This window comes from Scyliorhinus torazame, chromosome 7 (assembly GCF_047496885.1).
Source record: "Scyliorhinus torazame isolate Kashiwa2021f chromosome 7, sScyTor2.1, whole genome shotgun sequence".
NCBI classification, from domain to species: Eukaryota; Metazoa; Chordata; class Chondrichthyes; order Carcharhiniformes; family Scyliorhinidae; genus Scyliorhinus; species Scyliorhinus torazame.
The window spans coordinates 229,483,999-229,628,177 of record NC_092713.1 but is presented as its reverse complement, the minus strand read 5'-3'; the positions used below and the strand labels follow the sequence as shown (position 1 = coordinate 229,628,177).

The 144,179-nt window shown below is 46.1% G+C and overlaps 1 protein-coding gene across 2 annotated transcripts; it reads right to left on the bottom strand.

Moving 5' to 3' along the window:
- Nucleotides 1–31,915: 31,915 nt before the first annotated feature.
- On the bottom strand, nt 31,916–132,188 carry ubtd2 (ubiquitin domain containing 2). Of its 2 annotated transcripts, XM_072512126.1 has the most exons (4): nt 107,458–107,531; nt 105,343–105,458; nt 43,940–44,176; nt 31,916–36,957 (listed from the first exon to the last, which is right to left on the bottom strand). In XM_072512126.1, coding segments are annotated over exons 2-4 (636 nt in total). In that variant the 5' UTR covers nt 105,344–105,458; nt 107,458–107,531; the 3' UTR covers nt 31,916–36,559. The 2 variants fall into 2 exon arrangements, with proteins under 2 accessions (XP_072368227.1, XP_072368226.1); XM_072512125.1 differs by lacking the exons at nt 105,343–105,458; nt 107,458–107,531 and adding an exon at nt 131,858–132,188.
- Between the last annotated feature and the right edge of the window lie 11,991 nt (nt 132,189–144,179).

Genomic DNA, 144,179 nt, shown 5'->3' with positions numbered 1-144,179 from the left:
TGATACTGACTGTGACAGGACACCATTCCCAGACTGTTCACTGTGATACTGACTGTGATAGGACACCATTCCCAGACTGTTCACTGTGGTACTGACTGTGACAGGACACCATTCCCAGACTGCTTCACTGTGATACTGACTGTGACAGGACACCATTCCCAGACTGTTCACTGTGATACTGACTGTGATAGGACACCATTCCCAGACTGCTTCACTGTGATACTGACTGTGACAGGACACCATTCCCAGACTGTTCACTGTGATACTGACTGTGACAGGACACCATTCCCAGACTGTTCACTGTGATACTGACTATGACAGGACACCATTCCCAGACTGTTCACTGTGATACTGACTGTGACAGGACACCATTCCCAGACTGTTCACTGTGATACTGACTGTGACAGGACACCATTCCCAGGCTATTCACTGTGATACTGACTGAGACAGGACACCATTCCCAGACTGCTTCACTGTTATACTGACTGTGACAGGACACCATTCCCAGACTATTGACTGTGATACTGACTGTGACAGGACACCATTCCCAGACTGTTCACTGTGATAGTGACTGTGACAGGACACCATTCCCAGACTGCTTCACTGTGATACTGACTGTGACAGGACACCATTCCCAGACTGTTCACTGTGATACTGACTGTGACAGCACACCATTCCCAGACTGTTCACTGTGATACTGACTGCGACAGGACACCATTCCCAGACTGTTCACTGTGATACTGACTGCGACAGGACACCATTCCCAGACTGTTCACTGTGATACTGACTGTGACAGGACACCATTCCCAGACTGTTCACTGTGATACTGACTGTGACAGGACACCATTCCCAGACTGTTCACTGTGATACTGACTGTGACAGCACACCATTCCCAGACTGTTCACTGTGATACTGACTGCGACAGGACACCATTCCCAGACTGTTCACTGTGATACTGACTGCGACAGGATACCATTCCCAGACTGTTCACTGTGATACTGACTGTGACAGGACACCATTCCCAGACTGTTCACTGTGATACTGACTGTGACAGGACACCATTCCCAGACTGTTCACTGTGATACTGACTGTGACAGGACACCATTCCCAGACTGTTCACTGTGATACTGACTGTGACAGGACACCATTCCCAGACTGTTCACTGTGATAATGACTGTGACAGGACACCATTCCCAGACTGCTCACTGTGATACTGACTGTGACAGGACACCATTCCCAGACTGTTCACTGTGATACTGACTGTGACAGGACACCATTCCCAGACTGTTCACTGTGATACTGACTGTGACAGGACACCATTCCCAGACTGTTCACTGTGATACTGACTGTGACAGGACACCATTCCCACACTGTTCACTGTGATACTGACTGTGACAGGACACCATTCCCAGACTGCTCACTGTGATACTGACTGTGACAGGACACCATTCCCAGACTGTTCACTGTGATACTGACTGTGACAGGACACCATTCCCAGACTGTTCACTGTGATACTGACTGTGACAGGACACCATTCCCAGACTGTTCACTGTAATACTGACTGTGACAGGACACCATTCCCAGACTGTTCACTGTGATACTGACTGTGACAGGACACCATTCCCAGACTGCTCACTGTGATACTGACTGTGACAGGACACCATTCCCAGACTGTTCACTGTGATACTGACTGAGGCAGGACACCATTCCCAGACTGTTCACTGTGATACTGACTGTGACAGGACACCATTCCTAGACTGTTCACTGTGATACTGACTGTGACATGACACCATTCCCAGACTGTTCACTGTGATACTGACTGTGACAGGACACCATTCCCAGACTGTTCACTGTGATACTGACTGTGACAGGACACCATTCCCAGACTGTTCACTGTGATACTGACTGTGACAGGACACCATTCCCAGACTGTTCACTGTGATACTGACTGTGACAGCACACCATTCCCAGACTGTTCACTGTGATACTGGCTGTGACAGGACACCATTCCCAGACTGTTCACTGTGATACTGACTGTGACAGGACACCATTCCCAGACTGTTCACTGTGATACTGACTGTGACAGGACACCATTCCCAGACTGTTCACTGTGATACTGACTGTGACAGGACACCATTCCCAGACTGTTCACTGTGATAATGACTGTGACAGGACACCATTCCCAGACTGCTCACTGTGATACTGACTGTGACAGGACACCATTCCCAGACTGTTCACTGTGATACTGACTGTGACAGGACACCATTCCCAGACTGTTCACTGTGATACTGACTGTGACAGGACACCATTCCCAGACTGTTCACTGTGATACTGACTGTGACAGGACACCATTCCCAGACTGTTCACTGTGATACTGACTGTGACAGGACACCATTCCCAGACTGCTCACTGTGATACTGACTGTGACAGGACACCATTCCCAGACTGTTCACTGTGATACTGGCTGTGACAGGACACCATTCCCAGACTGTTCACTGTGATACTGACTGTGACAGGACACCATTCCCAGACTGTTCACTGTAATACTGACTGTGACAGGACACCATTCCCAGACTGTTCACTGTGATACTGACTGTGACAGGACACCATTCCCAGACTGCTCACTGTGATACTGACTGTGACAGGACACCATTCCCAGACTGTTCACTGTGATACTGACTGTGACAGGACACCATTCCCAGACTGTTCACTGTGATACTGACTGTGACAGGACACCATTCCCAGACTGTTCACTGTGATACTGACTGTGACATGACACCATTCCCAGACTGTTCACTCTGATACTGACTGCGACAGGACACCATTCCCAGACTGTTCACTGTGATACTGACTGTGACAGGACACCATTCCCAGACTGTTCACTGTGATACTGACTGTGGCAGGTCACCATTCCCAGACTGTTCACTGTGATACTGACTGAGACAGGACACCATTCCCAGACTGTTCACTGTGATACTGACTGTGACAGGAAACCATTACCCGACTGTTCACTGTGATACTGACTGTGACAGGACACCATTCCCAGACTGTTCACTGTGATACTGACTGTGAGAGGACACCATTCCCAGACTGTTCACTGTGAAACTGACTGTGACAGGACACCATTCCCAGACTGTTCACTGTGATACTGACTGTGACAGGACACCATTCCCAGACTGTTCACTATTATACTGACTGCGACAGGACACCATTCCCAGACTGTTCACTGTGATACTGACTGTGACAGGACACCATTCCCAGACTGTTCACTGTTATACTGACTGTGACAGGACACCATTCCCAGACTGTTCACTGTGATACTGACTGTGACAGGCCACCATTCCCAGACTGCTTCACTGTGATACTGCCTGTGACAGGACACCATTCCCAGACTGTTCACTGTTATACTGACTGTGACAGGACACCATTCCCAGACTGTTCACTGTGATACTGACTGTGACAGGCCACCATTCCCAGACTGCTTCACTGTGATACTGACTGTGACAGGACACCATTCCCAGACTGTTCACTGTGATACTGACTGTGACAGGACACCATTCCCAGACTGTTCACTGTGATACTGACTGTGAGAGGACACCATTCCCAGACTGTTCACTGTGATACTGACTGTGACAGGAAACCATTCCCAGACTGTTCACTGTGATACTGACTGTGACAGGACACCATTCCCAGACTGTTCACTGTGATACTGACTGTGACAGGCCACCATTCCCAGACTGTTCACTGCGAAACTGACTGTGACAGGACACCATTCCCAGACTGTTCACTGTTATACTGACTGTGACAGGACACCATTCCCAGACTGCTTCACTGTGATACTGACTGTGACAGGCCACCATTCCCAGACTGTTCACTGTGATACTGACTGTGACAGGACACCATTCCCAGACTGTTCACTGTGATACTGACTGTGACAGGTCACCAATCCCAGACTGTTCACTGTGATACTGACTGCGACAGGACACCATTCCCAGACTGTTCACTGTGATACTGACTGTGACAGGACACCATTCCCAGACTGTTCACTGTGATACTGACTGTGACAGGACACCATTCCCAGACTGTTCACTGTGATACTGACTGTGACAGGACACCATTCCCAGACTGTTCACTGTGATACTGACTGTGACAGGTCACCATTCCCAGACTGTTCACTGTGATACTGACTGTGACAGGACACCATTCCCAGACTGCTTCACTGTGATACTGACTGTGACAGGACACCATTCCCAGACTGTTCACTGTGATACTGACTGTGACAGGACACCATTCCCAGACTGTTCACTGTGATACTGACTGAGACAGGACACCATTCCCAGACTGTTCACTGTGATACTGACTGTGACAGGACACCATTCCCAGACTGTTCACTGTGATACTGACTGTGACAGGACACCATTCCCAGACTGTTCACTGTGATACTGACTGTGACAGGACACCATTCCCAGACTGTTCACTGTGGTACTGACTGTGACAGGACACCATTCCCAGACTGTTCACTGTGATACTGACTGTGACAGGACACCATTCCCAGACTGTTCACTGTGATACTGACTGTGACAGGACACCATTCCCAGACTGTTCTCTGTGATACTGACTGTGACAGGACACCATTCCCAGACTGTTCACTGTGATACTGACTGTGACAGGACACCATTTCCAGACTGTTCACTGTGATACTGACTGAGACAGGACACCATTCCCAGACTGCTTCACTGTTATACTGACTGTGACAGGACACCATTCCCAGACTATTGACTGTGATACTGACTGAGGCAGGACACCATTCCCAGACTGTTCACTGTGATACTGACTGTGACAGGTCACCATTCCCAGACTGTTCACTGTGATACTGACTGTGACAGGACACCATTCCCAGACTGCTTCACTGTGATACTGACTGTGACAGGACACCATTCCCAGACTGTTCACTGTGATACTGACTGTGACAGGACACCATTCCCAGACTGTTCACTGTGATACTGACTGAGACAGGACACCATTCCCAGACTGTTCACTGTGATACTGACTGTGACAGGACACCATTCCCAGACTGTTCACTGTGATACTGACTGTGACAGGACACCATTCCCAGACTGTTCACTGTGATACTGACTGTGACAGGACACCATTCCCAGACTGTTCACTGTGGTACTGACTGTGACAGGACACCATTCCCAGACTGTTCACTGTGATACTGACTGTGACAGGACACCATTCCCAGACTGTTCACTGTGATACTGACTGTGACAGGACACGATTCCCAGACTGTTCTCTGTGATACTGACTGTGACAGGACACCATTCCCAGACTGTTCACTGTGATACTGACTGTGACAGGACACCATTTCCAGACTGTTCACTATGATACTGACTGAGACAGGACACCATTCCCAGACTGCTTCACTGTTATACTGACTGTGACAGGACACCATTCCCAGACTATTGACTGTGATACTGACTGTGACAGGACACCATTCCCAGACTGTTCACTGTGATAGTGACTGTGACAGGACACCATTCCCAGACTGTTCACTGTGATACTGACTGTGACAGGACACCATTCCCAGACTGTTCACTGTGATACTGACTGTGACAGGACACCATTCCCAGACTGTTCACTGTGATACTGACTGTGACAGGCCACCATTCCCAGACTGTTCACTGTGATACTGACTGTGACAGGACACCATTCCCAGACTGTTCACTGTGATACTGACTGTGACAGGTCACCATTCCCAGACTGTTCACTGTGATACTGACTGTGACAGGACACCATTCCCAGACTGTTCACTGTGATACTGACTGTGACAGGACACCATTCCCAGACTGTTCATTGTGATACTGACTGAGACAGGACACCATTCCCAGACTTTTCACTGTGATACTGACTGTGACAGGACACCATTCCCAGACTGTTCACTGTGATACTGACTGTGACAGGACACCATTCCCAGACTGTTCACTGTGATACTGACTGTGACAGGACACCATTCCCAGACTGCTTCACTGTGATACTGACTGTGACAGGACATCATTCCCAGACTGTTCACTGTGATACTGACTGTGACAGGTCACCATTCCCAGACTGTTCACTGTGATACTGACTGTGACAGGACACCATTCCCAGACTGTTCACTGTGATACTGACTGTGACAGGACACCATTCCCAGACTGTCCACTGTGATACTGACTGTGACAGGACACCATTCCCAGACTGTTCACTGTGATACTGACTGTGACAGGACACCATTCCCAGACTGTTCACTGTGATACGGACTGTGACAGGACACCATTCCCAGACTGTTCACTGTGATACTGACTGCGGCAGGACACCATTCCCAGACTGTTCACTGTGATACTGACTGCGACAGGACACCATTCCCAGACTGTTCACTGTGATACTGACTGTGACAGGATACCATTCCCAGACTGTTCACTGTGATACTGACTGTGACAGGATACCATTCCCAGACTGTTCACTGTGATACTGACTGTGACAGGACACCATTCCCAGACTGTTCACTGTGATACTGACTGTGACAGGACACCATTCCCAGACTGTTCACTGTGATACTGACTGTGACAGGACACCATTCCCAGACTGTTCACTGTGATACTGACTGTGACAGGACACCATTCCCAGACTGTTCACTGTGATAATGACTGTGACAGGACACCATTCCCAGACTGCTCACTGTGATACTGACTGTGACAGGACACCATTCCCAGACTGTTCACTGTGATACTGACTGTGACAGGACACCATTCACAGACTGTTCACTGTGATACTGACTGTGACAGGACACCATTCCCAGACTGTTCACTGTGATACTGACTGTGACAGGACACCATTCCCAGACTGTTCACTGTGATACTGACTGTGACAGGACACCATTCCCAGACTGTTCACTGTGATACTGACTGTGACAGGACACCATTCCCAGACTGTTCACTGTGATACTGACTGTGACAGGACACCATTCCCAGACTGCTCACTGTGATACTGACTGTGACAGGACACCATTCCCAGACTGTTCACTGTGATACTGACTGTGACAGGACACCATTCCCAGACTGTTCACTGTGATACTGACTGTGACAGGACACCATTCCCAGACTGTTCACTGTAATACTGACTGTGACAGGCCACCATTCCCAGATTGTTCACTGTGATACTGACTGTGACAGGACACCATTCCCAGACTGTTCACTGTGATACTGACTGTGACAGGACACCATTCCCAGACTGTTCACTGTGATACTGACTGTGACAGGACACCATTCCCAGACTGTTCACTGTGATACTGACTGCGGCAGGACACCATTCCCAGACTGTTCACTGTGATACTGACTGTGACAGGACACCATTCCCAGACTGTTCACTGTGATACTGACTGTGACAGGACACCATTCCCAGACTGTTCACTGTGATACTGACTGTGACAGGACACCATTCCCAGACTGCTTCACTGTGATACTGACTGTGACAGGACACCATTCCCAGACTGTTCACTGTGATACTGACTGTGACAGGTCACCATTCCCAGACTGTTCACTGTGATACTGACTGTGACAGGACACCATTCCCAGACTGTTCACTGTGATACTGACTGAGACAGGACACCATTCCCAGACTGTTCACTGTGATACTGACTGTGACATGACACCATTCCCAGACTGTTCACTGTGAAACTGACTGTGACAGGACACCATTCCCAGACTGTTCACTGTTATACTGACTGTGACAGGACACCATTCCCAGACTGTTCACTGTGATACTGACTGTGACAGGCCACCATTCCCAGACTGCTTCACTGTGATACTGACTGTGACAGGACACCATTCCCAGACTGTTCACTGTTATACTGACTGTGACAGGACACCATTCCCAGACTGTTCACTGTGATACTGACTGTGACAGGCCACCATTCCCAGACTGCTTCACTGTGATACTGACTGTGACAGGACACCATTCCCAGACTGTTCACTGTGATACTGACTGTGACAGGACACCATTCCCAGACTGTTCACTGTAATACTGACTGTGACAGGTCACCATTCCCAGACTGTTCACTGTGATACTGACTGTGACAGGACACCATTCCCAGACTGTTCACTGTGATACTGACTGTGACAGGACACCATTCCCAGACTGTTCACTGTGATACTGACTGTGACAGGCCACCATTCCCAGACTGCTTCACTGTGATACTGACTGTGACAGGACACCATTCCCAGACTGTTCACTGTGATACTGACTGTGACAGGACACCATTCCCAGACTGTTCACTGTAATACTGACTGTGACAGGTCACCATTCCCAGACTGTTCACTGTGATACTGACTGTGACAGGACACCATTCCCAGACTGTTCACTGTGATACTGACTGTGACAGGACACCATTCCCAGACTGTTCACTGTGATACTGACTGTGACAGGACACCATTCCCAGACTGTTCACTGTGATACTGACTGTGACAGGCCACCATTCCCAGACTGTTCACTGTGATACTGACTGTGACAGGACACCATTCCCAGACTGTTCACTGTGATACTGACTGTGACAGGACACCATTCCCAGACTGTTCACTGTGATACTGACTGTGACAGGACACCATTCCCAGACTGTTCACTGTGATACTGACTGCGGCAGGACACCATTCCCAGACTGTTCACTGTGATACTGACTGTGACAGGACACCATTCCCAGACTGTTCACTGTGATACTGACTGTGACAGGACACCATTCCCAGACTGTTCACTGTGATACTGACTGTGACAGGACACCATTCCCAGACTGTTCACTGTGATACTGACTGTGACAGGACACCATTCCCAGACTGTTCACTGTGATACTGACTGTGACAGGTCACCATTCCCAGACTGTTCACTGTGATACTGACTGTGACAGGACACCATTCCCAGACTGCTTCACTGTGATACTGACTGTGACAGGACACCATTCCCAGACTGTTCACTGTGATACTGACTGTGACAGGACACCATTCCCAGACTGCTTCACTGTGATACTGACTGTGACAGGACACCATTCCCAGACTGTTCACTGTGATACTGACTGTGACAGGACACCATTCCCAGACTGTTCACTGTGACACTGACTGAGACAGGACACCATTCCCAGACTGTTCACTGTGATACTGACATTGACAGGACACCATTCCCAGACTGTTCACTGTGACAGTGACTGTGACAGGACACCATTCCCAGACTGTTCACTGTGATACTGACTGTGACAGGACACCATTCCCAGACTGTTCACTGTGGTACTGACTGTGACAGGACACCATTCCCAGACTGTTCACTGTGATACTGACTGTGACAGGACACCATTCCCAGACTGTTCACTGTGATACTGACTGTGACAGGACACCATTCCCAGACTGTTCACTGTGATACTGACTGTGACAGGACACCATTCCCAGACTGTTCACTGTGACACTGACTGTGACAGGCCACCATTCCCAGACTGTTCACTGTGGTACTGACTGCGGCAGGACACCATTCCCAGACTGTTCACTGTGATACTGACTGTGACAGGACACCATTCCCAGACTGTTCACTGTGATACTGACTGTGGCAGGTCACCATTCCCAGACTGTTCACTGTGATACTGACTGAGACAGGACACCATTCCCAGACTGTTCACTGTGATACTGACTGTGACATGACACCATTCCCAGACTGTTCACTGTGATACTGACTGTGACAGGACACCATTCCCAGACTGTTCACTGTGATACTGACTGTGACAGGACACCATTCCCAGACTGTTCACTGTAATACTGACTGTGACAGGACACCATTCCCAGACTGTTCACTGTGATACTGACTGTGACAGGACACCATTCCCAGACTGCTCACTGTGATACTGACTGTGACAGGACACCATTCCCAGACTGTTCACTGTGATACTGACTGTGGCAGGACACCATTCCCAGACTGTTCACTGTGATACTGACTGTGACAGGACACCATTCCCAGACTGTTCACTGTGATACTGACTGTGACATGACACCATTCCCAGACTGTTCACTGTGATACTGACTGCGACAGGCCACCATTCCCAGACTGTTCACTGTGATACTGACTGTGACAGGACACCATTCCCAGGCTGTTCACTGCGATACTGACTGTGGCAGGACACCATTCCCAGACTGTTCACTGTGATAGTGACTGTGACAGGACACCATTCCCAGACTGTTCACTGTGATACTGGCTGTGAGAGGACACCATTCCCAGACTGTTCACTGTGAAACTGACTGTGACAGGACACCATTCCCAGACTGTTCACTGTGATACTGACTGTGACAGGACACCATTCCCAGACTGTTCACTATTATACTGACTGCGACAGGACACCATTCCCAGACTGTTCACTGTGATACTGACTGTGACAGGACACCATTCCCAGACTGTTCACTGTTATACTGACTGTGACAGGACACCATTCCCAGACTGTTCACTGTGATACTGACTGTGACAGGCCACCATTCCCAGACTGCTTCACTGTGATACTGACTGTGACAGGACACCATTCCCAGACTGTTCACTGTTATACTGACTGTGACAGGACACCATTCCCAGACTGTTCACTGTGATACTGACTGTGACAGGCCACCATTTCCAGACTGCTTCACTGTGATACTGACAGTGACAGGACACCATTCCCAGACTGTTCACTGTGATACTGACTGTGACAGGACACCATTCCCAGACTGTTCACTGTAATACTGACTGTGACAGGTCACCATTCCCAGACTGTTCACTGTGATACTGACTGTGACAGGACACCATTCCCAGACTGTTCACTGTGATACTGACTGTGACAGGACACCATTCCCAGACTGTTCACTGTGATACTGACTGTGACAGGACACCATTCCCAGACTGTTCACTGTGATACTGACTGTGACAGGCCACCATTCCCAGATTGTTCACTGTGATACTGACTGTGACAGGACACCATTCCCAGACTGTTCACTGTGATACTGACTGTGACAGGACACCATTCCCAGACTGTTCACTGTGATACTGACTGTGACAGGACACCATTCCCAGACTGTTCACTGTGATACTGACTGCGGCAGGACACCATTCCCAGACTGTTCACTGTGATACTGACTGTGACAGGACACCATTCCCAGACTGTTCACTGTGATACTGACTGTGACAGGACACCATTCCCAGACTGTTCACTGTGATACTGACTGTGACAGGACACCATTCCCAGACTGCTTCACTGTGATACTGACTGTGACAGGACACCATTCCCAGACTGTTCACTGTGATACTGACTGTGACAGGTCACCATTCCCAGACTGTTCACTGTGATACTGACTGTGACAGGACACCATTCCCAGACTGTTCACTGTGATACTGACTGAGACAGGACACCATTCCCAGACTGTTCACTGTGATACTGACTGTGACATGACACCATTCCCAGACTGTTCACTGTGAAACTGACTGTGACAGGACACCATTCCCAGACTGTTCACTGTTATACTGACTGTGACAGGACACCATTCCCAGACTGTTCACTGTGATACTGACTGTGACAGGCCACCATTCCCAGACTGCTTCACTGTGATACTGACTGTGACAGGACACCATTCCCAGACTGTTCACTGTTATACTGACTGTGACAGGACACCATTCCCAGACTGTTCACTGTGATACTGACTGTGACAGGCCACCATTCCCAGACTGCTTCACTGTGATACTGACTGTGACAGGACACCATTCCCAGACTGTTCACTGTGATACTGACTGTGACAGGACACCATTCCCAGACTGTTCACTGTAATACTGACTGTGACAGGTCACCATTCCCAGACTGTTCACTGTGATACTGACTGTGACAGGACACCATTCCCAGACTGTTCACTGTGATACTGACTGTGACAGGACACCATTCCCAGACTGTTCACTGTGATACTGACTGTGACAGGACACCATTCCCAGACTGTTCACTGTGATACTGACTGTGACAGGCCACCATTCCCAGACTGTTCACTGTGATACTGACTGTGACAGGACACCATTCCCAGACTGTTCACTGTGATACTGACTGTGACAGGACACCATTCCCAGACTGTTCACTGTGATACTGACTGTGACAGGACACCATTCCCAGACTGTTCACTGTGATACTGACTGCGGCAGGACACCATTCCCAGACTGTTCACTGTGATACTGACTGTGACAGGACACCATTCCCAGACTGTTCACTGTGATACTGACTGTGACAGGACACCATTCCCAGACTGTTCACTGTGATACTGACTGTGACAGGACACCATTCCCAGACTGTTCACTGTGATACTGACTGTGACAGGACACCATTCCCAGACTGTTCACTGTGATACTGACTGTGACAGGTCACCATTCCCAGACTGTTCACTGTGATACTGACTGTGACAGGACACCATTCCCAGACTGCTTCACTGTGATACTGACTGTGACAGGACACCATTCCCAGACTGTTCACTGTGATACTGACTGTGACAGGACACCATTCCCAGACTGCTTCACTGTGATACTGACTGTGACAGGACACCATTCGCAGACTGTTCACTGTGATACTGACTGTGACAGGACACCATTCCCAGACTGTTCACTGTGACACTGACTGAGACAGGACACCATTCCCAGACTGTTCACTGTGATACTGACATTGACAGGACACCATTCCCAGACTGTTCACTGTGACAGTAACTGTGACAGGACACCATTCCCAGACTGTTCACTGTGATACTGACTGTGACAGGACACCATTCCCAGACTGTTCACTGTGGTACTGACTGTGACAGGACACCATTCCCAGACTGTTCACTGTGATACTGACTGTGACAGGACACCATTCCCAGACTGTTCACTGTGATACTGACTGTGACAGGACACCATTCCCAGACTGTTCACTGTGATACTGACTGTGACAGGACACCATTCCCAGACTGTTCACTGTGACACTGACTGTGACAGGCCACCATTCCCAGACTGTTCACTGTGGTACTGACTGCAGCAGGACACCATTCCCAGACTGTTCACTGTGATACTGACTGTGACAGGACACCATTCCCAGACTGTTCACTGTGATACTGACTGTGGCAGGTCACCATTCCCAGACTGTTCACTGTGATACTGACTGAGACAGGACACCATTCCCAGACTGTTCACTGTGATACTGACTGTGACATGACACCATTCCCAGACTGTTCACTCTGATACTGACTGCGACAGGACACCATTCCCAGACTGTTCACTGTGATACTGACTGTGACAGGACACCATTCCCAGACTGTTCACTGTGATACTGACTGTGGCAGGTCACCATTCCCAGACTGTTCACTGTGATACTGACTGAGACAGGACACCATTCCCAGACTGTTCACTGTGATACTGACTGTGACAGGACACCATTCCCAGACTGTTCACTGTGATACTGACTGTGACAGGCCACCATTCCCAGACTGCTTCACTGTGATACTGACTGTGACAGGACACCATTCCCAGACTGTTCACTGTTATACTGACTGTGACAGGACACCATTCCCAGACTGTTCACTGTGATACTGACTGTGACAGGCCACCATTCCCAGACTGCTTCACTGTGATACTGACTGTGACAGGACACCATTCCCAGACTGTTCACTGTGATACTGACTGTGACAGGACACCATTCCCAGACTGTTCACTGTGATACTGACTGTGACAGGTCACCATTCCCAGACTGTTCACTGTGATACTGACTGTGACAGGACACCATTCCCAGACTGTTCACTGTGATACTGACTGTGACAGGACACCATTCCCAGACTGTTCACTGTGATACTGACTGTGACAGGACACCATTCCCAGACTATTCACTGTGATACTGACTGTGACAGGACACCATTCCCAGACTGTTCACTGTGATACTGACTGTGACAGGACACCATTCCCAGACTGTTCACTGTGATACTGACTGTGACAGGACACCATTCCCAGACTGTTCACTGTGATACTGACTGTGACAGGTCACCATTCCCAGACTGTTCACTGTGATACTGACTGTGACAGGACACCATTCCCAGACTGCTTCACTGTGATACTGACTGTGACAGGACACCATTCCCAGACTGTTCACTGTGATACTGACTGAGACAGGACACCATTCCCAGACTGTTCACTGTGATACTGACTGTGACATGACACCATTCCCAGACTGTTCACTCTGATACTGACTGCGACAGGACACCATTCCCAGACTGTTCACTGTGATACTGACTGTGACAGGACACCATTCCCAGACTGTTCACTGTGATACTGACTGTGGCAGGTCACCATTCCCAGACTGTTCACTGTGATACTGACTGAGACAGGACACCATTCCCAGACTGTTCACTGTGATACTGACTGTGACAGGACACCATTCCCAGACTGTTCACTGTGATACTGACTGTGACAGGCCACCATTCCCAGACTGCTTCACTGTGATACTGACTGTGACAGGACACCATTCCCAGACTGTTCACTGTTATACTGACTGTGACAGGACACCATTCCCAGACTGTTCACTGTGATACTGACTGTGACAGGCCACCATTCCCAGACTGCTTCACTGTGATACTGACTGTGACAGGACACCATTCCCAGACTGTTCACTGTGATACTGACTGTGACAGGACACCATTCCCAGACTGTTCACTGTGATACTGACTGTGACAGGTCACCATTCCCAGACTGTTCACTGTGATACTGACTGTGACAGGACACCATTCCCAGACTGTTCACTGTGATACTGACTGTGACAGGACACCATTCCCAGACTGTTCACTGTGATACTGACTGTGACAGGACACCATTCCCAGACTGTTCACTGTGATACTGACTGTGACAGGCCACCATTCCCAGACTGTTCACTGTGATACTGACTGTGACAGGACACCATTCCCAGACTGTTCACTGTGATACTGACTGTGACAGGACACCATTCCCAGACTGTTCACTGTGATACTGACTGTGACAGGACACCATTCCCAGACTGTTCACTGTGATACTGACTGCGGCAGGACACCATTCCCAGACTGTTCACTGTGATACTGACTGTGACAGGACACCATTCCCAGACTGTTCACTGTGATACTGACTGTGACAGGACACCATTCCCAGACTGTTCACTGTGATACTGACTGTGACAGGACACCATTCCCAGACTGTTCACTGTGATACTGACTGTGACAGGACACCATTCCCAGACTGTTCACTGTGATACTGACTGTGACAGGTCACCATTCCCAGACTGTTCACTGTGATACTGACTGTGACAGGACACCATTCCCAGACTGCTTCACTGTGATACTGGCTGTGACAGGACACCATTCCCAGACTGTTCACTGTGATACTGACTGTGACAGGACACCATTCCCAGACTGCTTCACTGTGATACTGACTGTGACAGGACACCATTCGCAGACTGTTCACTGTGATACTGACTGTGACAGGACACCATTCCCAGACTGTTCACTGTGACACTGACTGAGACAGGACACCATTCCCAGACTGTTCACTGTGATACTGACATTGACAGGACACCATTCCCAGACTGTTCACTGTGACAGTGACTGTGACAGGACACCATTCCCAGACTGTTCACTGTGATACTGACTGTGACAGGACACCATTCCCAGACTGTTCACTGTGGTACTGACTGTGACAGTACACCATTCCCAGACTGTTCACTGTGATACTGACTGTGACAGGACACCATTCCCAGACTGTTCACTGTGATACTGACTGTGACAGGACACCATTCCCAGACTGTTCACTGTGATACTGACTGTGACAGGACACCATTCCCAGACTGTTCACTGTGACACTGACTGTGACAGGCCACCATTCCCAGACTGTTCACTGTGGTACTGACTGCGGCAGGACACCATTCCCAGACTGTTCACTGTGATACTGACTGTGACAGGACACCATTCCCAGACTGTTCACTGTGATACTGACTGTGGCAGGTCACCATTCCCAGACTGTTCACTGTGATACTGACTGAGACAGGACACCATTCCCAGACTGTTCACTGTGATACTGACTGTGACATGACACCATTCCCAGACTGTTCACTCTGATACTGACTGCGACAGGACACCATTCCCAGACTGTTCACTGTGATACTGACTGTGACAGGACACCATTCCCAGACTGTTCACTGTGATACTGACTGTGGCAGGTCACCATTCCCAGACTGTTCACTGTGATACTGACTGAGACAGGACACCATTCCCAGACTGTTCACTGTGATACTGACTGTGACAGGAAACCATTACCAGACTGTTCACTGTGATACTGACTGTGACAGGACACCATTCCCAGACTGTTCACTGTGATACTGACTGTGACAGGACACCATTCCCAGACTGTTCACTGTGATACTGACTGTGAGAGGACACCATTCCCAGACTGTTCACTGTGAAACTGACTGTGACAGGACACCATTCCCAGACTGTTCACTGTGATACTGACTGTGACAGGACACCATTCCCAGACTGTTCACTATTATACTGACTGCGACAGGACACCATTCCCAGACTGTTCACTGTGATACTGACTGTGACAGGACACCATTCCCAGACTGTTCACTGTGATACTGACTGTGACAGGACACCATTCCCAGACTGTTCACTGTGATACTGACTGTGACAGGACACCATTCCCAGACTGTTCACTGTGATACTGACTGTGAGAGGACACCATTCCCAGACTGTTCACTGTGAAACTGACTGTGACAGGACACCATTCCCAGACTGTTCACTGTGATACTGACTGTGACAGGCCACCATTCCCAGACTGCTTCACTGTGATACTGACTGTGACAGGACACCATTCCCAGACTGTTCACTGTTATACTGACTGTGACAGGACACCATTCCCAGACTGTTCACTGTGATACTGACTGTGACAGGCCACCATTCCCAGACTGCTTCACTGTGATACTGACTGTGACAGGACACCATTCCCAGACTGTTCACTGTGATACTGACTGTGACAGGACACCATTCCCAGACTGTTCACTGTGATACTGACTGTGACAGGACACCATTCCCAGACTGTTCACTGTGATACTGACTGTGACAGGACACCATTCCCAGACTGTTCACTGTGATACTGACTGTGACAGGACACCATTCCCAGACTGTTCACTGTGATACTGACTGTGACAGGCCACCATTCCCAGACTGTTCACTGTGAAACTGACTGTGACAGGACACCATTCCCAGACTGTTCACTGTTATACTGACTGTGACAGGCCACCATTCCCAGACTGTTCACTGTGATACTGACTGTGACAGGCCACCATTCCCAGACTGCTTCACTGTGATACTGACTGTGACAGGACACCATTCCCAGACTGTTCACTGTTATACTGACTGTGACAGGACACCATTCCCAGACTGCTTCACTGTGATACTGACTGTGACAGGCCACCATTCCCAGACTGTTCACTGTGATACTGACTGTGACAGGACACCATTCCCAGACTGTTCACTGTGATACTGACTGTGACAGGTCACCATTCCCAGACTGTTCACTGTGATACAGACTGTGACAGGACACCATTCCCAGACTGTTCACTGTGATACTGACTGTGACAGGACACCATTCCCAGACTGTTCACTGTGATACTGACTGTGACAGGACACCATTCCCAGACTGTTCACTGTGATACTGACTGTGACAGGACACCATTCCCAGACTGTTCACTGTGATACTGACTGTGACAGGCCACCATTCCCAGACTGTTCACTGTGATACTGACTGTGACAGGACACCATTCCCAGACTGTTCACTGTGATACTGACTGGGACAGGACACCATTCCCAGACTGTTCACTGTGATACTGACTGTGACAGGACACCATTCCCAGACTGTTCACTGTGATACTGACTGTGACAGGCCACCATTCCCAGACTGTTCACTGTGATACTGACTGTGACAGGACATCATTCCCAGACTGTTCACTGTGATACTGACTGTGACAGGTCACCATTCCCAGACTGTTCACTGTGATACTGACTGTGACAGGACACCATTCCCAGACTGTCCACTGTGATACTGACTGTGACAGGACACCATTCCCAGACTGTTCACTGTGATACTGACTGTGACAGGACACCATTCCCAGACTGTTCACTGTGATACGGACTGCGACAGGACACCATTCCCAGACTGTTCACTGTGATACTGACTGCGGCAGGACACCATTCCCAGACTGTTCACTGTGATACTGACTGCGACAGGACACCATTCCCAGACTGTTCACTGTGATACTGACTGTGACAGGATACCATTCCCAGACTGTTCACTGTGATACTGACTGTGACAGGATACCATTCCCAGACTGTTCACTGTGATACTGACTGTGACAGGACACCATTCCCAGACTGTTCACTGTGATACTGACTGTGACAGGACACCATTCCCAGACTGTTCACTGTGATACTGACTGTGACAGGACACCATTCCCAGACTGTTCACTGTGATACTGACTGTGACAGGACACCATTCCCAGACTGTTCACTGTGATAATGACTGTGACAGGACACCATTCCCAGACTGCTCACTGTGATACTGACTGTGACAGGACACCATTCCCAGACTGTTCACTGTGATACTGACTGTGACAGGACACCATTCACAGACTGTTCACTGTGATACTGACTGTGACAGGACACCATTCCCAGACTGTTCACTGTGATACTGACTGTGACAGGACACCATTCCCAGACTGTTCACTGTGATACTGACTGTGACAGGACACCATTCCCAGACTGTTCACTGTGATACTGACTGTGACAGGACACCATTCCCAGACTGTTCTCTGTGATACTGACTGTGACAGGACACCATTCCCAGACTGTTCACTGTGATACTGACTGTGACAGGACACCATTCCCAGACTGCTCACTGTGATACTGACTGTGACAGAACACCATTCCCAGACTGTTCACTGTGATACTGACTGTGACAGGACACCATTCCCAGACTGTTCACTGTAATACTGACTGTGACAGGACACCATTCCCAGACTGTTCACTGTGATACTGACTGTGACAGGACACCATTCCCAGACTGTTCACTGTGATACTGACTGTGACAGGACACCATTCCCAGACTGTTCACTGTAATACTGACTGTGACAGGACACCATTCCCAGACTGTTCACTGTGATACTGACTGTGACAGGACACCATTCCCAGACTGTTCACTGTAATACTGACTGTGACAGGACACCATTCCCAGACTGTTCACTGTGATACTGACTGTGACAGGACACCATTCCCAGACTGTTCACTGTGATACTGACTGTGACAGGACACCATTCCCAGACTGTTCACTGTGATACTGACTGTGGCAGGACACCATTCCCAGACTGTTCACTGTGATACTGACTGTGGCAGGACACCATTCCCAGACTGTTCACTGTGATACTGACTGTGACAGGACACCATTCCCAGACTGTTCACTGTGATACTGACTGTGACATGACACCATTCCCAGACTGTTCACTGTGATACTGACTGCGACAGGCCACCATTCCCCGACTGTTCACTGTGATACTGACTGTGACAGGACACCATTCCCAGGCTGTTCACTGTGATACTGACTGTGGCAGGACACCATTCCCAGACTGTTCACTGTGATAGTGACTGTGACAGGACACCATTCCCAGACTGTTCACTGTGATACTGGCTGTGAGAGGACACCATTCCCAGACTGTTCACTGTGAAACTGACTGTGACAGGACACCATTCCCAGACTGTTCACTGTGATACTGACTGTGACAGGACACCATTCCCAGACTGTTCACTATTATACTGACTGCGACAGGACACCATTCCCAGACTGTTCACTGTGATACTGACTGTGACAGGACACCATTCCCAGACTGTTCACTGTTATACTGACTGTGACAGGACACCATTCCCAGACTGTTCACTGTGATACTGACTGTGACAGGCCACCATTCCCAGACTGCTTCACTGTGATACTGACTGTGACAGGACACCATTCCCAGACTGTTCACTGTTATACTGACTGTGGCAGGACACCATTCCCAGACTGTTCACTGTGATACTGACTGTGACAGGCCACCATTCCCAGACTGCTTCACTGTGATACTGACAGTGACAGGACACCATTCCCAGACTGTTCACTGTGATACTGACTGTGACAGGACACCATTCCCAGACTGTTCACTGTAATACTGACTGTGACAGGTCACCATTCCCAGACTGTTCACTGTGATACTGACTGTGACAGGACACCATTCCCAGACTGTTCACTGTGATACTGACTGTGACAGGCCACCATTCCCAGACTGTTCACTGTTATACTGACTGTGACAGGACACCATTCACAGACTGTTCACTGTGATACTGACTGTGACAGGCCACCATTCCCAGACTGCTTCACTGTGATACTGACTGTGACAGGACACCATTGCCAGACTGTTCACTGTGATACTGACTGTGACAGGACACCATTCCCAGACTGTTCACTGTAATACTGACTGTGACAGGTCACCATTCCCAGACTGTTCACTGTGATACTGACTGTGACAGGACACCATTCCCAGACTGTTCACTGTGATACTGACTGTGACAGGACACCATTCCCAGACTGTTCACTGTGATACTGACTGTGACAGGACACCATTCCCAGACTGTTCACTGTGATACTGACTGTGACAGGCCACCATTCCCAGACTGTTCACTGTGATACTGACTGTGACAGGACACCATTCCCAGACTGTTCACTGTGATACTGACTGTGACAGGACACCATTCCCAGACTGTTCACTGTGATACTGACTGTGACAGGACACCATTCCCAGACTGTTCACTGTGATACTGACTGCGGCAGGACACCATTCCCAGACTGTTCACTGTGATACTGACTGTGACAGGACACCATTCCCAGACTGTTCACTGTGATACTGACTGTGACAGGCCACCATTCCCAGACTGCTTCACTGTGATACTGACTGTGACAGGACACCATTCCCAGACTGTTCACTGTTATACTGACTGTGACAGGACACCATTCCCAGACTGTTCACTGTGATACTGACTGTGACAGGCCACCATTCCCAGACTGCTTCACTGTGATACTGACTGTGACAGGACACCATTCCCAGACTGTTCACTGTGATACTGACTGTGACAGGACACCATTCCCAGACTGTTCACTGTAATACTGACTGTGACAGGTCACCATTCCCAGACTGTTCACTGTGATACTGACTGTGACAGGACACCATTCCCAGACTGTTCACTGTGATACTGACTGTGACAGGACACCATTCCCAGACTGTTCACTGTGATACTGACTGTGACAGGACACCATTCCCAGACTGTTCACTGTGATACTGACTGTGACAGGCCACCATTCCCAGACTGTTCACTGTGATACTGACTGTGACAGGACACCATTCCCAGACTGTTCACTGTGATACTGACTGTGACAGGACACCATTCCCAGACTGTTCACTGTGATACTGACTGTGACAGGACACCATTCCCAGACTGTTCACTGTGATACTGACTGCGGCAGGACACCATTCCCAGACTGTTCACTGTGATACTGACTGTGACAGGACACCATTCCCAGACTGTTCACTGTGATACTGACTGTGACAGGACACCATTCCCAGACTGTTCACTGTGATACTGACTGTGACAGGACACCATTCCCAGACTGTTCACTGTGATACTGACTGTGACAGGACACCATTCCCAGACTGTTCACTGTGATACTGACTGTGACAGGTCACCATTCCCAGACTGTGCACTGTGATACTGACTGTGACAGGACACCATTCCCAGACTGCTTCACTGTGATACTGACTGTGACAGGACACCATTCCCAGACTGTTCACTGTGATACTGACTGTGACAGGACACCATTCCCAGACTGCTTCACTGTGATACTGACTGTGACAGGACACCATTCCCAGACTGTTCACTGTGATACTGACTGTGACAGGACACCATTCCCAGACTGTTCACTGTGACACTGACTGAGACAGGACACCATTCCCAGACTGTTCACTGTGATACTGACATTGACAGGACACCATTCCCAGACTGTTCACTGTGACACTGACTGTGACAGGACACCATTCCCAGACTGTTCACTGTGATACTGACTGTGACAGGACACCATTCCCAGACTGTTCACTGTGGTACTGACTGTGACAGGACACCATTCCCAGACTGTTCACTGTGATACTGACTGTGACAGGACACCATTCCCAGACTGTTCACTGTGATACTGACTGTGACAGGACACCATTCCCAGACTGTTCACTGTGATACTGACTGTGACAGGACACCATTCCCAGACTGTTCACTGTGACACTGACTGTGACAGGCCACCATTCCCAGACTGTTCACTGTGGTACTGACTGCGGCAGGACACCATTCCCAGACTGTTCACTGTGATACTGACTGCGACAGGACACCATTCCCAGACTGTTCACTGTGATACTGACTGCGACAGGACACCATTCCCAGACTGTTCACTGTGATACTGACTGCGACAGGTCACCATTCCCAGACTGTTCACTGTGATACTGACTGCGACAGGACACCATTCCCAGACTGTTCACTGTGATACTGACTGCGACAGGACACCATTCCCAGACTGTTCACTGTGATACTGACTGTGACAGGACACCATTCCCAGACTGTTCACTGTGATACTGACTGTGACAGGACACCATTCCCAGACTGTTCACTGTGATACTGACTGTGACAGGCCACCATCCCCAGACTGTTCACTGTGATACTGACTGTGACAGGATACCATTCCCAGACTGTTCACTGTGATACTGACTGCGACAGGACACCATTCCCAGACTGTTCACTGTGATACTGACTGCGACAGGACACCATTCCCAGACTGTTCACTGTGATACTGACTGCGACAGGTCACCATTCCCAGACTGTTCACTGTGATACTGACTGCGACAGGACACCATTCCCAGACTGTTCACTGTGATACTGACTGCGACAGGACACCATTCCCAGACTGTTCACTGTGATACTGACTGTGACAGGACACCATTCCCAGACTGTTCACTGTGATACTGACTGTGACAGGACACCATTCCCAGACTGTTCACTGTGATACTGACTGTGACAGGCCACCATCCCCAGACTGTTCACTGTGATACTGACTGTGACAGGATACCATTCCCAGACTGTTCACTGTGATACTGACTGTGACAGGATACCATTCCCAGACTGTTCACTGTGATACTGACTGTGACAGGCCACTATTCCCAGACTGTTCACTGTGATACTGACTGTGACAGGTGTGGTGGTATGTATTAGGGGTAGTACGGTACCTGTTTGGCGCTGGGTAGGGGCGGCGGCAGTACTGACCCTCCGGTCAGGTGCTGCGCGGAGGGTGGGGGTGGGGGCAATGGTGCGGGTGTGCGTGGGGCTCCTGCGGGCGCCAGGTCCCGAAGGGAGACCGTGTCTTGGTGGCCGTCGGGGAATGCTACGTAGGTGTACTGGGGGTTGGCATGCAGCAGGTGGACCCTCTCGACCAACGGGTCCGACTTGTGCGCCCTCGCATGTTTCCGTAGCAGGACGGGTCCGGGTGTCGCTAGCCAGGTTGGGAGCGAGGTACCGGAGGAGGATGTCCTGGTGAAAACAAGGAGACGTTTGTGAGGTGCCTGGTTTGTGGTAGTACATAGCGGGGACCGAATGGAGTGAAGGGCCACTGGGAGGACCTCTTGCCATCGGGAGACTGGGAGATTCCTGGACTGAAGGGCCAGCAGGACGGTCTTCCAGACCGTTCCATTCTCCCTTTCTACCTGCCCGTTTCCCCGGGGGTTGTAACTGGTCGTCCTGCTGGAGGCGATGCATTTGCTGAGCAGGAATTGACGCAGTTCGTCGCTCATAAAGGAGGACCCCCTATCACTGTGTATGTATGCGGGGAAACCGAACAGTGTAAAAATACCCTGGAGGGCCTTGATGACAGTGGTCGTGGTCATGTCCGGGCAGGGGATGGCGAATGGGAACCGAGAGTATTCGTCAATCACGTTCAGGAAGTACGTGTTGCGGTCGGTGGAGGGGAGGGGGCCTTTAAAATCCATACTGAGGCGTTCAAAGGGACGGGAAGCCTATCAGATGCGCTCTCTCTGGCCGGTAAAAGTGCGGTTTGCACTCCGCGCAGATTCGGCAGTCCCTGGTGACTGTCCTGACCTCCTCGATGGAGTAGGGCAGGTTGAGGGTCTCAATGAAATGAAAGAAACGAGTGACCCCCGGGTGGCAGAGGTCCTCGTGGAGGGCTCGGAGGCGGTCCACTTGCGCGGTGGCACAAGTGCCGCGGGACAGGGCATCAGGAGGCTCGATCAGCTTCCCAGGACGGTACAAGATCTCGTAATTGTAGGTGGAGAGTTCTATCCTCCACCGCAAGATCTTGTCGTTCTTAATCTTGCCCCGCTGTGCATTATCGAACATGAAGGCCACCGACCGTTGGTCCGTGAGGAGAGTGAATCTCCTGCCGGCCAGGTAATGCCTCCAGTGTCGCACAGCTTCTACTATGGCCTGGGCCTCTTTTTTGACCGAGGAGTGGCGAATCTCGGAAGCATGGAGAGTGCGGGAGAAGAAAGCCACGGGCCTGCCTGCTTGGTTGAGGGTGGCCGCCAGAGCTACGTCGGACGCGTCGCTCTCGACATGGAAGCGGAGGGACTCGTCGATGGCGCGCATCGTGGCTTTTGCGATGTCCGCTTTGATGCGGCAGAAGGCCTGTCGACAGGGGGAAGGTTGTGGACTGGATCAGGGGTGGAGCCTTGTCTGCGTAATAAGGGACCCATTGTGCATAATAGCTAAAGAAGCCGAGGCAGTGCTTTAGGGCCTTGGGGCAGTGAGGGAGGGGGAACTCCATGAGGGGGCGCATGCGTTCAGGGTCGGGGCCTATGACTCCATTTCGCACTACGTAGCCTAGGATGGCTAGACGGTCGGTGCTAAACACGCATTTATCCTTATTGTAGGTCAGATTAAGGATATTCGCGGTCTGGAGAAATTTTGGGAGGTTGGTGTCGTGGTCCTGCTGGTCATGGCCGCAGATGGTGACGTTATCAAGATACGGGAACGTTGCGTGTAAGCCGTACCGGTCAACCATTCGGTCCATCTCACGTTGGAAGACCGAGACCCCGTTCGTGACACCGAAGGGAACCCTTAAAAAGTGATAGAGCCACCCATCTGCTTTGAAGGCAGTGTACTTGCGGTCACTATTACGGAGGGGTAGCTGGTGGTAGGCAGACTTGAGATCCACCGTGGAGAAAACCTTGTACTGCGCAATCCTGTTTACCAGGTCGGGTATACGGGGGAAGAGGGAACGCGTCCAGTTGCGTAAACCTGTTGATGGTCTGGCTATAGTCGATGACCATCCTATGTTTCTCCCCGGTCTTTACCACCACTACTTGAGCCCTCCAGGGGCTGTTGCTTGCTTCAATGACCCCTTCCTTCAGCAGCCTTTGGACCTCGGACCTGATGAAGGTCCGGTCCTGGGCACTGTACCGTCTGCTCCTGGTGGCAACGGGTTTGCAATCCGGGGTGAGGTTTGCAAACAGGGAAGGCGGGTCGACCTAAGGGTCACGAGGCCGCAGACAGTAAGGGGGGTGGTATAGGGCCGCCAAATTTAAAGGTCAGGCTTTGTAGGTGGCACTGGAAATCCAGCCCAAGAAGGGTGGCTGTGCAGAGGTGCGGCAGAACGTACAGATGGAAATTGCGGAATTCCCTGCCTTAGACAGTAAAGTTCGCTAGGCAGAACCCCTTTGTCTCCACAGCGTGTGACCCGGAGGCCAGGGAGATCTGTTGGTTTATGGATGGGTGACAAGAGAACAGCGCCTTACCGTGTCGGGGTGGACAAAGCTTTCCGTGCTCCCGGAGTCGATCAGGCACGACGTCACGTGGCCGTTGATGGCGATCGTTGTGGTGGCTTTCGGTAGCATCCGGGGCCGACTCTCATCCAGGGTAACGGAGGCCAGTTGCAGCAAGGGGGAGTTCTGGTTAGGCAGCATGGAGTCGGCTGTGCTGGGGGTTTGAGGCCCCATCCAAGATGGCGTCAGCCACGGGTCGCACATGGAGTCCGGGGATGCCAAAGATGGCGGCGGCGAGGGACAAAATCCCATCCAGCGTGGTGGCCGGGGGGCAAAATGGCCGCGGACGTGGGTCGCATGTTGCCTGGGAATAGAAGGGCGGCGGTGGACCTTGGACGGCCGGGACCTGAAAAAAAGGCTGCTGATAGTCGCTGGAGACCGCTGCCACGGCGGGTCTGGCAGACCGCGACATAGTGGCCTTTCTTGCCGCACCCTTTGCAGGTGGTGGTGCAGGCCGGGCAGCGCGCGCGGGGATGATTCGCCTGGTGGCAGAAGAAGCAGCGTTGGCCGGCGGTGAAAACGGGCCATCTAGCCGCGCAGGCCTGCGGGGTTAGCGGGAAAGTCTGGGGGCTGCCGCGACGGGGTGCCACGCAGCCCAGGGGGGCGCTGTACGTCCGGGAGCAAAAGCCAGTGCGTTTTTGTACGCAACGGCCATGGACCCTGTCAGGGCCTGTGCCTCAGTGAGGCCCAGTGTGTCCATTTCAAGGAGCCTTCTGCGGATGTCGGGGGAAGTCATACCTGCCACGAAAGCATCCCGAATTAAAAGTTCCGTGTGCTCGTTCCCCGTTACTGCTGGGCAGCCACAGTTTCGGCCCAGCACTAGTAGTGCCCGATAGAAGTCTTCCAGTGTTTCTTCTGGACTCTGCCTTCTAGTTGCCAGCAGGTGACGGGCGTAGACCTGGTTCAGAGGACGGATGTAATGTCCTTCTAGCAGTTCCATAGCTGCAGCATAGTTCGCCGCCTCTTCGATCAGAGGGTAGATCACAGGGCTGACCCGCGAGCGTAGAAGGTGCATTTTCTGCCTTTCCGTGGGGGTGTTGGCGGCCGTGTCGAGGTAGCCCTTAAAACACGCCAGCCAATGCTTGAAAATAGCAGCGGAGTTGTCTGCGTGGAGGCTAAGCTGAAGGCACTCCAGCTTGATGCGGAGATCCATCCTTTCAGAAGTAATAGCTGATTAAATTGATACACAATCAATTACTCTCGAGACAAGGTGAATCATAACTAATAGGCTTTCATCAGCTAGAACTGTACCCAGCAGCTTTGATACAGAAAGTGAAGGCTGCTGGGACGGCATGGGTTCTTATACCCCACCTCTCAGGGCGGAGCTATGTACGTTAGCCAATGGTAGACTCCTAGGTCTAGCCAATGGTCATCCACCTCTCAGGTACTGCAATACCTGGTATTACCACAAACAGTGTGGGAACGGTGTCCTGTCGCAGTCAGTATCACAGTGAACAGTCTGGGAATGGTATCCTGTCACAGTCAGTATCACAGTGAACAGTCTGGGAATGGTGTCCTGCCGCAGTCAGTATCACAGTGAACAGTCTGGGAATGGCGTCCTGTCACAGTCAGTATCACAGTGAACAGTCTGGGAATGGTGGCCTGTCACAGTCAGTATCACAGTGAACAGTCTGGGAACGGTGTCCTGTCACAGTCAGTATCACAGTGAACAGTCTGGGAATGGTGTCCTGTCACAGTCAGTATCACAGTGAACAGTCTGGGAATGGTGTCCTGTCACAGTCAGTATCACAGTGAACAGTCTGGGAATGGTGTCCTGTCACAGTCAGTATCACAGTGAAGCAGTCTGGGAATGGTATCCTGTCACTGTCAGTATCACAGTGAAGCAGTCTGGGAATGGTGTCCTGTCACAGTCAGTATAACAGTTAAGAGCAAGAATTGATTGATACATGGAATTGTAAACTCGTAGCCAGCACAGAGACGTGGTTGAGGCTGCTCAATATTCTAAGAAATAGAATCTCAAGGGCTGGTGGTTAGCACTGCTGCCTCACGTCACTGAGGTCCCAGGTTCGATCCCAGCCATGGGTCACTGTCCGTGTGGAGTTTGCACATTCTCCCAGTGTCTGTGTGGGTTTCGCCTCCACAACCCAAAGATGTGCAGGGTAGGTGGATTGGTCACGCTAAATTGCCCCTTAATTGGAAAAAAAAAGTATTGGGTACTCTAAATTCATATTTAAAAAAAGATATAGAATCTTCAGGCGAGACAGGGAGAGGGTAAAAGAGGAGGCATTGCATGCTTAGTTAAAGAGTCAGTTACTACATGAAGGATAGATGGTATCTTGGAGGGGGCATTGAATGAAGCTTTGTGGCTGGAGCTTAGGAATAAAAAAGGGGCAGGCACATTACTGGATGTTTATTCTTGACCCCCAGATAGTCAGCAGGAAACTGAGGACCAAACACATGCACAATTCGCAGAGGTGTGTAAAAATAATAGGGATAATTATATTAGCTGATTTCAATTTAACCACCATTAATTGGGATAGTGATAGAGACAGGCTTTTCTGGAATAGATTTCTTAAAATGTATGCAGGAGAACTTGTCAGGTCGATATGTAGAGGGTCCAACAAGGGACAATGCAGTGCTGGACCCAATTCTGGGGAATGAACCGGACAGGTGGTCGAGGTTGTGGTGAGGGAGCATTTTAGTGATAGCGACCACAACATGGTACAATCTAAGTTTGTAATGGCCAAAGAAATAGACAAGTTGCAAAAAAATGTTTTGGATTGGGGGAAGAGCGGATTTTGGTAAAATAAGGCAGAATATGGCCAAGGTAGACTGGGAACAACTACTTTGGGGAAATCGAGGAAATGGGGAGGGTACAGGGCCAACATGTTCCCTGGAGGGTGATAGGAATCAGTAACAAGCCCAGAGGACCATGGATGACCAGAGATATTCAGGATATGATGAGAAGGAAAAGAGAGGCTTTTAGCAGGTGCAAGGAAAGAAAATCAGGAGGCACGAGTGGAGTACAGAAAGTGCAGGGTGGAGCTTCAGAAAGCAATTAGGAGAGCAAAAAGGGGATATGAGAAAGTTCGGGCTGGTAAAAGTATGAAAATCGCAAGATATTCTATAAGTATATCAAAGGGAAGAGAAGGGACCAAGGAGGCAATCTGTGGATGGAGCCAGTGAATTATGGCAGCGTGTTGAATGAATACTTCACATCAGTCTTCACCCAAGAGAATGAGGATATAGGTATGGAATTCAGGGAGAGAGACTGTGAGGTTCTTGAGAAATTGACTTGAGAATGACAAAGTAGTGGAGGTGTTGGCAAGCTTAAAAGTGGACAAATTTGCAGGTTCGGATGAATTGGGTCCCAGGCTGCTGTGGGAGGCAAGGGAAGAGATTGCAGGGTCTTGGGGAAGTAAAAGAGCACTGGAGAATAGCTAATGTGGTTCCACTATTTAAGAAGAGTTATAGAAATAAGTCAGGGAACCACAGGGGGCCGAGTCTCACGTCAGTAGTAGGGAAACTATTGGAAAACATTCTGAAGGAGAGAATCTATTTCCACTTGGAAAGGTTTTATCAGTGTTCGTTAAGCATGGACCTACCTCGGACAAAGCTATGCTATTTGATTGAATTTTTTGAGGTGACCAGGTGTGTAGATGAGGGTAGTACAGTTGATGTCGTTTGTATGGATTTCAGCAAAGCCATTGACAAGGTCCCACATGGGAGATTTATAAAGAAAATAAATGCACATGGGATACAGGGTAATTTGATATGGTGGATTCAAAATGGCCTTCGTTATAGGAGAGAGGGTGATGACAGAAGGCTGCTTTAGTGACTGGAAGCCAGTGTCCAGTGGTATACCACAGGGATCTGTGCTGGGTCCCCTAATATTCATCATTTATATCAGTGTTTTTCAAACTTTTTTACCCGGGACCCATTTTTGCCAAACGGCCATCCTTTGTGACCCACAATGGCTGACCCTTGCAACCCACCTGTGACAGATGAGCCTGCTTGGTACTCATGATGTCACTTTCTTTGTTATTCAGTACTACATTCTGATGTCTTCCGCTGATGATTTAAAGTCTCACTGCAACCGTTTTAAAAAATAGGTTTGTCCTCGAAATCGCCATGTTTAGTCTTCAAATATCTTTTAAGTTTTGAGGGTTTTAAACTTTCATTTCCCAGTGCTTCCCTGCATATAACTCAATGAATTTTGAATCCTGATTTGCAGTGGAACAATTAATAACCCATACCTCAAGTAATCATCTTTATGCTGCTTTGTTCCTGTTTTCAGCTTCTTTCATGGGTTGGTTCACCAAAGGCCCAGGTGAACCACTGCTGATTGAGGAATCTCTCGCGCGCTCCGAACACGTGATGTCAGCGCACAGGGCGAGTGACCTGCTCTCTGCTGCCGTTCTTGGCAGGAGGACTCTGGGTTTCCGGAAAAAAACTGGCCCTGGACAGTGCGCTGACAGGAGGAGATGGTCCACCCCGTTGGGCTCCTGCTTGATCCAGCACGCATGCGCGGGATGGTTGGAAATCTCAAAAGTTCGTCCCGGCTGGCATTTTTAAAGGCCGGTCACGGCAGTTGTGCGTTCCTCCCATGATAGGGAACACCACAAGAGAGCGCTACAACCCTTCCGAAACTTGCCTGAGTTTGAAAACCCCTTATTTATAGAAACAACAGAGATGACTAAGGAGAGAGAGGGGGTTGGGGTTAGGATCAGTAAGTTTGCGGATGACATAAAGATTGGCTGAGTGGTTAACTGTGAGGTTGAGTGTCTTGGTTACGGGAAGATATAGATGGGATGGCCAAATGGGCAGGTGGAATTTAACCCTGAAAAGAGTGAGGTAGAACTTTGGAAGGAGTAATTTGACAACAAAGTATTCATGGCAAGATGCTAGGACGTTCTGAGGAACAAAGGGACATTGGAGTGATGGTCCATAGATCTCTGAAGGCAGACGGGCAGGTTAATAGGATGGTGAAAAAGGCATATGGGACACTTGACGTTATCAATCGAGGCATAGATTACAAAAGCAGGGAGCCAAAGAGAAAATGCTGGAAAATCTCAGCAGGTCTGGCAGCATCTGTAGGGAGAGAAATGAGCTGACGTTTCGAGTCCAGATGACCCTTTGTCAAAGCTCACCAAAGAGAAAATGCGTGAAAATCTCAGCAGGTTTGAGCTTTGACAAAGGGTCATCTGGAATCTTTTCTCTCCCTATAGATGCTGCCAGACCTGCTGAGATTTTCCAGCATTTTCTCTTTGGTTTCAGATTCAAGCATCCCCAATAATTTGCTTTTGTACAAAAGCAGGGTGTTGTATAGAACTTTGGTGAGGCCACAGCCAAAGTACTGCTTGCAATTCTGGTGCCACATTACAGGAAGTGAGTGTACTGGAGGTGGTGCAGAGGAGATACACCAGGATGTTGCCTGGGATGGAACAATCAAGTTATGGAAAGAGGTTGGATAGGCTTGGGTTGTTTTCGTTGGAGCAGAAAAGACTGAGGGATGACCTGATCAAGGTGTACAAGATTATGAGGGGCATGGACAGGATGGATAGGGAGTAACTGTTCCCCTTAGTCGATGGGTCAGTTTTGAGAGGCAAGTTCAAAGTGAAGGGCAATAGGTTTGGGGGGGACGTGAGGAAAATACTTTTTAACAAAGGGTGATGACTATCTGGAATGGACTACCTTGGAGGGTGATAGAGGCGGGTTGCCTCGTATCCTTTAAAAAGTACCTGGGTGAGCACTTGGCCCATTATAATAAGGCTATGGGCCAAGTGCTGGTAAATGGGATCAGGTAGATAGATCGAGTGTTTTTCATGTGTCGCTGCTGACTTGATGGGCTGAAGGGCCTCCTGTTGTAACTGCATTTAAATACAGTGAGCAGGCAATGTAAATTAATGTTCAGAAAGTGAAAACTTAGAAGTGGCTTGAAAACACACATACACACACACAAACTAGTGGAAGGGTAAGTTATAGTTTATTATCATGGGTTAACCGTTCTCTTGACCTTTCCCCAAAAAGGAGAAAATGTATAGTAACAGCATTCTTTAGGATAATCAAATAATTAAAAGGGACAGGAGTTTAACTGCAATTCAGAAAAGTGATTGATGGGGTGCAATTACAACAATTTGGTTTATTTACTCATTCATTATAAAGCATTCATTACCAAACATTCATTGGTCTTTTATGACAAATAATCATTTATTACAATGTATAGATCTTACAACAGAGCACTGCACATTAAGAGCACAAACTGTATTGGAAAGTGTATAAAGTATCAGTGGACACTGTCCCAACTTCATCTGTGAAAATTTAAATGTACAGTTACAAAACATAAAAAACTACTGTTCCTTAAAAGAGGGAACAGTGTTAGCCTGCAGTATGGCAGTTTAAAAGCATGATTGAAAACTTATTTTATTAAGACTTTTCTTTTGCAAATTTGCATTTACAGTAAAAACCAATTCAAAAGCCCCAGTACCATTATGACATACTTAAAACATTTCAATATTTAAAAACATCACAATGTACAACAGTAAAATGTTGTGCTTTATTATTAAGGGGTAATAGTTGTGTTCTCTCTGGTTCATCAAATAAGTGATGCTAAATAGAAACATTAACGGAATAAATACTGCAAAGAAAACCTTAAATTATGTCACAAATGTTTTTAGGAATAGTTTTTGGGAGACTGAATCTTTTAGATAATTGGTTTCAAAAACAATATCTGACCTGTTGCTAAAAGCATGCCAGTCAATCCTCCAGTATTACACAGTTTACATTTGTTCAATGCACTCTCGATATTGATAATAGTTTATCCAGAATATTTAATGATTCTAATAGCTAAACGATAATGCTTAAATGAAGGCCAACTCAGTGTTGATCAATCTTTTGTCTGATAGCATTCCTTTTCAATGTGATATAAAGGATAGATCCAGTACAAAGTAATTTAAAAAAAAAGTTCCAAGTTTAACATGAGGGCTAAAAGATTAATAGATCTCAAGACGAGACAGTAATGCACAAAGTAGTATCTCTGTAATTTTCTTACAAAAGATAATAAATATAAAGCTTTTGATATTAAAACAGTAACTCATGCCACTGGCACAAGATAGGCCTATATTCACATATGTGAGTTCATGGTTCGAATTTGGTTCCAAATGATCATTCCTTTTATGCTTCAGTGGAGTTACAGAATTCACATACGGACAATATTGTACTTAAGGCTCCCATGTAAGCAATTCAGTGGCTGCTTGATTTTCAAACTTAGGAAACAGACATGAAATAGATCAAATTGTAAAATTAACAATTTGAAATTTACATTATAACAGGAGTAAAACATTGCTTTTTCTCGATGCCATTATTGAGTTTTTCTTAAAGCACTTCAGTCATTTCAGTTTTAGAATAAAATAATCTTTGGTGAAAAACAATGTTACCACTTTCTGTTTTCAGTGTGCAGATACAGGTCTGATGAATGCACGTACAGGTTAGTTTTCAATTCAATCATGTTAATTATTCAAAATGAAAGGTGTTCTTAGAATTCAAATATATTTAACCCAATTTTGCTAATGGTTTTCAATAAAACTTCATTTTTAGAGTTTTAGAAATCAATATTTGATGCTGAAAAATCATTTATCCAAATAGACTGAGTGACAACTGATTTTTGTTGAGGTTAACCAGACTACATGTCAAAACCACTAACAGGTTATTTGCTCATACTGAGTAACCTAATCAGAATGTTACAAACTAACAACTAGTCAAGTGACCCAGAGAATTAATCAAGACAATCAACTGAGTTTAATGTGGAGGGCTCAGATTTTGTTGTGAGCAGTGAAGGAAAAGCTTTCACCATACACTTAACGTGCATTCATTAAAAGACATTTTGCTGACTTGTCAGGGGAGTTTAGTTTTTTGTGCCTCAGATCCAAAATTAGACTCTTTGGGAGATCTGTGCTGTCCATTAGCAGGTGAAGCAGCAATATGGATCTTCCACCAGATTGATAAATCCTCATTGAAGAATTTCTCACTGAAGCACACAGACTACAAAGCAGGAAGCAAAATACAGGAAATATAAATTACCATTAATCATTGTACAAGAAGAAAAATAAATATTTAGACATACATAGGGGGATTAAGGGAGCGATATTAAAGAGAAAAACGGAATAACTACAATTTTAAAAGGCTGCAACATTTTTTTCTCAGAGAATCAGACTCCTCCCTTGTAACATTAACCTTTCAGGGCCACAAGATTGTGCAGCAATATTTATCATTTATTATGTAGTTAAAACTCAGTTACTCATGATTGTACAACCCCTAACTTTTCATCTGACTTTACTGTGAGAAGAGGAGGTAATTAGCCTCAGCTCACACCATTAGTGATCGATGTGCAAACTCCATCAGCAAAGATCTTCAACAATGCATCCTGTGGAGGAGCAGGGTATCAGTAAGAGCAACTTCCAGATTTTTGCATTTAATGACACATCTGCAGATTCCACAAGTTACTGTCAGTTTTACCCAGTAATAACAACCATCTGCCTCACAAAAACAGCTAAATATAGGTCAAGATAATTTAAGATGGTACATATAGAGAATTAATCGACAAGCTCTACATGGAATTTATATTGTTCTGGTACTTTTTTTGTGTTTCAACCAGTCATTTACATCACACTTCATAAATTTCCCTGGAACAATTCATGACCAAAAATATGGAATTTAAGAGAAGTGATAAATGGATACAAAAGGCATGGAACACCCATTTCCTACCAGGCTCTCTTGTACACATTAGAGCAAGTGTTTTTCAGTGCTCTAAAAAGAGGACTGTAAACAGACATGCAGTTCCTTAGCTGTCTCAGCTTAGGAACAAATCTGTGGTTGCAAAATTCAAAAATGAACTGACCCGACGGATGTTTTTCTGATATGTGTACCCGGTGGATGATGCTTGATAACAGGAGCACAATTCTGGAAAAACTGACCCTTTCTATCCTAGCTCCCGGACCATTTCCACATATCCCAGCACAGCCATGAAGCAAAGGCACCCATCTACTCTATTTTGTAAATGACAATATCCACTCATAGCAAATGTTCCTCTCAAAATTTCAAATTTGTGCCAGTCCAATTAATTGAATTTAACAGGAATACTTCTCCCAACAATGGCAGAAAGATCGTGGAGCATAAGCCCTGTAATTTTAAATGTGCCAATATTAGTCATCCCATGCTCTTAACCATACTCTGCAGGGAAAGCATTAAATCAAAGAACAAAAATTGCTTTTAATTGATTTGCAAATTCCATTTAACATATCGGAAGCCATTGAATAGCTTTCCTTTCTATCTTGGGATTCAAAAAAGTAAAAAAAAGCATTGTTTTCAATTAATTCTTCCCTCTTACAATATGGTAATTGTAAAGATTTGCAACATTCAGAGAATAGCCCTGGTTATGTAGAACTAAATAAATCCATAGTTAGGGCGTCAGCTGTCATTACCGTTATATATAGTTATATACTGAAGCCTCTGCATTGTTTAAAAGAATTGTGCTCATAAATAATAACTAGCTTTAAAAACAAAATACCAATTAACAAGTAACATTGCTATTGATGAGTTGATCAAATAGAAACAACTAATTACTTTCCATGTAGCTAATTGATGATTTTTTAAAAATCCAATTGTCTTCCAGTTTTTCTGAACGTATCAATTTATGTTGGACTGCAGTTTGACAGATATAGGCAACTATCTTATACCCAATTCTTCATGAGATAGACAAACTATTTGACCATATGGGATATCACTGTCATGTCCAAATATGTCTCACCAACATCCATAGGTGCACTTTCTAGCAGGAGCCAGTGACTGACAATCAAAAGTGAGAATTCTGGCTTTACCCCTCTTTACCTGGAGGTACTAATGCCAATTTTAACACCCCAAAGTGATTCCCACCCCAAGATCGGATAGTCAGCACAAAGACAAGACTGCTTTCTTATGAAAAACAGTGGAAACTTGTGCATTAAAGTATATTCATAATTTTTCAATAAGTTAATATGCCATTGAGCCAAAAAATTGATTTCCTAAGTTTATGCATGCTGAAAACGTAGTACAACATTTATTTGCTAACTGTGATTGGAAACCTGAATAACTTTAACTGATTCAGTCTCATTGAAAATTATCCCTGAGGGAAAACCTTCTATTACCACAATAGTGTATGATCTTACACATTGACAATAAGTATGTACCATTTAAAAATAGCCATGTATGATTTAAAACAGAAAACTGCAGCACTGCAACTAAATAATGCATAACATTACAGTCACACTTATATGACTGAGTTTCTTTTTTAAAGAACATAACACTGCCCCTTTATTGAAAGAAATCTATTTAGGCCAGATATGCACGAAACAAAGTCTTCCAGTAAAAAAAAATCCTTAAGGGATCTGATTGAACTGGAGCCTCTCCTGAGTTGCTTTCTTGGTAGAAACTGCTATGTTCTACACTTAAATGGATCTATAGAAACACATTCTGGAAGTCATCATCACAGATGGGACCACACAGGTGACATTAAATGAATGTTCTGGTGTAGAAAGGAGTAAAAGCCTAATAAAGGGATTCAAAAAAGGCCAGTCAGTTTTCCACAGGGGTAGGGGTCTGCAGAGGTTGGCTGATGATGACCTGCACCACATAGTCCTTGGGGATTTTCAGTTCTTCCAATTTCATTTTATCTGTCAGTGGTCGGCCAGAAAAGAACCATCTCTGGCTCGAGGGCTCTACTCCCTCCGTTGTGTGCAAACGCCGTTTCATATGATAAACTGTATCTGTGCTGCGGACAATAAGCTTCAGGTCTTTGCCTGTGGAGAGACGCAGCCGGAGCTGACATTCTTGTCCAGAATTAGGTGGTGGTTCTGGGATGTCTAGTGTCTCTAAGTCACTTTTTTCTTCAATCATGTTGATTGGAGGTGCAAGGCAGTAGACTGGAAGTTGATATCTATTTCCCAGCTCATCATAACATTCTGTCAGGACTCCTGTGTGTGGGAGCAGAAAGAAAATAAGTTTTCTTAAAGAACTCAATTACATATTATGATCGTTTCTCGTCACAGATTGGAAATTTGATTTTTTAAGTGGACATCTGTATAAAATAAAAAGGAAAAATATCATTCTAACGGGCACATCATTCTAAAATGATGGCTTGTTTAGCACACTGGACTAAATAGCTGGCATTTAAGGCAGACCAAGGCAGGCCAGCAGCACGGTTAAATTCCCATTCAGCCTCCCCGAACAGGTGCCGGAATGTGGCGACTAGGTGCTTTTCACAGTAACTTCATTTGAAGTCTACTTGTGACAATAAGCGATTTTCATTTTTCATTAAAAGGCACATCAAAAAAAAGTAAACTTTAATAATAAGGAAGAAGAAAACTCAATTTAGAAAATAATGAGGGTTAAAAGCTAAGTGACTCAAAAGCATTGCTGTTATTAGTTGCTGCACACTTTCAATACAGGCATAATGCAAATCATCTACCTATCTTCAAAAAGACTCACATTTATAAAGCTGAAAACTGAAGTGTGATTTAAGCAGGTAGTGTACTGTTAATATCACATGATAAGGTGTCTCAGAATAGTCAGTAGGGTTTACAATGTGTCATCTAAAAATACCATGAATGTGGCACTGAGGGAGTCCAGGAACTGGAGGGGACTGATTCGGGGGGAGAGGAACACCGGGTGTCGCTGTATGCCGATGACCTGTTATTGTATGTGGCGGACCCAGTGGAGGGGATGCCGGAGGTTATGTGGATCCTCAGGGAGTTTGGGGACTTTTCCGGATATAAGCTTAACGTAGGGAAGAGTGAGCTCTTTGTGATACACCCAGGGGACCAGGGAAGGGAGATAAAGACGAGCTTCCGCTGAAGAGGGCGGAAAGGAGCTTTCGGTACCTGGGGATCCAGGTGGTTAGGAGGCCCTGCACAAGGTCAATTTGACGTGGCTGGTGGAGCAGATGGAGGAGTTTAAAAGGGGGATATGTTGCCACTGTCGTTGGCGGGTAGAATGCAGTCGGTGAAAATGACGGTCCTTCCAAGGTTCCTCTTTGTGTTCCAGTGCCTTCCCACTCTGATCCTAAGGCCTTTTTTAAACGGGTCAGCAGGAGCATCATGGGATTTGTGTTGGCGAATAAGAACCCGAGGGTAAAAAGGGTGTTTCCGGAGCATTGCAGGGACAGAGGAGGGCTAGTGTTGCCCAATCTATGTGGGTACTACTGGGCTGCCAATATGGCAATGATCCATAAGTGGGTAATGGAGGGAGAGGGGGCGGTGTAGAAGAGGCTGGAGATGGCGTCCTGTGTGGGCACGAGTCTGAGAGCGCTAGTGACAGCACATCTGCCGCTCCCGCCGACAAGGTACACCACGAGTCCGGTGGTGGCGGCAACTCTGAAAATTGTGGTGCAGGCGCCACAGGGGTGGGATAGAGGCCTCGGTTTGGTCCCCGATCCGAGAGAACCATTGGTTCGTCCCAGGGAGAATGGATGGGGGGTTTCTGAGCTGGTATCGGGCAGGAATTAAAAGAATGGGGGACCTGTTTATAGATGGGATGTTTGCGAGCCTTGGGGCGCTGGAGGAGAAATTTGGGCTGCCCCACGGAAACGCCTTCAGGTACATGCAGGTGAGGGCGTTCGTGAAACGGCAGGTGAGGGAATTTCCGCTGCTTCCAGCACGTAAGATTCAAGATAGTGTGCTCTCGGGGGTGTGGGTTGGAGAGGGCACGGTCTCGGCGGTCTATCAGGAGATGCAGGAAGAGGAGGCGGCCTCGGTGGAGGAGCTAAAGGGTAAATGGGAGGAGGAGCTTGGGGAGGAGATATTTGAGGGTCTGTGGGCTGATGCCCTGGGTAGGGTTAATTCTTCCTCCTCTTGTGCCAGGCTTAGCTTGATACAATTTAAGGTTCTTCACAGAGCGCATATGACAGGGGCGAGGTTGAGTAGGTTTTTTGGGATAGAGGACAGGTGTGTGAGGTGCTCGGGGAGCCCAGCAAACCACGCCCATATGTTCTGGGCATGTCCGTCGCTGGATGGGTTTTGGAGGGGCTTTGTGAGGGCTGTGTATAAGGTGGAGAACACCTGGGTCAAGCCGAGCTGGGGGTTATCATTTGGGGTATCGGACGAGCCGGGAGTGCAGGAGGCGAAAGAGGCCTGTATTCTGGCCTTTGCGTCCCTGGTAGCCCAGCGGAGGATTCTGCTACAGTGGAAGGATGCGAGGCCCCCAAGCGTAGAAGCCTGGATCAGAGATATGGCAGGGTTCAGTAAATTGGAGAGGGTAAAGTTTGCCTTGCGAGGGTCTGTGCAAGGGTTCTTCAGGCGGTGGTAACCGTTCCTAGACTTTCTAGCGGAACGTTAGGAGGTGGTCAGCAGCAGCAGCAGCCCGGGGGGGGGGGGTTTCGGGTATGTGTTTATTATTGTTGCATTGTACATTGGGGGAATTCGCGATATAAGTGTATGATGTTGATCTGTGTGTTTTATGCTTTTCTTTTTTCTGTAGGGGGGGGGGGGGGGGAGGGGGTTGTTGAAAATTTGCTAAAATTGAATACAATTTAAAAAAAAATACCATGAATGGGGACACTTCCATTTAATAATAATAAAAATCACTTATTGTCATAAGTAAGCTTCAATGAAGTTAATGTGAAAAGCCCCTCGTTGCCACATTCCGGCGCCTGTTCGGGGAGGTCGGTACGGGAATTGAACCCACGCTGCTGGCCTTGTTCTGCATTACAAGCCAGCTGTTTAGCCCACTGTGCTAAACTATCAAAATAAGGTTGAATTATTTCAAGCTATCCTAAAGAATCTGACAATTAATTATTCAAAAATCACACGTTGATTCCCCCATTAAAATACCTTGGATAGATTTATTTTCTTCAATTCATAATCAATACAATATCAGTCTGTAATCCAAAGAAACATTAAAATAAAAATGTTTGCTCAAGTAAACAGAAGGGAAAGTTTCACATTGCAAAGAAAAAGTTTACAACATGACATTTCTGAAAAAGGCAAGGTCATAAACAATTGCAGGAAGGAGGGAGGGAGAGGAGAGAAAAGGTTTAGAAAGAGAAAAATAAAGATTTTCACTTCACATTCAACAAAATATTTAAGGGAATACAAAATTCCAAAATAATTTGAGTTAACATTACAGAACCAGAGTATTAACCCAGCGCCCATCCTCCTCAACTTTCAATTATCTGTTGCTGCTGGGATCAGCCACAGTTACGGTAAGCCTACAAGACCAGATAATAGGAAAGTGAGGCAGAAAGACCATCAAAAATTCAGCGAGCAAACTCTCCCAGCTCCTCCTATGGCAGGACAATCAGGCAACATCCCCCCAAAAAAACATGGAAACAATGTAATTTGTTGGCTGAGTCCCCAGGCTTTGGTCAGCATTTACCAATATCATTAATAATTTCACAGGATTGATTTCAAAAGAAATACTCAAGACATTTCCCATGATAAAACATTTCCCTTGGTGCTTGACAGACTTGCTCAATGCAGCCAGCTCTAAACAATCTAATTTATGGAACTGGTCAAAATATTTTGAGCAACTTATAGAGCATTCAGATTTCATGTACTTGTACCATAACTCCAGAATGATATTTACTGTAACTTGAAATGTGCTGCTTCAAATTTGTAATAAAGATTTGTATACAAAAGCTCAGCGACATTTTTCAAATGAGTGTTACGAAACAGGTTTACAGGCATTATACGTAACTGTATATTTGATATACATCTAAATAAAATTCAACCATTTAATTTACGCATTCACTCACACTGTAAATTAACTACCAGTACATATACATTGCTCTTACTCTCCTATATTTGAAAATGAGATGAATTAGTTAGGAGTATTATCAAAGCAAGAGGCCAATGCACATGTTAGAACTAGGATGTAAACTTCATGGATCCGAGAACTTGTAGAAATATTAACAATCGACAAAAGGAAAAAGCAGTTGTGAAAAACATTTGCTAGTTTGTGACCAGATAGAGTTGTTAGCTAGCTCATGCTAAATGGGTGAAAAATTCTCCTTCTGCTAGTTGCAAGGGTTGCAAGAGACAGTCAGAAGCCTCGGCCCCCATGGTTAGTGCCCAATTCCACAGGAACAAGAGTGGGCCATTTAATCCCTCAAACCTGTTCCACCATTTAATGAGATCATGACTGATCTGTGGCTGAAATCTATGTACACATTATTCCTTCATATTCCTTAATAGAGTTCCAAAATTCTGACACCATTTACGTCTAGAAAAGTGTTTTATAATTTCATTGCAAAAAGATAATCTCTAATTTTCTTTGACTATGCCCCCTAGTTCTAGACTTGATAACCAGTAGAAATTGTTTCACTCTGCTACTCAATCTGTTTTCCTTCATATCTTAAAAACTTTGATCAAATTACCCCTTAACCTTCTACGTTCCAGGGAATACAACCCTGGTTTGTGTAATCTCTCCTCGTAATGTAACCCTTGGAGTTCAAGTATAATTCTGGTAAGATTCTGGTTGCCATGAAAGCTGTTGACTGGTTGGTGTTTGCCGAGCAGGTCCCACCCAGTCAAAAAACTATGTTTGAAAACCTGAAGCGACTCTCTTTCTAGCAGGTTGGTATCGCTTTCTGCGAAACCTCTGGCCATTGACAGGAACTATTACCGGAAAGTGATTATGAAGGCTTGTACGGTGGACGAGTTTGAAAAGAAGTATCTAAGGAACCGATTTCCAAATAGGAGAAGGAGCTGGCCAAATTCAAGAGCACGTTCCATTCAACCAGATGACCATCGAACATCTGAATAATGCATTCCATGGACAAGGAGGTCAAGCATGACTTTTACAAATTCATGCTGGCTATCTCGGATTTGCTGAAAATGTTTTAAGGTGTTCAGTCACCCTATGCTTAATAATATACTCTAGTAATTTCCTGACAACAGATGTTAGCCTAACTAATATATGATTCCCTGGTTTACTTCTCTTTCCAATTATTATATAGCACAATTTTCCACCCTAAAGGAACTATGCTCATATAGAGAGAAATTTTAAAGCTTATAGTATGGCATCTACAATGCCCTCACTTCCTTTAAAATTCTGCAAAGGAAACCATCTGATCCTGGGGATTTGTCAGTCTTTAGTGCCGTTATTTACTTCATAACTTTTGTTTTGTTTACATGAATTTTGCCTGCTCCACCATCATTATGATCATGATCATCAAGTTCAATCCCTGATCCTGCCTTCCTCCCATATCCCTCGATCCCTTTAGCCCCAAGAGTTATATCTAATTCCTTCTTGAAATTACACAACGTTTTGGTCTCGATGGCCTCAACTACTTTCAGGAGTAGCAAATTCCACAGATTCACCACTCTCTGGGTGAAGACATTTCTCCTCACCTCAGTCCATATCCTTAAACTGTGGCCATAGGTCTGGACTCCCCACCATCCATAACATTCTGTTTAAATCTACCTCGTCTAATCCGGTTAGAATTTTCTAAAATCCTCTCTCACTCTTCTAAGCTCCAATGAACATAATCCTAACCGACTTAATCCTCATTTGACAGTCCCGCCATCCCAGGCATCAATCTGGTAAACCTTCGCTGCACTCCCTCCATAGCAAGAACATCCTCAGATAAGGACACCAAAACTACATACGATACTCCAGGTATGGCCTTACCAATGCCCTATGCAGTCGCAGTAAAACATCTCTATTCCTATACTCAAATCCTCTAGCTATGACGGCCAACATATCTGCCTTTTTTACTGCCTGCTATACCTGCGTGCTTACTTTCAGGGACTGATGCACGAAGACACCAAGGTCTCACTGAATATCACAGTGTGAGTAGAGAATATTCCCTCCCCTGAAGAACCTCCCATTATCCCCATCTCCACTACCAGCATTTGGGCTGTTACTTTATTTGTCAACAATGGGGGAAGGGGTCTTGGATTTGGCAATATTGTAGAGGGTGGTTGAAGTAGGGGGAGGATGGGGAAAGTTTAACAATTATTAAATGCTGGAGTTGCAATGTGGGTTTTAGTTTTCTGGGGAGCTCCTCTAACTATTAAATCTCTAAGCCTCCAATTATGACTATAAAGGCAATAGCGAAAAGTCAGAATTCTAAGATTTTAGTCTCCTGATTAAAATAATTTGAAGTATTACATTTATAACTTAATACCAGTCACACCAATTTTTAAGTTAATGTAAGAATAGATTTTATACTCACAGCAAACAATAAGAGTTGTAACACAGTACACCCTCAGAACATACCCAAGTTGTCAGAGAATTCACATCACAAAGTGTGAAACACACTAAACTTGCCAGGATTATAACAGATTCAAACGTGGCAGAATACACACAATGTAAATTTTAGCACTCAAAGATACCTTATAGGGCTTCTCTTGTGTTAAGATTTCACTGTGCAACAAATGAAATGTGAAATTACTTTATCTGTTTTTTTAATAATGATGTTAGTGCATTTATCCTCAATAAATATACATTTTCATTAAAATAAAAAACTTCTTAAATGACTAGTTACTATTGTTGCAAAGCCATGTCGTCTACACCATTCAGATTAGTATATTTTTAAACCACAAAGAAAATGCCATATGTGGGGCGGCAGGATGGCGCAGCGGTTAGCAATGAGGACCCGGGTTCGATCCCAGCCCGGGTCACTTTCCGTGTGGAGTTTGCACATTCTCTTTGTCTGTGTGGGTTTGACCCCGCAAACCGAAGATGAGCGGGTTGGGTGGATTGGCCACGCCAAATTGCCCTTAATTGGAAAAAAAATAATTGGGTACTTTAAAAGAATTTAAAAAAAAGAAAATGCCATTTGTGGGCATAACACACAATACTTTCATAATGATGATCAAAGATATAATAAACAATTTTCTGGTCGACTTGTACAATTATAACACAATCTAACCTGAGCAGTAAATCAGATGGGAACCAACTGCAAACCAGAATCATGTAAGATAAATGTAACATGTACCATATGAGGTAACCTACCATGTGGTAATGTAATACTTGCACCATCAATGATTGCCTGGGCAAGTTCATGATCGTTACTTTCAAAAGCATGTGCTGCAGCCTTGAGGGCATCCCAAATCTCCTTCCGACCTTCAAAAGCAGGTGCTGTGTCCCAGAATTCATCTCTCTTACTGCGCAACTGTCCATCTGTCATTGGGTAATCACTCTTCCATTTTGGTTTTTCTTTTTTCAGGGGTTGATTGCGACCCAAAGCCACTGCAACAAAATGCAAAGATGGGAAATGAGTCAATACTTTACAAACATTTTTGAGGCAAATTATAATTTACCCATACAGCAATATTAATACTACTGTAATTTAGGTTATTCATGAAGGCCTCGCCTTCTCAGCCTTGCCTCTTCACTGTGACGTTCCTCAGGTTAAATCACCACCAGTCAGCTCCCCCTTCAAAGGGGAAAGTAGTCTATGGTCATCTGGGATTATGGCAACTTTACTTTTTTACTGTAAAGTACATATTCTGAGATGCACATATCCTGAGATATACATATTCTGAGATGCACATATTCTCATTGGATTTATTGTCATATGTACAGTGAAAAATATTGTTCTGTGTGCAGTCCAGACAGATCGTTCCATACATGAAAAACATAGGACATTCATAAATACACAATGTAAATACATAGGCACAGGCATTGGGTGAAGCATACAGAATGTAGTACCACTCAGTGGACAAGATGTGTGAAGAGATCAGTTCAGTCCATAAGAGGGTCATTCAGGAGTCTGGTAACAGCAGGAAGCTGTTTTTGAATCTGTTAGTGGGTATTCTCAGACTTTTTTATCTCCTGCCCGATGGAAGAAGTTGGAAGAGCGAATAACCCGGGTGGAAGGGGTCTTTGATTATGCTGCCCACTTTCCCAACGCAGTGAGATGTGTAGACAGGCAATGGATGGGAGATGGGTTCTCGTGATGGACTGGGCTGTGTTGATGATTCTCTGTACTTTGTTATGGTCTTGGGCCGAGTAGTTGCCATACGACGATGCCATGTAAGGCTGTGATGGAGCTGTAGAGGATGCTTCCTATGGTGCATCTGTTAAAATTGGTATGAGTCAATGTGGACATGCCAAATTTTCTTAGTTCCCTGAGGAAGCATTGTTGTGCTTTCTTGGTCATAGCGTGAGATGTATAGATTCTGAGATGTATAGATTTTGAGATGTATAGATTCTGAGATGTATAGATTCTGAGATGTACTCTGAAGTTAATGCTCCTGAAATCATATAAGCAAGAAAACGGGTACCGTTTCCTGCGCATACGCAGACCCAGATTTATGTCTTTTGTTCGCTGGGGAGTTTAAAATGTGCTCAGACGCCATTTTAACTTCTTCAGACCCGTGGAAACGAACTTCTTTGCTGTTTTTTCTTATTAAAAATTTTTTTCTCTTGCGATCTGCACTTGTCAATCGCGATTTCCAGCATTAAACCTTTCTGTTCTGATGATTGTTTTGCATCACTCATCCCCTGTGCAATTTGGTCTCTGAGCATTGAATATTTTAAAGCAGCATTGTTCCTGGTGTTACAGTAATCTTCAAATTTTTTAAAGTATTACTTCTAATTTGGTGTTGTCTTCACCTTTCAAGTAATTAAAGCAGTTATAGATTTCGCTAGCTTCATGTCCTGCTAGGAGAAGTGCTATTTTCATTTCTTCTGACGCCGTGCTCAACTCATTAGCTACGATATACAGTTCGAACGTTTGTTTAAAGATTTTCCATCTGTGACTTAAATTACCGGTTGTTTTCAGCTGCGGTGGAGTTCCAACGAGTTGCGTCGACTCAGCGAAGTCTCCCCACGTCCGAGTTTTCATCTGTTTTCGATCGTGCTTTGTCTGCATCTTGTGTAATTTTTCTAGTAAGCGTTCTGAAGTCACCCTGGTCCTGGTACCATGTATTATTCCTTGTGCCTGAATAAAGCTCGTAGTTTTACAGTTGAAGTAGATGCTTTATTTCTAGGAGTTTGTTCTCTCTCCAGCACTTATACTGTGTTACATCTGAGCTGCCTGTCCGTGTCCTGCTCACCAGCTGCCGTTCCTGTGAAGAGAGAGACTGACTTCCTGTTTGTCTATGTACATATATACACATCTCTGGTGCTCCCTCTAGTGGTTACTTAGTTGTAATGTATTTACCTTAACCCCTTGTGTATATACAGCGATGCATATCACTACACGTACTGTATACGTTCCCTTGGCCGCAGAAAAATACTTTTCACAGTATTTCAGTACATGTGACAATAAATCAATCAATCAATAAAAAGTAGTGTTGCTGGCAATGAATCACAACCTACATTGGTAATCAAAGTCCGCAATGGACTCCTCCATCCCACCTCACGAGAATGACTGAACCCACAGCATAAACAAATGAACTAACTTGGTGCTTCTGCTCCTTTGCATGAAGGCCCGATACTGCTCGATATTGGAGGCAGTTCCACCCATAACTGGTCTACCCGTGCGTCCGAGAGACAAACGGGCAGGGAGGGACTAAGATTGCACACTGAGTACAGACATTGTGTCTCCTCCTTCTGTAGAGTTGTAAGTACGAGCTGCTACCAAGTTTTTCTTCATTCTCTTGCTGAAGTTATGTTAATGGACCAATCTCTGGCTAGATTGATGTTATCGCAGCTGCTATCGTGTTTTGTACAGTTACCACAATCTCTACTCTTGCCCTAGTTCTTGCTTACTACTGTAGTCTTACTCTGGGTACTTGCTTTAAACAGTTTTATTAACACTGTATATAAACAGCTTCGGGTAAGTATGATGCTCCTGAGTACAGTGTGTTCCTTCCCCCCACTCTTGAGAGTCGGTCACATGAGTATCTGATGTCATTCTTCTACCATTATCTACCTCACTCATTGGCAAATCTATTCTATTAACTCATTATGCTACGGAATTTCTAACTTTTATCAATCAAGTCTCCAAACTCTCAATTTTGTTGCTTTTGTGTATATTACATTTTTCATTAATTGATCATACTTTAAGAAAATTAGTACATTTTAAATTTGTAAACATCACAGACATGGTCAAGGGAGGGGCAGAACTGGTAGCTCAATATTCCAGGGCATAGAATCCATACAGTGCAGAAGTCTCCATAGAGTCTGCACTGACCCTCCGAAGGGGCACCCTAGCTAGGCCCACTTCCCCGCTTTATCCACAGAACCCCACCTAATCTGCACATCCTCAGACACTATGGGGCAATTTAGCGTGGTCAATTCACCTAATCCGCACATCTTTGGACTATGGGAGGAAACCGGAGCACCTGGAAGAAACCCTTGCAGATACAGGGAGAATGTGCAAGTTCTACAGAGACAGTTCCCCAAGGCCAGAATCAAACCCAGGTCCCTGGCACTGTGAGACAGCAGTACTAACCACTGTACCACCTCTTCGGGCAAGAGGGGTGTGGGGAGGTTGCAAAAGAGGATGTGGTGTCATAATATTGAGGTTCGTCAAATGAGACCATATAGGTAGAAATTCGATGTCTTGCATCCCAGGTTGCTCAGGGAAGTTGAGTTGGAAATAGAGGAAGGGCTTGTCATAAATTTCCACCTTATTAAGTTACAGGGGAGGTGCCAAAGATTGAAAAGTTCCAAACTTGACACCCATTTTAAAGAAAGGGTGGAAGGACATTCCCAGTGACTATAGGTCAGACAGTTTAACACCAGTGTGGGTAAGGTTTCAGAAACAACAATCAGGGGAAAAAAACTAACAGACACTTGGAGAGGCTGGAGTTAATTAAGAATTAGATTTGCAAGAGGCATTAAAGACTGTGCAGGGATAAAGAGACTTGGTGACTCATGTGCACAGGTCTTAGAAGGTGGGAGGACATATTGAGAAAGTAGGTAACAAAACATATGGGATCTTGCAGTCCATAAATAGAGGCATTGCGTACAAATGCAAGGATGTTATACTGAATCTTTATAAGAAGGTCTGGTTAAGCTACAACGCGAGTATTTTGCCCAGTTCTGGTCATCACACTTTCGGAAGGACTTGAAGGCCCTTCAGATGCAGAATGGTTCTAGGGATGAGGGAACTTAGACTGGAGAAGTTGGGGATATTCTCCTTTGGAGGAAAGGAGATTGTGGGGAGAATTTATAGAGGTGTACAAGGTTGTGACAGGTTTAGGTCAGGTAGACAAAGAAACCTGTTCCTATTAGCTGATGGTGCAAGGACTAGGGGACACATATTTAAGGTTTTCAGCAAGAGATATGGGGTAATGGAGGTGGAAGGCTGGGGAAAGGATGGGTGCGAGAAGAACTTTTTATATGCATTGACTGTTAATGACATGGAACTCTATGCCTGCAAGGCTAATGGACAATGAGATAGTGAATGATTTCAAAAATAAATTGGTTGGGCGCTTGAGGAAAACAAACTTACATGATTAGTTGTCATAGAATGGGTAAGTGGGACTGACTCGATTTTTCCCGCAAAAAGCCACCATAGACTTGCTGGGCCAAATAGCTTTCGTCTGTACTGCAATGACTATTTGTCCACATACATTTCGGTGTTCAGATATTGGGCACATATTTATGAATTCTTCAATTTGACTGGTTTAGAAGCTACACAGTTGCTTCCATAGTTCACAGAGGTCTCATACCTCCTTTAGAGGGTGCCATGCTGAATTGATTCACAGGAATTTGCAATGCAAACCCAATGGAAAGTCTTGTGAGACCATGTAAGGGACATGGAGTCGTCAGTTATAAATACAATACAGTTGGTTGAATGGGATGGAACAAGAGGGTGGGAGGAGTGAGGGTTGAGTGTGAGAAAGCGTGAGAGAGAGTGAGAGAGAGCCAGAGAGAAATTATTGCTCAGGTGAGTTGACATTGGGAAGAAAGTTCTGGCAGTTTGAGCTGAACTGGATGACAATAACATTGGTAGAAACCTGTGGGCCTGAAAGTGAAATCTAAGCAACTTAATTGCGAAATAGTACTGGAATTTGCTGCTGAAAGATTGTGATTTTCCCCCCATTATTGTTGAACAAAAAGAGTCACAGAATGAAGAGATAATACGTGTAATTGGAAATCCAAAGAGATACCAACCCAGATCAAAGTTTAAATTGTTTCTAAGTCAAAAACTTTGTAGACTAAAATTTGGTGAGTTTTGGCCTTCAGCTCAAGAGTATTTTAAACTGTTTTTATTTCTCTGACAAAGTGTAACATTTTTAAGTGAACGATACAGATAGCCACAAACACACAGTAACCTAGAGGTATTGCTATTGTCTGCTATTTATTCAGCCTTCCTGCTGATGGTGGTCCTAAGCTACAAATCACCCAATTGCCTCGGACACACGATACCTACCATCACAGCCTTCTCGAAAGTGAACCCACGGAAAGCAACGGGACCTGATGGGAGTCCCTGGTTGTGCACTCCGAACCTGCGCCGACCAACTGGTGGGTCTGTTTGCAGACATCTTAACTCCCTCTACTCCATTCCGAGGTTTCCACCTACTTCAAGAAGACCACTACCATACACCGGCGGTGCCAAAGAAGAACCAGGCAACGTGCCTCAATGACTACCGTCCAGTGGCCTTGACGTCAATCATTATGAAGTGCTTCGAGAGGTTAGGCGGTGCCAAAGAAGAACCAGGCAACGTGCCTCAATGACTACCGTCCAGTGGCCTTGACGTCAATCATTATGAAGTGCTTCGAGAGGTTAGGCGGTGCCAAAGAAGAACCAGGCAACGTGCCTCAATGACTACCGTCCAGTGGCCTTGACGTCAATCATTATGAAGTGCTTCGAGAGGTTAGTCATGAGGCACATCCGCTCCAGCCTTCCAGATTGCCTTAATCCTCTGCAATTCGCCTACTGCCAGAACCGGTCCACAGCAGATGCTATCTCCCTGGCCTTACATTCATCCCTGAAGCATCTCGATACCAAGGACACCTATGTCAGATTCCCGTTCGTTGAATACAGCTCTGCCTTCAACACCATAACCTCAGCCAAGCTCAGATCCAAACTCCAAAACCTAGGACTCAGCTCCTCCCTCTGCAACTGGATCGCTGACGTCCTGACCCCCTGACCTACAGACCGCAATCTGTAAGGATAAACAACACTTCCTCCACGATACTCCCCAATACTGGGGCCCCGCAAGGCTGCGTACTTAGCCCCCTACTATACTCCCTATACACAGATGACCATGTGGGAAAATTTGGCTGCAACTGCATCTGCATGTTTATTGGTGGCACGAACGTAGTGAGCCGGATCTCAAACAACGACATGTCAGAGTGCAGGAGGGAGATAGAGAACTTAGTGGCATGGTGCAATGACAACAATATCTCCCTCAATGTCAGCAAAACTAAGGAGCTGGTCATCGACTTCAGGAATAGAGTGTCGTCCATACCCGTCTGTATGAATGATGCAGAGGTGGAGATAGTGGACAGCTTCAAAATCCTAGGTGTAAACATCATCAACAATCTGTGCTGGTCCATCCACGTCGGCTCTACACCAAGAAAGCACAACAGCGCCTATAGTTCCTCAGGAAATTAAGGAAATTCATCATGTCCACAACGACTCTTACCAATTTCTAGAAAGCATCCTATCTGGCTGTATCACAGTCTGGTACGGCAACTGCTCGACCCAAGACTGTAAGAAACCACAAAGAGTCATGAACACAGCCCAGTCCATCACGCGGGCCCACCTCCCATCCATTAACTCGGTCTGCACCTTCTGCTGCCTTGGGAAAGCAGACAGCATAATCAGAGACTCCTCCCACCCAGGTTAGTCCCTCTTCCAACCGGCAGAAGATACAAAAGTTTGAGAACACGCACTGATAGATTCAAAAACATCTTTTTCCCTGCTGTCACCAAATTCCTGAATGGCCCTCTTATGCACTGAACTGATTTTATACACATCTTCTCTACAGTTGCAGCACTATATACCGTATACTTCACTGGCTATGTTTCTGCATTTTCATTATGTATCCTCATGGATTTGAAATGAAATGAAAATCGCTTATTGTCACAAGTAGGCTTCAAATAAAGTTACTATGAAAAGCCCCTAGTCGCCACATTCCGCCACCTGTTTGGGGAGGCTGGGACGGGAATTGACCCCGCACTGCTGGCCTTGGTCTGCTTTACAAGCCAGCTATTTAGCCCACTGTGCTAAACCAGCCCCTAATAATAACCTTTTATTGTCACAAATATGAAGTTACTGTGAAAAGCCCCTAGTTGCCACATTACGGTGCCTGTTCGGGTAAGCTGGTACGCAAATTGAACCCGCGCTGCTGGCCTTGTTTTGCATCACAAACCAGCTATCTAGCCCACTGAGCTAAACCAGCTCGTTTGTTCGTATGTTCTATGTATGGAGCAATCTGCCTGGACTGTACACAGAACAATACTTTCTCCACCTCAGTACACATGACACTAAATCTAAATCTAAACCACAGATTCGATCTTTTGACTAACCTCTCCCAACATTGTCCTGATGCAACAAAATCAGCTAAAACAGCTCCTCCAGCTAACCATAGGCAAGGCCACAACATGCACATGAGGAACTGAATTAGATGAGGGATACCCCACCGTACTCCAGCTAAAAGCTGGGAGCCTTCCAAAGGGAACACCATCTGCCATGTAGCCAGTTAATAGCCAAATGGCCATTAATAGGCTCGAGGTGGGATTTCCATTGCTTCTTGGCCTTTTGGCTAAGATCAAGCATCAGTTCAAGCCCCAATATCAGGTGCACTGTCTTTTATTGTCAGTTTGGATCTAGTATATCCCTTTTGTGGGGAAGATGAATGGGATCCAATTAGAATTTGAATTGATTTGCGGAGCAAGGAGATGGATCAAGGAATAAAATTAAACAAAAAAAATTCCATCCTTCTGGATGAACTAGTCCTGCCTCAGAGAACTGCAGGTTAATTAAGGCAAGCAACTCTCCAGTACTTCGTAACAGAGACGTGTGGCATTGAATCAGGATTTTGGTGTATGTACGGGGTCAAGCTGGCTGGCCCAACAAGGGGGTTGGAGGGCTAGGATGTGAGAGATAATGGGGAAGATCAACCTTGGTGAAGGTTGAGGTGGTTATAAATTCTTGTGGCTGGTGGATGGGACCTCCAATAGGCCCAGAGGCCTAGTTAAGAAGGGACCTCCCTGCCCACTACTGGCTTGCGCAGAGCAACATTCTGGGCTAGGCGCCTGGCATGGTCGTCTCCTGCCACTGGTTAAATCCTGGTGGCAGCAGGAGGAGGCCTTTAAGGTGGCATTAATTGCTTACTTAAAGGCCTAAATTGGCTCACAGGTGGACGGACCACCCGGTGAAATTGAATGAACCTCCCCATCTTCAATCCCGCTGGCGGGAAGTGTAAATCCACCCCAAGGTTTTGTTTGGACAGACAATGAGCTTACCTTGAACTCTAGCCAACAGATTCTACCTGCATTCCTCACTGCAGTATTATGCTTCAATGAATCGCAAGATGCTTAATACTATACAAAACTCATCTTTAGTTATCCGGTCGTTATTTGATAGGAGGAAGCATGACATGTACATTTAGCAGAAAGCGAGCACGTTCAAGTTCAGTATAGAGAAAAACATTTCGACTTTGATGTCGCAATGTAATATTCTCAAATAAACCTTAGAAGGCTTAGAAGTGACAGTGATTATTTCTGCTGATTGCCAAATAAAAAGCTACTGAAATGTCAATGATAAACATCTAGTGCACACTTTGGAAAACCACAGCCTTAATCGTAAAATATCATCTTATACAAATTAAGAAAAAACTCAATGTTTAACTGTAAACTGGTGGTATTTTATTTCATATAAATTTAGTTTGCCCTTTCCAGGACAGTTACTGGTATAAAATGTGATTAATTCTATTTTAATTATTTTGGGACAAAGTACATAGCATCAAACTTTGCTTTGCCAATATTTGTAAAATAATGTAGGGAAAAAACCATCCCCATCAAGCTACCACACGCCACACTTTGAGGGAGGCAATGGTGTAGTGTTAATATCATTGGACTAGTAATCCAGAAGCCCAATCTAATGCTCTGGGTACATGGATTCATATCCTGCCACGGCAGCTGATGAAATTTCAATTCAATTACTAAGTCTGGGATATAAAGATTATCTCAGGAATGGTGACAATGGGTTTAAGGGCTATGGCCCAGCTCTCGTTTGCCCAGGAAAATACACTACGAGCCCAGTGGTGGTGTCAGCGATAAAGATCCGGAATCAGCTGCGGAAGCACTAAGTTGGGGCAGGAGTTAGTACTGGCCCTGTTGTGCAGGAATCAGAGGCTAGGGTGGAGGATCTGGAGTGAGGTTTTGCGTCAAATCAATCTGACTTCCTGTGCAAGGATTCGATTCAATTCAAGGTAGTACACGGGACCCTGATGAGGCACGGGGGGGCGGTTTCCTCTCGGGGAGAAGATCTTTGAGAAATGTGTTCTGGGGGATGGAGGGCTTTTGGGAAGCGGTGTTCAAGGCTCTGTGGGAGATATTGGGGTTCAAGGCAACGCCGTGCCCCTTGGTGGCGATTTTTGGCTTTCAGAGCTGGTGGGGCTTTAGGAGGTGAAAGGGGCCGACGTGGTTGCCTTCGCCTCCCTCATTGTTCGGCAAAGTATTTTGTTGAGCTGGTGGTCAGCAGCGCCGCCAGGGGTGGCATGGGTGGGGAACCTACACGAATTTGAACCTGGAAAAGATCAAGTTTGCCCTAAGCGAAAAATGTTACAAACTATTTATAAATGTGTTTGTGGTTGTGTTTCGTAATTTAACCTGGTTTGAATTTGGAATAAAATATATGTTTTCAAAAATGAATGGTGACCATGACAATGATTGATTGTTATAAAAACATCTGATTCACTAATGTTCTTCAGGGAAGCAAATCTACCACCCTTAACCTGGTCTGGCCTAGATGCGATTCCAGACCTACAGCAATGTGGTTGACTCTGAACTGACCCGGCAATGGCCTTGCAAGACAATCAGTTCAGGGCAACTGGGGGATGGGTAACAAATGCTGGCCATTGTCAAAATGTATTTTATTCCAAATAGGTGTAAAAAACAACCACATATTTACAATAGAACATAGAACGATACAGCGCAGTACAGGCCCTTCGGCCCATGATGTTGCACCGAAACAAAAGCCATCTAACCTACACTATGCCATTATCACCCATATGCTTATCCAATAAACTTTTAAATGCCCTCAATGTTGGTGAGTTCACTACTGTTGCCGGTAGGGCATTCCATGGCCTCACCACTCTTTGCGTAAAGAACCCACCTCTGACCTCTGTCCTATATCTATTACCCCTCAGTTTAAAGCTATGTCCCCTCGTGCCAGCCATTTCCATCCGCGGGAGAAGGCTCTCACTGTCCACCCTATCTAACCCCCTGATCATTTTGTATGCCTCTATTAAGTCTCCTCTTAACCTTCTTCTCTCCAATGAAAACAACCTCAAGTCCATCAGCCTTTCCTCATAAGATTTTCCCTCTATACCAGGCAACATCCTGGTAAATCTCCTCTGCACCCGCTCCAAAGCCTCCACGTCCTTCCTATAATGCGGTGACCAGAACTGTACGCAATACTCCAAATGCGGCCGTACCAGAGTTTTGTACAGCTGCAACATGACCTCCTGACTCCGGAACTCAATCCCTCTACCAATAAAGGCCAACACTCCATAGGCCTTCTTCACAACCCTATCAACCTGGGTGGCAACTTTCAGGGATCTATGTACATGGACACCTAGATCCCTCTGCTCATCCACACTTCCAAGAACTTTACCATTAGCCAAATATTCCGCATTCCTGTTATTCCTTCCAAAGTGAATCACCTCACACTTCTCTACATTAAACTCCATTTGCCACCTCTCAGCCCAGCTCTGCAGCTTATCTATGTCCCTCTGTAACCTGCTACATCCTTCCTCACTGTCGACAACACCACGACTTTAGTGTCGTCTGCAAATTTACTCACCCACCCTTCTGCGCCTTCGTCTAGGTCATTGATAAAAATGACAAACAGAACAGATCCTTGTGGTACGCCACTTGTAACTGAACTCCATTCTGAACATTTCCCATCAACCACCACCCTCTGTCTTCTTTCAGCTAGCCAATTTCTGATCCACATCTCTAAATCACCCTCAATCTCCAGCCTCCGTATTTTCTGCAACAGCCTACCGTGGGGAACCTTATCAAACGCTTTACTGAAATCCATATACACCACATCAACTGCTCTACCCTCGTCTACCTGTTCAGTCACCTTCTCAAAGAACTCGATAAGGTTTGTGAGGCATGACCTACCCTTTACAAAGCCATGCTGACTATCCCTGATCATATTATTCCTATCTAGATGATTATAAATCGTGTCTCTTATAATCCCCTCCAAGACTTTACCCACTACAGACGTGAGGCTCACCGGTCTGTAGTTGCCGGGGTTGTCTCTGCTCCCCTTTTTGAACAAAGGGACCACATTTGCTATCCTCCAGTCCTCTGGTACTATTCCTGTAGCCAATGATGACATAAAAATCAAAGCCAAAGGTCCAGCAATCTCTTCCCTGGCCTCCCAGAGAATCCTAGGATAAATCCCATCAGGCCCCAGGGACTTATCTACTTTCAGCCTGTCCAGAATTGCCAACACCTCTTCCCTAAGTACCTCAATGCCATCTATTCTAATAGTCTGGGTCTCAGCATTCTCCTCCACAACATTATCTTTTTCCTGAGTGAGTACTGATGAAAAATATTCATTTAGTATCTCGCCTATCTCTTCAGACTCCACACACAGCTTATCATCCCTGTCCTTGACTGGTCCTACTCTTACCCTAGTCATTCGCTTATTCCTGACATACCTATAGAAAGCTTTTGGGGTTTCCTTGATCCTACCTGCCAAATACTTCTCATGTCCCCTCCTTGCTCGTCTTACCTCTCTCTTTAGATCCTTCCTCGCTACCTTGTAACTATCAAGCGCCCCAACTGAAACTTCACACCTCATCTTCACATAGGCCTCCTTCTTCCTCTTAACAAGAGATTCCACTTCTTTGGTAAACCACGGTTCCCTCGCTCTAAGCCTTCCTCCCTGCCTGACCGGTACGTACTTATCAAGAACACGCAGTAGCTGATCCTTGAACAAGCTCCACTTATCCAGTGTGCCCAACACTTGGTCTACTTCTCCAACCTATCCCCCCCAAGTCCCGAATAATGGCATCATAATTGCCCTTCCCCCAGCTATAACTCTTACCCTGCGGTGTATACTTATCCCTTTCCATCACTAGCGTAAACGTCACCGAATTGTGGTCACTGTCCCCAAAATGCTCTCCTACCTCCAAATCCAACACCTGGCCAGGTTCATTACCCAAAACCAAATCCAACGTGGCCTCGCCTCTTGTTGGCCTGTCAACATATTGTGTCAGGAAACCCTCCTGCACACACTGTACAAAAAACGACCCATCTAATGTACTCGAACTATATCTTTTCCAGTCAATATTTGGGAAGTTAAAGTCTCCCATAATAACTACTCTGTTACTTTCGCTCTTATCCAGGATCATCCTCGCCATCCTTTCCTCTACATCCCTAGAACTATTAGGAGGCCTATAGAAAACTCCCAACAGGGTGACCTCTCCTTTCCTGTTTCTAACCTCAGCCCATACTTCCTCGGAAGATAAGTCCCCATCTAGCATCCTCTCCGCCACCGTAATACTGCTCTTGACTAGCAGCGCCACACCTCCCCCTCTTTTGCCTCCTTCTCTGAGCTTACTAAAACACCTAAACCCCAGAACCTGCAACATCCATTCCTGTCCCTGCTCTATCCATGTCTCCGTAATGGGCACAACATCGAAGTCCCAGGTACCAACCCATGCTGCCAGTTCCCCTACCTTATTTCGTATACTCCTGGCATTGAAGTAGACACACTTCAAACCACCTACCTGCACACTGGCCCCCTCCTGCGACGTCAAATCTGTGCTCCTGACCTCTATACTCTCATTCTCCCATACCCTAAAACTACAATCCAGGTTCCCATGCCCCTGCTGCATTAGTTTAAAACCCCCCAGAGAGCACTAACAAATCTCCCCCCCAGGATATTTGTGCCCCTCAGGTTCAGATGTAGACCATCCTGTCTGTAGAGGTCCCACCTTCCCCAGAAAGAGCCCCAGTTATCCAGAAATCTGAATCGCTCCCGCCTGCACCATCCCTGTAGCCACGTGTTTAATTGCTCTCTCTCCCTATTCCTCATCTCATTATCACGTGGCACGGGCAACAACCCAGAGATAACAACTCTGTTTGTTCTAGTTCTGAGCTTCCATCCTCGCTCCCTGAAAGCCTGCCTGACATCCTTGTCCCCTTTCCTACCTATGTCGTTAGTGCCAATGTGGACCACGACTTGGGGCTGCTCCCTCTCCCCCTTAAGGACCCGGAAAACACAATCCGAGACATCACGTTCCCTTGCACCTGGGAGGCAACATACCAAACGTGAGTCTCTCACGCTCCCACAAAATCTCCTATCTGTGCCCCTGACTATCGAGTCCCCAATTACTAATGCTCTGCTCCTCTCCCCCCTTCCCCTCTGAGCAACAGGGACAGACTCCGTGCCAGAGGCCCGTACCCCATGGCGTACCCCTGGTAAGTCCCCCCCCCCCCCACAATATTTCCCCTTTTACCCCCTCCCCTCTCTCCCTCGACGAACAGTGTCATGAACAACTCCCACCATGTCTCGAAGCCCTCTGCTGACCCCCTCAACTCAGGCAGCATATCCGAACTCGAATTTAGAAGATCCTTCGGTGGCCAATTAAAGAGGCGAAGGCCACAACATCGCCCCCTTCCCTTCCAGCAGCTCTGACACTTGTGATACCACAAAGATCTGAGTCTGGCCTGACTTCCACTCACACAATTTTAGATAACATCCCAAACACTGCTTCCCAGTATCTCTCCAACTTCTCGCAACGGCAGAACATATGCGCATGATTTGCCGGCCCTCGTCCACACTTCTTGCACCCCTTGGAAGAACCACTCATCCTCGCCCAGGTCATATGTACCCTGTGCACTACCACCGTGAACTGAATCAAGCTTATATGAACCATCCTCAGTACCACCTGGCTCCCCATATACTCCCCCGTGGAGCTGAACTGTCACCATAGCCGTCAGACTGGAACCCCTACAGGACTCCTCCATCTTGATCCACTCCGCCCTCCCCCCCACCGCCACCATCGCCTCACCTTCTCCACATGCGCCGCCCAATAATAGTGCAGCAGGTTCGCCGTCCAATAATAGTCCAGCAGGTTCGGGAGCGCCAACCCCCCTTTCTGCCTCTGTAACGGGGCCCTCTTTACCCTCGGCACCTTCCCACCCATATAAACTCCGAATCACTGTTTCCAATTTCCGCAAGGCCTTTGGGAGAAAGATCGTGTCTGGGAAACAAACCGGAACCTTGGCATCACATTCATCTTTACCACCTGCACCCTCCCTGCCAGTGTCAGGTGTATTGTTTCCCATCTCTTAAAATCCCCCCTATCTCCTCCACTAAGGTTGTCAAATTCCACCTGCGCATCATAGCCCATTCCCTCGGCTCCAAATAACCGAAGCTTTCCCTAGCTATCTTGAATGGCAACACCCCCAAGTTGGCCTCCCCGTTCCACAGATTCACCAGAGACACCTCACTTTTCCCGACATTTAACTTATGCCCAGAGAAGGCCCCAAACCTCTCCAATACTCTCCTGAACCTACACATACTCTCCAATGGATCCGACACAAACAACAGGTCACCCGCATACAGTGGCACCCAGTGCTCCCTGCTCCCCCTCACAATCCCCTGCCATTCCGCAGTGCCCCTAAGGGCCATCGTGAACAATAACTGGGACAGTGGACACCCCTGTCTCATTCCCCTGTGCAGTCCAAAACTCTGAACTCATCTCGTTTGTACGTGCACTTGCCACCGGGTGGTCTACATACAGCAGGTGTACTCATGCCAACTTCTGGCCAAACCCAAACCTAACCAACATCTCAAAAAAATACTTCCACTCCATCCAATCAAAAGCCTTCTCTGCATCCATAGGGACAAGAACGTCCGTCACCTGCCCCACGATGGAGTCATAACCACATTTAGAAGCCTCCTGATGTTACAAGAGAGCTGCCTGTCCTTTACAAAACTAGTTTGTTCCTCAGCGACCACCCTGGCACACATCCCTCCATCCGCCACGCCACCAACTTAGCCAGCACTTTCACGTCTTGTGTTCAACAACAAAATGGGCCTCTCTGACCCACACTCCAACGGATGATTCCCTTCTTCAGGATTAGTGTGATCGACACCTGCATCAGTGTCTCTGGCAGCTCCCCCTTCGCCAATGCCTCACTAACCATCCCCAACAAATACGGTGTCAACTCTGCTGCAAACGCCTTATAAAACTCCGTTGGAAAGCCGGCCGACCCTCGGGTCTTCTCCGACATCACCCCCCTAATGCGGTCAATCACCTCCCTCAGCCGCTCTTCCAACGCCTGCCTCCTCTCTTCCTCCAACCTTGGAAAGTCCAACCCAGCCAGTACACGTCCCATATCCCCTTCTCCACCCGGCTCATAAAATGATTCATAGAACTTACAGTGCAGAAGGAGGCCATTCGGCCCATCGAGTCTGCACCGGCTCTTGGAAAGAGCACCCTACTCAAGCCCATACCTCCACCCTATCCTGGTAACCCCGTAACCCAGTAATCCCACCTAACCTTTTTGGACATGAAGGGCAATTTATCATGGCCAATCCACCTAACCTGCACACCTTTGGACGGTGGGAGGAAACCGGCGCACCCGGAGGAAACCCACGGAGACAGGGGGAGAATGTGTAGACTCTGCACAGACAGTGACTTAAGCTGGGAATCGAACCTGAGACTCTGGAGCTGTTAAGCAACTGTGCTAACCACTGTGCTGCCATGCTGCCCTGTACAGCTTCTCTTAATATTCCCCGAACAAATGCTGGCCTTAACAGTGACTCGCTCATCCCTGAAAGAAGAAAAAAAAACTTTAGACAATTAGAGGCCATTTGGAACAATGTTATTACCAATCTCAGGGTTGTGCACTACCCGATTTGACAATATAGGATTGATTGATACCTTGACTTCTTATCAGTGGGTACCTATTGCTATATGTTAGTTAAAGAAATACTTCAATCAAATAAAATTCAAATGCCTTGAAACAAATATTGACCAAAATGATGCCTTTCTCAGTGGTCTTGTAGCCACTTAAAATGGCCAACTCCCGATTCAAAATGGCGAACGGCAAAGGCTGATGGGAAAGTCAGTCAACAAGACAAAAACCAGCAGCTGCAGGTTTGCTGTGTATTTACCTCTGCAAAAACCAGACAACATCGATACCAGCGACCATCAGCATAACAAAGCAACAGCCATCTGCATACTAATGAGCAATCCCTGTGAACAATAAGCAACATTTAGCCTACACAAAAGGAGGTGAATGAGCACCTCAAGACCGCCCATCGATCAGAGAACCACTCCAGCATTGGAGAAAATTGAACCAAGCGATTGGGACAAAGTCCAATCACTTGGGACCAGGTAGAGGGTCCGCCCCGAAAGGCAGGAAGGCCCTGGGGACTATAAGAATTGAGCCCCAAGTTCAAGTTTCTCTCTTCTCCATCTCTTCACTCTTCCGCAGCTCCTCTTCAGCTATTCTTCCTGCCCGGGTCACCCAGCAACAACGAACCAACATTGACCGTGACCGGAGCAGTGAAGGTCGAACCTGAAAGTCTTAATTCAACGCTCGCTACGAGATAGGCGCTCCTAGCTACCAATCTGTACCAACTTCGAATCCCGCAGGCTCAGAACCCGAACGAAAGGCCATTTGTTTCCCTGACCTGGTGGGCCAGTTCAAGATAAGTATAGGCCTGTTAGTTGTAGAAGTAGCTTAGACGTAGAATTTGTGCATGAGTAGCGATTACGGTGTATAATAAATATGCTCTGATTTAAACCTTACTAATCGGTGTATTGGATTATTGATCATTACTCGGACTTGAACCACGTGGCGGTATCATAAAGATACCTGGCGGCTCAAGAGCAAAGGTAATAACACAGAGCAATTGAACTAAGGCAAAGTTAGCAACATTATTTGGCGACATCCTGACGGGACCCGATCTAGAAGTGGAAAACCACTCCGGGAGAACCCAGAATTTGAATTAGAGATCCAATTGGAAACAGAAAACCACAAGTTTTCAAGCAGTTCTGATCAATACTCATAAATTCGGAAGCGTGTGTATGCATGCGTAACTAACAGGGTGATAAGGTAAAACTGATAGATTTTTTGTTGCCACAAAACTGTCGGAAGTTTGTATATCGGAAAGTAGCGAAAGCCGTACCCGTATTTACAGCCCCGCCTTAATACCCCTGTCCCAAATTTGAAGAGCAGCATTCGGATTAATACCCCTGTCCCAAAATTTAAAGAGCAGCATTCGAATAGGAAAGATGGCAATGCAGCGCCTCATGAACCCAGAGGAATTTGCGGTCGCAGCGACCAGCAGCAGTAGAGTGGGACAATGTCCCATTTGGGAGGAAGAGATCAGGAAATATCTCAAAGGGAAAGGATGACCCCTTTGGAATGAATTCTGTGACAACGAGGAATCAGGCCCCGGGAGTATAGGACATACTTGGTGGGAGACCCTGAGCGAGATCCACAAAAAGAGCTGAGGGGAAGCTCGCAAGCCGATGGCAATCGTGTCCTGCTTGGCACAATTGCGAGGCACAGAGGAGGTCGTTAGGATGCTCCGGAAAGAAGTTGAGAGCATACATCGAATGAGTAAGGTCGATGTAAGTGCGGTAGAAAAGGAGAATTTGGAATTGAGAAGGAAGTTGGCAGCAAAAGATGGAGAGGTGGAGGATGCCAAAAGGGCACACCAGTCTTGTCTGGCGCACCCAAGCAGCTTCCAGTCTAAATATGAAAAGGCCTATCAGGACACGCAACGTGCAGTCCTGGTACGTGAAGAAACGGAAAAACAGGTAGAAGCATTACAGAGACAGTGTAGTGACCTCAAGGCAGCATTAAGAGCACTCCATGCTGCCACCACAGAACAAAGACAAAGTACGCTAGATCACGCAAAGTGCCGGAAGCAGATTGCAGAGCTGCAATCGCTGCTTTCAGTTCAAAAAGGTTTCCAGGAAACCTTTGGAGAAAAATTAGATCAGGAAGACGGTCCTGACTGGGAAGAATTGAACGAAACATGTTCAGGGAACATGTGCGCAGGGAAAGCCACAAAAGAGGAAAGCGCCCCAATCCCCCACAGAGCAGATGGTTCACGCTCCAATGAACCCAGTAACCACCCGCCGCACAGCCATAGTGGACGATACGGAATTTCTATACTCCACCCCCTTAACAGTGACCCAATTACGGGACGCGTGCGATAAGATCACACCGTTCCTCCCCACCTCAACCCCCACCATTTCTTTGCCACAGTAAAGCATCATGCGACCATGTACGGCCTGGATGAGCGAGAGCATGTAAAGCTCACAGTTTTAAGTTTAGACCCTTCAGTAGCAGCGGCCCTTCCCGACCCACAGAATGTAGGAGGAGGCACCCTTGCAGAAATGCATACCGCGATCCTGGATGCGATCGGGTATAACCGGGGTGACCCCGTAGATGGCCTCAACAAATGTAGGCAAAAGAAATACGAGCACCCCACAGCATTTGCTGGATGCCTGTGGATTCACTTTGCAGCAGTCTTCAAAAAGACACGTGGCCCGAGGCAGGGGTGCCCCCTGTCCCCCCTGTTGTTTGCATTGGCGATCGAACCCTTGGTCATATCACTGAGGGAGTCTAATAAATGGAGGGGGGTGGTCCGCGGGGGAGAAGAGCATCGGGTGTCGCTATACGCGGATGACCTGCTGCTGTACGTGGCGGACCCAATGGAAGGGATGGTGGAGGTCATGCAGACTCTGAGGGAGTTTGGGGAGTTCTCGGGCTATAAGCTCAATGTAGGGAAGAGTGAGCTTTTTGTATTACAGGCAGGGGACCAAGAAAGAGGGATAGGGGACCTACCGCTGAGGAGGGCAGTGGGGAGTTTTCGGTATCTGGGGATCCAGATAGCCAAAAGTTGGGGGGCCCTACACAACTTGAATCTGACGAGGTTGGTGGACCAAATGGAGGTGGACTTCAAAAGATGGGACATGTTGCCGCTCTCGTTGGCGGGTAGAGTGCAATCGGTCAAAATGGTGGTCCTTCCGAGGTTTTTGTTTGTGTTTCAGTGCCTTCCCATCGTGATCACCAAGGGCTTTTTCAAGAGAGTAGGTAGGAGTATTATGGTGTTTGTGTGGGCGAATAAGACCCTGAGGGTAAGGAGAGGGCTCCTGGAACGCAGTAGGGACCGAGGAGGGCTGGCGCTGCCAAACCTAGGGAGCTACTACTGGGCAGCAAATGTGGCGATGATCTGCAAGTGGGTTATGGAGGGAGAGGGGGCGGAATGGAAGAGGATGGAGATGGCGTCCTGTAAAGGAACGAGCTTGGGGGCGTTGGTGACGGCACCGCTGCCGTTCTCGCCATCAAAGTATACCACGAGCCCGATGGTGGCGGCAACGTTAAGGATCTGGGGCCAGTGGAGATGGCATAGCGGTGCAGTGGGAGCCTCGGTGTGGTCCCCGATCAGGGGTAACCACCGGTTTGTCCTGGGGAAGATGGACGTGGGGTTCCAGGGCTGGCATCGGGCGGGGATTAGAAGAATGGGGGACCTGTTCATTGACGGGACATTTGCGAGCCTTGGGGCACTGCAGGAGAAGTTTGAGTTACCCCCGGGAAATGCATTTAGATATATGCAGGTGAGGGCTTTTGTGAGGCGACAGGTCAGGGAATTCCCGTTGCTCCCGGCACAAGAAATTCAAGACAGGGTGATCTCGGGTGTATGGGTCGGGGAGGGCAAGGTTTTGGCAATACACCAAGAGATGAAAGAAGAGGGGGAAGCCCTAGCAGGAGAGTTGAAGGGTAAATGGGAGGAGGAGCTGGGGGAGGAGATCGAGGAAGGTTTGTGGGCTGATGCCCTGGGTAGGGTTAATTCCTCCTCCTCATGTGCCAGGCTCAGCTTGATACAATTTAAGGTGGTTCACAGAGCGCACTTGACAGGGGCGAGGTTGAGTAGGTTCTTTGGGGTAGAGGACAGATGTGGAAGGTGTTCAGGGAGTCCGGCGAACCATGTCCACATGTTTTGGTCATGCCCGGCACTAGAGGGGTTCTGGAGAGGAGTGGCGGGAGCAGTATCTCAGGTGGTGAAAGTCCGGGTCAAGCCAAGCTAGGGGCTAGCAATATTCGGAGTAGTGGATGAGCCGGGGGTGCAGGAGGCGAAAGCGGCCGGAATTCTGGCCTTTGCGTCCCTAGTAACCCGGCGAAGGATCTTGCTATTGTGGAAGGAGGCGAAGCCCCCCAGCCTGGAGGCCTGGATAAACGACATGGCTGGGTTCATAAAGCTGGAGAGGATTAAGTTTGCCTTGAGAGGGTCTGCACAGGGGTTCTACAGGCGGTGGCAACCGTTCCTAGACTACCTCGCGGAGCGTTAGATGAAGGTCGGTCAGCAGCTGCAGCAGCAACCCGGGGGGGGGAGAGAACGAGAGATTGTTTGAGGGGATGATGGATGAGTGGGAGATAACATGGAAGGTGGGGGAAACTGGCACGTGCGGGCGAGAGCCAGTGTATAAAGCTATGTAAATATACCATTTTGCCATGTATATATCTTGCTCAGTGCGATTTTGCGTTATTCTGTTACCGGGGAGGGGGGGGTGTATTGTTTGTAAGGGGAAAAAATTGTGTTGTTAAAAATCTTTAATAAATATATATTTTTTAAAAGACACGTGGCCCACTACAGCCACGATCACCCTCAGCGGCTTTACAGGCCACTCACAGCAGGGACACATCACAGCCCCTGTACCCATTCAAATCGGTAGCATCGCCACCAAGCATCCCGTAGTTTCATGAATTCCCATAATCTTTCATTTGATCCAGTCAACCAGTGTGTCCGGAAGATGGCAAAATCCGCAAGAGCTCCCGCAACGCTCAACATAGGAGAGTACGCAAATAAAATTAGCGCCCTAGGCGAATTCTGGTTCAACCCGACCACGTTTAGTACGAACAAGCAGGTTAGGGCAGTTCTGCAAAAGAACAGGGCAGCAAAGCACGACTGTGGACGGATGACTGGCTCCGTACAAATAACAGGACCTGACCCTAGACCCCCAAAACAGTATGGATTTCCCCAAGAGGCAGAGGGAGAAATCTCCAAGGTAATAGAAAGCTTATTAGAGCAGGGCGTACTTAGATCAGTAGCCTCCACTAATAATGCCCCGATTTGGCCAGTGAGAAAGCCCGATGGATCATGGCGACTGACCATCGATTACCGGGAACTCAACAAAATCACCCCCGCAGCAGCCCCCACAGCAGCAACAAGTCCCGAGACCACGCTCAAGCAGAGACTCAATTCCCGATTCTTTACGGTTTTGGATGTCAGTAATGGATTCTGGTCCATTCCATTGGCAAAGGCATGCCAGTACAAATTTGCCTTCACCTTTAAAGCACAGCAGTACACGTGGACATGCCTGCCACAAGGCTTCCATAACTCCCCCTCCATTTTCCACCGACAGCTGGCAAATGGTTTAGCCAAATTCTCTCGCCCCGAATATCTCGCTTAGTACGTAGACGACCTACTACTGCAGACAGACACCAAGGCAGAGCACATTGAGCTTCTGTCCGAACTCCTGGAACTCTTACACTCAATCAGTTGTAAAGTCAACCCCAAAAAGGCCCAGATTTTGGAAGATAAGGTGATATATTTGGGAATAATTATCACACATGGTAAACGCGAGATCGAGCATAAAAGGATTGACTCGATTGCTAAATTGCCCCTTCCCCAGAACGTTTCAGCCCTCTGGTCGTTTTTAGGACTGGTTGGCTACTGCCGAAACCACATTGATGGTTTCGGCAGCAAGGCAGCACCCCTCTCAGACCTCCTAAAGAAATGAGCCCCCTGGGAATGGCTTCCGCAGCATACGGATGCTGTGGACTCTTTAAAACAGGCACTCGTAGCAGCCCCCGCACTACGAGTTCCAGACCCACTTTACGCCACAGAGGTAGCGACCACAGACCGCACACTTTCGGCCGTGCTCCTCCAGGAACGGCCCGACCAGTTAAGGCCCGTAGCTTACGTCTCTAGAATTTTAGATGCTGTGGAGCAGGGATTTTCAGCCTGTGAGAGGCACCTGCTTGCAGTATTTTGGGCAGTCCAGTATTTTTCGTATATTACCGGACTGAACCCCATCACAATTCTCACCGAACACAACCCCACCCAACTTTTACTGGACGGACGACTCAAGGACGGTACAGTAAGCCAGATTAGAGCAGCGAGATGGACCCTTCTCTTGCAGGGACGGGACATCACTGTTAAACGGACAAAGACGCACACCTTTTTAGCCGACAACCTACAGTACCCCGGAACCCCCCATGAATATGAAATTATCTCTCCACACCACAACACAGGCCCCTTTATCACTAAAACACCCCCCAGAAAGATAGGTAGTTCAAACCAGAGCCCCCAGTACACAGACACGTGAGAGCCCCTAAAGATTTATGTGGATGGATCTTCCACAGTCTTGGATGGGAAGTGCATAACAGGTTGCGGTATCTATGTCGAGGACGTGCAGGGACGCGCCCTTGAGGAAATATCGTTAAAGGTTCCAGGCCACTTAGGCGCGCAGGCAGCAGAGCTCGCGGCCGTCGCATATATAGTGGAACACCCAGATTCCTTCCCCAGCTCAGCAGACATATACCCGGACAGCCTCTATGTCTGCAACAGCCTCACGGAAGTTCTGCCCCTGTGGAAAGCAAGAGGATTTGTTTCCGCAGACGGAAAACCCCTCCCCTCAGCCCCATCGCTCGGTCATATTTTAGAGAGAGCCCAGAACAGGACTTTTGGGATAATCAAAGTCCGCAGTCACCATCGTTCCTCCCCCCCTGGAAATGTGAAAGCCGACGCACTGGCCAAAGCAGGTTACAGACGTGGACATTTTTGGACACCCCCCCGAAAGCGCACCAGTGATTGCAGTTCAGGTCTCACAGACAAAGATCGAGGATCTAGTGGAGGCCCAGAAGCAGGACAGCAATTTCAGGGAGATTGTAAAAGGAAAATATCCAGCTCCCTATGAGAGATTTAAAAATGCACTGACCACACATGACGGTGTGGTGTTAAACGACACACCCTTTATGTGGTTCCTGAACAGGACAGGAATCAACTAATTTGTTTGTTCCATGACTGTCATGGACATCAGGGAATCGATCCCACTACAGCCCATCTCAAGCAGCTTTGTTGGTGGCCGAATTTAAAGGAAAATGTAAACCACTACATCGAGCATGGTCTTATCTGTGCCCAGAATAATCCGGACAGATATGCCAAAAAGGCTCAACTCAGTCACACCCGACCCGTTAATGGCCTCTGGACTAACCTCCAGATTGATTTTATAGGACCATTGCCCCCTTGCAGGAATGGCTATAAATATGTACTCGTGGTAATTGACATATTTACGAAATGGGTGGAAGCATTCCCAGCCCGCACAAACACTGCAAAAACCACAGCCAAGATTTTGACCCACCACATCTTTACAAGATGGGGACTCCCCCGCAGCACTGAATCTGACCAAGGTTCCCATTTTACGGGACGTGTCATGCAGAGCGTCCTCACGATATTTGGCATCTCCCAAAAATTCCACATAGCATACCACCCACAATCGACTGGTATTGTGGAGCGCATGAATCGGACCCTAAAATCCACCCTCAGAAAAATGGTCCAGCAGAACACCACCACTTGGGACTCAGTCCTCCCTTTTTGCGGAACACAATTTCTACTTCCACAGGTTACACCCCACACACCCTCATGACCGGACGCCCCATGAAAGGCACAGAATATTTGTTAGGTTTAGACTTGACCAGCCCCAAAGTGACGGCCCTCACACACGAGAAAGCAGAACAATTAATGGAAAATGTTAAAACGGCTCAGCTAGTAGCCGCAGTACAATTGGGCAAAAGGAAGAAACAGAGCAAGGCTTGTTTCAACAAGACAGTGCATGCGACTGAGTACAGTATAGGACAGCAAGTTATGCTCTCCGTATATAACCCCAGCATATTCCTGTCACCAAAATACTTGGGTCCGTACTCCATTGCGGATAAAGTAAGCCCTTCCATATATAAAATAAAGTACCCCAACGGTAAGACTGTGTGGTTCCATATAAACCAGCTGAAGGCATATGGAACACAGTCTAACCACGCACACCATGTCATGCTCGACGCAGCACACCATGTCATGCTCGACGCAGCACACCACGCCCCGCCCACAACCAACGTAACCCTACCATCCCCCAACACGTCCAGCCCAGCCACGGACTCGACCTCGACTGAAGTCACACGGGATCAGGGGTGAACTGGCAAGGTGGATACAGAACTGGCTAGGCCATAGAAGGCTGAGGGTAGCAATGGAGGGATGCTTTTCTAATTGGAGGGCTGTGACCAGTGGTGTTCCACAGGGATCAGTGCTGGGACCTTTGCTCTTTGTAGTATATATAAATGATTTGGAGGAAAATGTAACTGGTCTGATTAGTAAGTTTGCAGACGACACAAAGGTTGGTGGAATTGCGGATAGCGATGAGGACTGTCTGAGGATACAGCAGGATTTAGATTGTCTGGAGACTTGGGCGGAGAGATGGCAGATGGAGTTTAATCCGGACAAATGTGAGGTAATGCATTTTGGAAGGGCTAATGCAGGTAGGGAATATACAGTGAATGGTAGAACCCTCAAGAGTATTGAAAGTCAAAGAGATCTAGGAGTACAGGTCCACAGGTCATTGAAAGGGGCAACACAGGTGGAGAAGGTAGTCAAGAAGGCATACGGCATGCTTGCCTTCATTGGCCGGGGCATTGAGTATAAGAATTGGCAAGTCATGTTGCAGCTGTATAGAACCTTAGTTAGGCCACACTTGGAGTATAGTGTTCAATTCTGGTCGCCACACTACCAGAAGGATGTGGAGGCTTTAGAGAGGGTGCAGAAGAGATTTACCAGAATGTTGCCTGGTATGGAGGGCATAAGCTATGAGGAGCGATTGAATAAACTCGGTTTGTTCTCACTGGAACGAAGGAGGTTGATGGGCGACCTGATAGAGGTATACAAAATTATGAGGGGCATAGACAGAGTGGATAGTCAGAGGCTTTTCCCCAGGGTAGAGGGGTCAATTACTAGGGGGCATAGGTTTAAGGTGAGAGGGGCAAAGTTTAGAGTAGATGTACGAGGCAAGTTTTTTACGCAGAGGGTAGTGGGTGCCTGGAACTCACTACCGGAGGAGGTAGTGGAGGCAGGGACGATAGGGACATTTAAGGGGCATCTTGACAAATATATGAATAGGATGGGAATAGAAGGATACGGACCCAGGAAGTGTAGAAGATTGTAGTTTAGTCGGGCAGTATGGTCGGCACGGGCTTGGAGGGCCGAAGGGCCTGTTCCTGTGCTGTACATTTCTTTGTTCTTTGTTCTTTGACTCCACCCCCGAATTATACACTCCGCCCCGAACGCCCACACACTGCAGCAGCAGAGACAGCGACTGTGACTCGGACGATAGCCACAGCACGCCTCCCTACTATCCCCATGCAACAGGACCCACACCCAGCGATTCCGACTGTGATCCGAGAGATCCCTTCATGATCACTTTCCTGAACAAACCCCACCACCGACCACCGAACTACACTGACGACCCTGATTCTGTCCCCACACAAGTAGACACCAACTATTGGCACTGAGATAACTTGTTCCGATTGAACGCGAACCCCATGACTTCAAGCCCCCCCAGCCGTTAATGTTTCACTTCCCCACAGTACCCAGAGCCCAGTCACCAGCGACACCACACCATCTTGGTGTGCCACGTTTATAACCTGGTACTCTCTGTCATATGTAATAGAAACCTTACTAGTATTGGCGATACTCTGCTGCATCGTGCAGACTATGCGTCTAAGGAAATGGAGGAGAGCCTACCGCGCTCGAACCCCGGTATATAGGATCAGATCCCCTATTTTCGGATACGACCAGACCCCCGATCCCCGCGATCTATAATAAAGAGCATTCTTTTGTGGTTTTATTGTAAATAAAGAAATGTAAAGCACTGTTCATGAGCAAATTGTACAATCCTGAGCTTGACTGCCAAGCCAGGAAGACTGTGTATAAACTGCTATGATTTTCTTGTATGGTTGAGGAAGTTAGGATAATGAAATGTTTAAGTCAGCGCAGTGTACTAAGAATAGTTAGAGGTTCCCAGTTTATTGTCTTGTAATGCATGTCCCTGTTTGACATAGCGCCCTTAGAATTGTCAGTTAAAACATTTTTGCATAGCTATGGTCAGTGCAGAGGCCATGAAGGAAATGTCCCCCCCCCCAGGTCAGGGAATGGAAAGCAATATAGTTATGTGGTCCTTCACGCTTCGCGTTAGGATCACAAGGAGGGATTGTAGCCACTTAAAATGGCCAACTCCCGATTCAAAATGACGAACGGCAAAGGCTGATGGGAAAGTCAGCCAACAAGAAAAAAACGATCAGCTGCAGGTTGGCTGTGTATTTACCTCTGGAAAGGCCAGACACTATCGATACCAGCACCCATCAGCATAACAAAACAACAGCCATCTGCATACTAATGAGCAATAAACAACATTTAGACACACAAAGCAAAACCAGACTCTTCGGCGCCAGCAGGAGCCTACACAAAAGGAGGTGAACGAGCACCTCAAGACCGCCCATCGATCAGGGAACCGCTCCAGCATTGGAGAAAATCGAACCAAGCGATTGGGACCAGGTACAGGATCCGCCTATGACAAAGTCCAATCACTTGGGACCAGGTACAGGATCCGCCCCGAAAGGCGGGATGCCCCTGGGGACTACAAGAAGTGAGCCCCAAGTTCAAGTTGCTCTCTTCTCCAGCTCTTCACTCTTCAGCAGCTCTTCAGCTATTCTTCCTGCCCGGGTCACCCAGCAACAACGAACCAACATTGACCGTGACCGGAGCAGTGAAGATCGAACCTGTAAGTCTTAATTCAACGCTCGCTACGAGATAGGCGCTCCTAGCTACCAATCTGTACCAACTTCGAATCCCGCAGGCTCAGAACCCGAACAAAAGGCCATTTGTTTCCCTGACCTGGTGGGCCAGTTCCAAGTTAAGTATAGGCTTGTAAGTTGTAGAAGCAGCTTAGACGTAGAATTTGTGCATGAGTAGCGATTACGGTGTATGATAAATGTGCTTTGATTTAAACCTTACTAATCGGTGTATTGGATTATTGATCATTACTCGGACTTGAACCACGTGGCGGTATCATAGATACCTGCCGACTCAAGAGCAAAGGTAATAAAACAGAGCAATTGAACTCATGCAAAGTTAGCAACAGTCTGTAAATCAACTATTTCAGTTGCTATTTCAAGATTGTGAAACAAATTTAAATAGCAAATATTTTTTTATGGGTGTTTGTCTCCCTTTTCATTCACCATGCTGTCCCTCATTTTCAACATGATCAAAGGTTTAACGATGCAATCTATTTTGTGAAACAAGTCAGCACTCTAATACAGATTTGGAGGCTGCAACAAAGACTTAAATCCAATAGCCACTCTAGACCACCTCCCAACCCCCAAGCTTATTCATTGTGAATGAGATTTGATATGCTCCTACAACCTGATGACCGCATGTGTGTACAGTTTTAAGCTGGCAGTAGCAGCTGTGTGCAAATACCTATTACTAGCTCTGACAGTTCCTCCGAATTTAGAACTTGCCACTTGAAACCCAAATAGTACACTTCGGCTAGATTTAATTGTGCAAAAGTAACGTTTTCTCAATTTCACAGCTCTGTTCAAATGCTACTTCAGATTAGTTAAAATTAGGTGTGAAAAGCTATATCATCACAGAATCCTGCATTTTTGGGAGTGGGGGAGGATTCTAATGGGTACTATAATTAGATTCTAGTTCCTGCAACCAAGAATAACACTTTTGCGTTGGACTGTTTCTAATGCTTCGGTCTGAAGTTTTCCTTTCCTTCAGTTGATCATGCTTCCATGACGGGATGTAAAAAAGTTAGTAAGAAAAATAGGACTACCCAATTTAGAAAACAATTTAGAAAAAGAGCAATCACAACAAATGAACTGATATGGAAATGTATAGAAGACATTGCATGGACAAACACGCAGTCTAATGATTAAGGCAGATGGCAGCAGGGTGGATGCTGGAAGGTTCATGTAAGGGGAGGAAAGTTACACTACCGTATGGATCTAAGGATATTTTGCTCCGCCCTTTCGGTTCTGCAGAAAAGTTAACTCTTTCTGATGGCACTTGGGATGTCAGACTTCTGAATTACTATAATCTTAAATGGAAAGTCAAGCACAATTTAGTGGGTTATTTTTGCGAAAATAAAACATTATTTAAGGGCAAGACGACAAAGGAACAAAATGTTAATGCCTGGCATCAAACAGAAATGTTTGATTTCGGTTTTAAAAATATTACAAGAATACTTTATGGACTGTGAAGTGTCTCCAGACAAACTGAATAAGATTAACTAATGCAGATGTGAAAAAGTATGAGGAAATAGGAAAGAACGTTAGGATAAAAGGACACAGCATATTAACCTTTTATTTTTGAAAAATGTTTTGTTGAGGCATTTATATATATAAAAATATATATATACACACATCAAACAACCATAAAAAAGCAAGCAAACAGGAATGCAAATAATCAAAACAAATAAATAGCTAACACCCCACCATCCCACCTCCTGCTCCCCAACCTCCTTTTTTTACCCCCCCCCCCCCATCCCCCCACAGCACCCATTCCAATAACATCCGTCTCCAGGCTACCAAGAAGGCAAAAGCCAAGACATCGGCCTCTCTCAATCCCTGGACTCCTGGGTCTTCTGACACCCCAAAGATCGCCACTTCTGGACTCGGGACCACCTTCACCCTCAGGGCCTCTGACATAATGTTGGTGACCCCCCCGCCAGAATCCCCAAAGCTTTGGGCAGGCCCAAAACATGTGGACATGATTCGCGGGTCCACCGCGCAACGTCCACACCTACCCTCCACCCCTTCAAAAAATCTGCTATCCTGGCCACAGTCATATGTGCCCCCTCCCGACCCCACTCCAGCAGCATCTTCTTAACTCGCGGGGCTTTACCCGCACAAACAACCTGGGACCCTAGTGTTAGATGTTTTAGTTGCTGTGATATGAAGAGTCTAAAGTTCTGTTCCTTTTTCACAAACACACATTTATTTCATTCCAACAGCCTTTGCACAAAACTCTAACCATCCATCACCTGACAGAGGCCACCTGAAGCCCCTTTACATATCAATGTCAATCAATGGATACTTAACATAAATGAGACAACTAATTGCAATGTCCCTTAACCCATTACTTAACAGTCTCCCCTTCCTTGGAGAAAAAAAATAATTAGGTGAAAACAAAATTTCAATAAACTCAAAAACACACATGATTTCCCCCCCCTTTTTTTTTGTTTGGACGAGAAAAAAAAAGTCACAGAAACAAGCGCCCTTCATTAACAATATCCAAAAGTTTCTGTGAACTCGCCCCTCTTTTTGTAAAAGTCATTTTCAACAGTTGATAGCTCCTGTGTTCATTTAATTTTTGTTATTTCCCCTCTGTCCAACATCTGCTTCATACTTGCGATGTCTATCCGCAACCTCTTTTCATTGACGCTTTTTGTAGAGTACACATTTTCCCACAGGGATTTATTGTCAATGTGACAGTCAATAGGTATATTCCCCAAATCCCCTAATCCCAAAATTTCTGTCAATATCATACTTCTATAAAAGGCCATATCTATCGCCTCTACAAGGCTCAACGCCTCAGCAGCCAAAGTGCTTTTTACCACTCTCCTTATTTTCTTTGTTTCCCACACAAGCGGGCAACATTTACCATTGTTACCCAAAAGGAAAATTATCAAATCTCCTGCGCTTGAAACCCCATCACATAAATTTGAGTAGGACGCATTACTATAAACTATGAGTTTCAAGTGTCTCAGGTCACCTAAACCAGGAACTTCAAAACACACTCCTGCATTTTTTTTTTGTTGCTCTTATTATGTCTTCCACTTTGGGATCATTCATTTTTGTACTCAACTCTAAGACATCAAAACTCACGTCCGGTCTAGTCTGTCTACCTAACCAGTTCAGTTGCCCAATTAAACTTCGCAGTTGCTCTTTTTCGATCTTTGAAACCATTGCGTCTTTTTGTGAAACTCGGCCACAACTAATTGCTATTGGGGTGATGCTTTCCAAATAAGATTGCTGACGTAAAGTTGCCCCTAACTTAGTCTGTCCAATTTCCAGTCCAATATATTTAAATGCACCGGAAGCCTGACTTCCAACCATGAATTCTTTCCTCAAACCAGAGATTACAATAGCTTCAAAATCACTAGTCCCACCCCACAAAAAATCATCGACATGCTTCATAGAAATGCCAGGAAGATTTCCTTTATAGTGCCAGTAAAACATTGCAGGATCTGCTTTCAACTGGCAACAGCCTAACTCTAACAAAACTGACCTTACTGAAAAATACCAGACTCTAGATGCATCATTTAATCTATATACACATTTGTTCAACTTCCAGAGTACCCCTTCTGTGTTAGCTGCTTCTTTAGGAGGACGGAGAAAAATGTCTCTCTGGAGCTGATGCCCCTGCAAAAAGGCAGCTTTTATATCTATAGATTTGCATTCCCATGCCTTTGTGGCTAATAGAGCCAAGAAGATCTTTAAAACAACCTTTCCTGATGTAGGTGAATCTACCCTTAAATCCTGATCTTCTAAGTTTTCTTCAAATCCCCTTGCCACAAGCCTGGCCTTTGCCTTATAAGTTCCATCCGGAAGAACCTTTTCCGTGCAAATCCATCTGTGGGATAGAGCTCTTTGTCCCCTATCCGGTACTTCCGTGTATACCCAAAATTCACTACAACTATGCAATTCTTGCTGTTTAGCTTCTTTAATAACTTTTTCATCTAATTTATTTGAAGCCACCAAAATCTCACGTGCATGTGAGATTTCCTATCTCCTATTAGTATTCGTAGTCTTACTCATGTTTCGAGATCTTGACAAACTATGTCCCCTCTCCCGCCTGGTATCTCGTTCTGTACTGCTACTGCTTGATCTTTCCCTTCTGCTGTGGGATGTCTTTTCAATAGTTCTCGACCTTTTCCTGCGGACCTGTTCACTATCCTATGTACTATCTGAACTGGCACTGCATTTCTGTGCCCTCCATTTTTGAATTTTGTTTTCCCAATCCATTGTCTTCGACTCCTTCCCCTGAATGCTGTACATTCAACCAATGTTTATACTTTCCAGTGGCCTTCCCTGCTCTACTAATAACAGTTGCATCCTTCCATTGACTAGACCCTTCAGACAAGTATGTCACTTTTGTACCAATTTATGGCCGTTGCCCTTTCGGAAAAATGGCCTGTTCTAATTCATCAGAAGTGTTGCGTTCCTCCACAGAAACCCTGTCTATATCAGTTAATTGGTCCTCATAGTTCTGTAACACATGCGTACCAGATGACTCTGGTTCCTCGCCATGTCTTTCTGCTCTGTCTAAATTTGAAAATTTGTAATCTGTACCCATTATCCTTGATGAATGTACCCTAACAGTTTGATTACCATGTTGCAAAATAATTGTTTTGCCATCTATGCCTATGATCTTCTCTGGGCCTTTCCATTCATTAGAATTGTCTCTCTTATAGTATACCATGCCTCCTTGCTGAAAAACGGCATCTGATGGCCGTAGGTTATGTCTTAAAGCTCTGCGAATTCTTTGAGACTTCTGCTTCCAAAAAAGCTTTTCTACTGCTATGTAATGCATTTAAATGTTCAGCAAAACCAGAGCTAATTGTAGTCCCCTCCCAAGCTGGAGGCTGGTCACCCAAAATGGACGGGATTTTAGGATTTCTACCAAACACTAATTGATAAGGACTATAGCCCCCAACCATCTGCCCAATGAATTCTTTGCATGTACTGCCCATGCTAAAGCTGAATTTAGCATGCAATTTGGTCAATCAGCCAAAATTTTGAGAAGCATGTCATCGATGACAGCATGATTTCTTTCACAGACACCATTACTAAATGGGCTTTCTGCAGCCGTATTCATAACCTGATATTCATGTTTTCACACATATCCCTAAACTCATCATTAGCAAATTCTCCCCCATTGTCCGTAAGGAATTTTGCCGGTGGACCCATTCCTGTCCCTATCCATTTTTCCACGATTTGATCCAGAATTACTCTCTTTTCTTTACTTCGTACAATTGTTGATTGACTAAATTTGGTTGCTAAATCTACAAAATGCAAAATAAATATATTATTTGCTTTATCCCAGATCTTAAGCTCCATGGCCACAATGTTGTTAAAATCCCTGGTGTGCTATTGGTCGTGCTGGTGTCCTTCTGTACTTCTTACAAACTTCATAGCGGTCACTAACCTGTTCTATCAGTTTAGCATAGTCATCATCCCTTACCCCTGCATCCTTTAATACATTTTTCAGCCTCCGAGGAGACGGATGTGCAAATTGCCTACACAGTTTTAATACCACAAGCTTTTTAATCAGCTAAAGTCCCTTTTTCTTTCAATAATTTTTATTCAAATTTTCACAAAATATCAAAAACAAAAACAGAAAGAAAGGAACAACCCCCCTCCCCCTCCCCCATATACATAAATAATAAATTAACACCCTTCATGAACACAAAGGCAAAAATACAGGCCCACTCAAGAAAGACGTAAACCGAACCAACCCCCACCGCCCACCCCCCGGGTTACTGACCATCTTCTAACGTTCTGCCAGGAAGTCTAGGAACGGTTGCCACCGCCTGAAGAACCCTTGTACCGATCCCCTTAAGGTGGATTGCACCCTCTCCAACTTAATAAACCCCGCCATATCGTTGATCCAGGATTCCACGCTTGGGGGCCTCGCATCCTTCCACTGAAGAAGAATCCTTTGCTGGGCTACCAGGGACGCAAAGGCCAAAATACCGGCCTCTTTCGCCTCCTGCACTCCCGGCTCCTCTGCCACCCCAAATATTGCGAGCCCCCAGCCCAGCTTGACTTTGGAACCTAGCACCCTCGACACCGTCCTCGCTACACCCTTCCAAAAGTCCTCCAGCGCTGGCCAGGTCCAGAACATGTGCGTGTGATTTGCTGGGCTCCCTGAGCACCTAGCACACCTATCCTCGCACCCAAAGAACCTGCTTATCCTTGCTCCGGTCATGTGAGCCGTATGCAGCACCTTAAATTGTATGAGGCTGAGCCTCGCGCAAGAGGTTGAAGTGTTCACCCTCCCCAGGGCATCCGCCCACATCCCCTCATCAATCGCCTCACCCAACACCTCCTCCCACTTACCCTTTAGCTCCTCCACTGAGGCCTCCTCCTGCATAACCTGATACGTTGCCGAGATCCTTCCCTCTCCAACCCACACCCCGACAGCACCCTGTCCTGGACCCCCCGTGGCGGCAGCAGTGGGAACTCCACCACCTGCCGCCGAACAAACGCCCTTACCTGCATATATCTGAAGGTGTTCCCCGGGGGAGCCCAAATTTCTCCTCCAGCTCACCCAAGCTCGCGAACTTCCCGTCCACAAACAGGTCCCCCATCCTTCTAATACCTACCCGGTGCCAGCTTCGAAACCCTCCATCCATCCTCCCCGGGACAAACCGGTAGTTCCCCAGAATCGGGGACTGCACCGAGGCCCCCACTTCCCCCCTGTGGCGTCTCCATTGCCCCAAATTTTGAGGATAGCGGCCACCACCGGGCTCGTGGTGTACCTCGTTGGATGAAGCGGCAGCGGCCCCATCACCAGCACCTCCAGGCTCGTGCCCACAGGACGACATCTCCAGCCTCTTCCATGCCGCCTCATCCCCCTCCATCACCCACTTACGCACCATTGCCACGTTGGCGGCCCAATAATACCCAGAGGTTAGGCACCACCAACCACCCCCCCATCCCTGCACCGCTCCAGGAACACCCTTCTCACCCTTGGGGTCTTCTGCGCCCATACAAACCCCATAGCGCTCCTGTTAATCCGCCTGAAGGCGGCCCTAGGGATCAGGATGGGGAGGCATTGAAACAGGAACAAAAATCTCGGGAGCACCATCATTTTAACTGACTGCCCTCTACCCGCCAGGGAGAGTGGCAGCACGTCCCACCTCTTAAACTCCCCTTCCATCTGCTCCACCAGCCTCGTGAAGTTAAGCTTATGCAGGGCCCCCCAGCTCCTAGCCACCTGGACCCCCAGGTACCTGAAACTCCTCTCCGCCCTTTTTAGCGGGAGCTCACCAATTCCCCTCTCCTGGTCCCACGGGTGCACTACGAACAACTCGCTCTTCCCCATATTAAGCTTGTACCCGGAGAAATCTCCAAACTCCCTAAGGATCCTCATCACCTTCGGCATTCCCCCCACTGGGTCCGCCACATATAGCAGCATATCATCCGCATCGAGTGACACCCGATGCTCCTCCCCACCCCACACCAGCCCCCTCCAGTTCCTCGACTCCCTCAACGCCGTGGCCAGGGGTTCAATCGCCAGTGCAAAGAGCAGGGGGGACAGGGGACACCCCTGCCTCGTCCCCCGGTGTAGCCGGAAATACTCTGACCTCCTTCTGTTCATGGCCACACTTGCCCCCGGGGCCTCATACAGCAGCCTCACCCACCTGACGAACCCCTCCCCGAACCCCAACCTTTCCAACACCTCCCACAGGTACCCCCACTCCACCCTGTCAAAGGCCTTCTCCGCATCCATCGCCGCCACTATCTCCGCCTCCCTTTCCATCGCCAGCATCATTATAACATTCAAGAGCCTCCGTACATTGGTATTCAACTGCCTCCCTTTCACGAACCTGTCTGATCCTGGTGTATGACCTGCGGCACACAGTCCTTTATCCTCATGGCCAAAATCTCTGCCAGCAACTTTGCGTCTACATTTAAGAGTGAGATTAGCCTGTATGACCCACACTGTCGGGGATCCTTGTCCCGCTTCAGGATTAGGGAAATCAGCGCACTAGACATCGTCGGGGGCAGAGCCCCCCCCCCCTTGCCTCGTTGAAGGTCCTTACCAACAGCGGACCCAGCAGGTCCGCATACTTCTTTTAAAATTCAACCGGGAACCCATCCGGCCCTGGTGCCTTCCCCGCCTGCATGTTCCCTATCCCTTTGACCAACTCCTCCAACCCAACCGGCGCCCCCAACCCCGCCACCTGCCCCTCCTCCACCCTCGGAAACCCCAGCCGGTCCAGGAAGCGACCCATCCCTCCCACTTCCAGTGGGGGCTCAGACTGGTACAGTTCCTCGTAGAAGTCCCTGAAGACCCCATTGATACCCACCGCACTTAGCACCGTGTTCCCTCCTCCATCCCTAACTCCCCCGATCTCCCTAGCTGCCTCTCACGTCCGAAGCTGGTGCGCCAGCATACAGCTCGCCTTTTCTCTGTATTCATATACCGCCCCCTGCGCCTTCCTCCACTGCTCCTCCGCCTTCCTTGTGGTCAACAAATCGAACTCCGCCTGGAGGCTACTCCGCTCCCGAAGCAATCCCTCCTCCGGAGCCTCCGCGTACATCCTATCCACCCTCACCATCTCCCCCACCAACCTCTCCCTCTCTCTCCTCTCCCCACTCTCCTTGTGTGCCCTAATGGAGATCAGCTCTCCTCTGACCACCACCTTCAGCGCCTCCCAGACCACCCCCACTTGGACCTCCCCATTGTTAATAGCCTCCAGGTACCTCTCTATACACTTCCGGACCCGCCCGCTCACCTCCTCGTCAGCCAGCAACCCCACATCTAGGCGCCACAGCGGGCGCTGGTCCCTCTCCTCCCCCAACTCGAGTTCCACCCAGTGCGGAGCATGATCAGAAATGGCTATCGCCGAGTACCCCGTATCCTCCACCCTCGCAATCAGCGCCCTGCTCATGACAAAAAAGTCAATTCGAGAGTAGGCCTTGTGAACATGGGAGAAGAATGAAAATTCCCTGGCCCCCAGCCTCGCAAACCTCCATGGATCCACCCCTCCCATCTGGTCCATGAACCCCCTCAGCACCTTGGCCGCCGCCGGCCTCCTGCCCGTCCTAGACCTTAGAGTGATCCAATGTCGAATCTAGCACCGTGTTGAAATTCCCCCCCCCCATTATCAGGCCCCGTCTCCAGGTCCGGAATCCGGCCCAGCATACGCCACATGAACCCCGCATCGTCCCAATTCGGGGCATATACATTGACCAACACCACCCGCTTCCCCTGCAGCTTGCCACTTACCATCACATACCTACCGCCATTGTCTGCCACAATACTCGACGCCTCGAACGACACTCTCTTCCCCACCAAGATCGCCACCCCCCGATTTTTTGCATCCAAACCCGAATGATACACCTGCCCTACCCACCCCTTTCTCAACCTTACCTGATCCGCCACCCTCAGGTGCTAGAAGAAGTAGCAAGCCTGAGGATTGGGAGCAATTCAGAATTCAGCAAACGAGGACAAAGAGATTGATTAAGAAAGAAAATGAAGTGAGAGTAAACTTGCAAGAAACATAATGGAGAAATTAATAGGGCTGAAAGCCAATAAATCCCCAGGGTCTGACAATCTAACTCCAGGATACTAAAAGAGGTTTCCATGGAAATTGTAGGTACGTTGGTTGTCATCTTCCAAAATTCTGTAGATTCTGGAACGGTCCCAGCAGATTGGAGGGTTTCAAATGTAACCTCGCTTTTTTAAAAAGGAGGGATGAAACACTGAATTAGACTTGTTGGCCTAACATTAGAGGTATGGAAAATGTTAAAGTCTAAGGATGCAACAACAGAACACTTAGAAAACATCAATGGGATTCAACAAGTCAACATAGATAGATAAGGGTGAATCAGTAGATGTGGTGCATTTGCATTTTCAGAACTTTTTTGACAAAGTTCCACATAAGTAGTTGGAGATAATATATTGGCATGGATTGAAAATTGGTTAGCAGACAAGAATCAACATAGGAATAAATGGATCTTTTTCAAAGCGGCAGGTAGTGACTCGTGGGGTCCTGCAGAGAACAATGCTTGGCCCCAGCTATTCACAGTATAGATCAATGATTTGGATGAAGGAACCAAAGGTAAATTTCACAGAATCTCAACAGTGCAGAAGAGGCCCTGAGTCTGCACCAATATATGAAAAACATCTGGCCTACCTACCTAATCCCATTTGCCAGCACTTGGCCCATAGCCTTGAATGTTATGATGTGCCAAGTGCTCATTCAGGTAAGTTTTAAAGGATGTGAGGCAATTCGTCTCTACCACCTCCCAGGCAGTGCATTCCAGACCGTCACCACCCTCTGGGTAAAAAGGTTTTTCTTCAAATCCCCCCTAAACCTCCTGCCCCTCACATTGAACTTGCGTCCCCTCGAGACTGACCCTTCATGTAAAGGGAAGAGCTGGTCTGTATCCACCCTGTTCATGTCCCTCAATCTTGTACACCTCGATCAGGTCACCCCTCAGTCTTCTCTACTCCAGCGAAAATAATCCAAGTCTGTCCAACCTCTCTTCATAACTTAAATGTACCATCCCAGGCAACATCCTGGTGAATAGCCACTGCACCCTCTCCTGTGCAATATATCCTTCCTATAATGTGGCGACCAGGATTGCACATCGTACTCCTGTTGTGGCCTCACCAAAGTTCTTTACAACTCCAACATGGCCTCCCTGCTTTTGTAATCTATGTCTCGCTTGACAAAGGTAAGTGTTCCATGTGCCTTTCTCACTACCCTATTATGCCTTCAGAGATCCTGGACATCACACCAAGGTCCCTTTGTTCCTGGGAACTTCCCAGTGTCAGGCCAGTCATTGAATACTTCTGTGCCAAATTACTCCTTTCAAAGTGTATCACGTCACTCTTTTCAGGGTTAAATTCCATCTGCCACTTTTCTGCCCATTTGACCATCCCATCTATATCTTCCTGTAACCAAGACACTCAGGCTCACAGTTAACCACCCAACCAATCTTTGTGCCATCCGCAAACTTACTGATTATAGCCCCCACATAGTGAAATGAAAATCGCTTATTGTCACAAGTAGGCTTCAAATGAAAAGCCCCTAGTCGCCACATTCCGGCGCCTGTTCGGGGAGGCTGGTACGGGAATCGAACCGTGCTGCTAGCCTGCCTTGGTCTGCTTTCAAAGCCAGCGATTTAGCCCTGTGCTAAACAGCCCCTGTTGTCTGTCGTTTATATAAATGACGAATACAAGGGGACCCAGCACAGATCCCTGTGGTACCCCACTGGATACTGGCTTCCAATCACTAAAGCAGCCATCTGTTATCACCGTCTGTCTCCTACAGCTAAGCAAATTTTGAATCCATCTTATCAAATTACCCTGTATCCCATGTGCATTTACTTTCTTTATCAGCCTTCCATGTGGAACCTTGTCAAAGGCTTTGCTGAAATCCATGTAAACTACATCCAACTGCACTATCATCTACACACCTGGTCACATGCTTAAAAAGTTCAATCAAATGACCTCCCTCTGACAAAGCAAAGCCATGCTGATTATCTCTGATCAAACCGTGCCTCTCCAAGTGGAGATAGTTTCTCTCCTTCAGAATTTTCTCCACCATTCAGTAGGATCAAGGCAGATCTGACATTTCGCATGTTCACCTTCCTGCCCTTTCCTCGTAACCCTTGATAGCTTACTAATAAAGAATCTATCTATCTCATAAATATACACAAGGACTCTGCCCCCACAGCTCTTTGGCAAGGAGGTCCAAAGACTCACACCTACCGAGAGAAGAAATTCCTCCTCATTTCCTTTACTTTGAGACTATGCCCTCTGGTCCTAGACTCTCCCATGAGGGGAAACATCCTCTCAGCATTTACCTAGTCAAGCCCCTTAAGGATCCTATATGTTTCAATGAGATCGCCTCTCATTCTTCTAAATTCCAATGAGTCCCAACCTGTTTAACCTTTGCTCATAAAACAATGTATCCACACCAGGGATTTTCTTAGTGAATCTTCTCTGAACTACCTCCAATGAAATTATATATTTCCTTAAATAAGGGGGCCAAATCTTCTCAGTACTCCAGATGTGGTCTCACCAATACCTTGTAAAGCTGCAGCAAGACTTACCCTACTCTTATACTCCAACACCCTTGAAATAAGGGCCAATATTCCAATAGCCTTTCTGATTACCTGCTGCACCGGTGTGCTAGCTTTGTGTTTCATGCACAACCCACAAGTCCCTTTGTGTTGCATTCTTCTGCAGTTTTTCTCCATTTTAATAATACTTAGTTCTTTTGTTCTCCCTTTCAAAATGAACAAGTTCACATTTTTCCACATTATACTCTATTTGCCAACTTTTTGCCCACTTACTGAACTATCAATATCTCTTTGAAAACTGTTTGCATCTCTCTCACAACTTGCCTTTCCACCTATTTTATGTCATCTGCAAATTTGACTACAGTACATTCGCTTCCTTCGTCCAAGTAATTAATAATAATGTTGATGACGCAAAACTTGGTGGAAATGTGAATGACGTGAAGGATGTTAATAGACTTCAAGGTTATTAAGACAAGTTGAATGAGTGGCAAATAAATAGCAGACGCAGTATAACGTGGACAAGTGTGAAGTTATCCAATTCGGACGGAGAAACAGAATGGCAGAGTATTATTTAAATAGTGATAGATTAGGAAATATTGATGTACAAAAGGATCTGGGCATCCTTGCGCACCAGTTACTGGAAACAAATATGCAGGTGCAGCAATCAATTAGGAAGTCAAATAGTATGTTGGCCTTCATTGCAAGAGGATTAGAATATAGGAGCAAGGATGTCTTACTGCAGAGTTACTCGCCAGAGGGGTGTTGCAGCGAAGATTCACCAGGCTAATTCTTGGGAAGGCAGGATTGTTGTACGAGGAGAGAATGGGTTGACTGGGCCTGTCATACGGCATATGTCTATGTCAGAATGCATACGGCATGCTTTCCTTCATTGGAAGGGGTATTGAGTACAAGAGTTGGCAGGTCATGTTACAGTTGTATAAGACTTTGGTTCGGCCACATTTGGAATACTGCGTACAGTTCTGGTCGCCACATTACCAAAAGGATGTGGATGCTTTGGAGAAGGTGCAGAGGAGGTTCACCAGGATGTTGCCTGGTATGGAGGGCGCTAGCTATGAAGAGAGGTTGAGTAGATTAGGATTATTTTCATTAGAATGACAGAGGTTGAGGGCGGACCTCATTGAGGTCTACAAAATCGTGAGAGGCATAGACAGGGTGGATAGCAAGAAGCTTTTTCCCCCCAGAGTGGGGGACTAAATTACTAGGGGTCACGAGTTCAAGGTGAGAGGGGAAAAGTTTAAGGGAGATATGCGTGGAAAGTTCTTTACGCAGAGGGTGGTGGGTGCCTGGAACGCATTGCCGGCGGAGGTGATAGAGGCGGGCACGATAGCGCCATTTAAGATTTATCTAGACAGATACATGAATGGGCAGGGAGCAGAGGGATACAGATCTTATGAAAATAGGCGACAGTTTTAGATAGAGGATCTGGATCGGCACAGGCTTGGAGGGCCGAAGGGCCTGTTCCTGTGCTGTAATTTTTCTTTGTTCTTTCTTTGTATTCATTGGAATTCAGGAGAATGAAATCTAATTGAAATGTACAAAATTCTGACATGGCTGAACAGACTAGATGCAGGGATGTTGTTTCCGCTAGCTGCCGGGGGGGTTGTCTAGAACAAGGACTCACAGTCTCAGGATACAGGGTAGGCCATTTAGGATTGAGATGAGGAAAAACTTATTCAGTCAAGAGAGTGGTGAATCTGTGGAATTCTCTACCACAGAAGCCTGTGGAGGCCAAGTCATTGAATATATTTAAAAAGGAAATAGCTAGATTCCTAAATTCTAAAGGAGTCAAGGGGTATGGGGAGAGTAAGAGTATCGTGTTGAGATAGAGAATCAGCTATTCGGTATTTTGTTCCCAGTGCCATAAGCTTATTAAATAACAATGTAAAGTGTACTTGCCGTTTTTATTTATTTTAACTGCATTAAGTGCTTTGATGGAAGAGTGCAATATTTTAAGTTTGTATGATATGGATGTATGTCATGTACGCACAAATGTATGAATGTCGGTGTACATGAAATATTTACTGTATGATTGATTAAATGTTATATTGGAGTTGAAGCCAAAGACAAATTTCCATTTTTATGTGGACAATAAAGCTCTATTCTGTCACAATGAATGGTGGAGAAGACTCATAGGGCCGAATGGCATACTCCTATTTATATTTCTGCGCAACTCATGACCGGAAGAGCAATGCGACTGACGGGTACTGACAATATAGGATCTGTTAAAGACAGGGTCAGGAAATACCTGAGGGTGCTATGTCAGCAATTAAGAATCCTTGAAATAAGAAATGAGAAAGCAACAGAGCAGAGAGGATTGGAATCAAGCAGCTGGGGTAATTGACAACAGGCAAATATCCAGTACAGGATATAGGATGATGATCAAAATTGAACACAAGTAGAACTGTTTAATACCGATTTGTTGACTTCACAGGAGGAGTAGGGAGAACTTCGGAAGCTAACTGTATAATTAATGCATTGGAGTATTGACGACATTGGTATGCATGTACATCAGATGGTTTGAGAAGGAACAAAGACATACCATGATGCATGATCAATTACACGAAGACGAGAGTTGGATGCAATCCAGGCTTTATTACACGAAGATGTGTGGCCTCCTACAGCAGCTGGCGAAATGGCTGCTGTACGAGGAGCACACATATTTATAAACCGCCTACTGGGCGGAGTCAGCAGGCCGGGAACTACCCCCCGTACCTGTAGTACAGGGAATTACCGTAAAGCACCTACACCGACATCCTCTATATACAATATATACATCAGTGGTGACTACCACATTCACCCCCTGTTAAAATTGAGTCGGGCGGGGGTGGTGGAGAACTATATGCAGGTAGATGTTTTAAAGTACAGAGAGAGAAAAAAATTGAGTCCAGCAGGGTGGAGGGGAAAATTATATACAGAGTGATGATGTTTTAAAAGTCCAGGTCATGTTACAGATTCAGTCGGTCCGGAGCCTTGATCTGCTGTTGGGAGCGCCGCAGTGCTGGCGGCGATTCCAGTGTCAGTCTGGTCTTCGGTGGCTCCAGGAGCGTGTGAAGTCCTCTTCATCCCCGGGTGTGGGCAGTGGGAGGACGGATTATCCTGGGACGGGGGTTGCGGCTGGGTGCGCCGGAAGAGGTGGGGATGGCGCCGGGCCGGGGGGGGGGTGTGAGTGTGCGGAACCAGCTGGTGCCAGGTCCCTGAGGGAGACTGTATCTTGGCGGCTGTCGGGGTACGCTACGTAGGCGTACTGTGGGTTGGCGTGGAGTCGCTGTACCATCTCAACCAACGCGTCCGCCTTGTGGAGTCGTACGTGTTGACGGAGGAGTATGGGTCCTGGAGCTGCGAGCCAAGCCGGGAGCGACACCCCGGAGGTGGACTTCCTAGGGAAGGCAAAGAGACGTTCATGGGGTGTTTCATTAGTCGCAGTGCACAGGAGCGACCAAATGGAGTGCAGGCCGTCGGGGAAGACCTCCTGCCAGTGGGAGGCCGGGAGATTTGGACTATAGGGCCAGCTGGACGGCCCACCAGACCGTCCCATTCTCCCTCGCCACCTGCCCGTTTTCCCAGGGGTTGTAGCTTGTCGTCCTGCTCGAGGCGATACCCCTGTTGAGCAGGAACTGACGCAGCTCATCGCTCATGAATGAGGATCCCCTGTCGCTGTGGACGTAGGCGGGGAAGCCGAACAGAGCGAAGATGGTGGATTGAGGGTTTTGATGACGGTGGCAGACATGTCGGGGCATGGCATGGCGAAGGGGAATCTGGAATATTCATCGACCACACTGAGGAAGTACGTGTTACGGTCGGTGGAGGGGAGGGGCCCTTTGAAGTCCACGCTGAGGCGTTCAAAGGGGCGGGAGGCCTTCACCAGGCACGCATGGTCTGGCCGATAGAAGTGCGGTTTGCACTCCGCGCAGACCTGGCAGTCTCCGGTGACAGCCCTGACTTCCTCGATGGAGTAGAGCAGATTGCGGGTCTTGATGAAATGGTAAAGCGTGACACCCCCGGGTGACAGAGGTTGTCGTGCAGAGTCTGGAGACGGTCCACCTGTGCGCTGGCACATGTACCTCGGAATAGGGCATCGGGGGGCTCGTTGAGTTTACCGAGGCGATACAAAATCTTGTAGTTGTAGGTGGGAAGCTCGATCCTCCACCTCAAGATTTTATCATTTTTGATCTTACCCCGCTTTGTGTGTAAATGGAACATAAAGGCAACCGAGCGTTGGTCAGTGAGGAGAGTGAATCTCCTGCCGGCCAGGTAATGCCTCCAATGCCACACAGCTTCAACGATGGCTTGGGCCTCTTTCTCGATGGAGGAATGCTGAATTTCGGAGGCATGTAGGATTTGTGAAAAAAACGCCATGGGCCTGCCTGCCTGCCTGGTTGAGGGTGGCAGCTAGAGCGACGTCTGATGCATCGTTCTCGACTTGGAATGGTAACGTCTTGTCGACCGCGTGCATCGTGGCCTTGGCGATGTCGGCCTTGATACAGTTGAAGGCCTGGTGAGCCTCGGCCGTTAAGGGAAAAAGAGTGGATTGAATGAGTGGGCGGGCCTTGTCCGCATAGTTTGGGACCCACTGGGCGTAATAAGAAAAGAACCCCAGGCATCGTTTGAGGGCCTTGGGGCAGTGGGGGAGGGGGAGCATGCGGTCAGGATCGGGCACCAGAACCCAGTTCTGGACCACGTAGCCGAGGATAGCTAAGCGGTTCATGCTGAACACGCACTTCTCCTTGTTGTAGGTTAGGTTGAGGAGAGTGGTGGTGTGGAGAAATTTGGCAAGGTTGACTTCATGGTCCTGCTGATCGTGGCCGCAGCTGTGTGACATTGTCCAGGTATGGGAAAGTGGCCCGCAGCCCATACCGGTCAACCATTCAGTCCATTTCCCGTTGGAAAACCGAGACCCCGTTGGTGACGCCAAAGGGAACCCGAAGAAAGTGGTAAAGGCGGCCATCTGCCTCGAAGGCAGTGTATGGGCGGTCCGCCTTATGGATAGGGAGCTGGTGGTAGGTGGATTTCAGGTCCACAGTTAAGACGCGGTACTGTGCAATCTGATTGACCATATCAGATATGCGTGGGAGGGGGTACGCGTCGAGCTGCGTGTACCTATTGATGGTCTGGCTGTAGTCCACGACCATTCTGTGTTTCTCCCCAGTTTTCACCACTACCACTTGGGCTCTCCAGGGGCTGTTGCTGGCCTTGATGATGCCTTCCCGAAGCAGCCGCTGGACCTCTGACCTGTTTTCCTATGTGATCCCACAACTGCCGAAACACCTTATGGTTATCCATGAGGGGCGCAACAAGTGCATAGGATATACTACATGTTACAGCAACAGGTTATAACAATGATGAATGATACTGAACCCATTGATGACATCACATGGTGGGAAGACTTTTGGAATTTGAGGCTGAATGTCAAAGTACACCCATGGATTAAGATCTTCTCCCATGTTTTAGTTATTGCCGAGTTCTGTACTTAACATATTTAGTTTGCTGAACCAGAAGGTCACACAAAAAAATGTTGAAAGGGGGGCTTTGGTAATGCAAGGAAAAAAACAGAAGAGGCAAGGAACCACTACCGGGCTAATTCATAAAGATGGCGTAACCCTTTACAACACTGAGAATCCTAAGCTTAATATCTGGCCAGTATCCATGGGCAGCAGAGTGCAAGGGAAAGGGCAATACCATGGAGTTGGCTACCTTAGGCTCGGCCAAGGATCAAATGGGGGGACTGAAAGGGTTAAAAATTGTACCCACAAAATAAAACAGGAAAAGCAAGATTGATTGAATTAGTAGGTGCTCTAAGTTAATTGCAGGTTTCTAATTGATCAAAATGATTCTGCATTTAGTTAAACTTACTTTTAAGAGTATCATATTGCATTCAGTGAGAATGTGTAACAATGGCAGTCATTATCAAAATACTAGGTGAAATAACAACAAACAAGATGATTTGTTGTGGTTTGGAGTACTTAGTTCATTGAACAATGGCAATTTAAAGTGTGGTTCACGAACCAAAATATGTAAAATACAATTACTTCTAACTAGTTTATCATTTCATCAAAAAAAATTATACTTCTTTATCCAAAATCTTTCTTCCCTGAGACACAAACTAAGTAGGCATTTTATGATCTAATGAAATCAGCATATCAAAAGAATGGACTTCTTGCACATTATTGTGTATTCATGAGCCAGATGGCATATGGGTGCCATTCCATAAGGAAGTTGGATACAGTTTGAACACTAACTGTCCTTATGCCAGATAAAAATCAGAATTATTGAAAAAAAAGCTGTCAGACATTAAAATAAAACATTGACAACCTAAATGGCAAGGATATATTACAATCATTAGCATTTTTGCATTATGATCCAACATCTTCCATTAAAATTACAAGCCTATGCCTATCATTGGATTCATTTCTACAAGTTGGTCAGCAAACGGATAAAATAACCCCCGAGTTTCCACTTAACCTTTCCTTTCCTGCATGGGTTTAGGTTCAGTACAGTTCCACAGGTAGCCAGAGGTCAAACAATACCTTAAGTGACCTACCTCAGACTTTGCAAGAACAGCTGAGATAACAGTCCATAACTCAATGTCAGAATAATCATGAGGCGAATGGCATTTGCCATTATTTGCACAGCAACTCTGGGCAGAGGAGAGGGTTGCGAAACACTGAAGTTACTGCCTGATTAGTGTTGAATCCAGTGTTAGCTTTACAAATTTGGTATTTCATTAGCTGGCTCATCATTGAAATGCATTATCATAGATTCTACAGTGCAGGAGGCTGGTCGGCCCATCAAGTCTGTACTGGTTCTTGGAAAGAGCACCCTACTAAGCCCACGCCTCCACCCTATCCCCGTATCCCAATAACCCCACCTAACCTTTTGTATAGTAAGGAGCAATTTAGCATGGCCAATTCACCCAACCTGCACATCTTTGGACTGTGGGAGGAAACTGGAGAAATCCATGTGACACGGGGAGGACGTGCAAACTCCACACAGTCAGTGACCCAAGGCCGGAATTGAAACCCGAGTCCCTGGAGCTGTGAGGCAGCAGTGCGAAGCACCGTGCCGCCCCATTGCTTAAGTTGTTGCACCTAGATCTGAAATAGATTTGCCACAGCCTTGTCGTGTCTATTTCAGTCCAAGTACCTTTTAACAATGTGATAAGTACCCAATTACTACTAGGGAATGTCTCGAGCACCAGAAATTAAATATTTCAAGTTGAGGACTTTGTTGCTTCAGGTTTTAACAGCTGGAGATTTTCTACCTGTAAAATTAAAAATAAATGCCTCATTTTTTCTCTTTCTGAATCTGATTTAACATTTGTGGCAGTCTTCCTTGCTAATTTGACAGTCCTTCAACCTCATTGGTCAAGAAAGCAGCATTTGCTTCCTCAGTCCCAGGCATTATTTTTCCTTGTTGCGGCATGATCAGCTCATACTTTCACTGTCTTACCACACCAAAATATTAAAAATTTAAACTTGAAACACCTACAGCAACTATGGCCCACGTACCATAGTAGGAGCTTCATGATCGGCACTGCTTAGTACCAGAGAACAAGACACAGCTTAGTTATCTGGTGAGGAAGAGATAAGATTACAAAATGTATACATTTTCAGGTTACATATCCACCTGTTGCACAAATGATTTAAATTTCCAGTGCCAAAAGGAAGAAAGCAATTCCCACCCAATAGACACACAGATTTAAATGAAAATTCAGGTGGGCTGGCATATTTAAGCTCCATTTATATTGTTTTTTGGAACTGGACTGCTTTCCTGTTCTAATTTAATTATGTTGGCGAAGGACAGTGTAAGCAGTTTAGATTAGCATCTTCATAAAGCAGTCCAAACCAGCTTGTTGGAGCCCGGCTGTCATACCACCAGCTGGTGAGAAAACCAGTGAAACTGGCCGTCTTCTGATTCCCACAAATTAGACAGCGTTCTGTTAATACTTTGCAGGATACAATAATGAAAACTGAAAGTGAACTGAGAATTTTAAACCAGAGTGTCATTTTTTTTAAAAAGAGAAAAATCCATAATTTCACAATTTGTAATGTATAATATTGAAACCATATGCATCATTAGATCACTGCAACCTACATAGGTTGATTTTTAAAAAAATACTTGATGTTCAGGACTGTACAAGGTGCTTTTTGGGGAGTTACAATGGAACTAGAATGATGAGATAGTGTTTTCCACACATAGCTTTAAATTTTAGCATCAGAATGATATCGAGAAGGTACCATCCTGGAAACAAGCTACAGCAGTTCGCTTTCTTCAGACTCGGCCTCCTCAACCTTTCAAACCTGACCACCATTCTCCTTCTAAACCTACTCGTGGCCTTTGATTTTCCCCAACTATGATCCCAATCTCAAATTTATTTCTTAACAACTTGCTTTTAATGTACCAAGTGGTCCAAGGCATTTAATGGGTCAATTATGAGACAAACTTTGATACAAAGTCACATTGAGATATTAGGCTAGGTGACCAAAAGCATGGTCAAACAGGATTGACTTAAGAGGAGGAGAGGTAGAAAGGAGGAGAGTTAGAAAGGTGAAGAGGTTTTGGGTCTCGGCAGCTCAAGGCACGGCTGTCAATGGTGGAACAAATAACATTGGAGATATGCAAGAGGTCAGAAGTGAAGAGGCTTTGGCTTAAGGATGTTACAGAGATAGGGAATGGATGCAGTGTTGGAGAGATTTGAACAGAAGGGTGAGAATTTTAAAATGGAGGTGATGCCAGATTAGGGACCAGTTTAAGTCAGCAAATGCAGTGGCAATTGTGAACAGGACAGGGCAAAAGTTAAGATATGGCAATATAATCTAGGATGTGCCAAGTCTATGGAGTCCTTGGTGTTCCATTCCTACTAATTCCATGCTCTTACACTACCTTGTTTGAATTCACTATTTAGTTTCCCTGCCTGCAGCAGCACCTAGACCACTCAGGACAAAATCAATGTTACCATTTGTGACTGAGCAAGATATGCTTACCCTATGTCCTCCAGCTCTCTGTTGTTTTCAACATGGGCAACCAATCAATTATCTTCCATTTACTGCACCTGTGGTGCCACCGTTGCTCAATTCCAATGCTACCTGTCCCAATCCAGTCAGCACATCTCATGCAATGGCTTAACCTCCTACCCCGTCCCTAGTGAAGTCAGTTTGTGAATGTCCAAATTCCGTCATTGGTGTTTGGTTTCTTTACAACATAATCTGTACCGGAAAGTTTTGTCTTCACGTGTGCGGATGACATTCAACTTTCCTTATTATCACTACCCACCAGCAGAGTTTCCAACTGTTTGCTGTAACGCAAGCTCGACATTTGTGAAACCTTCCTCCAGTTCAATGTCAGTATGACTGAGGCCACCCTGTTTGGAATCCCTCCAGGCCTTGATGGTCTTTCAAATTTAACACAAGGATACACACACATTAGTAGAATTTGAGACATTGAGCTCAGTTCTAACCCACATATATTATCCATCACCAAATGTAATTATTTCCATGTCCACATCATCCTCCTCACGACAGAAATTCTCCTCCATAGCTTCTTCATCACCACCCTTGATTTCCCCAACACTGTCCTTGCCACCCTCCTGGATTCCATTGTATAAAATCACAAATTACTTTGCATTGTATCCTGCACATCTCCCTTGTGCACTTTGATTGGTTTGCTGTCTTCCCTGTGTTGAATTCAGTACTTTCATTCTCATTAGCAAATGCCTAATGTCTTGGCCACCCTCTCAATTCTCCTTCCTTCCATCACTATTACCTCCTAAGCCCTTCATGCCTGGGTGTTTTTGGCTTTACCAATTCTAGTCTTCTTTGCTTTCACCTCTCCATTGTCTGTTGCAAAACCTTTTGCTACCTTGTCCTTTGGCTGAACAACACTTCCTAAAAGCTTGCTAACACTCTCACAAACCTCAAAAGCCTTAAAGACTTGGCTTCTTTAACCTCTTATAACTCTTACGCAGTATTTTTTGTCTCTGAAGCACATTGGAATGTTCTATATTAAATGCCCTATTGACTGATCAGGTTTGTCACAAGTGACTAATTATGCAGTGGATGTGAACAAATTTCAGTTCTAAGATCTTGGCTGAAATCAATCTGAAAGACAATTTCAACCTATTATTTTGTGAGCAGGCATTCAAAACACAAAACATTTAGCACTAGATGTTCTTCAACTTCGTAGGCAGTGATTCGGGATGGAAGATGCAGCAGTCTGCAGATTGCGCATTGACTTGCTTCCACTCTGATTCGATGGGTACCAAAAAGGCCGATAAGTTCAATGCACAATCTGCAGACTGCCGCATGCGGGGAAGTTGGTGCTCAAAGAGTTTGGCGGTTTGGGCGTTCCCATACAATATGTTGAAGGAAATCTCAGGATGGCAGGCAAGGTAAAAGGTCACTATTACACAGAAAAAAAAGGGCAGGAAGGGGGCGGGGGCAAGTCTTTTTGAAGTACAAGCTATTTTATGTCAAAATGTGCATTCTTTTAAAGCAATGATGAAGCTCTGACCATCATTTTCCAATCTTCTTTGGTTACAGGCATGGTGGCGGAGGACATTTAACATTGTACGGTCGTTTAAAAAGATAGGGATAGCCCTAAAGTCAAATCAATCTAACCTTCGAAGGGGCAAATTACTGGAAAACATGGAGACAAAATCTAATGCATCATTTGGGGGACACATATTATTCAAGGACAGTCAGCATGAAATTGCGAAGAGATGGTTGTATCTAACTTGATGAAATTATTTAAGGGAGTAACAAGGGGGTCTCATTTTTCTAAGCTTCAATTGATACAGGCCCAGCCTGTCCAACCTTGCCTCACAAGATAACCCACCCACCTCACCACTCACCCCCAACCCAGGTACGTATATCCTTTCTTAAATGACCAAAACGGTACACAATACTCCAGATGTGGTCTCTGTACAACTTTAGCAAAACATCCCCAGTTTCATAATCCATTTCCCTTGCAATAAACAACATTTCATTTGCCTTCCTAATCACTTGCTGTACCTGCCTGCATACTAACCTTTCCTCATTCAATTCCTAAGGCACCTAGATCCCTTTTCACCTCAGTTCTGCAAGTTCTCCCCATTTAGATGACATATTGCTTTTCCATTCTTCCTGCCAAAGTTCACATTTTAGTACATTTAAAACTTTTGCCCACTCACTTAACCTCTTAACATCTCTTTCCAGGCTCTATGTCCTCTTCGCAACTTCATTTCCTACTTATCTATGTATCAGCAAATTTAGCAACACTGCATTTGGTCCCTTCATCCAAGTTATTGACATAAACTGTAAATGGTTGAGATCCCAGCACCAGTCCCTGTGGCATTCCACTCTTCATATCTTGCTGATCCAAAAATGAAACATTTATGCCCACTCTCTGCTTCCTGTTAGCTAACCAATCTTTTGTCATCCGTGTTAATATGCTACCCTCCACACCATGGCCAGAATTTTACATACAAGGTTCAGGCGTGCCTGCTGACAATCAGGATGTCAATTTAAATCAAACAACAACTAACTGGGATTTCACATTGCCTGTTTGCTTTGAAAGTTTACGGGTGAGTTGATTGGCCAGACAGCCTTTATGATTCATTCCTGGGCAGGGTGAAATGCAGGGCTCAAATTAAAGTAACAAATGTATCTGGAGACTGGAGGTCTGCATATGATTGTACTGCTTAGGCACGCATGGCAGTTTTTCTGTTGATATTTATATATATATATATATATATATTATATATATATATATTTTTTTTTTTTTACAGGTTTTCAGCTCTCAAGACAGTTTTTCCGCAGTTGTACCTGAGGGAACACACTGGAAGTGCCAGCCCCGCACCCTCCCTTTTCTTGGCACTCACCTTCCCTGGCACCACTCAACCTTTCACAGAGCACGTTTCACTTTGAATGGCCATTAATTGGCTATTCAGTGTAATATCACATTGACAGCATCTCTGGCAGAAATAGGTTTTGCTCCACTCACGCAGACTTTAGATATGCGTCGAATGCAAAATTCAGGGCCATGAGCTTTTATTTTGCATAGAATGACACCTATAGTGACCTATATGCCACAGTGACATGTGCCACCTTGTCAAATGTCTTGAGTACTGCATGTCCACAGATTCCAGTTTATCCACGTTGCTTGTTACTTCTTCCATGTTGCTTGTTACTTCTTCAAAGGTCTCCAATAAATTAGTGAAACATGATTTCCCTTTCACAAAAGCATGTTGATTCTGTCTTACTGCAGTGAGGTTTTCTAAGTGCCCTGTTATGATCTCGTTAATAATAGATTTGAGCATTTTCCCTGTGGCAGACGCTAAGCTAACTTGGCTTGCAGTTTCCAGCTTTCTGTCTCTCTTTTCTTAAATAAGGGAATCACATTTACTATTTATCCAATGGGACTTTTCAGAGTTGAGGGAATTTTGGAAAATGAAAATCAATGCACCCACTAACTCAGCAGCCTCTTTAAAAAAAAAAAAGACCCTTAGGTGAAATCCATCAGGATCTGGGGACTGTCAGCTTTTTGTTCTAATATTTTTCTCAGTACCCTTTCCCTAGTGATTTTAATTGTATTAAGTTCCTCCCTCACTTCCACATCCTGATTCATAAATATTTCTGGAATGTTGTTTGTATCCTCTCAGTGAAGACCAATGCAAAATTTCTATTTAATTCATTTACCATTTCCTTATTTTCTAATTGATAATTCTCCAGACGCACTCTCTGGAAGACCAAAGCTCACTTAATTTATTCAAATATCTGTAGAAACTCCTATTTCTACATTTCTAGCCAGTATTTTCCTGCACTCTAATTTCTCTCTACTTATTAAAATTTTAGTCGTTCTTTGCTCTTCTTTATATTCTGTCCACTCTTCTGACCTGACACTTATCTTTGTGGAATTATATGCGTTTTCTTTCAATTTGATACCATCTTTAATTTCCTTAGTTAGCCACGGATGGTGTGTCCTTCCCTGTGAGTCTATTTTTCTCACTGGTAAGTATCTTTTCTGAGTATTCTGAAATACATCCATAAATGTCTGCTACTGCATGTCTACTGACCTTTCCCTTAACCTAGTTTCACAGTTCATTTTAACCTAGATTGGTCTCCATACCCTCATAATTATTTGTTATTAATGTTATTTAGGTTTAAAACCCTAGTCTTAGATCCATGCTTCTCTCCTTCAAACTGAATGCAAAATTCAATCATATTATGAACACTCTACCTAGGGGCAACTACACTATGAAGTGAATATTTAGTCCCAACTTATTACACATTACTAAATCTAGTAAAGCTGGCCCTCTGGTTGGCTCTAGAACATGCTGTTTTACGAAACTGTCATGAAAACACTATGAACTTGTCACCTTTGCCAATCTGATTCATCCAATCTATATGTAGATTAATTCACTCTGGATTATCGCTGTACTTTTCTCACAAGCCCCCTTTATACCCTGTCTTACAGTGTGCTTTCTATTAGGGGACCTATAAACCATTCTTGCAAGCGACTTCCTATTGTTACTATTTCTTATCTCTACCCAAACTAATTCGATCTCCAGAACTCTTTATTGCATCAATGTCATCCTCAATGAAGGGAGCTACCATCCATATTTTCCAAATTCCTGTCTCCCCAAGTGTCATGTGTCACTGAATATTCAGGTCCCGGGTAATGTTTGAGGCAAAGACTATAGTGGCAGATACGTGATGGTGAGTGGCAAACTGCAAGGAGAGGCGGCGGTATTGGTGAACGTGTATGCCCCGAACTGGGATGATGCCAATTTTATGAGGCGTATGTTAGGACGCATCCCGGACCTAGAGGCGGGAAAGTTGGTAATGGGTGGAGACTTTAATACGGTGCTGGACCCAGGGTTGGACAGATCGAGGTCCAGGACCGGAAGGAGGCCGGCTGCAGCTAGGGTGCTTAAGGATTTTATGGTGCAGATGGGAGGAGTAGATCCCTGGAGATTTAGTAGACCTAGGAGTAAGGAGTTTTCGTTTTTCTCCTATGTACATAAAGTATTTTCAAGAATAGATTTTTTTGTTTTGGGAAGGGCACTGATCCCAAAGGTGACGGGGACGGAGTACACAGCTATAGCCATCTCGGATCATGCTCCACACTGGGTGGACCTGGAGATAGGGGAAGAAAAACAACAGCTTCCACCCTGGAGAATGGACATGGGATTATTGGCAGATGAGGGGGTGTGTTTAAGGGTGAGGGGGTGTATTGAAAGGTACTTGGAAATTAATGATAATGGGGAGGTACAGGTGGGAGTGGTCTGGGAGGCACTGAAGGCAGTGGTTAGAGGGGAGCGGATATCTATTAGGGCACATAAAGGAAAGCAGGAGGGTAGGGAAAGGGAGCGGTTGTTGAAAGAACTGCTGAGGGTGGACAGACAATACGCGGAGGCACCGGAGGAGGGACTATACAGGGAAAGGCAAAGGCTACATATAGAGTTTGACTTGTTGACTACGGGTAAGGCAGAGGCACAATGGAGGAAGGCACAGGGTGTACAGTACGAATATGGGGAGAAGGCGAGTAGGTTGTTGGCCCACCAACTGGGGAAAAGGGGAGCAGCGAGGGAGATAGGGGGGGATGAGAGATGAGGAGGGGGAGATGGAGCGGGGAGCAGAGAGAGTGAATGGAGTGTTCAAGGCATTTTATGAAAGATTATATGAAGCGCAGCCCCCGGACGGGAAGGAGAGAATGATGTGCTTTCTGGATCAGCTGGAATTTCCCAAGGTGGAGGAACAGGAGAGAGTGGGGCTGGGAGCACAGATTGAGTCGGAGGAAGTAGTGAAAGGGATTGGAAGCATGCAGGCGGGGAAGGCCCCGGGACCAGACGGATTCCCAGTTGAATTCTATAAGAAATATTTGGACTTGCTGGCCCCGCTACTGATGAGAACCTTTAATGAGGCGAGGGAAAGGGGGCAGCTGCCCCCGACTATGTCAGAGGCAACGATATCGCTCCTCCTAAAGAAGGAAAAAGACCCGCTGCAATGCAGGTCATACAGGCCCATTTCCCTCCTGAATGTGGATGCTAAGATCCTGGCCAAGGTAATGGCAATGAGGATAGAGGATTGTGTCCCGGGGGTGGTCCATGAGGACCAAACTGGGTTTGTGAAGGGGAAACAGCTAAATACAAATATACGGAGGCTGCTAGGGGTAATGATGATACCCCCACCAGAGGGGGAAGCGGAGATAGTGGTGGCGATGGATGCCGAGAAAGCATTTGATAGAGTGGAGTGGGATTATTTGTGGGAGGTGTTGAGGAGATTTGGCTTTGGGGACGGGTATATCAGGTGGGTACAGTTGCTGTATACGGCCCCGATGGCGAGCGTGGTCACGAATGGACGGGGGTCTGACTATTTTCGGCTCCATAGAGGGACGAGGCAGGGATGTCCTCTGTCCCCGTTATTGTTTGCACTGGCGATTGAACCCCTGGCCATGGCACTGAGGGGTTCCAGGAAGTGGAGGGGAGTACTTAGGGGGGGGGCGGAGAAGAACACCGGGTATCTCTATATGTGGACGATTTGTTGCTATATGTGGCGGACCCGGCGGAGGGGATGCCAGAGATAATGCGGATACTTGGGGAGTTTGGGGATTTTTCAGGGTATAAACTGAACATGGGGAAAAGTGAGTTATTTGTGGTGCACCCGGGGGAGCAGAGCAGAGAGATAGAGGATTTACCGTTGAGGAAGGTAACAAGGGACTTCCGGTACCTGGGGATCCAGATAGCCAAGAATTGGGGTACATTACATAGGCTTAATTTAACACGGTTGGTGGAACAGATGGAGGAGGATTTCAAGAGATGGGACATGGTGTCCTTGTCATTGGCAGGTAGGGTGCAGGCGGTTAAAATGGTGGTCCTCCCGAGATTCCTTTTTGTGTTCCAGTGCCTCCCGGTGGTGATCACGAAGGCTGTTTTCAAAAGAATTGAGAAGAGCATTATGAGTTTTGTGTGGGCTGGGAAGACCCCGAGAGTGAGGCGGGGATTCTTGCAGCGTAGTAGGGACAGGGGGGGGGCTGGCACTACCGAGCCTAAGTGAGTACTACTGGGCCGCCAATGTTTCAATGGTGTGTAAGTGGATGGGAGAAGGGGAGGGAGCGGCGTGGAAGAGAATGGAGAGGGCGTCCTGCAGGGGGACTAGCCTGCAAGCAATGGTGACGGCGCAGTTGCCGTTCCCACCAAAGGAATACACCACAAGCCCGGTGGTGGTGGCTACATTGAGAATTTGGGGGCAGTGGAGACGGCATAGGGGAGGGATGGGAGCTTCGGTGCGGTCCCCGATAAGAAACAATCATAGGTTCGTTCCAGGGAGAATGGATGGGGGATTTGGAGCATGGCAAAGAGCTGGGGTAGTACAATTAAGAGATCTATTTGTAGATGGGACGTTTGCAAGTTTGGGAGCGCTGAAGGAGAAATATGGGTTGCCCCAAGGGAATGCATTTCGGTATATGCAATTGAGGGCTTTTGTGAGGCAACAGGTGAGGGAATTCCCGCAGCTCCCGACGCAGGAAGTGCAGGATAGAGTGATCTCAGAGACATGGGTGGGGGACGGTAAGGTAGCGGACATATACAGGGAGATGAGGGACGAGGGGGAGATCATGGTAGATGAGCTGAAAGGGAAATGGGAAGAAGAACTGGGGGAGGAGATTGAGGAGGGGCTGTGGGCGGATGCCCTACGTAGGGTAAACTCATCGTCCTCGTGTGCCAGGCTAAGCCTGATACAATTTAAGGTGCTACACAGGGCGCATATGACTGGAGCACGGCTTAGTAAATTTTTTTGGGTAGAGGATAGGTGTGCGAGATGCTCGAGAGGCCCAGCGAATCACACCCACATGTTCTGGTCATGCCCGGTACTACAGGGGTTCTGGGTGGGGGTGGCAAAGGTGCTTTCGAAGGTGGTGGGGGTCTGGGTCGAACCAAGCTGGGGGTTGGCTATATTTGGGGTTGCAGAAGAGCCGGGAGTGCAGGAGGCGAGAGAGGCTGACGTGTTGGCCTTTGCGTCCCTTGTAGCCCGGCGCAGGATATTGTTAATGTGGAAGGAAGCTAAGCCCCCGGGGGTGGAGACCTGGATAAACGATATGGCAGGGTTCATAAAGTTAGAACGGATTAAGTTCGTGTTAAGGGGTTCGGCTCAGGGGTTCACCAGGCGGAGGCAACCGTTCGTCGACTACCTCACAGAAAGATAGAGGGAATGGAAAAGAAGTAGATAACAGCAGCAACCCAGGGGGGAGGGGGGGGGGGGGGGGAAGAGACCGGGGGAGGAATCGGACGGACTCGCAGGGATGTTATTGTACATGTATAGGTATTTGGTATATGTAATTGTATATTGGACTGTAATTTTGGAGAGTATTTATTTTGGACAAGGCAGTTGCCATTTAGTTTTGTTTTTCTTTTGTTTCTGTTTATATATATTATTTATTTATTTGTTTAAAACTGGCCACGGCTATTTATATTGCTTTATTGTTGTGTAAAAGAAACACTACGTATTGTTATGTTTGGCCAAAAAACTCGAATAAAATATATTTGAAAAAAAAAAAAAAGAATATTCAGGTCCCAATTTATGTCATTCTTCAGAGAATTGTTAGTGTGGAAGGCAGCATTCAGCCCTCAGAATGAACAATTTGCCGACTGTCATTCCCCTACTTTCTCCTTGCACTCTGCATTTTTAATTTACAGATAACAATCTAATTCCTCTTTGAATGTCTTGATGGAACCACATTCTCAGGCAGTGAATTCTAGACCTTAACCACTTGCTGCATGAAAAGGTTTTTCCTCATGTCGCTTTTGCTTCTTTTGCTAATTACATTATATCTGCGTCCTTTCGTTACTGATCTTTTCATGAGTGAGAATAGTTGCTCCCCATCAACTCTTGTCCTGACCCCTCATGATTTTGAATACCTCTATCAGATCTCCCCTCAGCCTTCTCTTCTCCAAGGAAAACAGTTTCAACTTCCCCAATCTATCTTCATAACTGAAATTCCTCATCCCTGGGCCCTTGGCGTGAATCTTTTCTGCACTCTTTCCAATGCCTTAACATTTTTCCAATGATTAATACAATAAATCAGTCAGTGAAGTGACATATAATTCATAATCCCAAACCTTAGATCCCAAGAACAAATTGCAACTGCAAATGAATAGTTTTAATTCTCAACAACTCTGTACTGTGATAATGTACCCACATCTTGATCTTATCGCACTCCCTCATTCTCCTCCCAACCCATACCATTGAATTATCTGCCTATATTTTGAAAATACTGTCAACCCACTATTCCCATAGCTAAAATTTAACTATATCCGCATATTATTCACCTTTTCCACTACTTGTATAATTTATAAAATCTAAGGCACTTACTGCTTGTTCACACATACATAAAAATAAAATTAGCTCAATCTTATGGTCAAGTCATACAGTTTCTAAAGAGCTTCTTTCTACTACCATTGTAGATAATATAACAGAATTGGTCAAATATAATTAAGTGGCAGATAAATATTTTTAAGATAAAGATAGATAGTTTTTTGAAGAATAAAGGGATTCAGGGTTATGGTGTTCGGGCCGGAAAGTGGAGCTGAGTCCACAAAAGATCAGCCATGATCTCAGTGAATGCGGAGCAGGCTCGAGGGGCCAGATGGCCTACTCCTGCTCCGAGTTCTTATGTTATATACATGCTGGAAGAGTTATCAGTGTAGATACCAATACAATCAAGGTGCCGGTGCCAACCAGTGACTCACTGAGGCATAAGTAACTGCCATAGTGCCCACTCTTCCAATACACCATCACTGCACTTGGCTGAAAACCCCACTCTATAGTCATGTTCTTCAGCTTTTAAATTTCGCCCCGAGTTACTCTCACTCGCTCAGCTGAACCTTTTCCTAGTCCAACCTATATCGTTGCTACCTATGTGGACCACGACCACAGGGTCCTCCCCCTCCCACCCGAGCACAAGTTCCAAACCTTGGCATCGAACAGGCAACTTAGCCTCCTGGACTCTCCCACGGCCGCAGAGAACCATGCCCAACCCCCGACTATACTGTTCCCCATCTACTTTGTTGTAGATCACTCCCCTTTCCAGTCCATAAAAGTACAACAAACCAAGGAAAACAAACTCTCCATCTTGAAGAACTTTAACAATGTCCCTCAACGCCACTTTAAGTCACATAAGCCTTTTCGGACCCATGCACTTAGCTGTAGAAAATGCAATTTCAAAGCTGATGAAACTGTTCACAAGTCACAAACACCTCATGAAAGACCTGAAGGAGAAGATTCCTTGCTTTGGTGTTCCGCAAAAGCTAACGGGTAATGCTAAACTATACTCTCATAAACCATGGCAGATGCGAATACTTGATGAATAAATGGAAAATTAAAAGCCCTCCAGTGGGAGACCTGGAACAGACCAGGAAAAACATAATTCAATGCCCAATTCACAATCTACATCTATACATACCATTACTCATGACATAATTATCTGGATCAACAACCTGAATGTAAAGTTGCTTTACGTCTGCCATAGGAAATAGTAATTAACTCTAATGCCATAGCAGCAACTCTCTTCCATATCTGGAGGTCGTGTTCCTCTGGTTTCAGAGTGTGACACAACCTCAAACATATAATTAGGATTTAATTCATCTATTCCTTGACACACTTTAAGTACTTCGACCCCTAAGCTTTCGCTTCTCCAAAGGAAAGAATTCTAGGTTCTCCCTCATAGTTCAGATGCTTTTTCCGATCAGTTTCTTTTGGTAAAATTATATAATGCAATTTTCATTATAAAAATTTGAATTATTCACAGCACTAGCAAGTAAAAATAATTAGTTTTCCTATTGTTTAGGATCATCAGAGCTCTACATTTTGATACTTGTCTTTTCATTTCTGCAAGCTCATTTCAAAACCAAAACAAACTGAAGGGCTCACTTGACTGCTACTGGATGCTTAGACTGGCAGAAGTTTTTAAAATTTCAATCTGGATAAATTTGTTGGTGGGTACACAAGCAGTACTATTAAGGCATTTACCCTGATGCCTTTTTGCCTGCTTTTACCTGTTCGACTTCCCGATGTTCGGGAGAACTGGCTGACAGCGGTTAAAAATAGAAAACTTTAAAAGTGGTGACATAAATTTAAAGTTTCAATGACTAAACTGCCTCCTGAAAATATTGGTTGCCTGTCGCTCAATCTGTCTATGTAAAACCAGAAAAAAAATGGGTTCCAGGAGGAATTCCTGTTTCAGTTTTTAAAATTTTTAGCCTCACACCTGAATCAAATCTGAGCAGTCTCTGTTGCGGAACATCAAAAAGGTTAACTGCACCATAAAATGCGGTTTCATTAACTCAGGATGTTTGCTAGTTTCAGTTGATGCGAATTGTGGGTCATTTTGCTATAAATACAACATTAAAGCACTGAGAACAAAAAAAAAAAACTCATTTTTAGCAACGCATTAACAGAACATGAAAAACTGCTCTAAAAAAAAAAAAAAGAGTTCAACCGAAATCTTCTTTGGGGAAGGAAAAATAATTCTAACAGAATGATCACATATCGTACAGAGGCCACCAGAAACACACAAAGCGAACTCATACTTAGCTCTTGGCACAATAAGAAATTTGATTTTTTTTTTCAAATAAAATTTGCAGAAATGTTCATTTAATTCAAATGGCTAACTTATTTCTGCTTCATCCAAACCATTTGGCTGTGTCGATTTTTTAAATGACGTAATGAAAACAATGCCAGTGTGCTGCAGGAAATAAGTACAACTTCAACAAATAATTCACTTTTATTTCTAAACAAATCTGCTGCATAAAGTAGGATAGATATGAACTACGGCAGCTCAACCTGTTCAAGCCTGGGAGCGTCAGTCAGCATAAAAATATTAGAACCAGCTTCATTTCTGACCTTGAACACCTATGTGAACAAAGCAGAAAATAAAACATTTTCTGCTGGATTCTCCTTCGGCGAGATCCTCCGCTTTGCCGGCAGCACACCCACACCCACTGGTTTCCCGACGGCATGGGGTGTATAAGTCTTTCAAATTATTCGGAGGATCCCGCTGCCGGCGGGGATGCAGTGTGCCGGAAAACGTATCTGTCGTCTAACATAGATTTATAACTATTTTGCAACTAAAATTGATAGTACTTCAAGGTGCATTTAGGTAGTAGGTACCACTCAAAATCGGCAGATACAGTTTGGATTTCAGACAGGTAAAACCTATGCATACTGGTTGACAAACTTTAATCCTCCTGGCCAGGCTAGTCTCTCTCCAAGCAGTTAAATGCTAAATGCTTAGGCAGAATGTACAACACTTACATTGTCTAAATATTTAATTGTGGACAGGTTCAAAAAGTACCCAGAAAGACTTCCTGAGTATTTTTTATATCCGGTTCTACAGTGTACTGGACTTGTACTCGGTGTCATGTCAAATGAAATCATGCTGAATATGCTCATTCCAGGGACACCCAGGGAAGATCAGGATTTCCCACAAAATTTACACAAGTTTAACCATGGTGCAATAAAGCAACATTTAAATTAATGCTTCGTATGTTGTTTCCTCAATGTCTTTTGAAATTACAGAAGTGTTATATCACATTTTTGTGTAGTAATCAAATGTAGTTGTCCCCAGAAAATAATAAATCATTTATTCTAACAACACCTCGATAACTGCCTTTTCCAACTTACATAACAAACAGCCACATAGCCTTACCCTTTAAAAAAATTATTTTAATCCCCTGATTGTTAGAATATTGCTTCACACCAAAGACAAGTCTTGTGCACCTTTTTCACACTGATCAGTAAATGTAAATCAGTAAATAAATCACGACATTTTTACTTATATGGATAAATATCTTAATCCTGCTTAATACTTTCAGCATCTACCCTGCTTTCTTAAAAAAGGAACCGAGATCAGTATGAATTGTTAATTTTAGCGAAATCAAAGTTATGCACTTCGATATTTGTTAAATCCAGAATTTAAATGTTTGAAGGCAGTGATAATTTGCTATCTTTTGTTCATTAACTGACAAGTGGAATAGATAAAGTGGAAAACATATTAGCCTGTGTTTTACTGTTGTAACTACAGCATTACTCTGTGAAACTGACAACAACTTCTGGCATCCACACAAATGCAGTTAAAAGCTGAGATTCAAAAGTTGCTGTCAGTGATTCTCTGATCTTTTGCCGGGTGTACTGTTGAAGCTTCCGCAATGACAATCTTGACAGCAGTGTGTTTCAGGAGCAATAACTATTTAAAATTTAAATTCACAGACTGTACAAGTCTTTCAGATTATTTGATGATACAAAGATCACAGTGCCTTGGTAGAACACAACTCTGTAGTAATTGGAGCTTACTTTTCCTCAATAAAGCTGCACTGCAGTTTCCTTGATCTGCTGTTTCTGTGCTTCTCTGTCACCTGGAACAACAGGACTTTTCTGTATCTTGCTAACTAATCCCAATTTTCCATGACCTGAGGTATTTGAAAAGATGACAGTTATACAGCCATCAAGGGGCAGATTTTGCTGCAAGCAGCCTAGTACTTACAATATGACTTAGCACTATAAATCAGACTTTAAAGCAGTCAATCAGTCATACTGCATTTTGTAGGCATCTTGCAGTAACTTCAGAGCACATTTTAATGCAATGGAAGTGTTCTGATGACAATTACCATGAGCAGGAAGCATAACCACTTACTATTTGCGAACAATCTATACTAACTGTCATAAAAATTAGTGATAAAGTGAGGAATACTTTCTTTCAAACATCAGGCCAGATTTTCAGTTAATGGCGAAGGGAGAGCACTCGCTGCTGTCCATTAAGTAACTTGCCGAAAGATGCAGTGATTTCTCTCGGCAGAATTTCAGCTCTAGGACTGGGCAGTGTAACTGAGTGCATCATTCCTCACTTGGCATTGACAACATGGAGCTGGAGTGATGTCATCAGGCTGCCCAAACAGCCAATTATATCAAAGGACTTTGACAGACCCCTAGAAACAAAAAAAAATATTTTCTTTCATAGACTAAATTAAAGACTCGCATGTAACCATGGGAGAAGACAGAAGTTAAAACATTCAAAATATGCTAATTAATTATTTACCAGCACTCCACAATTATACTGTTTCTCAGGGTCAGTTCTGTTGCTACTCAAATTTTACTAACCACATCGCCATTAAAAACCCAGATACACCGGATTGAACAAGGTGCAACTTAAGGGGTTTCAAAAGGCGATGTGAAATTCTTACTGATTTCAGCGATTGTTGGCTTTGGGCAAGGCCACATGCAATTTGTGGCAGAGCACTTGAGCATTTCTATGCCTGTGCCAATTGTCCTTAAGTTGTGGTCAATTTAGAGAGGTAATGATGACACCGAAACTTAGAAGGACAATGATGATGAACACCGACAGTTCGCCACCAGCATGTACTTCCCCTTCACAAAATCAGGCCTATTGTTTTAAAACAGTTATTGCTGCAATTCCATATTAACAATAACTTTTTTCTCAGCTGCTTCTCAAGAACGCTGTGAACCAACATTTGACACTGGGTCACATACGTAGATTTTAAAAGAAAATTAATTAACGGGATGTGGGCATCGCTGGTTAGGCCAGCATTTATTGCCCATCCCTGGTTGCCCATCAGAAGTGGGCAGATAGGCTTTGGGGTGGGGTCAGGAGGTGAGTTACTCGCCCTGGGATTCCTAGCCTTTGACCTGCTCTGATATTAGTGCAGATGACCAAAAGCTTGGTCAAAGTGGTAGGTTGTAAAGAATAAGGGAGGAAAGAGAAGTAAAGACATAGAAAGGTTAAGGGTCAGAATGCCAGAATGCTTTGGCAGCTGAAGGCACAGCCACCTATGGAGATGTAATTAAATTGGCGATGCTTAAGAGGCTAGATGTGGATAATTGCACAAAACTCAGAGGGATGTAGGGCTGACTGGAGCAGAGCAGAGGGTTAGTGAGGGATGAGGGCATGGAGGGATTTGAAAACAGTTCTAATTTTACAATTAAGCCACATTGTGCAAAATAAAAAAGCACCTTAGTAAAATCAAATCAGACTTTTGAAATATAGATTGAATTGGAAAATATCCCATCAGGAACTTGAATCATGAAAGCAACCAATGTAAAGCACAAACACAAAGCAAACATAAAAGCAACAAATTAATTTGATGACGGACTTTAAAACGCTTAACTAATTTTAAACAAATCTGCTGCTGGATGAAGCTGGAAATTCCTTTAGGGCTTCTGAATGTGCTGCATGATTTATGTGAGCAACCGCAGTTCATGAGGTGCTAACAAATACAGGTCGAATGACACGCAAGTGTCTTTGTCTGCACCAATCAGCAGTGAATGCCTTGGGAGATGGTTATTCCTGTGGATGTGAAAGTTACCGAAGCACAAAGCTTAAAAGCTACCCAAGGGATACATGACAGTGCGCATATTTATTGACAAAGATAAATGAGAAAGACATGGTTTGACCTGGCCTGCACAGTGAGAACAGGGTGGCCGGGTGCTAATTCCACTCGAATTTCCATCGACTGAAAGTTTAGTTGCTATTTTTTTCGGCAGCATCGTCCTCGTAAATGGGCGCCTCACAAATACTTAAAAGTCAGCATTTGATGACATCATTCAAACCGCAGCATAATTTTGCTGCCAATTGCAACATGACGTAGTGTCAGATTTATTACTGAAACCTGGGGCGGGCAGGCCAGAACAAATTATTACATTTTTATTTCACGGTTTGCTTCTGGGCCAGGGGGAGCAGGGCTATTCCTCCGAGACCCACAGGTAACCCTCCTCCTCGTCCCTCGCCGTAACTGCCTCTGGAGCACCGTCCGCCCCGACTCGGGTCTCGAGAGGCATCAACCTCCCGATACGATAGATTCCAGTCACAGGTGACAGTCCTTGTTGCAATACGCTAATCAGACCCGCGGTTAAAATGCTCCTGGACCACACACCCGGCCCACCGGGGACGTGGAGCCACCGCATGCCACAAATCCAGCCCCAGTTAAATTCATTCCTACCGAAAAAAAACGTAAGTTGTACTGGATGCTGAGCTTTTATTACACGGCAGCGTTCTCCCTGAGTTTTGCAAATGGGACTATTAATGCTTCTTATTATGAATATACAACAGCAATACTATAACTCTATTCATCTACAGATGTTTCCATAAAAAAACAGCATTACGTTCCGCAACGGGCATTATCCTGAAGCAGCCACAACGTGGCAGTCCACAAAACTTCAATTTCTGGAAATTTTTTTGGGGGGGATGGTTAATCTCTGCATCTATGGCTGTTTACACCATCGAAGCACTCAGTCAGCCCCGCAAAAATAGCACTCTCCGCTGGATAGCTGACCATCCGTGCTGTTCTAAACCAGTATCTCAATCTGCTTTGGTAGTGTGTGCGCGTGCAAAAAGGTGTCTACAATGTATGGTAGTAGCACTTGCAACTACTTACAGAACTGGGAGTTCACAAATCATATCGATGACATCTCTGAGAGACCTCAAAAGAAATCTGTGTAATGGACTTCATCTCCCTGCTGATACCAGTAAATTTCTGCCTCCTTCACAGCCAGATGCGATGAACCCTGCTGGCTAAAATGCCATGGTAGCAACCTACCTCTGTTAAGCTCCCACCGTCCTTGATTGGACGGGGTAGGCTTTAGTTCCAAATATGGTCAGCAGCACCTCCAATTCTTCATGACCTTAGCTGAGCCACTGAATGTCTCCACTTTTCTCGCACTACCATTGCTTACCTGTTAATGACAATCACAGCCCTAGCAGATCTTGAGCTCACAAGACAAGAGATCTTTGGGCAAGCTTTTCATGTGCCATTAGCCTGTTCAAGTAAAAGTGATGCCTGTCAGAAAATCTGATATTGTTCATCCCACCCTGAAAGCCATCACAATCAAACCTGCAGCATAGGCCTGTCCAATCCATTTTGGTAAAATCTTAGCCTATGCATTAAATATTTAGCAAATAGAACATTTTAACCAATTAATCAGAGTTAGAATTAAGCTATATATGTGTATGTCAGCAATACATGAGCTAGAAATGAGTCAAAATCCTGGAATTCCCTCCCTAACTGCACTGTGGGTATACTTGCACTACCTTGACTAGTGGTTCGAGGTGGCAGCTCCCCAGCATCTTCTCAAGGGCAATTAGGGATGGTCAATAAATGCTGGCTTTGGCAACAATACCCACATTCCATGAACAAATAAAAAAATTGAATAGGGTAGTACTGTAAATTCTGTTCTCCCGGACAGAAGTTTTGTTTCTCTAGAAATAAACTACTGGAGTGATTATGCTCAGACAATGACAACTGAGCACAGCTCCGAAAGGGGCCCAGGATCAGACATGGCCGAGTGGGAGAGCAACTGGTAGATACTTAAATTTAACAATCATACTACAAATCTGTGTCAAGATTTTAGTTAACTTTTCAAATGAAGACTCTTGCTGAAATATTTAAGTTCATGAGTGAGGAAGTAGACGTTACTTTGGTGAACAACCCCATGCTTTAATAGTTTTATTATTAAATAAGGAATAAGAACACCTGCACTGAATGGCTATTATAAACAACCTGTTAACAGGCCGTACAAACAGTTTAGACATAAACTGACAGTGGAATTGACATGGATAATGAAACTTTTGGGAATTTGCTTGATGCCAGAGGTAGAATATTTATTGGAATGATGAAACTGGTCAGATAGAACAGCTAGTGGTGGGATAAGGGAAGGATAATACAAGGCCTAGGTTGGATTGATCAAGGCCAGAAAGGTACATGCAAAGGTTAAATAATAAGATTAAAGGTCGGCTTTTCAATCAAGGTTTTGCCAAAGAAAGTGATATTTTACAGCAGGCTTGTGCAACCTTTTCATTTGGGAGGCCACAGCTCTATATTTTTTCATCAAGGGGCTGATGAGCAAATTTCAGCAAAATAATTATTGGCACAAAAAAAAACTAATGGCAAAGCAATAAATTGATAATTTAAAGAAAATAATAAAAATAATAAGCGTTAACAAATAAAGCTTTTTGTCTTTTTTGCTTTGCTTAAGAAGCAGAGCTGGAGAAACAGACTGGGCCCCAGGTCCTGGTCACCAGGGGAGGGATGGGGACCATGGCCGAGCTAAGGAGTTTGGTTTAACTAACACCGACTTTGCGTTTGCCTCCAGTGGCATACAGTCCGAATTGGCCTCAATGAGATTCATACAAAAGTAGGGATCTGTGCAAATTGCCTTTCAGCCAGGGTTTTCATTCTCTTCAGGCCTGCTTTGTGGATAGGCTTTTGGGGAGGGGAGGAGGGGGGGGGGGGGGGGGGGGGGAGAGGGGCACAGAATCTGTTTCTGTTTGGTTCACTCCCAGTCTCAAGGTTCTCACCCCAACCGGGTCCTGAAGGTTTGGACATCTTACTGAAGAGATATTCAGGATGCTATGAAGGCACGCACTTCATTACTTCATCATATCAGAGACTCCCAACATCCCGGATGGGCAGGGGGTGCTATTCCTGCAACGCTGTTGATTCTCATATGCCCTGTCCTCCTTAAGGGGGCTGGTGTCTATGCAGGAGGGTAACAAAGAGAGAGCGTGGCCAAAGGCAGAGAGATTGTGTGCGGTGAAAACAAAAGAGAAGCCACTCACCTTAACACTACCATCTGCTCCTCTGATCAGAGGATGCTGTTTCCCCGAATTTGCTGCTGATAGGCTTATTAGCAAACAGAGAAGAGAAACGGCTTGTGATCAGAGGAGCGGCTCCTTGCAGAATCATTCATTGAACTTACACGTAGTTTGAACACCAGTCCGCAGGCCATATAGAAGTGCTTGACAAGCCAGATAAGTGGCCTGTGGGCCATAGGTTGGACAAGCCTGTTTTACAGGGTATTCTGAAAATACATTTTTGTAAAAGATAAAAAGGCCTCGTCAATAATACATCCAGGTCCACCACTGAAGGGGTATAAATTAGGAGACTTTGTGAGACCTCAGTGTAGTTAACAGTGGAGAAATTCTGAAGGGTAGGCCCTTGCTAACATGCTTGTGTAGTTTGAGAAGTTATGAATATGCGAGGAATAAAGAGGAAAAAAAAGGAAAAAGAAAGAGCTTAGTGTGTGCCAGCCATCCTGCCTCGATCTAGATCAGTACTCGTTACTTGACATGGTCATATACAGTATATATAGGTGTTATGTTCTGCCTTAAACTCTAATTAATCTCAACAGACCCACCATATTGTTTTGAATTGATAAGGATTGAATAGATAATGCTAGTATCAACAAGCTTTTGAAAGACGTTTTAAAAGTTAAAAGCCAAATGAACAAGCAGTGACCGCAAAGTCACCAATTGACCATTACATTTTAGATGTTTCTTTTAGCAATCATTTTAGTTATTTTCTCCTACCCCCTTCACTGCACACCATGGAAAATTTAACATCACATAATGACGAAGACGTCTCTTTTGGAACACAAAACTCAACTTCGCCATTGTACAACAACCACAAGAGATATTCCCTGCACAGGGTAGTTTCTCTCAATGAAGGATGGAACCGTTTACTTCCCAGAGTGTATTATGGTACTTAAATACTCCCTGAATGAACAAGCTCAACCAGATAGTGGACTACAACTTGAGTATACATCTCAAGGTAACAACTTCTTCTAGGGTGGCGCAGTGGTTAGCACTGGGACTGAGGACCCGGGTTCGAATCCCGGCCCTGGGTCACTGTCCGTGTGGAGTTTGCACATTCTACCTGGGTTTCACCCCCACAATCCAAAGATGTGCAGGTTAGGTGGATTGGCCACGCTAAATTGCCCCTTAATTGGGGAAAAAAAAATAATTGGTACTCTAAATTTAAAAAAAACAATTTCTACTTACTCCATGGGAATTAAAAACAAAAATCATAGCGTGCTCCAAGAATGACAGTCTTACTGCATATACGACCTTCTGCCGGTGCTTTCTTGAATACCCACTTTTTTTGAGGTAAGCAAAACATTTTTTTCCTAAAGGACTGAATAACAAGACTTACTGTTCACAGAGAACACCATGACTTCCTGTTTATATGTTTCGTTCCTCTGCATCACAATGACACAACCAGTACTACTCAAAACCCTGGAATAGTGTCAAGATATTCTCAATAAAAGCCACAAAGAATGAGTGAAACAAAGTTTCAAAATATATCGGAGGTATTTGACAGGAAAACAAATGTAATCATATTAAGATCAAATAAATTGATAGATGTTAGTTATAGAGGTTGGCAAGTTCAAGCTCAAATTTTGGGATAAATGAACTAGCTCTTTAGAGACAGGGTTCATGGCTTACATCATAAAAACGGAACAAATACATGGGCTGTATCAGATGCTGTCAGTAAGACTTGGAAGGAAGCTGTTCCATTCATGCAAATCTCCCTCCCTGTCTGAGAGGAGAGAGCAAAAGGGGTGAGAACAAAAAAGACTGAATTATAGAAACATGATCATTTTTAAATGATCATTTTGTACTCATTGATTTTTTTCCCTCCTGATTAATACTGTGGCAATTTTACAAATCCATTTATCAGAGATGCAATATTATAAAGCCAAACCTTATCAAACTAAAATTGCTTTATTGAAGTTACCGATAAAAAAAACGATGTGAAGCAACTGAACATTAGGAACAACAAATAGTTTGTGATGCAATATGCACCAAGAAGGTCCGAGATTCAATGGGATAAGTTATACCTTCACCTTGATATCAATGGGAATGGCAATTAAGCAGGTTACAGTTTGCCAGCTCCCTGCCCAAAGAAATGACCAACCCCCAGTGGGAGTCAGCTGATCATGGCCAGATTTTGGCATGAGTTAGTTGTGCATGTGTGTTGCCTGAGGAGAAAAATGAAAGACAGCGCTGTTGTCAACTGCAATCAGGTAGCTCATACAGAGCTGCAAGTGTGAGCATGTCTTTCCTTCAGGATCAAGCTTTGAAGTCACTTCTTGGTCAAATAGTTTAGCAAAACAATTGTCATGGAGGTTGAAGTAACAGCAATTTTGGATGTACAGGCATCGTGGGATCCTAGTCCAACCAAGCGAGTTGGGGGAAAGAGTGCAAAGAAATATAAAAGGAAATCTCAAAATTCAATATTCACTATTTTCACTGTTCGATCTCTGAGGAAATATTCAAGAGGCTAGAGATAGGCAAATGTTACTCCAAAAGGTGGATCAGTAGCCTTGGTGCACAATCCCGAGAGTATTCAAAAAAGTGTCATGGTTATTAAAGAATTGTTCCAGATCACTCAAACTTGATTCTTGCTTGGATTTGAACTTGGGTTCAGATTGTACTGGCAAACCTATTTAGTGCTCGTGCAGCAGGACTCATTTATAAACCACATACAGATCATATGATCAAAGTCATATCCCTTGGGTAATCCAAGAGACAGTATAGAGAATCAAAATCAATTGCAATGCCAGTAATAATCTTGTCCCAACCAGTAAACAAAACCAACCATAAATAAATTTGTGAACACTTGAAAAAGTTTACAAGGGCTGGCCAAGATGTTTGTAGCTTTCGCTCTCTCTTCCTCTTGGACAGGGAGGGAGATTTGCACGAATGAAACAGTTTCTGTACAAGACTTACTGTAAGCATCTGATATAACCCATGTCATTGTTCCTTTTTTATGCTGTAAGCCAGGAACCTGGTGAAGAGCTAGTTCATTTTCCCCCAAATTTGTGCTTGAATTTGCCAACCTATCAATTTATGTGGTCATATGTATGATTACATTTATTTTCAGACACAGAGGTTCCCGGAGCATAGACTGGCACATAACACATTTAGTGACAAGTTCCTGTATGGTTCCCCTTCACTAGTTAACTGACATCATGACAGTGGGCAAGCAGATGGTATGTCACAGTTCTTGATAAATATTAATGTTACGGTTGGCCCTACAATCCTACGCTAGACCCACAAATATCTGAAGTTGCCTTTATACTGTTCTTAAATTCATGCTAAGTTAGTTTTCCATGGTGCCAGCATGCTTGTAGAAGAGATATAACTGGACAAACAGATTTCCCACCAATATAGAAAAAATTCCAACAGGAAAAACACTGGTAACCAGCTCTAAACTCTGGGCTCCTGGGATCAGAATTAAAAGAGTGCAACAGCTAAATAGGAATTAAGAGAATTGTGTAAAAACTGCCAGCTTCATCAGTTGCTCAATAGTCTTAATTGTTAAGTGGTTTCGAACAAAAGACACAACCACTGTTTGAAGTCATGATAAAAATCTCCACTTTAGTGAAAAATAATCCAGGAGATTCATACAATTTTCAGTTTTCAACTGATATTTAGGAAAGTGTTTGCAAGCCTTTATTATGCCAACTAAAGATATTGCATGGTGGTAATAGGGGAAAACATCCAGGGTTAAACCACAAGGGCAAGTTGGCAGACAGGCTGACTGGGAGAAGAAAAAAAAGAACAGCATACATCTTTCCCTACACATGCAGCCCAGCTTAAGGTTTGAAAATTTACAGAACTTGTAGTGTGAAAGTTTGTACTTGTTAGAAACATAACATTAATTATAGAAATAGTGAGATGACTCAGTTACAATGAGGAAATTAAAAAATTTTAGAGCTATATTTACAACTTTTATTTGTACAGCACTCAACGCAATAAAACCTCCCAAGGCACTTCACAGGAGCAGTATAAAGCAAAATTTGATAGCATTTATTTCAATTTCATAGAGGGTTATGTTTTCTAATGCTGTCAGGTTTATCATTACTATGCCTAGAAGCCCTAGTTACCAGTTTCACCACCAAGGTGTTAAAAATATTTAACATTTTAATTGATTAACCGATATGAAATCATTTGAACTTCAAAATTGAAATACTTCTTACTGTGCACAGATTTTCTCAAATTATATTACTCTTCTATGCCATCTTAATATGAAGCACAGATAAGCAGAATGGTAATCTCGCCCGATTACCAAAACCATACAATGTTAGTCTTGGCACCTTTTAGTACAATGCAGTGTATTTTGCTTCTGTAGATCACCTGTAAATGAACACAGTCCAATTGCATACAGAATAAAACAATGTAGCACTCATTTTATATATTCTCAACCCAAAAATGCTGGAAAATCTCAGCAGATCTGGCAACATCTATAGAGAGAGAAAAGAGCTAATGTTTCGAGTCCAGATGACCCTTTCTACCCTGAAGAAGTACTGCTCTCTTTTCTTTCCAGACAGATGCTGCCAGACCTGCTGAAATTTTCCAGCATTTTCTTTTTGGTTTCAGATTCCAGCATCCGCAGTAATTTGCTTTTATATATTCTCAATATGTGATTTATTGCAATTAGGATTTATTAAACCTGAACCCATACACATGGGTGAATAAAGACTTTGGCCAGTTTATAAACACTGCAATCCTGGGGGTGGGGGGGGGGGGGTGGGGGGGATTGAACTATGACTATAAAGTGACTGGCCTTGTGCACATAAATGCAGATTATCTGCATTAATATGCACTCCCAAGAGATTTTCAGCTGTTATATGCACTTTAAAATAAGGACGTCTTGGTAAGAGAACAATTGGTTTAATACCATGACTTCTAATTGTATATGACTGATCTCATACACAGGCAGCCAGCAACCATCTCAGAAAAGCAACATCTAAAAGAGGCACAGACATAAAACAGGCATTAAGTTGGAGATGTACATTATTCTGTTACGTAACTACAAGATCTCTATATAATAGCTACTTTTATATTACTCTGCAGTCATTGAGTCAGCAGTATATGAATGTATCTTGCAACTAGTGGCAACAAATATGCCCATTTCCCTTTTTTACTGACAATCCAGAACATAGAACAGTGCAGAAGGAGGCCATTCGGCCCAGCAAATCTCCACCGGCCCACTTAAGCCCACTAGCCCCGTAACCCAATAACCCCTCCTAACCTTTTTGGTCACGAAGGGCAATTTATCATGGCCAATCCACCTAACCTGCACGTCTTTGGACTGTGGGAGGAAACCGGAGCACCCGGAGGAAACCTACGCAGACACGGGAAGAACGGGCAGACTCCGCACAGGCAGTGACCCAGCAGGGAATCGAACCTGGGACCCCGGCGCTGTGAAGCCACAGTGCTATCCACTTGTGCTACCCTCAAGAAGCCATCATTTTTAAATTAAATAGATGTTCTCAACAGTTGCCAGTATTCCTGGGGCCAGTAAATGTGCTAATCAGGCACCTGGAGCTCACATTTGAGAGGCAATATTGTGATGCAATGTCATGAGTTCAGCAGTTTGAGCATTTGCACTGGCCGAATTGTCATGACCAGCAAGGGCTGAAATGTTACGTTTGTAGAGTGGTAGAAGGACCCAGGTATTATTGAACTTGAAATGACTTGAGCATCAGCTGCAAGGCTCCTGCTAAAACAAACAGATGCTAGGAGTCATCACAAGGACAATTAAGTACAAAAGAGCAAATACTACCCTGTCTTTGCAGACCTCATTCATAATCTGGATAGAGTTTCGGAAAATTGACAAATCAGCAAAAGTTGGAGGAATTTCAAGTGCAAACCACGACTTGCAATGCAAATCAGGTTTCTGTAATCTTTGACAATGGTTTAAAAAGTTGTGCTGGAACTAGGTCCCGCACAGATAAAAATTAATTACCATGGCAAGTTTCCACCAATTATGTTCATTTTAAATAAAAGCTTTCTTCAGGAATGAAGGACAATAGGCACCTTTTAAAAAGATTACAGTAAATTTTTAAAAACCTGATTAGTGTCCACTGAAGGAAGTGGTAAATAGTAGTATTTTTTCCAGTAATTTTGTGTTATCTAATATCAGGTCACCCATAGATGGTGACTGGACATACTAAATGTGCTTTTTGTGACAAACCCATTTGACTGTATTAATAAAACTGCAACAGGTTACCAAATATCACAGATTATGAGAAAAAAATTACATTCTAAAATGTTGTCTAGTGTGCTGGTTCATAGAAAATTTTACGTGTATGATTATGCAAATAGGTTTGCGCAGAATCTTGAACCAGAACTTCACTTCAGAAAACTAGCATACTTTTAACCACAATTCGCACCCAGAATGGAAAATGCTGGGCCACTGCATCTTGTTTTGATCCCGTGATTGTGGATACTAGAGGTTTTGATAATATTTCAAAGGAGGAACATTAAAGGGATTTTGTTGTAACAATAAAAAAAAATGGAGAAAAACTTGTATTCATATAACACATTTCATGACCACCAGACGCCTCAAAGCGTTTTACAGCCCGTTAATTACTTTTGAAGTATAGTCACAGGTCGTCAATTTGTTCAGCAAACACTGCAACAAACAGCAGTGTAACCATGACCAGATAATTTGTTTCTGTGATGGTGATTGAGGGGTAAATATTGGCCAAAATAAGTCCCTTGCTATTCTTTTAAAAAGTTCCACAGGATCTTTTACATTCACATAAGAAGTCAGGTGGGACAAAAGTGAATGCTGGAAAAACAGAGCAGGTCTGACAGCTTCTCTCCCTACAGATGCTGCCAGACCTGATGCGTCTTTCCAGTGTTGTTTGTTTCAGACTCCTGCATCTGCAGTATTTTGCTAACTTTGGTCAGGTGGGATCTTGGTTTGATGCCTCATCAGAATGATGGCAGCACTTTCTCATTACAACATTGGGATTTTAGCCTTGTTTTTTGTGTTCAAGCCTTGAAGTGGGACTTGAATTCTGAATGTTTTGACTCAGAGACAAGAGTGCTACCAACTGATCCATGGCTGACACATGCAATAGGCTGAGAGAGCCTAACAGGCTTCAAGAGCTACAGCATTTATTATACAATAGCACAGACTTCAGCAACAGTTTGTATTTACATCCTTATTATGGATGCAAAAGTTAATAGGGAAGGCAAATGGAAAGTTTTTTATTTCAAGGGGGCTGGAATATAAAAGTAAAGGGGTGTTGCTGCAACTGTACAAATAATAAGGCCGCATTTAGAATACGGTGTACAATTTTGGTCCCTGATGCGACCATCAATTCACACGAGACAGAGAGTTGAAGTGAACAGTGGCTTTAATCAACTAGAACAGTGCCTGCCTGCGACTGCTCTGCACTGAGAGCTGCCGACAGGGCAGCTGCTCTATATACCTCCCCTCAAGGGGGCGGGGCCAGGGGCAGAGCCCACAAGGGCACCAACATGATACAAGCGGTGTAATACAATACAATGGTCCATAGGTGGAGCCCCCAAGGGCAACAACATAGTACAATGCAATGCAGTGGTGAATGGTTGCCATAATACGTTCACCACATTCACCCCCCTGTTAAAAAATTTAAGTCCAGCGGGGGTGAAGGGCTGTCTGGTTGAGTCTGTCTGGCGCCCTGATCTTGCGCTACGATCGCCTGAACTCTGGTTTCGCAGCGGGCACGGGTGTCGAACTAGTCGGTGCGGGCATGGGTGTTAAACTCGTCGATGTGGACTCTGGGAGCGTGTCTTCTGGAGCTTCATCCCTGTAGGCCAGCGATGGGGGGGGGGGGGGGGGGGGGGAGAAAGAGAGGGTATACGAGGGGGTGTGGGAGGCCATGTAGGGGCGGGGGCACTGTTCGGGGTAGGTTGGGGATGGTCGTAGGGGATCCTGCGTGGGTGCCAGGTCCCGGAGGGAGACCGTATCTTGTCGGCCGTCGGGGTACGCCACGTATACATACTGGGGGTTGGCATGAAGGAGCTGGACCCTCGCGACCAGGGGGTTGGACTTATGGCTCCTCATGTGTTTCCGGAGGGGCCCCGGTGTCTTCAGCCAGGCTGGAAGCGAGACCCCAGAGGTGGATTTCCTTGGGAAAACAAATAGGCGGTCATGAGGGGGTCTTGTTCTTGGCTCTGCAAAGATGTGACCTAATGGAGTGGAGCGCGTCGGGGAGGAGCTCCTGCCAGTGGGAAACTGGGAGATTCCAAGACCGCAAGTCCAGGAGTCTGGCAGATGGAATTCAATCTTGCCAAGTGTGAGGCTATCCATTTTGGGAGGAATAACAGCAAAATGGATTATTATTTAAACGGCAAGTTGTTAAAACATGCTGCTGTGCAGAGGGACCTGGGTGTGCTGGTGCACGAGTCGCAAAAAGTTGGTGTGCAGGTGCAACAGGTGATTAAGAAGGCTAATCGAGTTTTGTCTTTCATTGCTAGAGGGATGGAGTTCAAGACTAGGGAGGTTATGCTGCAATTGTATAGGGTGTTGGTGAGGCCGCATCTGGAGTAGTGTGTTCAGTTTTGGTCTCCTTACCTGAGAAAGGACATATTGGCACTGGAGGGAGTGCAGAGGAGATTCACTAGGTTGATCCCAGAGTTGAGGGGGTTAGATTATGACGAGAGGTTGAGTAGACTGGGACTCTACTCGTTGGAGTTTAGAAGGATGCGGGGGGATCTTATTGAAACATATAAAATTATGAAGGGAATAGATAGGATAGATGCGGGCAGGTTGTTTCCACTGGTCGGGGAAAGCAGAACTAGGGGGCATAGCCTCAAAATAAGGGGAAGTAGATTTAGGACGGAGTGTAGGAGGAACTTCTTCACCCAAAGGGTTGTGAATCTCTGGAATTCCTTGCCCAGTGAAGCAGTTGAGGCTCCTTCTTTAAACGTTTTTAAGAAAAAGATAGATACCTTTCTAAAGAGTAAAGGGATTCGGGGATATGGCGTACGGGCCGGAGAGTGGAGCTGAGTCCACAAAGATCAGCCATGATCTCATTAAATGGCGGAGCAGGCTCGAGGGGCCAGATGGCCTACTCCTGTTCCTAGTTCTTATGTTCCCAGTGAACCCACAAGGAGGAGGGGCAGCACTAGTGGGACTGCTGTTTAAGCAAGCCCGACACAAATTCCGCTACCTGGGGATCCAAATCGCTCACGACTGGACGGGGATCCAAAAATGGTACCTGACCGGTCTGACAGAGGAAGTTAAAAAGGACCTGCAGAGATGGAACACACTCCCACTCTCCCTCACGGGGAGAGTACAGACAATCAAAATGAACGTGCTGCCCAGGTACCTCTTCCTACTGAGATCCATTCTTATCTATAGCCCCAAGGCCTTTTTCAACTCAGTGGACAAACTAATCATGGCGTTTGTGGGGGGGGGGGGGGGGGGGGGGGGGGGGGGGGGGGGGGAAGAGAAAGCATGCTAGGATCTCAAAGAAGGTCCTGCAGAAAACGAAGTCCAGGGGAGGGCTGGCCCTCCCAAACCTACAATACTACAACTGGGCGGCCAAAGCCGAACGAGTAAGGGGATGGATTAAGGAGCCAGAGGCCGAGTGAGTGCGCACGGAGCGGCCTCCTGCAGGGGGATGTCGCTCTGGGCCCTCGCCACGGCGGCACTCCCATCCCCACCCAAAAAACACTCCAGCAGCCCAGTGGTGGTAGCCACCCTCCAGACCTGGAACCAACTACGGCAGCAATTTGACCTGACTGAAATGTCCGACAAAGTCCCCATCTGCATTAACCACAGGTTCACACTAGCACTCACCGACGTTATCCTCAAAAGGTGGAGACAGGACGGGGGGACACTGACAGTTAGGGATCTATACACCGACAGCAGGGTCACAACACAGGCCGAACTGACGGAGAGATTTCAACTAGCTAGGGACAACAAACTAAGGTTACTGCAGCTCAAAAACCTCCAACGGAAGGAGACAAGGATGTACCCACGACCACCACGACAGACACTACTGGAGGAGTTACTAGACGCAAACATTCCAGGTAAAGGAAACTGTAGCGACATGTACGACCAACTGGTAGAGAGGGCCGACACCCTACTGAACGCAAAAAGGAAGAAATGGGAAGACGACCTGGGGCTCGAAACAGGGTGGGGACTCTGGAGTGAAACACTGCATCGAGTCAACTCCACCTCCATGTGCGCGAGACTCAACCTAATGCAACTAAAGGTGGTACATAGAGCCCACTTAACAAGAACCCGAATGAGTAGGTTCTTCCCGGAGGTGGAGGACGGATGTGAACGGTGCCAAGGAAGCCTGTCCAACCACGCCCAGATGTTTTGGTCTTGCCCTAGACTTACTGGCTATTGGGCAGCCTTCTTCGAGGCAATGGCCAAAGTGGTTGGGGTGAGGGTGGAGCCGTGCCCGAAAATGTCCGTCTTTGAGGTATCAGACCAGCCAGATCTATTCATGGGGAGGAGGGCGGACGCCCTTGCTTTTGCCTCCCTGATCGCCCGCTGTAGAATCCTGCTCGGCTGGCGGTCAGCAGCACCACCCAAAGCTGCAGACTGGCTGTCCGACCTATCAGAATTTCTCCAAATGGAGAAAATCAAATTCGCCATCCGAGGGTTGGATGATGGCTTCCTCAGAAGAAGGAAAGGCAGGGGGAAAAGAACAAGAGGGGAACCAGAGAGGGGGGAAAGACGAGGGAACACAAACAGGAAGGAGAGCACAGGAAAGGACAAAGACCATGACGAACACAGTGACAGAGAGCAAGAAAGTATAAGAGGCGGAAACGATGAACGGCCGAAGCAGAGGCAAACGCACAACAGCGAAAACCGATCGGGAGAAACAAGCAACATCGGGGGTGCCACCCACACCCAGATCTATTTTATATTACTGGTGTTGTATGTACTCTTTAAAAAAAAGAAAAGGGGAGGCTCTCACCCCCCCCCCCCCCCCGCCACACCCCTCAAGACATGTATACAAGTATGACCCTTTCCAGTATCTAGATTGTCTTTCCAGTATCTCAATGTATATACACTTCCCCAGTTTTTACCTCCCCACACCCTGTTTTTTACTTTTTATTTACGTGATCTTGCTAATTATATAGCATTGTTGTTTTTATCTTCTTTGTATTACCTTCTCTTTTTTCCCCCCATCTCTCTTCTTTGTGTACACCTGTAAATATACTATGTTCGAAAAACCCAATAAAAAACATTTATTAAAAAAATCAGTGTGATCACTTCTAGGCCGACATCTACACTCCCAACTCTGGTCTCTTGTGCATCCCTGATTTTTGATACTCATCATTAGTGGTTGTACCTTCGGCCTCCCAAACCTCTAGGTTTCTCTCTATTTCCTTTAATATGCTCCTTACTAGCTTTTTGAGAAAGCTATTGTTAATTTGCCCTGACCTGCCTTTGTGATTCAGAGTCAAAATGTTTGACAGTGCTCCTGTGATGTGGCTTAGTTCGATTTACTACCTTAAAAGTCATATAGTAGTTAAAAGCAATTTACTGCGGATGCTTGAATTTGAAACAAAAACAGAAACTGCTGAATGATCTCAGCAGGTCTGACAGCATCTGTGGAGAGAGAAGGGAACTAATGTTTCGAGTCTGGATGACAAAGAATCTTGACAAAGAGTCATCCAGACTTGTAAAACTTTAGCTCCCTTCTCCCTATAGTAGTTGTTTTTGGTGGAGTGGTGGAGTGGAAGCCAATGTAGGCCAGCAAGCATCGGGTGATAGACCAAGTGTGATTTACATAAGCAAAATACTAGATTAGATGCCAGGAGGTGTTTCTTTTCACAGAGAGTCCTTGACTTAGAGAAGAAGTTATTTTACAGTGAATGCAAACATCAAAAAGAGAGCTGGAAGGATTTCTGACCATGGCTGTCTCACTAGATATAAAAGATAGGTAGAGTATTGTAGATATGTCTCTCAGTTATAGTAGATTCTAGGAACCTGTTGCTTGAGGGGTTACAGGGGATTTAGCTTAAGAGATTGTGTGGCTAGTTGGTTTGTTGGGGTGGTGGAAGGGTTATGGTGTGCATAATTTGGACTATGCGAATATGGACTTCCTGGCCTTTTCTTGTTAATTTTATTATATCTTAGCATGCCAAAAATAATAAGCCCCACATGCAATTAATTTGCGATAAGACTGCTCAGTAAAATAAGAAAACGGCAGCTATAGTATTCTCCATTGCTAACAATGCAATGTAAAAAGCAGCTTAACCTGAATGAAACAATGAGCATTATTGCTACATTCTCTTCAAAGTATCAGCAGTGGCAGAGCACCACAAGTACAAGAAAATAAAGCCAACACATGACATGGAATCTAATCTTCAAACATATCACGGTAGAAATCCATTAACCTTTGTCGAACTCAAAGGAAAGTATCCAAATGCCTCTCCACATGTCTTGTGAGTGCCATACAGGTACCGACACTGTTTCAACAGCACAGTAAACAAAAAGCTCATAATTTTAATCATGAGTAGCTTAGTAACTAGATTGTTGACACTGCAAAAAATATATCAGTAGTTCAATTCAGATCGTAAAGGCCCACTGAAATAAATCATTACATTTTAACGTGATTACATAATTATTTCTTGGTATATCCCCATAGAAAGCCATGTGGCATCAAATGACAAATTAAGTCAATGCATGTACAAGTTCTAAGAGAAATATATCCTGACTGCAGTTTCATTAAGAATTAATTTTAAAAACACGACGAGGCAACAATATCAATGTAACAGCCTTTGTAAATGGAATTGCTGGAACTCCAAAATATGCTCAGCATATTGTAACCAAAATATTTCAAGGTGACAAGAAACGTTTGACTTCCGCTTTGTAATTCTACCATGCACATTTACCTGCAGACAAATGAACAAACAACAAAAACTTACAAGTTGATTCATATTAAATTTGATTTTTCATTCAGATAAAATGCTATGAAGCTGGTTAAGTGAGTGAGCAAACACTTGGCAGATGGAATGTGAAAAATGTGAATGGCAGGAAGAATAAAGGAGCTGAATATTATTTGAATGGAGAAAGTCTACAGAAAGCTACAGCTCTGAGGGATTGGGGCGTCCTCCTGCATAAATCACAAAAAGCTAGCATGCAAATTCAGCAGGTATAAGGGAAAGCAAATGAAATGTTGGCCTTGATCGCAAAGGGAATGGAGTATAAAAAATAGGGATGTCTTGCTAAGACTATACAATGCACAAGTTAAACTACATTCTAATACTGTGAGCAGTTTTGGTCCCCTTATCTAAGGAAAGATGTACTGCATTGAGTAGAGAGAAGGTTCACTGAGTTGATTCCATGTAAGAAGGATTTTCTTAAGGGGACAGATCAAGTAGGTTAGGCTGGTATCTATTGGAGTTGAGAAGAATGAGAGGCGACCTTATTGAGACATACAAGGTTCTCATGGGGGTTGACAAGGTAGATGCTGCAAGGTTGTTTCCCTTTGTGGGAGAGTCTAGGACTGGGGGCATAATCAAAGAGTAAGGGATTGCCCATTTAAGACAGAAATGAGGAGGAATTTGTTTCTCTGAGGGTTGTAACTTTGTGGAATTCTTTACCACAGAGAGCTGTGGAGGTTTTTAAATGTATTTTATTCCAAACATATTCAAAAATACAAATCAATAACATTGTCAATACACCCACAGTTCATAGTTTGTACAATGTTTCCACTTTTTCACCCCCTCCCACCCCGCAACAAACAGTTCCTCAAATGTTGTCATGAACAGGCCCCACCGTGTCTCAAAACCCTCGCTGATCCCCTCAACTTGAACTTGATCTTTTCCAGCTGAAGGCCATGACCGGCCCTCCTCCCCTTCATCAGCTCCTGCATTTCCGATACCCCAAAGATTGCCACCATTGGATCAGGCCTGACCTCTACCCCACAGTCTTCACTAATGTCCCGAATATCGCCTCCCAGTATCTCTCCAACGTCCCACAGCCCCAGAACATGCATGCATGATTCACTGGCCCTTATCCACACTTGTCTGCCACCCCCTGGAAGAACCCACTCATCCTCGCCCGGGACATATGCACCCTGTGCATCACTTGAATTGAATCAAGCTAATCTTCACGCACGAGGTCGAATTTAGCCTATGCATCGCCTCAGTCCACACTCTCCAACCTATCTATCCCTCCCCCTCCCATTTATTCTTGATCTTCACCACTTGTGCTCCCCCAGCCAACCATTTATATCACCAACTCTGCCCTCCTCTTCCACATCTGGGAGCAGCAACCGCTCCAGCAGGTTATTCCCTAGCAGCTAGGGAAACCCTCTCCATTCCTTCCGTGTAAAGTCCCTCACTTGTATATACTTGAATCCACTTCTCTTCGACAGCTCCACCCCCTACCACAGCTCTTCCAGATCTGCAAACTTAAGTATCCCTCAACCTCACTAGCCCTGCTACCCTCCACTTCCTATACACGCAATCCAGCTCCCCCGGCTTAAACCGGTGGTTTACACACAGCGGTGTCAGCACCAACATTCCCTCCATCCTAAAGTGTCTCCTCAACTGGTTCCACAACCGGATTGTGGACTGCACCACCAGGCTCAGTGGCACCAGTGGAAGCGACGCCGTTAACATGGGCCTCAGGCTGGACCCTCTACAGAACTCCTTCTCAATCCTAATCCACTCTAACCCCTCTCCTTTGCATCACCGTCTCACCTTCTCCGCCCAGTAGTAATGCAGTAGGTTTGATAGCGCCAACCCCCCCTTTCTGCCTCTGCATTTGTAACAGGGCCCTCTTTACCCTTGGTACCTTCTCCGCCCATATAAACTCCGAGATCGCTGCGTCCAATTTCCGGAAAAAGGCCTTGGGGATAACGATCAGGAGGGTCTGGAATACAAACAGGAACCTCGGCAGCACCTTCATCTTAACCACCTGGACTCTCCCCACCAGTGTCAGGTGCAGTGTATCCCACCTCCTAAAATCCCCCCATACCTCCTCCACCAACATTGTCAGATTCCACTTATGCATTGTCGCCCACTCCCCCATCACCTGGACCCCCAAACACCTGAACCTGTCCCTGGCTACCCCAAATGACAATGGCTCTAGATTGGCTCCCCGACCCACTGCATTCATCGGAAACTGCTCACTCTTTCTGACATTCCACTTCTATCCCGAGAAGGCCCGGAACCTCTCCAGTATATCCATAATTCTCCTCATACTCTCCAGTGGATCCGACACGAACAGCAACAGGTTGTCTGTGTACAGCGACACCTGGTGTTTCCTACTCCTCTTCACGATCCCCTGCCACTCCACTGACCCCCTACGGCAAGGGATCTACTGCCAGTGTGAACAACAGTGGCGATAGCGGACACCCTTGCCTTGTTCCCCTGTGCAACCCAAAACTCTGTGAACTCATCTCATTTGTCTGTACACTCGCCACCGGGGCCACATACAGCAAACGCACCCACGTCACAAACTTTGGGCTGAACCCAAACCATTCCAGGATCTCAAATAGGTACCTCTGAGATAGACAGATTCTTAATCAGTAAAGGAATCAAGAGTTATGGGGATAAGGCGGGAAAGTGGAGTTGAGGATTATCATTTCAGATCAGTCATGATCTCATCAAATGGGGGAACAGACTCGATGGGTCAAATGGCCTACTTCTGCTCCTATGTCTTGTGGTTTCATAATTGAAACTGTATAATATCAGGTGTTAATAAATCCCATGAGGTTGAATTATGAAGAGAGATTAAAAGTCTTCAAGATGAAGCTTGGACTGCGTAGCATATTAAAAAAATTCTAGACCTCTCAAGAGTTAAATTTGGAAATACTTCTACATACAAAAGGGCATTAAAAGTTTGGTGCTAGATCAATTGTTAATTTAAAAACTGAGATTGATGTATTTTTGTTGGACATGTGTAATAAGGAAGATGGCCAAAGACGAGTATATGGAGTTAGGTCACAGGTCAATCATGATCTCATTGAATGGTGTGTAACCGGTTCGAGGGATGAAATGGCCTAATCTTGTTCCTCATACAAAATGTATGTTTCTCCACTGAAAATGTCAGTCCTCCAACTATTGTTATGTACTTCCTTATTTAAGCAGGACAGACATTCAAAATATCATGTATCCATGTGATTAAAATACATGCAGTGCATGGTTTAATCATACATATTGATATACACAATTAACTAAGTTGGTCGGAGGGAGATAGTGAGAAATTAAATGAAACAGGAGAAAAGAAAACAAGGTGGACAAAGAATAGGGATAGAAAGCACTAGGGTAAGAAATAGTAAGGTAGTGGGGTCATAGCAAGATGCAATTCAATAAGGTCTAAATTAGGTTACAGTGCATGTTTGAGGAACATTAAGTTGGTGAGCTGCAACCTCAGATAGCTAAGTGGATATATGATATTGTGGTGGTGATAATGGAAACCTAGCTCATAAGAGAGAAGGCCTGGGTACTAAATATTCCTGGATACAAGGTGTTCAGGAAACATAGGGAAGGAAAGAAAGGAAGAAGAATGGAAGTATTGATTAAGGAGACTATTAATTATTGGAGAGGATGTCTTAGAGGGGTCAAGGACCAAATCTATTAGATTAGAGCTAGGAAGCAATAGGCATCATTACAATTGGGGTATTCTATCGGCCAACGAGTGGGAAAGATATAGAGCACATTTACAAGGAAACTATATAGAAGTGCAAAAGCTATTACAGTTATAATTGAGGACTTCAATCATCCTAATATAGATTAAGATAATAGGGTAAAAAGACAGGGAGGAGGAAGGAGAAGAAAAAGTTCTTTGAGAAGGTGACTGAACAGGTAGACGAGGGTAGAGCAGTTGATGTGGTGTATATGGATTTCAGTAAAGCGTTTGATAAGGTTCCCCACGGTAGGCTATTGCAGAAAATTAAGAGGCTGGGGATTGAGGGTGATTTAGAGATGTGGATCAGAAATTGGCTAGCTGAAAGAAGACAGAGGGTGGTGGTTGATGGGAAATGTTCAGAATGGAGTTCAGTTACAAGTGGCATACCACAAGGATCTGTTCTGGGGCTGTTGCTGTTTGTCATTTTTATCAATGACCTAGAGGAGGGCGCAGAAGGGTGGGTGAGTAAATTTGCAGACGACACTAAAGTCGGTGGTGTTGTCGACAGTGCGGAAGGATGTAGCAGGTTACAGAGGGACATCGATAAGCTGCAGAGCTGGGCTGAGAGGTGGCAAATGGAGTTTAATGTAGAGAAGTGTGAGGTGATTCACTTTGGAAGGAATAACAGGAATGCGGAATATTTGGCTAATGGTAAAGTTCTTGGAAGTGTGGAAGAGCAGAGGGATCTAGGTGTCCATGTACATAGATCCCTGAAAGTTGCCACCCAGGTTGATAGGGTTGTGAAGAAGGCCTATGGAGTGTTGGCCTTTATTGGTAGAGGGATTGAATTCCGGAGTCAGGAGGTCATGTTGCAGCTGTACAAAACTCTGGTACGGCCGCATTTGGAGTATTGCGTACAGTTCTGGTCACCGCATTATAGGAAGGACGTGGAAGCTTTGGAGCGGGTGCAGAGGAGATTTACCAGGATGTTGCCTGGTATGGAGGGAAAATCTTATGAGGAAAGGCTGATGGACTTGAGGTTGTTTTCGTTAGAGAGAAGGTTAAGAGGAGACTTAATAGAGGCATACAAAATGATCAGGGGGTTAGATAGGGTGGACAGTGAGAGCCTTCTCCCGCGGATGGAAACGGCTAGCATGAGGGGGACATAGCCTTAAACTGAGGGGTAATAGATATAGGACAGAGGTCAGAGGTCGGTTCTTTACGCAAAGAGTGGTGAGGCCATGGAATGCCCTACCTGCAACAGTAGTGAACTCGCCAACATTGAGGGCATTTAAAAGTTTATTGGATAAGCATATGGATGATAATGGCATAGTGTAGGTTAGATGGCTTTTGTTTTTTGACTTCCCATGTCGGTGCAACATCATGGGCCGAAGGGCCTGTACTGCGCTGTATCGTTCTATGTTCTAAATGTTTATGACCTGGGTACAGGAGAATTTTCTACATTTTTCTTTCCAGTACACTGAGAAATGAGGCATTGCTGGAAATCCAGTTCTGGGAAATGAGATGGGTGAGAATGAGGTGGATCAAGTGTCAGTCCTCCATATTATTAAGGGATAACCCCGAATTTGGTGTCATCCACAAATTTTGAAATTATACTTCCAAGTTCAAGTTGTTTATATGAATGGCAAATAGCAGTGGAACCAACACTGATTTCTGTGGAACACCATTCCCCACCTTTGACCTATCAGAGCAACTATCTTCAACACTTTCAGTTTTGGGGCCAGCTTCCTATCCATGGAGCATTAGAAAGATGAGCACTTTTTTTTGTGCTGTACTTGCCACAAATGTGCTGTGAAGTGTTAGCATAATTAATGTATGCTTACATTTACTGTTTCAGCACTACATTTCATTACTTTATTAATTGTTTTACAATCACTTTATTCTATTGTCTGCAACATTGATAATGACGTGTCTACCACTACACCTATATTCCATATGCTAGGCTGTGCTAATCCAAATTCTTCTTGAATCTTTAATAAAATATCCATGGGCACAACCACCTCTAACAGTCACTAGAATCCTGCATGGAATACATCAATGTTTAAGTCTGTAGGACTGCAGGCAACATAACCAAATAATAAACATGATGAAACCAAAAGTGACAAAAAGAAAACCCCATTTATACAGCTAGTCCATAACATCTGTTATAAGTCATAACATCCGAAAGTAATTCACAATCAATGAGCTAAAACAAAATCTCTCAGGATTATGAGCAATAATGTTGACGTAAATTGCTTGCTCCATAAATTGTTGCATTTAAGGGGAAAAAAAGCAACCCCCCTCAATTTATTACACCTTAGATGAGCGAAATGTTTCCTCAAATTGCAATTACATGAACTAAAACATTTCTGTTGAAAATAAACATGTCCAAGTCTCCAAAAACAAACCAAATAATAATTATACATGGAAATGGTTTGAATATGACAAAAAGGGACTACCACATCTCAGAGAGCCATCAGCATTTGATTTTATGTCAGTCTTTCAGTCAATCATAAAGTCCTTTCTCTCCTATTTTGCATTCTCATACTTCTCTACAACTATGTTCAAATACAATAGCAATAATTTCTCCAGCTATGTTAACAGCACTTACCACAGCATCCTTTTTTTGAAAAAAAGACATTTGCATTTCCTCAAAAGCATCTACTGTACATGGTTTATCTTTTTGGATGTACACAAATGGGAATACTTTATTGCTATCTATTTAAGAAATCAACGGCCAAGAGGAAGAATAAGCAAGAAAACAAATAATTAACTACCAAAAAAAGGTGAATGTATATTTTTGTCCATTACCCAATATGAAGGTAGTTTTTGGGAAATTATGGCCCACAAGCAGTTAGAACAATTAATTTTCTTCATCATCTGCTCCACCGTGAACTTGGCAAGTTACAGAATATGTGACAATGTTGCACTGAAGTAAGACCTGCCTACAGCATAAGTTATGAAATGATGCTGTTATCAAAGTTCTCATCCACCTAAACAAGATTTCTCACTGGGAGCACAGAAATATCTTTTTCAGAAATAACATTTTCAACTGACATGACAGTACTACATAGTTACCACTAATGAACAATGTGCATTATGAACGGTTCTGTATTAAATTCAAATACATCAGCCTGACCTTTTATTCAAGGCCCTGTTGAGTTCACATCCCAATGTTGTTCGTATAAGATCTGCTACTTTTGTGAGATAAATGTTACCAGTTTTCACCGAAGCAGCAAGATAATGCATTGTATAGCTGTGGAACTTTTAATCATGAAGGTAAGGATCAATTTTGTGCATCACTGAATAGCATCAACAAGCCTCAGAATATAGGCCGTCACACACTCAGCTAAAGCTGCAAGAGTGCCGCAAGGGTTTTTTTTGTGTGTGTGTGGGGGGGGGGGGGGGGGGGGGGTGTAAGAGAAGGACAGTTTGGTGGTGAAAGGTGATAGAAAAATGTTACAATGTACATATTATTTTCTAGAAAACAATAAAATGGTTCAGCATATTTTTCCTTTCTTGAATGCAAAGTCTGCAATTTGAAAACTCCAGTTAGATATCCAGCATACCAAAATAGCCCTTCTCTGGATATATTTACGGAGTAGTTTTGACAGCCATGAAAAATAGTTTGCCATTCTTTCTTTTTTAGATAACAATCATGTCGTCCTAATGACATTTCAACCCCCCTTCCCAACATAAACTGAAGTTTTACTCATTTTTTAGGTGACTGACAACTTGACGAAGTGAAAACATCAATGGAATGAAAAGGTAGTTAAATCACTTGCTATACAGGCACCTCTACATTATTTAATGATTTTTAAATTTTACTCCATTTAGGAGTGGTCCTGTTTTTATTTCCAAACTTCAAGACACGTGCAGTATTGTTGAATTATACAGTTCACAAGATGCCCAAATCATCAAGTCAGGCTTGGGCTGTAAGAGCAGCAATGTTTGGATTGCTCAGGGGTCCTGCGACCCAACTTTACTGTTTACATTGCATTTAATAAAAAAAGACGCATACTTGAAAATATAAAAGAGTTGCCCCCCACACAATAAAACATTGAACCAAACTGTTAACATTGCAAAGACGCATAAACATAGAAACGAACAAAGGAGAACAAAGGGAAATACGGTATTTAAAAAAAATGCTAACTGTGCAAGAAATCATGAAACCTTCAACTCAATTTCTAAAAGACTGCGACAACGTCTCGATCGGCGATTAGAGCGTGTCGATTTTGGGTCAAATGAGGTAAGGAAAAGTAGTGCTAAGATGTGGGCCGGTGAGAGACAAAGACAGCGGGTCCTGGACTTGGAGACAGAACCCGATCCCATCCCCTTCCTCGACGGGGGAAGCATCCCTCTTGACTGCCAGTATCAGCTGCAGTTCCTACACCGAGCTGGAGACATGGTAAGGGGGGGGAGACATCCCCAACAATGCCACCACGGTGCGAGGCAGCATTCTCCCCGGGCTCAGCGGCCACCCAACCTCGGGGCGAGGAGGGGAAGGAGGGAGTGCATGTGAGGCCCACACTCAGACTTTATCGCTCGCCGCCAGTCACCCCAAAACACCGAGCCAACTCCAATTGCATAATTTTGAAAAAAAAAACTTGAAAACCCGTCAGGAATAAAAGGAGCGAGAAAGATAGAGATCTTGAGTAAACGACAGCGGCTTCTCTTACCCCCTGTGCCGTCGGAATTCTCGTTTAAGCTGCCTGAAGAATCATGCTGAGTGCCCACACACCCTCCCATGGGTGAGCTCCTGTCACTTTTACAACAAACCAACTGACCCGGCCCGCAGCCCCAGCCGGCACTCACTCAGACATGGCTGGCTCAGCGGCGCGTCCCCGCCACCGGGCGCGCGCGCCGCTCCCCGGCCGGCACATCCTGATTGACTGGCTCAGCCGCGCGTCCCCGCCCGCGGGCGCGCGCCACGGACTCGCGCCGCGGCGCGTGCCCCGGGCGGCACTCACTCGCTGACTCGATGGCCCAGGTGTCCCGCGCGCTCCCGCCTGCCCCTGAGCGTCACAGCCCACCAAGACTCGGCCCGGCCACCCCCGCCCATCCCATTTAGTCCCGCCTCCTTCTCGAGTGCGGCCACGCTCCTTTCCCCGCCGTCCGCCCGCTCGCGCGCGGTCCCGGCTCCCCCATTCGCATGCCCCGCCCCCGGACTGGACACGCCCCCCTCCCCGCTCTCCATGCGCGTGACGTCACGTACAGCTCCATTCGGCGCTCGCCCTGGAGAGCTGTTTGTGCTGGGTTTGTGTCCAGCATTATTTGGCAATTATTTTACTGTTGCGTTTTGGGGTCATGTTTTTTTGTTACTGTGATCTTCAAAGGAGTTTTTAATACCCATCTTATACACTCCTATCTCCAGTGCGCATGTCCTAATCGGGTTGCTAACCCTCAGGTTTGGCCTGAAGTCTCCAGGGATTCTGCAACCCTGGAGAAGAATCATAAGGACTTTAAACAACAGTTTTAAAAATGTTTTTGAACATTTCTCTTTAACGGGCATTTGTTGAAAATGTGGGTAAAGGCTATTTGGCTGACAGTCAAGCACCATTCAATTGGGTAATGAGGTTTTGGTTTTCAATTGGAAGGCAGTATGTCTAAGGATGGATATGTTGACTGATTAATGGGGTAAGTCATGTGTTGAAACCTCCAGGGTCAATCACCGTTGGCACCTTAGTCTTAACTCTCATCATGTCCCATTCACCTGTTGTCCTGTGTTCACTGAGCTACATCTTCTCCCAATGTGGCAGTGCCTCTATTTTAAAATTCTATTTTTCCTGTTCCAATCCTTGCGAGGATTCATCCCACACTATCTCTGCAATCTCCTGCAATGTCACAAGTCTCTGTGATCTGGGTACTTCTCATTTCTGGCCTCTTGTACAGTCCCAATTTTATTTGATCCACTATTTGTGGACATGCCTTTAGTTTGATCCTGCACTCTAGCTTCCTATATTAAACATCTCTGCCCTGCTTCAGATGCTGTTTGAATCCTGTCCTCCTTTCCCCTCAAGTGATTCGGTGACAGATGTTGCTTACCAATGTTCCTGTGTGCACCTTGAGACATTGAATTAAGTTAAATACTGTCAGACTCTGCACATCTTTTGTTTCATTGCTTTTGTTGCCTCACCTTGTTTGCAAACACCAAAGATGCTTGTGCAGCAGAAAGAGAAGGCTGAGCAGTCTCCTTGCACTGTTCAGAGGAATTGGGATGACGGCGTACCGGTAAGCCCCACATGGGATGTGGGACAGGACAAACCAAGCAAATCCAGGACAGTTGGTCACGCTGACTGCAGTGGTTGGCGAAGGCAGCCCATCGTCACTTTTTCAAGGCAATTTGGGATGGAGAACAAATGCTAGCCCAGCCACCGATACCCGCATCCTGTAAATCAATAAAAAAATCTAAGACTGATCTTATGAATGGGCTCGGCAAGTTTACTCAACATATAAGTCATGACTCTCAGTCACAAAGTCCTCCAAAGTTCTGTCTTCCTCAGGAAGAATTTCAGCTCCATTTTGTCCAGGATATAACCTGATCCCCAGCCAGCAACAGTGCACAACTAGTCTGAGTTCCACGGACTGGATCTTCAATGAAAATGGTGCACTTCTGCAGAACCTCCTTGTAGCGCACAATGACTTACGAGAGAGACGAGTAGTGATGAAGTCGATGAGGCTTTATTAAGCGAGACTTGTCCCCAGCAGTTCAGCAACAGAATGAAGCGGTGAGGAGAAGCTCGGGTTCTTATACTCCGCCTTCAGGGCGGAGCCAGGAGTCAACAGCCAACCAGGACCTGGGATCTGTCAGCCAATAGCATCACGGCTTCACAGTCCCACATGACCCCTAATACATACCACCACATTCACCCCTTGTTAAAAAGGAACCCGGCGGGGTGGTGGTTCGCATGGTGGTAGGGGTTTACAAGGCTGGTCCTGGGAGGAAAATTTCGGGCATGTTATTACAGTTTTAGCCCTACACTGGGCTATGTACAAGGTTTGTGAAACTATTTACAATATTAGTAAGAGAAAAAATTTTTTGTTACAGTCCAACAACATTCTTGGTGTCACGCCGATGCCACGAGTCGAGCGGGCGGTCTTCCTCGTCGATCGCCTCAGCCCCGGTGGTGGTGCAGGTGCTTGTTCAGACGTTGTCGTCTCCGGGAGCGTTTCGGTGTTTGTTCCTGTTTTACTCCTGGATGGGCACGGGAGGAGGACCGATCCTCCCGGGAAGGGGGCGGTCGCGGGGTGCGCCGGTGGCAGGGAGGGGATGATCGGTGTCGGGGGGGTGTGTGTGTTGCCGGCGGGCGCCAGGTCTCGCAGGGAGACCGTGTCCTGTCGGCCGTCGGGGTACGCCACGTAGGCGTACTGCGGGTTCGCGTGGAGGAGGTGAACCCTCTCGACCAACGGGTCCAACTTGTGCGCCCGCACATGTTTCCGGAGCAAGATGGGTCCTGGGGCTGCCAGCCAGGTCGGCAGTGACGCTCCGGAGGAGGACTTCCTGGGGAAGACAAGGAGGCGCTCATGAGGCGTTTGGTTAGTGGTGGTACACAGCAGCGACCGGATGGAGTGGAGAGCGTCCGGGAGGACCTCCTGCCACCGGGAAACTGGGAGATCCCTGGACCGTAGGGCCAGTAGGACGGTCTTCCAGACCGTGCCGTTCTCCCTCTCTACTTGCCCGTTCCCCCGGGGGTTGTAGCTGGTCGTCCTGCTCGAGGCTATGCCCTTGCTGAGCAGGAACTGGCGCAGCTCGTCACTCATGAAGGAGGACCCCCTGTCGCTATGGATATATGCGGGGCAACCGAACAGCGTGAATATGGTGCCAAGGGCTTTAATGACTGTGGCCGCTGTCATGTCGGGGCAGGGGATGGCGAAGGGGAAACAGGAGTACTCGTCCACCACATTCAGGAAGTATGTGTTGCGGTCGGTGGAGGGGAGGGGCCCTTTGAAATCCCGACTGATGCGTTCAAAGGGGCGGGAAGCCTTGATCAGGTGCGCTCTATCCGGCCTGAAAAAGTGCGGTTTGCACTCCGCCCAGATGTGGCAGTTCCTGGTGACTGTACGGACCTCCTCCACAGAGTAGGGGAGTTTGCGGGACTTTATAAAATGGTAGAACCGAGTGACCCCCGGGTGGCAGAGGTCCTCGGGAGGGCTTGGAGACGGTCTATTTGTGCGTTGGCACATGTGCCGCGGGATAGGGCATCGGACGGCTCGTTCAGCTTTCCGGGACGGTACAAGATCTCGTAGTTGAAGGTGGAGAGCTTGATCCTCCACCTTAAGATCTTGTCATTTTTAATTTTGCCCCGCTGTGCATTATCGAACATGAAGGCTACCGACCGTTGGTCGGTGAGGAGAGTGAATCTCCTGCCGGCCAGGTAATGCCTCCAATGTCGCACAGCTTCCACTATGGCTTGGGCTTCCTTTTCCACTGAGGAGTGGTGGATTTCTGAGGCGTGGAGGGTTGGGGAGAAAAAGGCCACGGGTCTGCCCGCTTGGTTAAGGGTGGCCGCCAGAGCTACGTCGGAGGCGTCGCTCTCGACCTGGAAGGGGAGGGACTTGTCGATGGCGCGCATCGTGGCCTTTGCGATAACCGCTTTGATGCGGCTGAAGGCCTGGCGAGCCTCTGTCGACAGGGGAAAGGTAGTGGTCTGTATTAGCGGGCGGGCCTTGTCTGCATACTGGGGGACCCACTGGGCGTAATATGAAAAGAACCCCAGGCAACGTTTCAGGGCTTTGGAGCAGTGGGGGAGGGGAAATTCCATAAGGGGGCGCATGCGTTCGGGGTTAGGGCCTATTATCCCATTGCGCACTACGTATCCCAGGATGGCCAACCGGTTTGTGCTAAAAACGCACTTTTCCTCGTTGTATGTGAGGTTCAAGGCGTTAGCGGTCTGGAGGAATTTTTGGAGGTTGGCGACGTGGTCCTGCTGATCGTGGCCGCAGATGGTTACGTTGTCGAGATACGGGAACGTGGCCTGCAACCCGTGCTGGTCAACCATTCGGTCCATCTCCCGTTGGAAGACCGAGACCCCATTCGTGACACCAAATGGGACCCTTAGGAAGTTGTATAGACGCCCGTCTGCCTCGAAGGCTGTGTACTTGCGGTCACCTGGGCGGATGGGGAGCTGGTGGTAGGCGGACTTGAGATCCACGGTGGAGAAAACCTTATACTGGGCAATCCGATTTACCATGTCGGATATGCGGGGAGAGGGTACGCATCTAGCTGTGTGTACCTGTTGATGGTCTAGCTATAGTCTATGACCATCCTTTGCTTCTCACCGGTCTTTACTACTACCACCTGGGCTCTCCAGGGACTATTGCTGGCCTGGATTATGCCATCCTTCAGCAACCGCTGGACTTCAGACCGAATAAATATCCGGTCCTGCAGCGCTGTACCGTCTGCTCCTAGTGGCGACGGGTTTGCAATCTGGGGTGAGGTTTGCAAACAAGGACGGCGGTTCAACCTTGAGAGTTGCGAGGCCGCAGATAGTGAGTGGGGGTATTGGGCCGCCGAATAGAAATGTTAGGCTCTGCAGGTTACACTGGAAATCCAATCCCAGTAATGTGGGCGCGCAGAGTTGGGGAAGGACGTAGAGCATGTAGTTTTTAAACTCCCTCCCTTGCACCGTTAGGTTCGCGATGCAGAACCCTTTGATCTCTACGGAGTGGGATCCTGCAGCTAGGGAAATCTTTTGCGTACTTGGATGGATGGTCAGAAAACAGCGTCTTACCGTGTCGGGGTGAATGAAACTTTCGGTGCTCCCGGAGTCGATCAGGCATGATGTCTCGTGTCCGTTGATCAGCACCGTTGTTGTCGTCGTCTGGAGCGTCCGGGGCCGTGATTGATCCAGCGTCACCGAAGCCAGTCGTGGTCATAGTGTCTCGGCGTCTTCTTCGGACCCCGTGGAGCCGTCAATGCTGGGGTCCTTTGTTGTCATCCAAGATGGCGGCATCCATGAATCGCACGCGGCTGGGGGTGGACAAAATGGCCGCCCCCATGGATCGCACGTGGTCGGGGGTGGACAAAATGGCAGCCCCCATGAATCGCACGTGGCTGGGGGGGGGGTCACAAGATGGCGGCGCCCATCCTCCCCTCGTGGTGCCCGGGACCCAAAATGGCGGCGCCCGCGGGTCGCACATGGGGCGCTGGGGGGGGGTTGGGGAGCGTTTGGGATGCGCTGGGCTCGTTCTTCTCCGGGGATTGCGGCGACCCCCCGGGACCGGCACACAGCCGCGTAATGGCCCTTCTTGCTGCAGCTTTTGCAAATAGCTGCGTGGGCCGGGCAGCGCTGCCGGGGGGTGTTACGCTTGCCCGCAGAAATAGCAGCGGGCCCCCCCGGGATGGTCTGGCGCTTTAACGGCGCAAGCCTGTGAGGGGTGGGGTGGGGGTTTGTCGCGACGGGGGTCCACGGAGCCCAAGGGGCTGCCGCGCGGTCGGGGCCGTAGGCGCGGGCGTTTTGCGAGGCCATATCTAGGGAAGCTGCAATGGCCCATGCCTGAGAGTCCTAGCTCTCTTTAGTCTCTTTCTAAAAGTCTTTGGCGGATTTGGGGAGAGTTCATACCTGCCACAAACGCATCGCGAATTAGCATGTCCGTGTGTTCGATCGCGTTCACCGGCGGGCAGCTGCAGCCCCGTCCCAAAATTAGTAGCGCGGCGTAGAATTCGTCTAACGATTCTCCGGGACTTTGCCATCTCGTTGCGAGTTGGTAGCGCGCGTAGACCTGGTTCACGGGGCGAACGTAGATGCTCTTCAGTGCTGCGAGCGCCGTCGGGAAAATCCTCTGCGTTTTCTATGAGAGGGTAAATTTCCAGGCTTACCCTCGAATGCAGGACCTGCATTTTCTGGTCTTCTGTGATCCGGCCGGGGGCCGTTCGGAGGTAGCCTTCAAAACAAGCTTGCCAGTGTTTAAATACTGCTGCCGAGTTCGCTGCGTGGGGGCTGATCCGCAGGCATTCCGGGGCGATCCGGAGCTCCATAGTCCTTTAAGCTCGCTTAATAAATTGTAGCGCACATTGACTTACGAGAGAGACGAGTAGTGATGAAGTCGATGAGGCTTTATTAAGCGAGACTTGTCCCCAGCAGTTCAGCAACAGAATGAAGCGGCGGGGAGAAGCTCGGATTCTTATACTCCGCCTTCAGGGCGGAGCCAGAAGTCAACAGCCAACCAGGACCCGGGATCTGTCAGCCAATAGCATCACGGCTTCACAGTCCCACATGACCCCTAATACATACCACCACACTCCTCAACACAGCTTTTGACAGCCTGGGTGACATCAATTTACCAATATTATCTTCAGTAACAGAAGCAACTGTAGAAACTGCATATTTGTCTAATCTGAGATTCTGAATCTAATATATCTTCAGTCTGTCTGTGCAGCACCACTGAATCATCTGATGGCTTTGTCTCCATTTATATGGCTTCAGCCAACTCCACACACCCCTAAAGTTTTGGTTTCCAATCTCAGTTTCTGTCTTAGTTCCTTAGAAACTGTAAGGGTCAGTTTTGTTTCTCACTTTTCCGTTTCCCTTTTCAATTAGGCTCTCTCAAAAAATGTAAACTTTGAAACCACGGATTCCATCATGTGGTGTTTGGTCGGCATTTGCTTTACTGTTTTTATTAGATATAAGGGTATATTTTCATCTTCACGACCTCAGTGATAAATTTGGGGGAGCAGATTGTAGAACCTTGGGATATAAACTAAGAAATGAAATGATGAAGTCAATAAGAGCAGATAATACGGACGCAGGTGATAAACTAGAACACAAATTAAGCTGTGGGAGCAGGAGAAGGAAGCCGGTTCAGATTTGTAATAGTTAACCTAGAGCTGTTATCGGAATGTTTCTCATGCAGAGTATAATCAATACTTGGAAGAATGGTGAAGAAAAGAACACAGCAATTTTTTCAGAACTAGATATAACTTTAAGGGGAGTATCAGGTTGTATGTCGATGGGAGATGAGAAGAATAATTTTATCTCAGAGGGTTGTGAATCTTTGGAACTCTCTTCCTGGAGATCAGTGGAAGCAGGGTCACTGGATATGTTTAAGACAGAGATAGATGGATTCTTAACTAACAAGGGAGTTGAAGGTTATCAGGGATAGTTGGGAATGTGGAATTGAGGCCATGATCTTATTGTATGGTGAAACAGTTTCAAGGGGCCAAATGGGGAAACAAGGTATCTGAATGTGCTTCTTAATCAGTCTGTTTTTGGGAATCTTGAGACGGATACTGTCTTAGTTGGGACTGGAGGTCTATCTTCCAAACATATTGTGTATCTGGGATCTCGATCCGAATATTTGGCCTTACACTCTAAATATTTGACCAAAGAGGTGCTTTGTAAGCAGGGCCTCAAAGAGAACAAGTTAAATATTGGGGCTTAGACAGCTGAAGGCACAGCCCTCAGTTGTGGGCTGAAGGGTGAGAAGGATGGAGGTCAGAGGAACAGAATGTTCTGGGTTGACCAGAAGGAGGTGGGGTCACAAAGGGGAAACTTTACAGAGATTGAAGGCTGCAAACCATGAAGGAATTTAAACACAAGGATGAATATTTTTAATATGCAGTGTAGATCAGCAATGAGGGGCAATGGGTGAGTGGGACCTGGTGCTGGATAAGATATGAGCAGAGAATTTTGAATACACTGTAGATTGGGAGATGCAAGGCCAGTCAGAAGAGCATTGGAATAGTGCCTCTGGAGGTGACTGATGTGTGAATGATTGCTCCAACAGCAGATGGGCTGTGACAGATGGAGGTGAGGGATTTCATTTACAATCGATACATTGTCATGGAAACTTGGGAAGACATTTTCTGTTACTTAAGTGGCACTTTGTAACACTAACACTCAATTGTCAGGCAGGCTTAAATCCTTGAAAATTCAGTGGAATCCATATGGGTGGAAGAAAGAAATAAGGGGAAGAAGACACTGGTGGGAGTAGTCTATGGGCCCCCAAACTATAGCTATACTTTAGGATGGAGAATCAATCAGCACACAATAAAGGCATGTAAAAAAGGCAGTACTTTAGTCATGGTTGACTTTAAGGGTAGGTGGTGGCATAGTGGTCTTGTCGCTGGACTAGCAATCCAGAGGTTCAGGGGTATTGATCTGGAGACCTGGGTTCGAATCCCACCACAGCAGATGTTGGAATTTAAAATCAATAAATGTTGATGACCGTGAAACCATTGTTGTAAAAACCGATCTGGTTCACTAATATCCGTTAGGGAAGGAAATCTGCCATTGTACCTGGTCTGACTCCAGACCCACAGACATTGACTGTTAAATGCCCTTTGAAATGGCTTAGCAAACAACTCAGTTGTATTCAACCACTTGAAAAACACATGAAAGGGCATTGACCTAGGCGCTGGCAACAGCAAACCACTGCTGACCCTGCAAAGTCGTCCTTACTATCATCTGGGGGCTTGTGCCAAAGTTAGGAGAGTTGTCTGTCACAGACAACTGACATAGTCATACTCACAGAATCATACCTTACAGACATCACTATCACCATTCCAGCAGAGTTGGTGGCACAGTGGCATATAATCATAGAATCATGGAATTTACAGTGCAGAAGGGGGCCATTTGGCCCATCGAATCTGCACGGGCCCTTGGAAAGGGAACCCTAATTAAGCCCACGCCTCCACCCCATCCCCATAACCCAGTAACCCCACCTAACCTTTCCTGGACACTAAGGGCAATTCAACATGGCCAATCCACCTAACCTGCACATCTTTGGACTGTGGGAAGAATTCGGAGCACCCAGAGGAAACCCACACAGACACGGGGAGAATGTGCAGACTCCGTGCAGACAGTGACCCAAGCCGGGAATCGAACCTGGGACCCTGGTGCTGTGAAGCAACTGTGCTACCGTGCCACCCGGGAGTCCCTGGGAGTCCTCCACATTGACTCTCGACCCCTTGAAGTCTCATGGCTTCAGGTTAAACATGGGCAAGGAAACTTCCTGCTGTTTACATGCACAGTTCACCATTAGCTGATGAATCAGTACTCCTTCATGTCGAACACTACTCGGAGGAAGCAAGGGTGTAGAATATACCCTGGGTGGGGGCTTCAATGTCCATCACCAAGGGTGGCTTAGTAGTACCACTACAGACTGAGCTGGCCAGGTCCTAAAGGACATACCTGCCAGATTGGGACTGTGGTAGGTGGTCAGGGAACCAACAAGCGGGATAAACATACCTGCCCTCATCCTCAGAAGTCTGCTGTAGATGCACTGTCCATGACAGTATTGATAGAAGTGACCACCACACAGTCCTTTTGGAGACAAGGTCCCATCTTCACACTGAGGATACTCTCCATTGTGTTGTATGGCACTACCACTGCTAAATGGGACAGATTTCAAACAGATCCAGCAGCTCAAGACTGGGAATCCATGAGGTGTTGTTAGGCCATCAGCAGCAGAATTGTACTGAACCACACTCTGCAACCTCATGGCCCGGCATATCCCCCACTGTTACCACCAAGCCAGGGATCAACCCTGCTTCAATGAAGAGTGCAGGAGAATAAGCCAGGGGCAATACCATGCATATCTAAAAATGAAGTGTCAACTTGGTGAAGCTACAACACAGGACTACTTGTGTGCCAAACAGCATAAGCAGCAAGTAATAGATGGAGCGAAGCAATTCCACAATGAACACATCAGATCTAAGCTCTACAGTTCTGCCACATCTAGCCGTGAATGGTGGTGGACAACTAAACAACTCAATAGAGCAGGAGGCTTCACAAATAACACCATTCTCAACGAAGGAGGAGTCCAGCACATCTGTGCAAAAGACAAGGCTGAAGCATTCGCAGTAATCTTCAGTCAGAGGTGCCGAGTGGATGATCCACTTTGGTCTCTTCCAAAGGTCCCCAGCATCACACATGTCAGCATTTAGTCAATACGATTCACTCCATGTGATGTTAAGAAATGGCTGAAGGGACTGTATACTGTAAAGGCTATGGGCCCTGACAGACAACAATAGACCTGAAGACTTGTGCTCTGGAACTTGCCACACCCCTAGCCAAGCTGTTCTAGTACAGCTACAACACTGGCATCTAGCCGGCAATGTGGAAAATTGCCCAGGTGTGTCCTGCACACAAGAAACAAGACAAATCTAACCTAGCCAATTACTGCCCTATCTGTCTACTGTCTATCATCAGCAAAGTGATGGAAGGAGTTATTAGCAGTGCTATCAAGCGGCACTTACTCAGCAATAACCTGCTCATGGCCACTCAGTTTGGATTTTGCCACGGTCACTCAACTCCTGACTTCATTATAGCTTTGGATCAAACATGGACAAAAGAGCTGAATGCCAGCGGTAAGGTGAGAGTGACTGCCCTTGACATCAAGGCAGCATTTGACCGAGTATGGTATCCAGGAGCCCTAGCAAAACTGGAGTCAATGGGAATCAGGGGAAAACTCTCCTCTGGTTGGAGTCATAACTGGCACAAAGGAAGTTGATTGTGATGGTTGGAGGTCAGTCATCAGCTCCAGGACATCACTGCAGGAGTTTCTTAGGCCCACCCATCTTCAGCTGCTTCATCAATGACCTCCCATCATGAAGTCAGAAATGGGGATGTTCGCAGATGATTGCACAATGTTCAACACTATTTGTGACTCCTCAGATAATGAAGCAGTTCAAATCCAAATTCAGAAAGAACTGGACAATATCCAGGTTTGGGTTGACAAGCGACAAATTACATTTGTGCCACACAAGTGCCAGGCAATGACCTTCTCCTTCAAGGGAGGATCTAACCATCACCCCTTGACATTCAATAACATTACAATCGCTGAATCCCGCACAATCGACATTCTGGGGTTCCCATTGATCAGAAATTGAACTGGACTAGTCATATTGATACTGTGGCTACCAGAGGCTATGAATCCCCCCAAAATCTGTGCACCATCTTCAAGACACAGGTCAGGAGTGTAATGGAATACTCTCCACTTGCCTGGATGAGTGCAAGTCCATAACATTCTATAAGCTCGACACCATCCAGGACAAAGCAGCCTTCTTGATTGCTTTCTCTTCCACAAATATTCAATCCCTCTACCACCGACAAACAGTGGCAGACGTATGTACCATCAACAAGATACACTGCAGTAACTCGCCAAGTTTCCTTGGGCAGCACCTTCCAAATCCACGACCACTACCATCTAGAAGGACAAGAGCAGCAGATACCTGGGAACCCCACCATCTGAAAATTCCCCTCCAAATCACTCACTGCCCCGACTTGGAGATATATCACCATTCCTTCACTGTCGCTGTGTCAAAATCCTGGAACTCCCTCCCTAACAGCACTGTGGATGTACTTTTCCCTCAGGGACTTCAGTTCAAGAAGGCAGGTCACCACCACCTTCTGACGGGCAACTAGGGATGGGCAATAAATGCTATCCTAGCCAGCGATGCCACATCCTGTAGATTAATTTTTTAAAAAGCTTCATGTAGATTGGGAAAATCAAATTGGCAAAGGTAGCCATGAGGAAGAACTCATATAGTATATTTGTGACAGTTTCCCAGAGCAATATGTTGTGGATCCAACCAATGATCAGGCTACTTTGGATTTGGTAATGTGTAATGAAGCAGGTTTAATAAACAATCTCAGTGTAAAATATCGCTCAGGAAGCAGTGACCATAGCATGGTAGAATTTAGCATTCAATTTGAGAATGAGAAACTTGGGTCAGAATCATCCGTGCTACACTTAAAATCGGGTAATTATAAAGCAATGAGTGCAGAGTCCGCTGGAGTGGACAGGGAAAGGAGCTTAGCAGGAAAGGCAGTTGATCAGCAATGGTAGATGTTTCTGAAAATAGTCCATAACTCCCAACAAAGATATATCCCAGTGAGGAAGAAGGATTCTAGGGATGGGATATATCAACCCTGGTTAATCAAGGAATAGTATTAAACTAAAAGAAAAACATATGGGGGGGATTCCCCGCAATCGGCGAATTGGCCCAACGCTGCCACCAAGAACATCATGAACCACTCCGGCGTCGGGCCAACCGGA

Bases quoted from the DNA above. Each gene is read 5' to 3' on its own strand.
- ubtd2 (XM_072512125.1), bottom strand. From the start codon at position 131,927: ATGGGAGGGTGTGTGGGCACTCAGCATGATTCTTCAGGCAGCTTAAAC. The intron at 44,177-131,857 runs GTAAGAGAAGCC...ATTTTGTTGCAG, and splicing joins GAATTCCGACGGCACAGGGG to TGGCTTTGGGTCGCAATCAA. The intron at 36,958-43,939 runs GTAGGTTACCTC...TCCCACACACAG, and splicing joins AAGTATTACATTACCACATG to GAGTCCTGACAGAATGTTAT.